Source organism: Pan troglodytes, chromosome 5 (assembly GCF_028858775.2).
Source record: "Pan troglodytes isolate AG18354 chromosome 5, NHGRI_mPanTro3-v2.0_pri, whole genome shotgun sequence".
Classification (NCBI taxonomy): domain Eukaryota; kingdom Metazoa; phylum Chordata; class Mammalia; order Primates; family Hominidae; genus Pan; species Pan troglodytes.
This window is the reverse complement of record NC_072403.2, coordinates 34002950-34129213: the sequence shown is the minus strand read 5'-3', so window position 1 is coordinate 34129213 and position 126264 is coordinate 34002950. Positions and strand designations below refer to the sequence as shown.

Sequence of the window (126264 nt, the reverse complement as noted above, 5' to 3'; positions counted from 1 at the left end):
TTTTTAAGTACCCATAGAATATATAACAATATGGACCATATCCTGGGCCATAAGACAAACCTCAACAAGTTTAAAAGAACTAGAATGTGTTCTGCATCCACAAGAAAACCAAACTAGGAATTATAACAGAAAGATAGGGAAAAACTGCCAAATTCTTGAAAACTGAATATATTCCTAAATAAGTCAATAACCAAAGAGGAAGTCTTAAGGAAAATAAAAAAATACATTGAACTAAATGAAATTGAAAAAAAACAATATTTGTAGGACACAGCTAAAGCAGAACTAAGAGGCAAATTTATAGCAGTAAGTGCATACATTAGAAAAGAGGAAAAGTCTCAAATCAATAATTGAAACTTTCACTTCAAGAGCCTAGAAAAAGAAGAAAACCACAAAGCAAGCAGAAAGAAGCAAATAATAAAAATAAGAGCAAAACTCAAATGGAAAATTTAAAAAATCTATAAAAAAATAAATAAAACAAAAAGTGGGTTTTTTGAAAAGATCAATAAATTAAAACCTTTAGTAAGACTGATAAATAAAAAATTAGGGAAGACCATTAACTGCAATGAAACAGGAGATATCACAACAGACTCTGCAAACACCAAAAGGATAATAGGGAATACTATGGACAACTCTCTACATATATATTTATTTTATTTTTGAGACAAGGCTTGCTCTGTTGCCCAGGCTGGAGTGCAGTGGTGTGTGTGATCATAGCTCACTTCTGACTGGAACTCCTAGTCTCAAAAGATCCTCTTGTCATCCCCTTGGGTAGCTATGACTATAGGTGTACACCACCATGCCCAGCTAATTTTTAAATTTTTTTGTGGAGTTGGGGGTCTTGCTATGTTGCCTAGGCTGGTCTCCAACTCCTAGCCTCAAGCAATCTTCTTGCCTTGGCCTCCCAAAGTGTTGGGATTGCAAGTGTGAGCACTGCGCCCAGACTCTACACATAAATTTAACAACATAGACCAATTCTTTGAGAAACACCAACTATCGCAACTCATCCAATATGAAATAATTTTAATGTACTAATAAATACTAAGGAAATTGAGCTCAAAATTATTAATTTTTTTTTGAAACAGAGTTTCACTGTCACCCAGGCTGGAGTGCAGTGGTGTGATCACAGCTCACTGCAGCCTGGACCTCCTGGGCTCAAGCACTCCTCCAGCTTCAGCCTCCTGAATAGCTGGGACTATAGGTGTGCACCACCACATGTTGCTATTTTTATTTTTTGTAGAGACGGGGTCTTTCTATGCTGCCCAGGTTGCTCCTGGGCTCCTGCCTCAGCCTCCCAAAGTGCTGGGGTTACAGGTGGGAGCCACCGTGCTTGGCCAACATTTAACTTTTAAATCCACGATCCATTTTTTGTTAATTTGTACATAAGGCATGATACTTAGGTCAAGGTTCATAGTAAGACCGTCTCTACAAAAAAATTAAAAATTTAGCCAGGAATGGTGGTGCACACTTCTAGTCCCAGCTATTCAGGAGGCTGAGGCTGGAGGATCGTTTCAGTAGCTAGGACTACAGACGTGTGTGTGGTGGCACACATCTGTAGTCCTAGATATTTGGGAGGCTGAGTGGGAAGGATTGCTTGAGCCCAGAAGGTCAGGGCTGCAGTGAGTTGTAATAATGCCACTGTATTCCCACATGAGCAACAGAGTAAGACCTTGTCTCAAAAAACCAAAAGTAAAAAAAAAAAAAAAAAAAAAAAAAAGTTAAAAGGAAAACTATAAAAATTTTATGAAAAAAAAAAAAAAGCCATAGAAGATCTTTAGGATCTAGGGTTAGGCAAAGAGTTCTTAGACTTGATGCCATCAACATGATCCAAAAAAGGAAAAATTGACCGTTGGGACTTGATAAAAACTTAAAACTTGTGCTCTGTTAAAGAGGTCCTCTTAGAAGGATAAAAAGATAAAGTTGCGGACTGGGAGAAAATACTTACAAACCCATATCTGATGATACTAGTTTCTATAATACATAAAAAACCCTCAAAAATGAATAGTAAGATAGGAATCAGAACATGACAAAAGACATGAAAAGACATTTTACCAAAGAATGTTCAACATCATTAGCAATTAGGGAAATGCAAGTTAAAAGCATAGTAAGAAATTACTGTACTATACCTATCAGAATACCTATTAGGATAAAAACAGAGACAAACACCAAATGATAGAAAAAAAAGTAGAGAAACTGGATCACTCATATTTTGCTAGTGGGAATGTAAAATAGTACAGCTACTCTGGAAAAGTCTTGTAGTTTCTTTCTTTCTTTTTTCTTTTTTTTTTTTTTTTGAGACGGATTCTCCTGTGTTGCCTAGGCTGAAGTGCAGTGGCGCGATCTCCGCTCACTGCAAGCTCCGCCTCCCGGGTTCACGCCATTCTCCTGCCTCAGCCTCCCGAGTAGCTGGGACTACAGGCGCCCGCCAAGGTCTGGTAGTTTCTTTAAAAAAACTGAACATGTGGCCGGGCGCAGTGGCTCACACCTGTAATCTCAGGACTTCGGAAGGTTGAGGCAGATCTCTTGAGGCCAGGAGTTTGAGACTAGCCTGACCAACATGGTGAAACCCCATCTCTACTAAAAAGACAAAAATTAGCCAGGCGTGGTGGCAGGTGCCTGTAATCCCAGCTTCTCGGGAGGCTGAAGCAGGAGAATTGCTTGAACCCGGGAGCCAGAGGTTGTAGTGAGCCAAGATCATGTCACTGCACTCTAGGCTGGGTGACAGAGTCTCAAAACAAACAGACAAACAAAAAACAAAAAACTAAATGTGTGACTACCAGATGACCTGACAATTGCATTTCTGGTCATTATTGCAGAGAAACGATGACTTATGCTCACACAATAGCTGTACATGAGTGTTCACAGCAGCTTTATTCATAATAGCCAAAACTGAAAACAATCCAGATGTCTTTCAATGATGAATGGTTAAACAAACTTTGGTACACACATATCATGAAATAGTACTCTGCATCAAAAAGGAACAAGTTATTGATATGCCCAACAACCTGGATAAATCTCTAACAAATTATAGTGAGTGCAAAAAGCCAATCACAAAAGGTTACATACTACATGATTTATATAATACTACTGAAATGACAAAATGATAGCAGTGGAGAATAGATTGTAACTTATCCACACAATGGAATGCTACTCAGCCATAAAATGGAACAAATACAGGAAACATGAATGAGTGGTGGGTAGGAGCCTGACCAAAGAGACTCAGAGCTTGTTAAATTTTCAAGAATTCTGCAAGACATTTAAAAATACATTATTAAAACTGACAACTAAATTATTAATATTAATGTTTTTTTGAGACAGGGTCTCACTCTGTCACCCAGGTTGGAGTACAGTGGTGTGATCACAGCTCACTAAAGCCCTGAACTCCCATGTGATCATCCCACCTCAGCCTCCCAAGTAGCTGGGAACCACAGGGGTGCACCACCACGCTCAGCTACAATTTAATTATTAAAAGGTAATATATATTCAAAATATATCAATTCCCAATTTACTACATTTTATGATTACTTCTGCTCTTGAGGTTGTCTGTGTATCTATATAGTAGAAAGAATCTATAATCCTGTGCTACCCCCCATCTCTTCTCAACTCCATGACTTCAGTGATTTCACTGGAAATCAGCCATGGTGCAAGTACTATACACCACAGAAAGCTGGATGTTGGCAAACACTTCAAATCAGGGCTTGGTTTATTGTTTTCTTGGCTGTGCAGATTAAGGAAAATGTTAGATAAAATGTTAACAATGCAGAGTAAACTTAAAAGTATGTCATGTCTAGAGCTGTTACACTGTGACCAGCACAAAGAAGTGCAATTCTTCCAGTGTTTGAAAATGATTATCAGCTTCGGCAAAGAAGTCCCCCACATCCTTGACCAATGAGGGACACAGTTAGTGCTGAAGTTGAAAGGGGTTTCAGTTGAGGAAATATAATTTGTAGGAGGGTGAAAATGCTAGCCAAGGTAGGAAAGAAACAGAGACAACGCACCTTGCACATTCCAAGCTCTTAGATATTCCAGTGTCCTCAACTGGTACTCAAACAAGTAATTTCAACACTAGGCTATGCTAAAGTTAGTCAGAAATTGAAATGGCTTCAAAACAAAATAAATAATTCAGCAGAAAAATATAATTTTTAAACAACTGCCCTTGTATACTTTTTTGTTGCACTGATACTTCATTGCATTTACAAAAGGTAATTGCAGGTAAATTCCTCGATGTTTATTTTCCTAAATTCTCAACTTTCACAGTATTTATGATTTTTATAAAAAGTCTTAAATGTGGCATCCATGATGTTCTTAAACAATGAAGTTCAAGAAACATTTTATCGCAGTAAGAAAAAATCCTGGATACTACTTGAAGTTGTCACCAAACACGTGGGCAAGGTGTTCAGTTGTAGTGGATTCTCTGGGGATTAATCAGGGCTGAGCTTCCACTGCAGGCTTTGCACCACTCACCCCACTCCCAGGTCTTGGCACAATGTGGCTTCTCTGATGTTGAACCAGGGTTGCTCTCTGCCTATGGGCTTTCCCACACTCTTCACATTTATAGGGTTTTCCCTCAGAGTGGACTCTTTTATGTTTATTGAGATCTGACTTCCAGCAGAAAGCTGGCCCGCATTCAGAACACTCAAAAGGTTTCTCTCCTGGGGGGATTCTGAGATGGCAACTAAGACCTGTCTTCTGACTGAGGGCTTTGCCACACACTTGACACTGACAGAGCTTCACCTTGTTTTGAATCCCCTGGTGTTCGATAAGATCCTGTCTCCTTGTGAGGGCCTTTCCACACTCAGGACATTGGTAAGTCTTATCTCCAGTGTGGATTCTTTTGTACTTCCTCAGGCCAGTTGACAGAGTAAAGGTCTTTACACACTCATCACATTTATATTTTCTTGGCTCAGGAGGGTTTCCATGCTTGCCTCCTAACTTGTGTTTATTAAGCCTGAACATTGACTAAAGGCTTCAGACATTCATCACGTTTATAGGTCTTCTCCCCAGTGTGAATTCTCTGATGTATGATCAAGGTTGAGCTCACATTAAAGGTTTTTCCACACTCACCACATTCATAGGGTTTTTCCCCTGAGTGGATTCTGTGATGTATTATTAGTTCTGAGCTCCAGCTAAAGGCTCATCCACATACGGGACATTGAAAAGGTTTCTCTCCAGTGTGGATTCTCTGGTGTTGGTTAAGGCCGGCATACTGAGTGAAGGCTTTTCCACATACTTTACATTCATAGGGTTTTTCTTCTCTGTGAATTCGTTGATATTCAGTAAGAGGTGAACACTGCCTGAAGGCTTTCCCACATTCATTACATGCACAAGGTTTCTCTTTGTTGTGGAATTGCTGATGTTCAATGAGGTGTGAACTATGGCAGAAGGCTTTCCCACAGTCCATACATTCAAAAGGTTTATCTCCAGTATGGAGACTTTGATGCTTCCTAAGAACTGATCTCCAACTAAAACATCTGCCACATTTACTACACTGATGGGGCTTTTCTCCAGTATGGATTTTAAGATGTTGGAAGAGTCCTGCCTTTTGACTGAGGCTTTTCCGACACTCTTTACATTTATGGGTTTTTTTTCTTGCTGTGAAGCCCCTGATGCTGGGTAAGTTCCGCATGTGTGATGAAGGCCTTTCCACATTCTGTATATGGGTATGGCTCCTCTCCATTATGGATCCTCCTATGCATCTGAAGGCCTCTGATCCAGGTGAAAGTTTTCCCACACTCATCACATTTATATATTTTTTTCACCTGTGGCATCCCCATCGTGCATTTCCAAATTGCCATTCGGCTCACTGTCTCTTCTATGTTTGGCATGCTGAGACACAGTTTCATTACATCCATCAAACTCCTCCCTATGTGGTTCTGTTACTTCACAAAATTCCTGCTTCATGCCTAACATTGTGATCTCAGTCTTCATACCATCATCTGAAACAACAAACCACAAAACTTGAGGAGAAAAGACAACCCAAAAATAGTAGTTTAAGAGACAGACAGAAAGGACAGTCTTTATGTTAGGTTAATTTTAACAGTGGATTTTATATAGTCTCTTTATTTGGAGTTCAGAGAAATATGTCAGTCAAGGCAGAAGGAATGGTAGTAACACAGGTGGGGAAGTGAGAAAGAATAAAGCATGGCTGAGTTACCAGCAGAATATGGTAAATTTGACAGGATGTCTCTTCTGTGATTATAGAAGATTCCAAGTTCTATCTTGCTAGTAAACTCTTTCCATTGACATCCTCCCTTACTGACTTTGATGTAGACAGCCACTATATGGAGAAACCCATGTTGTAAGGAACTCAGGGTAACCTCTGGCTGGCAGTTAGCAGGAGAGTGAGGCCCTCTGTCTGAGAGCCTTCAAGAAACTGGGTCCTGCCAACACCCATGTGTGGTTGGAAGTGGATCCTTCCCTTGTAACAGATGAGATGCCAGCCCTAGCCAACATCTCATAAAAAACCTTGAAGCAAAAGACCCAGCTAAGCCATACCCAGACTCTTGACCCACAGATATTGTGGATAATAAATGTGTGTCTTCTTAAGCTGCTAACTTTGTGGTAATTTGTTAAGCAGCAACAAATAACTAATACACCACTAGTATACAAATGCAAAGTTTCCTAACTGTAAGAACTATAATTTTTTAAAAATGAGGAAAAACAAACCACACTTTGAAAAGCATATATATGTATATGCATATATACATACACACAATACATATCTATGTGTGTGTATATACATTTATACTTATGTTTATGTATTTGCATAAGTATGACCTGTAAACAGAAAGCAGAAGAAAATTATATTAAGATCAAACATAGCTGTCATATCAATAAATGCAAATAGGCTTAACCTACCTATTAGATCAAATTACATTTGATCAGAACAAAACTCAATTTTATTATGTATATAAGAGATATAACTAAAATAAAATGATTGAGAAAAGTTGCAAATAAAGAATGAACAAGAGTAAATTAAGCAAATACAAATAAAAAGAAAGAATTCATCAAAATCTCAATTTCAGAAAAAGACCAAAGCATAAAGTCAGATAAAGAAGAGTACTTTATAATGTTAAAGAATACAGTTTAAATAATGATAGAACAGATATGAATAATTATGCAGAAAATAACAGGAGTAACTTTCTTAAAGCAAAAATTATAGGAGATATAAAAAGTTTTAGAAAAAAACAGAGACTTTGTCCTCTGCCTAAAAAAACCACCAAATGAACAAAAATGAATGAAATCAATAAATTAAATCTTATGGATATTTACATATGTCAAACTCTATACCCTAAAAATAGAGAATTATCTTTTTCAGGTATACAGTGAACATTAATGAAAACTGATTACTTATTTGGCCACAAAAAAATCACAATAAATTCTAAAAGGTACAAAGAACATAAATATTCTCAGATAACAATGTAACGAATCTAAAATTAATAACACAATCGGAAAACAAACAAGTTCTTCCATCTGAAAATTTCAAAATTTTCACCCAATTACTTGTTCAAAAGCAAAATACAAATATAAATTTCAGATTTTCTAGAAAATAATAAAAATACTACATTTAAAACATTTGAGATTCATCTAAATCAGTGTTCAAGGAAATATTCATAGCACCATATATATCAGTAATAGAGGGAGAGTGGAAACAGAGAGAGAATAAAACCAACCCAGCTTACAAGTTTGGAAAAAAACACAATAGAATAAACCAAGATAGCCCTGCTCATTAATGCATACTTTGTTGGCTTTTTTTCCCTTTCCTGTTTCAGTAATCCCTCCTTGTGCTTCCTGGAATCACTTCTGATACAATCTACTACAACTTAAAATATGTAAATAAATAAATGAACCAAAGGAGAACACATGGAAGGAATTAACAAAAATAAATTCAGAAACAAATTAAATACTAAAAATGAAACACTATCATGTTAAAACTGAATTCAATACATCAACAGGAACTCATGAATTTTTAGAAAAGAAATGTCCATTGAGCTCTGTCCAGGAAATGTCCTAGAAGCAGTGTTACCCTAGTGATAAAGGACACCCCTAGCACCCAGATTTTGTTCTCCAATACTAGTCTCCATTAAAAAGAACCAAGGCTCCTTCAGAAATGCTTGAGACCAGATCTGAGAACAGGGGAGGTACAAAGTAAGCCTGGAACAATTAATTTTGCTCAGAAAGTAAGCATTCAAAAATCAATAGGGCCATGGCAAACAGATGTGAACACAAGACTGAAGATGTCTACACAAGCCAAAGATGTGTCAATTTGGGCATTAAAAAAAGTAATGACTATGGAGGATTAAAACACTGATTCTATGAAAATCTGTAAGTCTATTACAATACTAACATAGAGAAAGTCCTAAAATCTCATGTCACAATTTGAAGTGCCTATTAAACCACTCCTTGGACTTAAAAATCGGTAAATAAAGGGAAAAAAACTAAGTACTAATCATAACTTCCTAGTAGGAAGTGACCAAAATGACATATTTGATGAGGGAAAGCTCTACTATAAATAAAAATGTCAGTTAATAATGTATAAGGAATGGAATAATTATAAAATCATTCTGTCACCCTTGATAAAATGATTGACCCATAAAAAGATTATCAAACATTATGTATTTTGTTGATGAGAAACTGGCCATTCACATAGTGCCAAATGACACCACAAACTTAGTAACAAGGGGAAAAATCAGCTCTTCAATGGAGGGATCGGACTCTCATCATACTAAGAAAGTGATTTAATGGTGGGTCACCCAGATATCAGTGTCTCCTGTCACCTAATATTAATTCTATCCCCAAATGTTTAACTTGAATCCTTCAAGCCTTTTGATCTAACTTGTAATTTATAGGAAATATAGGGAATGTGGGTATGAAAGGAAGTGACATAATGAAGAAACAAACAGAAAATTTCAGAGGGTAAGACAACTAGCCTGGACTCACCAAAAGACTATTTTATGGGGGGAAAAAGACAGGAGGACTGCTCTAGAATAAAAAATTAAGAGACGACATAACAACCATATGTATCGTGTGGCTCTGGTTTGGGTAAATCAACTTTAAAGACATTATGGAAAAACTGGGCCAATTTGAATTTGGGCTGGATTTAGGCAACATTAAAATGTATTGACGGGGAAAGGAGAAGATGATAAACTGAAGAGAATCGGTTATAAAATACCACATATAATATGATCTCATTTTTGTAAAAGGTATATGTGTGTATGCATATATCCACACACACACATATAAACATGGAAAAAGATGTACAGATATAAAAGTCATCAATCATAATCTCTGGGTGGTAGAATATAATGCTTTATTTTCTTTATTTTTATTTTTTTTGGACGGAGTCTCGCTCTGTCGCCCAGGCTGGAGTGCAGTGGTGCAATCTCGGCTCACTGCAAGCTCCGCCTCCTGGGTTCACGCCATTCTCCTGCCTCAGCCTCCTGAGCAGCTGGGACTACAGGCGCCTGCCACCACACCCGCCTAATTTTTGTATTTTTAGTAGAGACAGGGTTTCACTGTGCTAACCAGGATGGTCTTGATCTCCTGGCCTGGTGGTCTGCCCGCCTCGGCCTCCCAACGTGCTGGGATTACGGGCACGCACCACTACGCCTGGCAAATTTTGTATTAAGAGATGGGGTTTCTCCATTTTGGTCAGGCTGCTCTCGAACTCCCGACCTCAGGTGATCCACCTGCCTTGGCCTCCCAAAATGCTGGGATTACAGGCGTGAGCCACCGTGCCCAGCTGGCTTTTTTTTTTTTTTTTTTTAATGCATATCACAGTTTCTGACCTATATCATTATTCTCCTTTCTGAAGAACTTCTAACATTTTTTGCAAATGATGTGTATGGGTGACAAATTCTCCCACTTTTTGTCTGAGGAAATCTTTTGTTTTTTCCTTCACTTTTGCGGGATAATTTTGCTGAATATAGAATTCTAGGTTAGTGGGTTTTTTTCAACATGTTAAATATTTCACTCTACTCTCTTCTTGCTTGCATGCTTTCTGAAGAGAAGGCCAATGTAATTCTTATTCTGGCTCCTATATAGGCAAAGTAAATTTTCCTCTAGCTTAAGATTTTGTTTCTTTGGTTTTCTGCAGTTTGAATATTATATGCCTAGGTGTAGATGTTTTGTTTATTCTGCTTCATATTCTCTTGGGCTTCCTAGATCTGTAGCTTGGTATTTATGATTAACTTTGGAAAAAATTCAGTCATTATTGCTTCAAATATTTCTTCTGTTCCTTTTTCTCTTCTCCTTATGGTATTTCCATTACATGCTATTATGGACTGAATGTTTTTGTCCCCTGCTCCTATTCACATATTGAAGCCCTAACCTCCATTGGGGTGGCATTTGGGGATGGGGCCTTTGGGAGGTAACTAGGGTTAGATGAGGTCATGATGGTGGGGCACTTATAATGGGATTAGTACCCTTACATTAAGAGACACCTAAAAGCTTTCTCACTGTTTTTCCTTTTCTTTTTCTTTTTTTGAGACAGAGTCTCTCTCTGTCGCTCAGGCTAGAGTGCAGTGGCGCGATCTCAGCTCACTGCAAGCTCCGCCTCCTGGGTTCATGCCATTCTCCTGCCTCAGCCTCCCAAGTAGCTGGGACTACAGTCGCCTGCCACCACGCCCAGCTAATTTTTTGTATTTTTAGTAGAGACGGAGTTTCACTGTGTTAGCCAGGATGGTCTCAATCTCCTGACCTCGTGATCTGCCTGCCTCGGCCTCCCAAAGTGATGGGATTACAGGCGTGAGCCACTGCGCCTGGCTGGAGCTTTCTCACTCTTTTTGTCATGTGAGTATACAGCAAGAAGGCAACCCTCACCAGAAACCACATTTTTAGCCTGGGAAATGTAGTAGGCAGAAATTTCCTCACCCACCCAAAGATGTCTATGTCCTAATCTCTAGGATCTGTGAATATGATGTTATGTGGCAAGAGGGAAGTTTAAGGTTCCCTATCACCTGACCTTAAAATAGGGAGATTATCCTGTATTATCTGTGTAGGCCCAGTGTAATTACAGGTATCCTTAAAAGTAGAAGGGGGAGTCCAAAGAGAGCTTGGAATGATATGATGTGAGAAAGACTCAACTCAGTGTTGGCTTTGAAGATGGAGAAATAGGGCCAAGGGATGTGAACAACCTCTAGAACCTGGAAAAGACAATAAACCAGACTCTCCTCATTAAGTACCCTAAACGAATGCATCTCTGCTGACATCTTGATTTTACCTCTCAAGTTCTTCTGCTCTGAATAAAAAAGATTTTAGCCCAGTAATACTCATTTTGGACTTCTGATTTCCAGGACTGTATGATAATACATTTGTGTTAAGTGACAGTTTGTGGTCATCTGTTACAGCAGCAGTAGGAAACTAATATAGCTACCTATTACTCACTGTTGAGGCAGACCCCTTCCAAGTACTTTACCTAGTGCTTTGTGAATTAGGAGATTCTTCCATCTTGCTGGTGGGAATATGTACTGTTTCCAGCCTTGTCTTGAGTGTTTTGAGGACATATAGATGATGACTTCTCTCAGTTTCTATTTATCTGAAAATGTCTTTACTTTTGTTCTTAAACAAAATGTTTTGCTCAGTACAGAACTCTGTGTTGGCAGTTACTTTCCACAAATTTCAGTGTCTTTTGGCACTGACTTTTTTTACTTAGCTGCCAATCTAATTGTTGCTCCTTTTAAGGTACTTTTTTTTCTTGCTTTTAAGATACTTCTGCTGGGTGCAGTGGCTCACATCTGTAATCCCAGCACTTTGGGAGGCCGAGATGGGCAAATTGCTTGAGCTCAGGAGTTCAAGACCAGCCTGGCCAACATGGCAAAATGCTGTCTTTACAAAAAATACAAAAATTAGCCAAGCATGGTGGTGTGCACCCATAGTCCCAGCTACTCAAGAGGCCGAGGAGAGAATTGCTTGAGCCTGGTAGGTAAAGGGTGCAGAGATTGCACCACTGCACTCCAGCCTGGGCGACAGAGCAAGACCCTGTCTCAAATAATAATAATAAAAAAGATATTTCTGTCTTTAATTTTTAGTAGTTTTACTATGATGTATCTAAATGATTTTTTTCATTTATCTTATTTAGGGTTCATATGGTTCTTATGGTCCCTGAATCTGTGCTTGATACCCTTCATAAATCTTAGGAAGTTCTCACCTATTCTGTCTTCAAATATTGTGTCTGCCTAATTTCCTCTCATTTCTCCTGCAATCCTAATGACAAATATTTTGGATCTATATTCTCTGTGTCTTACCCTTTTCCTATATAGCCAATTTTTTGTCCTCTTGTGCCTCATTCTGGATATTTTTTTCTAAACTATTGTCTTCAGCTGTTTCATCTGCTGCTATATCTATCCACTACTATTTCAGTTGTTTTCCAATTTCAGGATTTTCATTTGGTTCATTGTCCACCCCCAACCGCGTCCCCCCGTTCCCCCACCAGCATTTTGTTAAACTTTTTTTTTTTTGAGACGGAGTCTCGCTCTGTCACTAGGCTGGAGTGCAGTGGCATGACCTCCGCCTCCCGGGTTCAAGCGATTCCCCTGCCTCAGCCTCCCGAGTAGCTGGGACTACAGGTGCACGCAACCATGCCCCGCTGATTTTTTGTATTTTAGTAGAGACAGGTTTCACCATGTTGGTCAGGATGGTCTCAATCTCCTGACCTCGTGATCCGCCCACCTTGGCCTCCCAAAGTGCTGGGATTACTGGTGTGAGCCACCACGCCCGGCCTGTTAAACTTCTTAATCCTGTCACTTATATTTGAACACTGTATACACAGTTATTTAAAAATCTTGTATGATAACTCCAATTCTGTATTCCTCTTCAATGTATTTCTATTATCTGTTGCTTCTGTTGGGTTTTCCTTTGTGTCATTTTGTCTTCTCATATGCCTAGCTTTTAAAATTTTTTGCAAAATTGTTTGAGAAATAATTTGAGAGCTATGATACTATTCCCTCATAGAGAGGATTTCCAGAAAGCTATAGCATTATGGAATCACTTAAATCCAACCACAAAAGAATATTCAAAGCTGAGCTACAGTCCTGGGAAGGCCTGCCTGTCTGGTTCACCCTTACTCATAGAGTGCAATCCTTTGGGGTCACACATCATCAGTGAGGAAATTAATCAGTCCCGTCCTTCCCCAAGCCCCAACTTGGAAGTTCCCAGAATCCAACTTTGGTGTATTTTTCTTTTGTGAACTTATCAAATATTTGACTCACTTTCTCAGGTGCCCCTCCTAGAATCAGAAGATACCTAGAAAACAATGGCCCCAAAGACAGGGCTCATCTCTGTCTGTCTCCATGCTCTTCTAATCTAGATCTTTGACTCTAATTAGTTCTCTAATGCCATTAAGTATATATTTTTTAAAGCATTCTTCCCAGCTTTTCCACTTCTCCTCAGTAGAAGAGTTGGTTCATAGTACCTTGTCTGCTATTATCAGAATCAGAATTCTGGTCATATGTTTTTGCAGGGTAGATATAATTAGAAAAGTGATTTCAGCTCCAATTCCTATGAATTATTTTGATATTCTAACTTAAGGAAACATTTACACTTAACTCATTTGATTAAAAGTTCTTTAAAAAAGAATACACTATCAGCAATTCTTCCTGAGAAACGATAGATTTAGAGGCTAGAACTAACATTCCATAACTTTCTGAGGGACCCGGAGTAATTGAAAAAATTCTCTAATTTTAGACCAGATAACTTCAGGATGTCTTTCAGCTTTTTAAGCCTAAATCCTTTAAAAAATCCAAGTGAGGGCCAGGTGCGGTGGCTCATGCCTATAATCCCAGCCTTCAATTGCCTGTAATCACCTTGGGAGGCCAAGGTGGGAGGACAGCTTGAGCTCAGGAGTCCGAGACCAGTCTGGGCAACATGGCAAAACCCCGTCTCTACAAAAAATACAAAAATTAGCCAGGCATGGTGGTGTGCGCCTGTTGTCCTATTCAGAAAGCTGAGGCTGGAGGATGGCTTGAGTTGGGAGGTCAAGGCTGCAATGAGCTGAGATCGCATCACTGCACTACAGCCTAGGTGAGAGAGACCTTGTCTTTAAAAAAATAAAAAATAAAAATCCAGTTGAGAAAATACTGCTTTCTTAAATTCTTGGTTTTTAGCAGTGTCTGGGGTTAAGAGAAAAGGGGATTGCCTATAATTAAAACTTTCACTGAGACTGACAGGTGTGGCTGGGGAATGCTTCTGGACTGAGGGGCAGAAGCTGTCTCAAGAATGCCCCTTCCTTTTTCTTAAATGCCAAACTTTGTGTGAGGTACTAACAGGTATCCCAGACTTTACATGTTCAATAAAAATAAAAAACAAAAACAAAAAATCCCTGCTCCAATTGCATTCTCCCATCACTGTTAAAGTAACTCCATTCTTTCATTCTTTCAGTTGCTTAGTGCCAAAACATTGAGTCTAAATAAAAATAAAATGAGTCAAAATAAAATAATTTTGAGACAGAGTCTTGCTCTGTCACCCAGGCTGGAGTACGGTCACCAGATCACGGCTTGCTGTAGCCTTGACCTCCCTGGGCTCAGGTGATCCTCTCCTCTCAGCCTTGTGAGGAGCTGGGACTATAGGTGCATGCCACCACACCTAATTTTTTTTGTTGTTGTTGTTCTTTGTAGAGACGGGGTTTCACCATGTTGCCCAGGCTGGTCTTGAACTCCGGAGCTGAAGCTATCTGCCTGCCTCAGCCTTCAAAGGTGCTGGGATTACAGGCATGAGCTACCATGCTGGGCCTTAAGAGACATTCTTGCCTCTTCTTGTTCTCTGTAGCTCTACATCTAATCCATAAGCAAAATATTGGCACTGCCTTCAATGCATATCTAGAATCTGATCACATCTCACCACCTCTGCTACCTTTATCTAAGCCATTCTCATTTCCTGTCTGGATTAGCTTTAATTCATTAATGCAAATAAAAACTAAAGAAAGCCTAAATAGCTCCTAACTGTTCTCCAGCTCTTACCCTGGCCCCGTATAGTCTATTGTAAGTTTTGACTTTTTAAAAACTGACATGTCATATCTTTCCTTAAAATCCTGTAATAACTTTCAATTTCACTCTGGATAAAACTCAAAAGTCCATAAACTGGCTTACAAGTCTGTTTCTTTTCTTTTTTCTTTTTCTTTTTCTTTTCTTTTTTTTCAGGCAGAGTCTCACTCTGTCACCCAGGCTGGAGTGCAATGGCATTATCTCGTCTCATTGCAACCTCCACCTCCTGGTTCAAGTGATTCTCTTGCCTCAGCCTCCTGAGTAGCTGGGACTACAGACATGCACCACCATACCTGGCTTATTTTTGTATTTTTAGTAGAGACAGGGTTTTGCCACGTTGGACAGGCTGATCTCAAACTCCCGACCTCTAGTGATCTGCTCGCCTCGGCCTCCCAAAGTGCTGAGATTACAAGCGTGAGCCACCACGCCCGGCCTGCTTACAAGTCTGTTTCTACAGGCCCTCTCCCCTGTCTCTCTGACCTCATTTCCTACTACTGTCTCACTGGCCTTGCTGTTTCTCCAATGTCAGCACCTTTGCAATGGCTATACTCCCTTTTTGAGATGATGTTCTTAGGTAAAAAGCAAAAATATTTAATTTTCCCTTCGCTCATAGCATAGTCTGATATGTGCCTTCTTAGGTTACATTGTAGTTTAAGTAGTATAATCAATTTGCATCACCAGACCCTGAAAAGTCAGGCATTATTTCTGAGGTTAAGGTTTTCTCATTCTTATGTTGGAGATTCACCTCACTCCAGACTGCCAGCAGATGAGAATGTGCCTGTCTGGTTTAGTTGTCAGTTGCTTTCAGAAATTCATGCAGAAAAGGGGCTATCATGATCAGGCTAAGATGCCAGAGAGGTCTCTCAGTTCACAAAGAACAGAAACCATTACTTGCTAGTGATATTGACACTGTGCATACTTGTGACCCCAGCAATTGACTCCTGGGTATGTTCTCCAGAAAAACACTCCCAAAAGTGTTCACAGCAAGACTGTTTATTATAAAGAGTTGTTTAAAATGACCTTCATTTGAGGAATGAATCAATGACTAAGCATTGTACAGCAGTTAAAGGGGTGAACTAGACTTTCACATATTAATATGAATAAAACTCAAAAAGCAGAATGGTATAAAATGAGTCATATTAACACAAGACCAGTTTTGTAAATCAAGTATTTAAGGATGGGAGAAACAGGATTGGGATAAAAGTAAAGGAGAAAAAGTGTGTAAGAATGAAAGCAAGGCCTCACACAGACCAATGACTCTGATGTGCCATGAAGTGAGTTCATAATCAGTCCACACCGAGTACCCGAAGTTATTCATTGATCAGGTCTGGGAAGAGGGCAGAATCCTATGGCAAACTTAATTAGAGGCCCCTCTGTAGGCCGGATTGAGACCAACCCATAAACAGAACCCTGGGAGTAGTCATTCAACAAGCATGTTTTGAGGGCCTTTTCTGTATCAGTCATTATTCTGTATATTAGAGACACAAAGATGAACAAGGCAATAAGGTCTGTTCATCATATTGCAGGTTCATACAGTCTATGCACATTTCTACATCTTTTTTTTTTAACAAAGGGATAGGAAATTTTGGGAAATGATTTGCCAAAACACACATATTTATTTGCAGCATTTCTGAGACTAGCATCATAAAAAATAAAAGGAAGTAAGTCTGGAAGAAGTGATACACTTATTGGGTCCCAGGAATAAATGTCAAAATCATTCTTAGAAAAATTTTAATGAGCATTATGAATTCCAAACAAATAACAATATAGTCAATAATGTTTGGATTATCCAGGTTATAGTTACGTGATTAGTTATAAAGACTTACCTCTACCCTCTACCTCTACTACAGAAAATAAAAAGTTAATCGTATCAAAGACAGTTAAATATCCATAGAGATTGGTCACAGAAGATTAATTCCTCAACTCTGCCCATGAAGTGACATGCTAATCTTTTTCTAATAACACTTGTCTTTAATTCCATAAAATAATGTCAGTTAAAGTGATTATATGCACTTGGTCTTTTTTTTTTTTTTTTTTTTTTACTGTCACCTCTTCTATTTAATGGTCTTTTCCTTAATCATGACAGATGACGTTGAAAAATTCCTCTACTATCTCTCTACCACATATTTGATTATTGAGGTTCATTTTTGTTGTGTATCCTTTGTTGCTTAGTAAAGGATGAGTTCATCAAAATGTTTTCTTACATTTGTCCAAGTCATAAAGCTTCTATCTAGTGTGGACTCTGATGCTGGATAAGATCTGAACTTTGACTGAAGGTTTTCCCACATAATTTACAAAGAGCTTTTCCCCATGCGGGAATCTTGATGCCCTTTAAGCAATGAGCTAACACTGTTAGCTTCCCTACGGTCATATGCATACAGTTTTGTTCCAGTGTGGATTTTCTGATGTATAAGATTGAGCTTTTTTACATTTTTACATTTATAAATTTTCTCTCCAGCATGGGTATTCTGATGATTGGTAAGTGCTAGCTTCCAAATAAAGGCCTTCCCTCACACACTACATTCATAATGGTGCTGCTCTCCAGTGTGGATTCTCTGGTGGGTGACCAGAGCTGAACCATAATGAACCTTTTACTATCTTCTTCAGACCAACAGGGTTTTTCTCCAGTGCAGATTCTCTGATGTTTAATAAGGCTGTCACAGCACTTTGAGGCTTTGCTGTACTCACGAATATAGATAAGGCTCTTGTCCAAAATGAATTTACTTATGTTCAATAATACTGAGCTCGCACAGAAGGCTTTCCATACTGAAGATATCCACAAGAGCTCTCTGATGTCTGACAAGATCCAGTGTCTGAAGATTTTGCCACATTCTTTACTCTCATGCAAGTCCTCTCCAGGATGGCTTCTCTGTAGTTTCATGGGACTTGGGTTTACACTGAAGGTCTTTCCATATTGAGGATACACATAGGGCTTTCCTCCAGTTTGGACATGCTGGTGTTTAAGTCAGGGCTGCTGGTGTGTTAAGGCTTTTTTAAATAGGGAGTGATATTTTCAGAGAAATGACTTTTCCACTAACTTTACATTGAGAGCCTGCTTGTTTTATTACAGTTGCTGAAGTTGAAAATCATGTGCTAACTGAAAGGAGGGTTTCCCACTCTCAGAGCATTGGCAGGACTGAATTTCAGAGCAAATTCTCCCAGATGTCTCAGGTTCCTTTATCAGTGATACTCTCCTTAGCTTTAGGCAATGTCTGTTGTGCTTCTTCAAAGGGGATCTCCCCTCACTTGGGAAAACTATTCAGAAGCCCATGAACTTGTTCAGTGTTGGGTCCCTGATAAATGTTTCTATTTAGCCCCCTGGACATCACTCTGTTGGACTTCTTCTGGAAAAGTCTTGCTTTGAAACAGGCTCCTGTTTAAGGCCAGGAGTCACCATCTGAAAGAACAAGTTGATTATGCAATTGACACCTTTTTCCTGAAGACAGAAAGGGGAATTCTAATGTAACATATATGAGTAGCCTACAGAGAGAACATACCTAAAACACACTCTTTATATATGAAGGCTCTAAGTAAGGATATATGTTTGCTTTTTCATTGATTTCTGTTCTTATCTTTAGTACTTTCTTCCTTCAGCTTTCTTTGGGTTTATTTTCCTGTTCTGAAACAGTAGGTCTCAATAAATGGTAGACAGTAGTAGTAGTAGTAGTAGCAGCAGTAGTGGTAGTATCATTAAAGTAAAACAGGAGAAGTAAAATGGAAGAGGATTGGGGAGATTCAATACTGATACAAGATCTACTATGAAGATAATAACATAGGAAGCAGAAGATGAAAGAGGTCATCATATCAACATCAACAAAATATTTTACTATCTACTTGGAGAAAAGATAAGAAATTCAAAGCTGAACGGGTATCAGAGAATATCTGGTCTGTTTACCCTATTTTTAAGGATACAGAAATTGAGGCCCAGGTATGGGGCATGAGCCTAGGTAATACGGTTACTCAGAGGTAAAGACAGGATGAGACCAAGGGCTCCTGAATCTCACTTTTAGAGTTTTTACTAGCACACTTCATGACTCTTTAAAGCCCAATATGGTACATAGACATAAACCTTCAGATTAAAACTCTCATAATACAGCACTGTGGGTAAGAGAAGATTGTGAAGTCAGACTTCTGGTTTCAATTCCTGGCTCTACCATTGCCTAACTGCATGATCTTGGACAAGTTATTCAATGTCTCTGTTCTTCTTCAGCTGTAAAATGGGAATACAGAAGTATCTGTCTCATAGCATTGTTGTTCATTGAGAAAAAAATATATATATAGGCATTCAGGAAAAGCCCTGGTATAGAAAGCATACCATAAATATTGGCTATCAGGGTAGATATGCTATCTCGATAATAGATTATGTATTGTTATTACACACTGACTTCTTTGTAAGGATTATTTTCCCCACCCCACAGATACTAGGCTTGGTAATTTGACTTGTTTTAGCTAATGAAGTGTAAGTGACATATGCTCCTCCAGAGTAGCTAATTTAAATCCATCACATCGTCCTACAACTGTTTTTTCTATTGCTGTAAAAGCAGCACATTCAAGGTAGGACTGCTCCTCCAGCCTGGGTCCTAGAATAGAGAGAATGTATTGCACAGCTGCAACTGACCCATAACTGATGTGCAATAAGAATAAACCTTTGTTATTGAAAGCCACTGAGATTTGAGAGGTTGTTGGTTACATGACAAAAAACTAATTGATCCTAATTAGCCCAAGATGACTTGTACAATCTCAAGCCATACTCAGGGCTGCAAAGAATCCATAAAGAATAATAATAATAATCCCTGCAGTCAAAAAACTCACAATCAAAGGAGCAGGACAAGAGAGACAGATACAAAGTAAAACAGGGCCGGGTGCAGTGGCTCACGCCTGTAATCCTAGCACTTTGGCAGGCCATGGAAGGTGGATTAGCTGAGCTCAGGAGTTTGAGACCAGCCCGGGCAACATGGTGAAACCTCATCTCTACTAAAAGTACAAAAATGAGCTGGGCATGGTGGCGCATGCCTATAGTCCCAGCTACTTAGGAGGCTAAAGCATGAGAATTTCTTGAAACTGGGAACTGGAAGTTGCCTTGAGTTGACATTGTGCCACTGCATCCCAGACTAAGCAACAGAGTGAGAAACTGGCTCAAAATAAAAAAAACAAACAAAGCAAAAGAGAAGATGAATGTTCCAAGAAAGAAACAACGTGCTATGGGAGGTGAAAGAAGGGGAAGATTGGAAGTAGTTACAGAAATGGAAATATGTTTGTTTAGAAATCAGACATCAATAGAGCTCAACCTAAAACGTTTTAATGAACTGTGCAACTTGTTCTAAACATCTTCCAGGCTGAAGCTTTCCTACTTTTTGATAAAGAAGTCTGGAATCCCAACTAAGCACCCAAACTGTGATGTAGAAGATCCAGAGTTTTTTCCTGAAGAACAAATTGTCTTTACTCAGAAATTCCTCTACTACTCATGCTCATGCTGAAGTGGGTTGGCTTTATAGCTGGGCAAGAATAAAGTTTAGCTATCTATTCACACATCCATCCCCTAAACCATCGCAAAAAGAATCTGAGGTAGCTATAAAGACTATGTGATCACAGATACTTGTCACAGAATTCAATCATGAATCTTAAGCCAATACTTGCTTAATGTATGTGAAATCTGAGAGACACTACTTGATAATCATTTAACTTTCCATCCATTTAGATTCTTGAAGTCGAACCCTTTTGATTATTAAAAGCAAGATTATATAAAGCAAATCCCTGAACATACTCTCTTAGCATCATGTAGAAATGCTTCAATAAGTTAAAATTTTCATGGGAGAATGAACTAAAACTATATTCAATAGCATGGATCCACCTCACAATGTCAAAAGAAACAAGCCAGCCACAAGAGTTACATGGTATACACAAAGTTCAAAAACATGCGTAACTCATCATGGTGTTACAAGGAATCATGGGGATAAAGGCTTCTGGAAGGCTGAAAATATTATTTCTTGACCTGGGTGTGGGCTACACAAGTGTGTTCACTTAGTTTAAGTGATAAAATTGTATGCTTATGATTTGTATATTGTAGGTGTGTTGTAATTTAATAGAACACAAGATTTTGTGGGATTGTTTTAGGGTTCACTATGACCCATTTTTTTCTCTTTTTAAAACTATAGTTGAAGACAATATCTATTATTTAATATATTTTACATAGGGATTCAAGCAATATGTTTACTTGAATTTAGTTCCAGGAAAAAGTTCACCTCTGCAGTCAAAGATAGTTGCTTTCTTTTGTTAGGCAAATAAAAAACAATATAAAACAACATATTTTCCCTTTTGCTAATTGCCAGAAAACTTCAACTTCAGTGCTCAAGTGTATTAATCAATTATTTCTGAGAAAAATTTATCATCTGCAGTAGGTTGAGTGGTGGCCCCCAAAAAGTTATGTCTATGTCCTAACCCCTGGAATCTGTGAATGTTACCTTATTTGAAAAAAGGGTCTTGGCAGGTAATTACTAAGTTTATGATCTCAAGATGAGATCAGCCTGGAATATCCAGGTGGGCCCTAAATCCTGTGACAAGGATCCCTATAAGAGATAGGAAAGGAGAAGACAGAGAGGATACAAAAGCTGGTGTGAATACAAAGGCTGAGATTTGAGTGATGTGGCTACAAGCCTAGGATTCCTAGAATCTGGAAGAGGCCAGGAAGTACCCTAGAGCTTTCAGATGGAGTGCAGCCCTGCCAACAACTGAATTTGGACTTTTGGCCTCCAGAGCAGTGTGAAAATAAATTTCCGTTGTTTCATGCCACCAAGTTTGTGGTAATCTATTATGGCAACCCTATGAAACTAATACCATCTGAAGAGTTCAAACAAGGGGACACTCTGCCTTCTTGTTTTAGGTATCATCAACAAGTTTCCTTTAGGGGCATCACTAGTGCCCCTTTTTGTGTGCTTTTTGGGGGTAATTTTTCTGTTTAAAATGGTACCCAAATATAGTGGTGAAGTGCTGTCTAGTGTTCCTAAGTGCAAGAAGACTGTCATGTGCCTTACAGAGAAAATAGGTGTGTTAGATAAGCTTAATTCATGCATGAGTGATAGTGCTGTTGGCTATAAATACAATGTTAATGATTCAACAATTTGGTACATCCAGAAAAAGGAAGAGAAAATTTGGTCATCTGTACATGAGGTCACTAGGGAAAGTGCTAAAAAGCAACATCTACAGTGTGGGATGAAGCTAAGAAAAAGCCGGGCATGGTGGTGCATGCCTGTAATCCCAGCTACTTGGGAGGCTGAGGCAGGAGAATCGCCTGAACCAGGGAGGCGGAGGTTGCAGTGAGCCAATATTGCACCATTGCACTCTAGCCTGGGCAACAGGAGTGAAACTCCATCTCAAAAAAAAAAAAAAAAAAATTGAGTATTCATGAGATGACAACTAATTAAAGAAAAAAACCCAAGAACACGTGAAACCCTTCTAAGTTAGTGCTGGCTGGCTCCCACGTTGATAGTGTGGAAAATGTTAAAGTTTCAGGCAAGACAGGTTCTAAAGATTAGAAGGCTATGGAATATTCTTAAAACATCTGTGTAGTATTATACAGAAAAGGGTTATGTGGAAGAGCTGCTTTCCTTATTTATTTTTATTTTTTATTTTTAGAGATAGGGTCTTGTTATGTTGCCTAGGGTGGTCTGAAACTTCTGGGCTTGTGATCCTCCTGCCCTGTCCTCCCAATGTGCTGGGATTACAGGTGTGAGCCACCTGCTCAGCCAAGGAAGAGCTGCTTTCAAACCCTGATGGGACTGGCTTGTTTTACAAGGATGCTGGCGAACGAATGTTTACAATGCAAATGACATATGGATTGATGAAAATATTATGACTACAGGCTCACAGGAATTTAACCCCCCCATTAACTCTAGGAACAACAGTTTAGTACTCACTAATTCAGTGTTTGCGGCAACATTATAGGACCCAACTAACTATAAGTAATGCAAACTGACTGTATATAGTTGTTCCTCGGTATCTGTTGGGGACTGGTTCCAGGACACCTCAGCATGCACAGGTCCCTTACATAAAACAGCATGGTATTTGCATATAGCTACACACATCCTCCTATATACTTTTAAATCATCTCAAGCTTACTGATCGTACCTAATTTAATGAAAATGCTATGCAAATAGTTGTTATACTGTATTTTAAAAATGTTCTATTATTTTAGAAATCAGCTATCAATGGAGTTCAACCTAAAATGTTTTAATGAACTGTGTAACCACCAAGTAAGACTTGTTCTAAAGTCTTGTTTTTATGCAAGTTAAACAGAGTCAAGAAAATGTGAAACCCTTCTCAGCTAGTGCTGGTTGGCTCGCACATAGGTAGTGTGAAAAATGTTAAATTTTCAGGCAAGGCAGGTTCTGAAGATCAGGATCAAGATAACTTTTATTTATTTATTTGTTTGTTTATTTTTACTTTATTATTTTTTTGAATACTGACAATACAGTTGGTTGAATCCATGGATGTGGAACCTGTGGATGGAAAGAGCCAATTTCTGAGGGTAACAAATGGGAAAATGATTTCGTTTGAGTCTAAGAGGTTGGCAGCTTTCTATTTCTCTTCTGCTGAGTGTAGCCAAAGAAGTGAATGGTTAGCACAGGCTTGGAATATCCAAGTCTCAAAAATGTTGGAGGTATGAGAGAAAGGTAATCTCAAGATGAGTCACTGGAGAAAGGAACCTACAGTTAAGGTCACAGCAGGCCTTCCAGACAAAGATGCCAGCTATTACCACTTCTTTTTATCATGGTAGTAGATGTCATACTAATGTAATAAGAGGGAAAAAAAGTATAAAGATTTGAAAGGAAGAAATACAACTGTCATCATTTGCAAATGGTATATGTAAAGACCCAAAATATCTATATGTTATTAGAATGCTGGCTACAAAGTCAATATATAAAAATCAATGCTAAGTCTCTGTAAACAGAAAGTAAATTTTTAAAAATGACACTACTAACAATTACATGGAAGAAATGTCAGATGTCTAGAAATAAATCTAATAAAGATGATCAAGACCGACACAGAAAACCATAAAATATTATTGGGAAAAATTAAGACCCTGAAGAAATGGAATGCTATACCATGTTCATGAATTAGAAAATTCATGCAAGAATGTTGATTCTCCCCAATAATCTATAGATTCAATACACTCTCAATCAAAATCCCAATAATTTTTTAGAAGGGAGTGGGTCAAATTTGACAGCTGATCCTAAAATTTATATGTAAATGCAAAGAACCAGGAACAGCCAAGACACTTATGAAGTAGGAGAAGAAGGTGGTGTTAAGAACTAAGCTGATGCAGAAAGAACTGAGCTGCCAGGTGTTGTGGTGGTCAGTTAAAACATGCCAAAATGATAAGGTATCAGTCAAGCCTTCGATCAGCAGTAGCATTAGCAAGAGGCTCAGCAGGAAAAACTGCTGGCTCCTGCAGTGTTACATTCTTACCCATGGAACAGAGTCAAACAAGCGTCAAAACAATCAGCAAAGATATGGGGATCATCTCGCTACTATGAGAAACCTAAATAAAAGGCTCCAGCTATTTTATGGGCCTAAGGGCTGGGAGGGGAAAGAGGGAAAAGTGCTAGGAGTGGAAAAGTACTAAATATTGAAAGTGAAGACAAGTGGCATCAAGGTTCCTGATCCCAGTAAAATGGTCTCAGAATTGTTTAGAGAAGGCCACCAATAAAGAGACCTCTAAATAGAGGTGCTTGGACTAGGAATGCAGATATGCGTAAGAGCATGGCTGGGCCGGGGGTCTGGGTCCTTGACTGCAACTTTCTTCAGAGACTGCAATGCATTGGCTGTGCCCCAAGTCTGGCATGGGGAGGGTAGCTTTCCTTCATGAGGTGTACGGCCTTTGTAACTGCCTATGGTTGGGCCTGAAAAATGACACATAGAAATTTGGCATGGAGTCTGACTCTTCAAGTAGGATGATTTGCTCCACTGGATACTAGAACAATGTAAAGCTACGATAATTAGGAAAATCTGGTATTGACGAAGGGAGAGCCAAATAAAGCAATGGAACATAACAGAGAAACTAGAAACAGATCCATGCATTTTTGGAAAATTAATTAATGACAAATTGGCACTGTAGAACAGTGGGAAATGACAGGCATTCCCATAAGTGATGAAGGATGAAAAGAATATCCATATGGAGAAGAATGAAATTAGACTTTACCTCACTCAGGCAGAAAAATAAGTTTCAAATGGATTACAGATATAAATGATAAAGCAAATTAGAAGACTTTTTAAAATGGTAGAGATTATCTTCATGATCTTAAGGGAGAGAAAGAATTATTCAAAAGACACAAAACAAGAAACACATGGAAGAAAAAGATTGATAAATAGGACTATATTAAAATTAAAAATGTATATTCATCAAAAGACATCATTAAGAGAATAAAAGGCAAGCTATAAAGATGGAGATAATATTTGCATCCTCTATGAAAAGAGCTCATATCCAGAATATGTAAATAATTCCTATAAACATGTAAAAAAATTGAACAGGAACTTTCCAAAAGAATACCAAACAGTAGTAAGTAAGCAAGCAAGCTAACCTACTCTTAGTCCAAGAGATGTCACCTCATCTTTCAAGGTTACTAGCTCCATGACAATAAAAAGTGGCCTGAGTAAGAGCTGCCATGCCCTTGCAATGTTGGCACACCCAGCAAGACATGTAGGAGTGCAAGGCCCAAGGAGGATGGTCTCTCCCAAAAATGGTACACCGAGTTACAACATAAAATGGGTTTCTTACTGCACAAAATGTTTGAAGAAACACTGGCCTAAAGAATATGTTTCATACTTCTTAGCAGAACAAAGAATGTCTGGTCTGGTCATAATATACTACTTTCATATGCATATTCTATGATTCTTGAAATATAATCAAAGTCCGTGAAAACTTCCTTCTTTACCCCCAGATGCACTGTGCTTTTTCACATGCTATTCTCACTGTACCTTCCCTCATTCTTCTGTATCATGTGGCTCAAGAACTCATTCTTTTCCTCCAAAGCCTTTTCAATTGTTTTCGTGAGTCATTGTTAAACCCTCTTCAATGCAAAGTACTCTACAAATCCAGCGGCTTTATCACAGTATTTGTTGTTTTCTATCTACTCTCTTCTCCCTGTCACCAAATAGTCTGCGAGCCCCGAGATTAGGGTGCTTTTTTCACTTATTTTTGTATTCCTAGAACCTGGCACAAGACCCAACCTAAAACAAATAATCACTAATACCTTACTTTGAGCTCAAAAGTAATAACCACAGTACACATATCCTGATCGCTTAATGGTTAAATTCTTCAACAAAATAAATTTATTTTCAGAAATAGCTCCTCCTTCAAAGTCTTCAGAATACCACTCACTGCTTAGTATTTATAGTTGTGCTGGTTTGGAGTGGGATATGGCGTCACTTTCAGTGCTGATCCCAAAAGGGTGTCCTCCACCCAGATGACTGTCTGTAAATCTCCATTCTAGAAACAAACCAAGATAGCTGGGGTTAGAAAGGTAAATACTAAAAACATTGAAGGTAATAGCACAGAAATGGGGTGACAGGTCAAATCAAGGAAAACCTAGTCTCCTTCAATTGCCAAAGACAGGAAGAAGCAGTGCAAAAGAATTCACACATGAACTCAGCAAAGCAAAGAGAACTTTCTGAAGCCCTTCACTTCTGCTGTAAGTACAGTACGTGTTTTACCTTCTCTAATGTGCCCCATTCCCTGAGTGAGGTCCATTTCCTCAACGTGAGCTCCAGAACCATGATCTTCTTTGCCTTCAATCCCCATATCCAGGCCTTGGGCAGGGCTGTAGGCACTACTCCAATACCAGAGGCTTCATCATGTGCTTTTCCATATGCGTCTCTGACCTTAGTGCCTACTGGCCACAAGTTGGCTCAGAGCTTCATGAAGTCCAGTGTGTTTTACAGCTGACTTGCCTGAAGTGCTGATTAGGATAATTCACGGAAACTGTGCATCCCTTTGCAACACAGAGCCTCTTTCTGAGAAGTGAACACCATTTCACCTTCCCAGAGAGTGTTCTCTATAATCTATTCCAAATGTGAACCACCAAAGCTATCTGCAATTTCTATCGATTTGGCACATCTTGAACCTAACATGAATTAAATTTCAGGAATAAAAAATTTCAGGACTATTACTCAGGAGGGAGAAATCATTGTTAAAATAGAAAAATAGCCTAACCCAGTGGCTCATGCCTATAATTCCAGCACTTAGGTAGGATAAGGTGGGAGGATCGCTTGAGCAGGGGAAATGGAGACCAGCCTGGATAACATAGTAAGACCTTGTCTCTACAAAAAATAAGAAATTAGCAGGCATAGTGGTGCACACCTGTAAAACCAGCTATTTGGGAGGCTGAGATGGGAGGATCACTTGAGCCTAGGAAGCTGAGGCGGCAGTGAGGTGGGATCACACTACTGCACTTCAGCCTGGGTGATAGAGCAAGACCCTGTTTCAAAAGGAAAAAAAGAGAAAAAGAAAAATAGTAACAAAGTAATTTTAAAGTCCAGATTTCTCTCCTGAGTTTCACATGTGCAAATACAGGCTTTGGGGATTAGTGTTAGGAAGTTAGATTATGGTCTGGTGGACAGCTCTAGTGGGAGTCCCATAGACACAGCAAAAACATTTTCAAAATCAAACTCACCTCTCAAATCTGAGCACTCTTGGTTGACATTAGGTATCAAGCTTCACATAGTCATCCTAAAATCAACACTGACCTCGAAAATTCCCCAAGTGTCCCATTATTATATCTCTGAGCTTTTGCATATATGACACCACACACAGCAGTGACCTATGATCAGCTATGAGCAAGGATCAGAAGTCAGAAACACTTAAATCTCCTTGGGAAGTTTTTGTCTTTGTTTTGTTTGCATTGGTTGAGGAATCTCAGTCAAACTCAAAGGCTTATTGAGTCAGTAAGTCAAAAGGTTTAAGGCTTTTTGACTATGCAAGAATCACCCTGAAAAATTATCTATTGGGATTCCTACCTAAAGATATGCTCTACCTTCTGCCAAGAAGTCACACACACATCTAATCATCCTAAGAGCACAGCAGTACATCAAAGGCAAAGAAAGATAAATGGGTTGGTATTTTCCAGATTCAACTAAGGATATGTCCTTCCTCTCTCACCAATTGCTTCAAATTTCAAATCTAATGTTTTATCTATAACACCAACAGCAAGAAAACAACAACAAAAGTCTTGCTCATAAGAGGAAAATGTTTGAATTGCTAGTTTGCTCTAAGCCAACACAAACTACATTATATACTATATGGTTTTTAAATGGCTTTACCTTATGAGTTGCAAAATTACCTTCTCAGAAGTAGATGTGATTTTAGAGCCTTAGAAACAATGCTGATGGAGTTACTTTTGAGTGATTTCTCACTTCAGTATTTCAAGGGTGAAGTGTCAATTAAGGCATTAACATTAACCATACTCTTCTTTCAATGGTATCTTCCGATGTAACAAAAGCCCTTTGGAATATATTTGCCACATAAATCACTGATGACACTTTCCTTTGGCATGTGTTTTCTGGTGTTTAGTAAGGTTAGAACTCCCACGGAAAGCTTTCCCACACTCTTCACACTCATACGGTTTCTCTCCAGTATGGATTCTCTGGTGATGAATAAGCGTTGAGATCTGGCTGAATGCTTTTCCACACTCTCCACACTCATAGGGCTTTTCTCCAGAGTGAATCCTCTGGTGATTAGTAAGTGCTGAGTTCACATAGAAGGCCTTCCCACATTCCTTACACTCATACGGCTTTTCTCCTGTATGGATTCTCTGATGCTTGATGAGGGCTGAGCTCACACTGAAAGCTTTTCCACACTCATCACACTCATAAGGTTTCTCACCAGTATGGATTCTCTGATGTTTGATAAGGTCTGAGCTCACACTAAATGCTTTGCCACACTCATTACATTCATAGGGTTTCTCTCCATTGTGGATTCTCTGATGTAGAATCAGGTGTGCCCTTACACTGAAGGCTTTCTTACACTCATTACAAGTATAAGGCTTCTCACCAGTGTGGATTCTTTCATGCACAGTGAGGGTTGAGCGCACGCTAAAGGCTTTTCCACAGTGATCACACTCATAGGGTTTCTCTCCAGTGTGGATTCTCTGATGTCGAACAAGGCCTGAGCTCTGGGCAAACTTCTTTCCACATTCATTGCATTTATACCGTCTTTCTTCCATGTGCCTACTCTCATGCCTTTCTAACTGGTCCTCATACAGAGAGACTTTTTCATACTCAGGAGTTTGTAAAGTATCCCCATTATATATGCTAGGGACCTTCTGGTGTGGGTCCATCCTTAGAAAAACCTTCCCTTCAGAGCTGACACCTTGTTCACACCTCTGGCCTTGATTCCTAAAATAATAAACAGACCTTTGAAATGTGCTTTATTCCCTGTTGCTAAAGCAATATAATATGATACAGACTAGAGCTCTCAAACACGTTCAGTAATCCCAGGACAAACCAATCATATGGCACTCACATAAAATGTTTTCACTCAGCCTGTATCATGTCTCAATAACATCAAATAACTGTTGGAATGAATATCTGACTCAAACGGCTATTTAAATATATCTTCATGGCACACGCCTATCATCCCAGCTACTTGGGAGGCAAAGGCAGAAGGATCACTTGAGTCTGGGAGATTGAAGCTGCAGTGAGCTATGATCATGCCACTGCACTCCAACCTGGGCAACAGAGCAAGATCCTGTCTCAAAAAATATAAATGAATAAATAAAATATCCTCTATAAAGTCATCTAAAACATACACATACAATCCGGAATATAAATGAATATAAAAATAATATATAGTTCCTACTTTTAAATGCGAATCATATTTAATTAAATTGGAAAACAAGACAGAAACGCAAGAGATTTGCAGATAGAGCAGATGAAGGAGTATGGGAATAGAAATGGCAACAGAAACAAATTCAACTGATAAGAAGTTTGGAAAAATGACAATAACACCATTAACAGGTATGTTTTACTGCCCACAGAAGTCCATACTATTTGAGATGGAAGAGAGAGACAGGGACCAAAAAAGCTCTGTTCATTGCTATGCCAGGACTATTTCTGCAGCTGTTGTTGCTATGATAAACAGTATCTCAGCAACAAGGATCCTTTGTCTCTGCTGGAACTGTGACAGAATAAACCCCTCACCTCTCCTAAGAAAAGGGATGGCTGCTACTTTCTTGGGAACAAACCCAGTTTTGTGTCTAAACTTGATAAAATTTTTGCTCCCAACTCAAATTACACTAATTACCCCTCTCTGCCTTTTTCCACCTTATAAATTGTTTTATGTCTTGACAGTTATAAGTTAACAGTGTGCACCCTTGATATAATGAGAATGGCACTTCACCTCTGTGGTCTTCCTCCCCAGAACATATAACCTCAGTATAATAATGACAAAAACAGTTAAATCCCAATTGAATGATATTCTACAAAATGAACAAACAACAATAGCAACAACGAAAACCAACACAAAGCAGAACTGAGGATCCAGGACCAAGAGAAAATAAGGTCTCCATTCCTGCACCCCACTCTCAGAAATTTAGCTGTCAGAAAAGCAAGTCGGAGTCACTCCTGTAATTAGGAGTCTTAAGAGCCTCAGAGACAGCCAAGGACAGGACTCAAGACATCAGCCTGTCCCAGCCATCCTCCCTCCCAGGGTTTCTGAGGGTCTACTCTGCCAGTGCAGAAGGGCCAGGCAGGAGATGGGGTAGTGAAGGGAAAGAAAAATAAGAGGGAGGATGATGAAGAGGGAGGAAAAGGGAGGAAAGAGAAAAGAGGAGGAGTGTGAGAAAGTGGGTGGAAGAGGGGAGGGGTGGGGAAGGATGGAGGGAAAAGGCAGGCCTGAGGCGACCTGGCGCAGTACATAGTTTCTCCCATCCTCCGAGGGTGTCCACCCCAGGGCACACGCAAAACTCTAGAAGAAAGTCAAGAGGGAACTCACCTGAAAAACTGAGATTAGACTATCTGACCAAGCGACTGAGGACAGCTGTCGGCCTAGAAAGCTTGACTTTGACTTCCGCAGATCCCGCGCCTGGGCATCTGGTCATCTACTCTAGGATCCTGGAGGCTTCCCTCTCAGGGATTTGTGAGTTGACCAGAATGGACCATGTGAAGAAAGGATTGCTTACTCCCAAGAAGGCATTTTATGCTTTTTATCTCATTTAATCCTACAGGGCAGACGTTAAAGTCCTCCTCGCATATATATAAAAACTGAGAAGCAAATAAATTTTCCGAGGTCAGGCACCTGTTAAAACAGCCAAGATGAAATTTCAATCTAGGGCTTGCTTCCCAGATTAAGCCACTTTACAGCTTCTCAGGGTAGTATTCAGCCAGTAATCTCCAAATTAATTTGTAAATTCAACACTATTCTCATGAAAATAGAAACTTTTTAGAAGATTTTAATGTTCACCTAGAAGACTAAACATGCAGGACTACCTGGGGAAACTGAGAAAGAAGGGCACTTGTCCTAAAGAACTTACTTATTATAAAGCCTTAATACTTAAAGTGTGTAGTACTCATGATAATGATACAGAACAGAAGGCCCAGAAATAGACACATAAATTTAGCATTATGATAAAGGTAGCAAATGAGTTAAAAAAAAAAAAAGTGAACTCTTCAAATGCATGGTGAGAACTGGATAACCATCTGGAAAGATGGTAAATTAGATTTCTACCTTACTCTATAAACTAGGATATATTCCAAATAAACCAGTTTTACATGTTATAAATGAAACCATAAAAGTACCAGAGGAAAACATGAGGTGAGTCCTTTATAACCTCAGAATAGAAAGGCCCTCCTCCTGGCCGGGCGCGGTCGCTCACGGCTGTAATCCCAGAACTTTGGGAGGCCAAGGTGGGTGGATCATGAGGTCAGGAGTTTGAGACCAGCCTGACCAACATGGTGAAACCCCGTCTCTACTAAAAATACAAAAATTAGCCAGGCGTGGTGGTGCGTGCCTGTAATCCCAGCTACTCAGAAGGCTGAGGCAGGAGAATCACTTGAACCCGGGAGGCGGAGGTTGCAGTGAGCAGAGATCGCACCACTGCACTCCAGCCTGGGTGACAGAGCGAGACTCCATCTCAAAAAAGAAAAGTCCTCCTCCTTATAAGCCAATATCCAGAGATCATTAATGAAAAGATTGGTAAACTTGACCCACATAGAATAAAAACTCCTGTGAGGTAAAACAAACAAACAAAAGCACTTTAAGCAGTCAAAGACAAAAAAATGGAAATATATTTACAATTTCTATTTCTGAAAACTGGCAGCCAAGATGAAGTTCCTGAACGATAAAAAAAAGTGTAAACGGCAGGTCAGAGCTGGATTCTCTCCTGCTCCAGCTTCACTCTGAACTTAATCAGACTCTGCTAAGCATTCACAACTCACTTATCCTGATCCTGTCATACAGCAGTTGTTGTTAAGTCACCGCAGGTCCCTTACTTCCAGAATCCCCAGAAGACCACAAAACGTCAAAGTTTAGCACAACTCTCCTGTAGAGGGAAGAGTCTGTCATTAACACTTCAGTGGCATATTCCTGGGTGGCACTAGAGAATAACTATCTTATTCTCCCTCTGCTTCCGGAGCTGGCATTTCTTGCCTACTTCCTGACTGTATCCAACAGCTGGGGCCAGAAAAAAATTAAACACATGAATTTATCAAAGAATCGCTGTGGAAATGAATAAATCAGCAGAACAGGCTAATTCCAGGGAGGTAAGGAAAGTAAGAAATAATTACAACAAATACCTGGATAGCACTTCCTATGTAGCAGGTACTGTTCATGTAATCCTCATAACAACTCTAGACAGGTGCTTTTATTATCCCTACTGACAGATGACATATAGGCACAGAAAGATAAAATGACTTGGCCAAAATCACAGGTAGTGTGGCTTCTGACTTACGTGCTTAAAAAGTAGGGGAAAAAAAGGGAAGAATCCCTAAGAGATCAAAAGTTGTAAGATGATAATCTCTCTCCCCACCTGCTGTCTGGATTCACTCAATTCCTTGAAATCATCCAGCTTAGCCACTTCCCCAAGGAAAATCCTCCCTCCCCTGGCCAGTGCTGCTCCCTCTCCCAGACCTGGTGTTCCTCAGGATGCTCAGGAACTGGCCTCAGCCACTGTCAACTGGGCTGCTGGAGCCAGCTTACAGAATGCTGGCCTGTGGAGTTTTCTCATTAACAGAATCCTTGGAACCAGCGAAACCATCTCCTCTAAAGATGCAGTCATGCAGCTTTTCCTGTAATTGAAGAGTTTTCAGGAACACTTCTGTAAAAGAAACATTTTACTCAAAGAAAAAGCAAAGATTGCCATAGGTGTTATACTACTAAGGGTTATGGGGGGAAAGAAGTGCAATGTTAAATAAGGAGCTAATTTGCAAAGGGCTCTCAGATCACATGCTGGGGCAGCAGGCCTGCAGTGGTAATCTTCCCCGTTGCCTTTAAGCACTGCTTGGGATAGTGGAAGGGCTCATGAGAGAACAGCATTAAGGTTGCTGTAAGGTGGTCCTGGCGTGGATGGAAGTGACTGCTAAAGGGAAGGGTAGCCATTTATTGCCAAGCTGAAGTAGAGAGAAAATAAATTCTGCATTCGAAATGAAATGTCACGGGCACAATTAAGTGGTGGAAGAAGCCTCTCCTGAATTTAGAGCACCGAACATTTATTTCCAATTATTTGCATTTTCCCCCTTTTGTTTGAAAAAGAGAGCTGAAGATCTGGTGGGCAGTGATACCAATTGGTACCAGAAGCACACTTGTAGTTGGCACTCAATGAAGCTCTGAAGACGGCAGTAAAAACCAGGGTTGTAACTGAAAGGGAAGTAGTCCCAACTCTGGGCCCCTGCGGCACTAAATCTCGAGGAAAAACCCTTTACTGGAAGACTGCATTTGGATACAATCCCCACCGTCCCAGGAGGGGTTGCCTCTCCTGGAGTTCCTGCACACATTCCACCCAGGCAGGCGCGGAGAGACGAGGTCTGAGGGGTTGCAGCTGTGCAACATCCACCCAAGCGACACCCAAATGCATACCAGCGTTTCTCTGCCTGTGAGCAGCAACCAGCTCGAGGCCTCGCCGCGGGGCGGAAGTCCCTCTCAGTACTTCCGGGGCGTGTCCCGGAAATTTCTGGGCGGGGCCTGGCTGCGCCCGAGGTTGCCAAACAGGGGTTGAAACCTCCACCTGTCCCCGCCGCGGTGTAGGCAGGGTCTAGCCCGGGAGCGATTTGCTCCGGCCCGTCGGCAATGCTCAGACTTCCTATCTCACCTCTCTCGAAGGTTGATTTTGCTTCCTGAGTTTTATCCAGGGCAGGACCACCCGTGTATGTTGGAATTTAAAGACAGTGCAGTTGGTGAAATTTCTCGTGTGGGCCCTACAGGATCCCTTAAAGCGACACATGGGGCCACAGAACTCTGGTCTTAATTATTAGTGATCTGAAAGCCAACACACTATATCCTGTGTGCTTTCTCAAAGATTAGAGACAAGAACCAAGAACAATATTTTCAAAACATGACTGCGATACTGCAAAATTTCTCCGGCTATTCAATTATTTATGAAAGAACTTAAAACACTGTAGTCAGTAAATATACTGGTTTGGATATAAAGATGGTAAAAGGAGTAATTCCTAAAATGAATCATTACAGGTGGAGGCACAAAGTTTGAATCCATCTTATGGCAGAGCATGAATTAAGAATATACAAGGGTCACACCTGAGGGCATAACTAGGGGAGAAAAGAAATGGGCAAAGCCCCAGGAAACCTAACCAAGTGGCCTCTTTGAGCCTCCATTTACAGAATAATGGATTGGAACACTAAACCTAGCATTCTAAACTATGAATATTTAAATATGACAGAGCAAGCAGTTATTTCTTTGGTATATTACACATTTAAACTGATTTTCTAACTTGGGTTGAACTTTTGAGACCTCTGTCGCCCAGTGGCATAATCATAGCTCACTGCAAGGGCTCAAGGGATCCTCCCACCATATTCTTTTGAGTAGCTGGGACTACAGATGCATCCCACCACACCCGATTAACTTTTTTATTTTTTAAGTTTTTTTTGTAAAGACAGTCTTGCTGTTGCTCAGGCTGCTCTTGAACTCCTGGCCTTAAGCAATCCTTCTGCCTTGGCCTACCAAAGTGCTGGGATTATAAGCATGAGCCACTGCACCCAGGGGTTGAACCTTTCTAAACCTGCTGAATTAAGTACCCCTGCTGCAAAAGCAAGCTAGTGCTTCTAAAGTCCTGCTTTTTAACGATTTAATTTAGGAAATCACATTTCCTCCTACATATTTGCCTTCCTAAATAGGATTAACACAGTATGTTAAAAACTACGTTAAAAACAAATAAAACTGGAATGGTTTTACTTGGCAAACTCTGACAATATTCTGGCTTGTGGTTTCCTTGACATGCTGGTAATTCCTGCCTAGAGGCTGTCCAAGGGACTGAGGGTCATATGTTGTCCTTAAGGCTAAATCTTTGATGTTATAGCCCCTCTGTTAAAGAGACAACCCCTAGTATTTTACCTTTGATGCTATAATGAACCAAGATATGGAAGACTAAAACTAGACTTGTACTTCTGTAATACTTGTATGCTGTAACACTTGGCATAGGGATGATGGCAGATCTGATGCTGAAAGCAACCTTAAAACATCATCAACTTTATTGTTTATCAACACCCTGACATATGTTGCTGTGAATGCCAAACATTAAGTCTTCTTTTTCTTTTATAGTCTTAAAAACCACAAAATATGCACACACACAGGATTCTCTTAAGGCTTGGCATAGCTAATTTTTCTAATTGTATTGCCAGTACTTCGTATCTCTTTCTCCTATTTACCTTAAATATATCAAGTCTCGCAACCTCAGCATTAAGGATTTTGGGCCAGATCATTCTTTGTTGTGGGGCGGGGACAGGGGCAGGGGTGGGGCGATGCAGGGTGGGGTGAGGTGCTGTCCTGTGCAAACATGATGCTTAGCAGCATCCCCAGCCTCTACCTACTAGAAGCCAGTAGTATCCCAGCTGCCCACCAATGGTATGAACAAAAATGTCCCCAAACATTGTCAAATTTCTCCCAAAGAGAACCACTAATCTCACATACAAAAGCCTATTCTCAAGCGCTTTTGGAATTATAACCTTCACACAATAGTCTTTAGTGCTTATTTTCTTTCTTGACCAATAAGGCTGGCCAAATAGAGAGCTTCAGCTTTTCACACATAATTTCCTAAAGATGAATTTTTTTTGGCCTTACTCTTAGGTAGAGGCAGATCCTGATATACTATGCTAGCATACGAAAATAGGTCTGTACATTTTTGAGCACCCAAAGTGGTAAGAGACATTCTTGAAAACAGCTTAAAAATTTCTGTAGATACCACCACAAATAATCCACACAATACTTCAACAAGCATTTATTAAATGCCTACTATGTGCTCAGCACTATACTAGGCACTCGGGGGTGCAGAGATACAAATGTAAAAGTTATTATTCCTGCCCTCAAGGAGCTTACAATTTAATTTTGGAAATAAATACAAATATGAAACTGTAACACAGAGTGCTAGAAAAATAATTACAAAGCAACATATTAGTAAGTACATGGACCACAGTACAAACTCAAAAGATAAGTGCTGAGGCAGCACAGAATGAGGGAGGTCATCGCATGAGGTGATGTCAATCAGGGAGAGCTCAGTCAGAAGATATAAAGGAAGAAAGGCTTTGAAGGGAGTGATGAACATGAGCTGGGACCAAAGAGCAATCTAAGCAAAAAGAATAGCATGAGAAAGGCACAGAGGCAAGAGCTTGTAAGACATCAGTAGAAGGCTGTAGGAAGTTTGAATCTGTTGAATCAAGGTGAATATGCTAGAGAGTAATGAAGGCTGATGAATATTAGGCATAGAGGTAATGGAGAATTTGGAACACCACTGCTCCATAGGAATTATCTACTGGGTGTTACTTAGTGAAAATGAAATTTTACAATAGAGATATTGTGAAAATGAAATTTTACAATAGAGATATTGTAAAAATGGGTGTTTGAGGAGGATCGTCTTTGAAAAATTATCTACTGGGTGTTACTGAAAATGAAAATTTTACAATACGGATATTGTAAAAATGGAGTTTGAGGAGGAGCACCTTGGAAACTTTATACAAGATGGGGATCCTGGGAGCAAGGAAATTGGAAAATAAAGAATTACAGTAACCTGGGCCTCAGATCTACATGAAAAGCTATAATGGGATGAGAGAAATGGGAGATCAAGCCTCAAGGAGAAAACTGATTAAAAACTGGACTGACAGCAAGTTTTTGGACATGGAGAATGGAGAGCAGAAAAAGATAACTCCAAGGCTGGGGTAAAAATATAAAGGTGGTGACACTTTTCAGGGCAAAGGAATTACGCAATGAGGCCTGTTTAAAAAGAAAACGGGGGCTGGGGATATATGGTGATGAATCCTGTTTTCAAATATCAAGTTGTACAGGTACCTGTGGAAAATTCCAAAAGTCACAAACTGACCCACAGGGTGGGAAAAATGAAGTCATTCGAATACAAATAGTAGGTATAAACAATCAAAATGGATAAATAGGAGTATAGAAAATGAAGTGAATAAAAGACAGGGAGATTATTCTCAGTGGAGAAGAGGAGAAAGGGGAGTGGGTGGAAAGATCAACTAAAAAAAGAAAGACAGATATTAGAGAAAAAGGATCCCACAAGCCAAAGGAGGGAGAATTCAACAATATAAAATATAAATTAGATCAAAAAGGACAAGAAATAATAATAAAGGCCTTATTATTTGTCCACTGGTGAGTCTAAGAACATTTCACTGGATGCTAAGTATGAAAGCCAGTAAAAAGAAGTTTTAAGAACAGATTAATGAAAAAGGGGGGTTGAAAAATCAAAGATATGTTTGAAAAACCATGAACAATAGAGGAGAAACAGAATGGTAGTTGGAAATGGGCAATGAGGTTGAAAGCATTTCACATTTTATGCTGTAGATGAACTTACTATTGTCATCCTAACTGACCATCTGCCTGGCCTGGTACATGGATATTTCATTTCCCTCCACAATTCTACTTTCCCTTTGGCAGTTTGGAGAAAAATATATTTGAATTTATTATTGCTTTATCCTCCCAATTACTCTGTTAAATATGTTTTATTTGCACAATTTAGCTTTGTAGTACTACAAAGCATCAACACTTAAAAATGATATAATTGTAACCCCAAAAGGCATTTTCCACCAATTTTCCAGTAATTGTAATGTATTTGCACTCTACTGCACATTCTTTTCCCCAGTACCTCTCATGACAAGCGCTACATATTTTTAAAAAGCTGGTTAGAATTACCATGTTCATTATACACACCTTAGCACAGTAGTCAGAACAGGCTCTAGAATCAAACTGTGTGGGTCAGAATCAGTTTGATCACATACTGGCTGGGTGATTATTGGTCAGCTCACTCAACTAAGCCTCCGTTTCCTCATTTATAAAATGGGGGATAAAATAATACCTATTGATACGGTTTGGCTGTGTCCCATCCAAATCTCATCTTGAATTGTAGCTCCCACAATTCCCACGTGTCGTGGGTGGGACCAAGTGGGAGGTAATTGAATCACGGGGGCAGAACTTTCCTGTGCTGTTCTTGTGATAGTGAATAAGTCTCACAAGATCGGACAGTTTTATAAAGAGTTCCCCTGCACAAGTTCTCTCTTTGCCTGCTGCCATCCATGTATAAGACATGATTTGCTCCTCCTTGCCTTCCACCATGATTGTGAGGCGTCCCCAGCCATGTGGAACTGAGTCCATTAAACCTCTTTCCTTTATAAATTACCCAGTGTCAGGTATGTCTTTAATAGCAGCATGAGAACAGACTAATACATTTATCATGAGCCTGAGAAAGGCATAACAGGGTTGGGCACATAGTAAGTGCTCAATAAACGTCGGCTATTATTATTTGGAGACTCAGAACCAAGAGTAAAGTTAACTGCTCTGTTTGGGAATCAACCACCATATTCTAGCACTGCACCTTGCTCCATGGAGAAAATCTCTGAAACCTAACATGCCTCTCCCAGGGCTATGTTGGATGGCATTAGAGTTATGAAAGAACCACCTTATCATGTCAGTTCCTAAAATGAGAAGCTTAGGATGGGAGGAGAAAGTACTGATGAATAGTTCATTTCAGATGAACATAAAGATAGAATCTATAGGATAAAGGAGCTTAATGAATGCCATTCACAGTTAAGAGCTCAAAATGTCATACAGCCTAGTCAATAATATTCTATGCTAAGAGTGTGAACTTGAGACAAAGAATGATTTCTAGTGATGTCCTCAAAGAATCCACAGCCTTTTTCTATTGTCTTATACCATTTGGCTAATTCTGTATATGTGCTGTATCAGCTTTGATAATTCTTTCAAGACACAGTCTTTTCTCACACCCAATATAACACTAATTTTTCTAGTCATATTATTTTCTCCAAATTTATGCCACATGCTTAGTAATTCTGAGATTTAAGTAATCTGGCTACATATTACTCTTAATACTGACACATAAAGAGACTTTAGCTAGTACATCTGTATACATTTCAATGTGTTGCTCTGGTCTATGGCCATACCACCCTGAATGCACCCAATTTTGTTAATATGTTGCATTGCTAAAAGGACTTTTTATTGGAATAGAAGAGAAGCGTTCTTCTAAAGTGTATGGCAGGTGTGTGTGTGTGTGTACATACACATGTGTACATACACATGTATTTTCCCTCTGACAATGCACCCATCATATGTAATATTTGCATACAAGGTAATACTGGCCCCAGGAAGAATCAGTATCTTACAGAGGGTAAGGCACAACTGAAACACAGAGCAAAGATCTAGATACAACGAGATTTACTTGTTTCTGGTTTCTTAAAATTTCAAGTACAAAGAAACTAGGAATGGTAACTTATAAATAAAAGAAACAAGAGAAGGGAGGATAAGAAAATAAAGGATAATCGAAAGGACTGTTGGAAACCAACATGACAAGTGATGGGTGTCTTCATTCACCAATGGCTCAATGAAATTGATGTAGATAATTCTGATGTTGTTAGTGGTCAAAGTGGGCCATAGAGAGGCAGAGAAGGAATGTTATAGGGAAAGAATTTATGATCCAAAAGGTGGTCCTCTATGACGTAAGACTTTGATTGCTTTTTTTGACCCATCAATCATAAAATGATAATTATTTCTTTTCAGGATAGTCACAGGGTGAAATTATGAAGCTTTCATCAGAACCTATATAATTTTTTTTTCTGAATAGGCTCAATGTAATCAATTTTTAAGTTTAAAGGTTAATTTTGGAAAGCCCAAAATTTCTCAATTCCAACTCTGGTGAATAAGTGGCTACTCAAATGGTAAAACTAAAGTGTAAGAGTAATAGAGGGCTTTCTCATATGGTTTATTAAATGGGAATTCTAAGAGTGTTCCAAATATTTGGAAGAATATAGTAGTATGGAATAATAGTACTTGGGAATAACAAGTGACAACCCACATTGGATGCGTAAGTTCTGGCATGTTACTTTAAACCAGTCTCATTACTTTATATAGTATTCCTTGGTATAACAAAAGCCTCAAAGATGAAATATAGTGCCTGGTGATACTGAGTTTAAGAGTACATCTTTGTTGGTAGATTACAGACATGGATTACAGTGGAGTGCACCAGAGTTCAAAAGAATGAAAACCTGTGAGGTAAGGTATTAGATTACCACTGTGGATATTAAAGTCATATAAACTAATGGCAAGAAACAGATGGAGAATAACGAGTGAGGTGCTGAGGCCATCTAAAGAGATGGGTGCAAGGTAATGATAGGAGTGACAGACCATCTAGTCAGGGAGTTTGCACAGGCTGTTAAGAACCTGAGAAAGCAGTATTGTAATGGGCCAAAAAAGATGAGTATACATTCTTTGTAAGGTTTTTATCTTCCTAAAGCATCTTCGTCTCCTTCTCCTACCTGATGCCATGACTAGGATAGTGCAAACTATTTGTACCACAGTGTACAGTGGGGAGGTGGAAGGAGAGTCAGAAGTCACCAAAATGTATAACTATCCAAGCTCAAGAGCAGCTGGGCTGAGTCTCCACTCACCTCTTTCTCTGTATTACTCCCATAACCATTACTAATGTGTCCACTTTCTTTACTGACACAGGTGCTGGGACTGGGGGTGGTGAAGGATATGTACAGATGCTCAACGACTCAATGGAGTCAGTGAAGGTGATACATGAAGAAAAATGCTGGAGTGCTGTTACAAATATAGCATTCTGAGTTTGTATGGGAATACAAATTTCCATTGACTAGAAGGACTATTAGAATAAAAAAATGCACACTTAAGCATAAATACTTTAAGTGTCTGTAAAATTTTCCTAGAAAGCTACATACAAATATAAGTTTCACACAGAAGCTACTTCTGACTCTACAGCAACTTCTTAGATCAGATTAGGAATACAAGGGCACCTTCAAGGGAATAAATGGGAGAGGGGGATCACAGGAGATGGGAAGAAGCACAGGAACTAGGAGTAGCCAGCCTCTCTCAAACCTATAGCTACTCATCCAAAAGACAAAGTTAAGCTCTTCAAGCCATGACAAGCAACTTGCTCTAATGCTATTTTAAATTTCTAAAGGATACATTAGGTCATCAGGAGCTCCATCAGATACTTTCAAAGACAGTCAAGCTAATCAACCTTCACCAAGGCACTGGGCCCAAATTACTAAAGAGCTATCATAACTTTGCCACCACTATAGATTCTGACACTAAAGTTGCGATGACCTTTCTGCCTTTTAGTACACTGAAAGACCTCTCACCAATGTGTGGTTTCCCTAATGCTGAATAATGCTCAAACTGTAACTGATGTTGTTCCTAAACGCTTATGGATTCAGATTTTTCACCACTGTGGATTCTCTGATGTCGAATGAGACTTGACCTCTGAATAAAGGCTTTCCCACACTCATTACATTGGTAGGGCTTCTCCCCTGTGTGAATTCTCAGGTGTTGAATGAGACCAGTGTTCCCATTGAAAGCTTTCCCACATTCTTTACATTTATAGGGTCTTTCTCCAGTGTGGATTCTCTGATGTTCAATAAGGCCTGACTTCTGACTGAAGGCCCTCCCACACTCATTGCATTTGTAGGGTTTCTCCCCAGTGTGGCTCCTCTGATGACCAATAAGATGTGAGCTCCGCCTGAAGGTTTTCCCACACTCATCACACTCATAGGGCTTCTCCCCAGTGTGGATTCTCTGATGTCCAATGAGGTGTGAGCTATGACTGAAAGCTTTCCCACACTCATTACATTCATAGGGTCTCTCTCCACTGTGGATTCTCTGGTGCAGAATAAGGCCCGCACTCTGACTGAAAGCCTTCCCACACTGATTGCACTGATATGGCTTCTCCCCAGTGTGGATTCTCTGGTGCAGAATCAGGCCTGTGTTCTGACTGAAGGCTTTGCCACACTCCTTACAGTGATAGCGTTTTACTTTGTTGTGGATATCCTGATGTGAAAGAAGGGCTGACCTGTAACTGAAGGCTTTACCACACACATTACACTGATAGGGTTTCTCCCCAGTGTGGATTCTCCAGTGGCGAACAAGGCCTGAGCTCTGAGCAAAGCTTTTCCCACACTCATCACATTTATGTCGTCTCTCTTGTGTGGGATTTCCCCGCTGCCTCTCTAATCTGCCCAGAAGGTCTCGGGCTTCTTCATGCTCAAGACCCCTGATAACATCCCCGTTGCATTTGGCAGCTGTCTCTCCATGTGGATGGATTCCAGTAGATATTACCTGTTTTGAAGCTAATTCCCTGTTCTCACTCCTGGTCTCACCACCTGAAATAAAAATGTAATAAATAAACATCAAGCCAATGTCACATCCTATTCTTTATGCTAGGAGAAAGGAACTGAAGATAGGGGAAAAGGAAAGTACACATGAACAGCTATAAGTAAACACAAAACTTCTGTCTCCAAAATAGCTTCTTAATAGTGACCTTGCTTAATATGAGCTAGTCAACTGGGAAAGAGGTACCATTAAAAAAAGAGAGTTAATTGGAAGGGGAACTAAAGTCAGGAAAGGATGAACTGAAGTGAGGTGAAAGTTGGGGAGAGGAATATGGAACTACTAAAAGAACTAATGAGCAGGACAGAAATGGGAAAATGCCCAAACAGTCATCAAAAGGGAGGAGATACAATTAATTTATGCGAGAAAAATATATGTAGGAATCCCATGACAACTTGGAGAAGAAATATATGAACTCAGAGAGCACCTGTGAGATGTCAATTTCCAACTGGCAAAAACGCCAGTACCCTGGTACAAAATGTAAGGAAGTTCTGGACAGGAGAACAAAAGTTTCACGTAACATTTCAAGAAATCTCAACGTCATATCCCTCTGCTGGATCCTGAGTTAAATTTGACTATGTCTTTCAGAAAGGCTGTAGCTACTATACACATAAACAACAAACAAACAAAAAATCTAAAATGACAATAATAACCACACCTCTCCTTACCCAGGGAGAACACGTTTCTGAAATCTTCTGGCCTGTTATCTCTACTCAGATCCTTCTGTGATGGATCAAGAAGCCACTCCTCTCGAATAAGGGACACAGCCATGTCTTCAATCTTCTCCAAAGTCTGAAACAAAACAAGATCCCCATTTGGGGACTGGGACTGTTCCACAGCTCAAACCTATAGAGCTTGAGAGATCCACCAGTATTGGGAGAGAATTACAACTTGGGAATGTACTATGTAAAGGGATCTGAATAGCTAGGAAGAAGAGGAAAATGCATGAGATTTACTGGGGGAAATTCAGGATCAATCTGTCCCTAGGCAAAAGAATTTTTGGGACAACTTTTTGGGTAGGTACTGCTACAAACTAGACAGTCAAGATATAGGGCAGATGCCACAAACACTGACAAGCACAGCTATGGGGTTTCAGTGAGAAGGAGCACAACTCACCTGGAACCCTGCTGTGAGAAGTGTAGCTGTCATTTCCTGGTCTCCAGAACTTCCTTTCTGGGAACGAGTAGGACTCTGGGAAGTAGACATGGCTGAGAGGAGAAAGGAGCTATGAATGAGACCAGTCCTGTCCTGTGGTTGTGGGAGCTGGCACTCACCCATTCCAAATTATTTTTATTTCAGCAGATATACATGTATGCCAAAGATTTTGCACATGAAGTGCTGATATCTTGGATTCTGGGGCCATATCTATGGCTGCCCCACAAAACATACGCACCCCGATGTCCCTGAAGTCAGACTGAAGTTACACTCAAAAATAGAAAGTATACTGGTTTCCTAACAGGAATCGCTTTTCAATTTCTTCTCTACCATCAAAACTACTTCTGTCTTTGTGGCTGTATACAGTATTTCCTTAGGTCCTAATCTCTTGGCAAACCAAGTATCAGAATCAACCAGTCTCTATTAATTAATTACCTTTCTGAAATGTCTACTATGGCTCCCAGTATTTGCTTTCTATAGATATTAAATGGCTTATTATTAAAATATAGATTACTGTATCTCAGGTAACAAGCTTTAGGACTTTAGACAAGAAGTATTAAGTGTTTTAATGCTTCTTTACAAATATTAAAAATTCATATTTATAAACTACTCTAAATCACATTAATGAAAAAATATGAAATGCAGGGGAAGATGAGACTGGAACACCTCATTCTGCAAAAAAGTAAAAAAATTCTCAAAAAAACAATGGGAAAATGTCAAGAGGATACAAGAGCCAGACTGAAGGGGTCTTCTATGGCCAAATCTGAGATGATTTAGCAAAATAAAGACAGTGGCCGAGCACAGTGGCTCATGGCTGTAATCCCAGCACTTTGGGAGGCTGAAGTGGGCAGATCGCTTGAGGCTAGGAGTTCGAGACCAGCCTGGCCAACACAGTGAAACCTCGTCTCTACAAAAATACAAAAATTAGCCAGGCATGGTGGCGTGTGCCTGTAATCCCAGCTACTGGGGAAGCTGAGGATTAAGAATCGCTGGAACCCGGGAGGCAGAAGCTGCAGTGAGCTGAGATCGTGCCACTGTACTCCAGCCTGGATGACAGAGTGAGACTCTGTCTCAAAGACAAAACAAAAACAAAATAAAGACAGTAACAGAATATTTATGGAATAAATACGAATTTGAGTCCATACTGATAAATAAAAAATAATAAAATTGGGAGAAGGGAGCACTCTCCTTTACAATAAAGAAATGTAGAAGGAATGACGGAGTTAGAAAATCACTATTTCATAACCATTCTAGTAATCACTAAGTCAGTCAAGAAGCACCAATGAACACTAAAACTAGTGTTTTAGCAACAAAAGTTTAATGAGGACTAAGATATTTAAATACACTCAAGAGTATCTTCCACAAATTATTTATTAGTTACAAAGGGAAAAATAGTAACTATACAATGATTAACCCTGCAAGAATAACCTTAACCAAGTCATCAAAGATAACACCACCAATAATAGGACAAATTCCTGTTGTACCCCTAAGAAGGAGTACAACATCTCTTGTTAAGATTTAGGTCATGTATCCTTGGCAGGGTGAGGTGTTCCTGCCAAATACATATGACCTCAATGTAAACATGATCAAACATCACGCAAATCCAAACTGCAGCCATTCTACAAAATAACACACCTGTACTCTTCAAAAAAAAAGAAAGGTTGAGGAACTATTCCAAAGTAAAGGAGACTAAACAGCCATGACAACTAACCACAAAGTGTGAAGCCAGACTAGACTCTGAACCAGAAAGAACATAATTGAGGCAACTGTCAAAATATGAACTGTGGCCTAGGTTAGTATTGTAGCAATACTACATTTCTTAATTGTGATAAATTTAGGAATTTATTTATTTAAGTTACCTAAGAAATGCTCTTGTCTGAGGAAATACATACTGAAATATTTCCAAATAAAGTGGCATGACAATACCAGCATAACCTCAAAAATGTATGTTGTAAATGTACTGCGGTAACAGAAATATGGCACATGTATACATATGTAACTAACCTGCACAATGTGCACATGTACCCTAAAACTTAAAGTATAATAATAAAAGGAAAAAAAATAAAAAAAAAATAGTCAAATTATTTAATTTGTTCATGAGTTTACCACTAGAAAGAATAATCTATATTTGAAGCCTAAACATTTAAACACAGACTTTGGGACTGGTCTGTAAACAGGATTTTAGTTCCTGGTTCTTCAGGAACTAGATAGGTATCCCAAATGGACTTTTATTTCTACTTCCCCCCCTTATCATCAATGAAATCTGGCTACTCACCTCTCTCTTGTGACTCTTGGGGCACTGGAGATTTATGTTGGGTTGCCTCAGATTGGAGCTGAGTATTTGGAGGCTCTGGTGCAGATGCTGAATGTACTACCTCCTCCCAGAGTACCCTATGTCCATGTACGCGAGCTGAGACCTGGAAACAACAGACAGTTGGATAATAAGGAATCCCTTTGCGAAATGTAATGAACAATGAAAGAGGACCACGAACACATCTACAGGGATATATGCTTGGGGAAGGAAGCAGCAGAATCTTCCTCACTTCTTAGGGACAGTAAGGAACACGAATACGTAATGAGCACAGAAAGAAAGGCATCATTTTTGCTTAGTACTAAAGGAAAAGATTTCTGCTGATGCCTTCCCTGTTACACAGAACACCAATATTTTGTGCTCCTAAGGCAGAGGAAGGAGGAAAACAACAAACTTAAAGCAGTGCTATGCAGTAGAAAAATCTTTTAATAAGGAACTAGAAAGCCTGATTTCTGGTCTCAAATTTACCTTTAATTATTTGGATACCCCTGAAAAATTAACTTAAGCTTCCTATGCATCAAGTTCCCATCCGGCAAACAAGAACAATACAGTCGTAGGGATGTTATGACGACAAAAACAAAATGGATTTATATCCTTTACAAAAGTAAAAAGAACTCTACAAGTCATACTACACTAAAACTATTGTCATCCTTATCCAACAGAAACTGATGCTAAGCATCTGCTCTCCCACTGTGATGCCTATGTCCCTCTACCAAGCTTCCAGGACTCCCACAGTCACAGCACGCACACCTCCTTCTACTTACTGGTCGTCCTAGTATATCAATCTGCCTTTCCAAATCCTCTAATAGGGTCACCACCTCCTCTCCGTTCTCTAGCTGATGTTCCTTAACCAGTGTCTGGAGCTCCTCAGGTAGGATGGTCAAGAACTGCTCCAGCACCAGCAGCTCCAGGATCTGTTCCTTGGTGTTCAAATCTGGCCTCAGCCACTGATGGCAAAGGGCCCGTAGTTGGATCAGAGCTTCTCGGGGTCCTAGTGTCTCCTGGTAGCATAACTGCCTGAAGCGCAGGCGGAACACTTCTTGGCCAAGAGGGTTATTTTCATGCAGACTAGATTCCTGGTCCCAACCATGATCCTCCTCTACCTTGACGATTACAAGATCCTCTTCAGGAGTCTGGTCTGGTGGGGATGGGGCTGAAGGCTTTCTTGATTCTTCAGCCATTAGAGCCTGAAAAGCTCAGGAAGTTCGTTTCCACTACCTTCTTTATCTTCTTAAGAGAAGACTCTTCTGAGGGCCTCTTTCTAAGGGTACTTCTTCATGAAGAAAATATGATAGTGTTAAGGCAAGTCAAAAGTCATTGTAACTAACTATGGTATCTTAACAAGTTCCTTAGTATGACACGGACTTCATGGTTCGGCCAATTAAATGATCCTCCCCACTGTTCCAGAAATAACTTCTTACTTCCTTAACTTTCTGTCATGCCAGTCATGCCAAACCCATCCATAGAAAAACCCCTTCCTTCTGCTTTCATCACCATGTTTGGGGATGTGGAACATGGCTAAGCAAAGTCAGGAAACCATGTAGACTGGGTCTAGTTGAAATTTTGTGTTTAATCTCAGCTGGCCTTCAGGGCTGCTCATTTAACCCCTTTTAGTCTTTGATACACCAGCTGTACTAATCTGGTTCTACACACTTCAGCTCTCAACCTTTCCCTTACTCTTAACAGATGAGACTAATTTCTACATAATCTAATTCAAGGTATTGTCAAAAACTTTCCTAACACTTTGCTCTTCTCCACCTAACATTCCTTATCCTACCTGTGCCCCTCATCTTTCCTCCTATCTCAAGGTTAACTTCCTCTACTATGGACGTGACCTCCAACTCAGAAACTCTCTATGGAGCACTCCAAGGAACCTGGATGCCCTATTGACAACTACAACCCAAAAGTCTACTCCCACACTCAAAAGGCTACATACTATATGATTTTATTTATGTGAGATTCTGGAGTGGGAATGTTTAAATGTTTATCCATTTCCCAGTTGAACAATATCTGAGTTGTTTTTGTTTTTTTATCACTATGAATAAAGCCACTATGAACATCTGCATGAGTTTTGGTGTGAATATAGTTTTCATTTTATTTGGGCAAATATTCAGAGGTAAAATTGCTGTGTCATAAAATACATATATGTATAACTTTATAAGAAACTGCAAAACTGTTTTCCAAAGCATTCTGCATTCCACTACTTGTATATGAGAATTGCAGTTGCTCACCAATCTGACTAGCACTTGATATTGTTTTTGTTTTTAATTTTAGATATTCTAATAGGTGTGTGTGTAGTGGCAACTCATTATGGTTTTAATATCTCATATGGCTTTAGTATGCATTTCTCTACTGACTAATAATGTTGAGCATCTTTTTATGTGCTTATTTAACATCTATATATCTTCTTTAGTGAAGTATTTGTTCAAAACTTCTGCCCATTTTTAAATTTAGTTATTTTAAAATTAAGTTTTGAGTTTCTTACATACTCTGGACACAAGTCCTTTATGAGATATGTAATTTGCAAGTATTCCCTCTTTTTCATCCTTTTCATAGGGCCTTTTGAAGAAAAAAAGTTCATTTTTTTAATTGACTGTGCTTTTGATGTCATATCTAAGAAATCTTTGCTTAATCCAAGGTTATAAATATTTTCTCCTGTTTTTTACTAAAAGTTTTATAGTTTTAGGTTTTACATTTAGGCCTATGATCCATTTTGAGTTAATTTTTATATAGAATTTGAGGTATGGATGGAGGTTCATTTTAAGGATTCTCCTTTATCTACTTAACTGTCTTTGTATATTTGTCAAATATCAGTTCACTATATGTATGTATATGTAAGGGTCTATTTCTGGAATCTCTGTTCTGTTTATTGACCTATACATCTATTCTTTCACCAATACAGAATAGTCTTGATTGTGTAACTTTTAAAATCTTGAAATCAAGTAGGTGGGTCTTGCAACTGTTGTTCGTTTTCAAAATTATTTTCACTTTCCTAGTTCTGTTGTCTCTTGATACACATTTTAGAATCAGTGTATTAATTTCTACAAAAAACTATTGAATTGGATTTGTATTGAATCCATAGCTCATTTTAGGGACAACTGATATCTCAACAATAGTGAGTTTTCCACTCCATGAACACAATGTGTCTCTCCGTTGAAGTCTTCTTTGACTTCTTTCATCAGTACCGACACTACTTTCTTAAAGGACAAGATAAAATACTGTTGCCTTTAAAAATCCTTTCCTGGTGACTCCAATTGGAAATTATTTTCCTCTCATTCTATACCTCTGTTACTTAAATGTGTATTGCTTTAATGTTACTTTTCCCATAACTGTATATTTATCAGTTCCAAAGGAATTCTGACTTCAAAACTTAATTGTATTTTCCCCATGGGCAAAGGTCCATATCTTTTATCTTATTGATAGAATCGAAGAACATTAGCCATATTTACAATTGCAAACACAGAACATGTTTATATTTCTTGTAAGAGTGAGATTTAGAAACAAGACCTGATGTCCGAAAAAAGTTCAATTTCATGATCCTATTTCTTTGTGAAATATATGTCTATGGTTTCCATCCTTGGTATAGACATCATCTCTTGCCTAGAACTGCAATGGTAACTTTGGTTATGCTTTTTTCCCATTCATGTTCCACAATATTGCCTACTGTGGGTTGAAATGTGTCCCCCAAAAAGATATGCGGACGTTCTAACCTCTAGTACCTGTGGATGTGACCTTATTTGGAAATGGGGCTTTGCAGATGTAATCAAGTTAAGATGAAGTTATACTGGAATGGGTAGGCCATTAAACCAATATGACTGGCACACTTTTAAAAGGAAAAAAGACACAGAGAGACAGACTCTGAGAAAGGAGAAGGTCATGTGAAGACACACACACACAGATGAATGAGAGCTAAGTGACTACAGAAGCAGAGATGGAGTTATGCAGCTGCAAGCCAAGGAATGCCAAAGTTTGTCAGTAAAAACAAGAAGCTAGAAGAGCATGGGTCTGGCGACACTCTGATTTTGGACATCTAGCCTTCCTAACTATGAGACAGTAAGTGTCTATTCTATTAAACTACCAGGTTTATGATACTTTTTTTTTTTTTACAGTAGCCCTGTACTGCCAGAGATTTTTAAAAAATATGTAATATGACTAACATGACTCACCTCCTGAAAATATTTCAATAGGGACCAAATTTTTTAGCATGGTATGCAAGGCCCTTTATGAATGTAAACCTGGCTGGCTATATCTACTTTAAACTCACTTACATAAAGCCTTTCTGGGCTGTGGCTTTCTCATACTTCCATTCTACTACAGAGTTCTTTACTCTAGCTTAGTGGTTCAAAACTGATGGCAATATTGTCCTTACCCCCATCCCAGGGACCTTTCATAATGTCTGTAAATATTTTTGTTGTCACAACTTGGGGGTAAGGGGTGCTACTATTATCTTGTACATAGAGGCCAGGGATCCTAAAATGCTCAACACAGCCCCCACCACAAAGAATTATTTGGCCCAAAGTGTCAATGCCAAGGTTGATAAATCTTGGTCCAGCTAAAACCATTCAACTCTTTTTTTTGTTTGAGATGGAGTCTTGCTCTGTCGCCCAGGCTGGAGTGCAGTGGCGCGAACTCAGCTTACTGCAACCTCCGCCTCCCGGGTTCACGCCATTCTCCTGCCTCGGCCTCCCGAGTAGCTGGGACTACAGGCGCCCTCCACCACACCCGGCTAATTTTTTGTATTTTTAGTAGAGACGGGGTTTCACCGTGTTAGCCAGGATGGTCTCGATCTCCTGACCTCGTGATCTGCCCGCCTCGGCCTCCCAAAGTGCTGGGATTACAGGCGTAAGCCACCGCGCCCGGCCTAAAATCATTCAACTCTTAACTCTAATTTATCTATTACCTTTTTCATGAGTTCTTCTCTGTCATCCCCCTGCCATTTGTCATTCCTACCAAAGCATTTTTAACATGGTCCAAATATAGGACTTATCACATTGTGAGAATGTGGCCATGGCCTTATTGCAAATGTTTGTTGACAGAGGTGACCATTATCTTTGTATTTCAAAGATACTGTAGAGAATGAAGAAGAGTGTAAGTAAAGGTAGCATACCCTAAACCAGTTGTCATGAGATGCTAACATCAAGATAAAACCAGAGACCTATAGTCCACAAAGAAGAGATAGGTACTTAGGAAAAAAATCAGATTACTGTACATACAGTTCCCCATACGGATCATCAAGGCAGTGCTTATCTTTTCAGTTTTTGGAGTTGTGGCACGGGGCGAGGGGGGTTGGTTTATAGACTCTTCAACCTAAAGAAAACACAGAACTTCTTTCCAGCAAAATGTCCACAGATACAAAATTGTATACTCAATTTCGGCAGAGTTCACAGACTCAAAGGCCATCCAAGAATGCCAGGAAGGTTAAAAACAAACAAACATACAAACAAATCCTACATAGAGAGTGTGTACAGAAAAGAAAGGGAATTTGAAAATTATTTTTCAAGTTAGACAAGGCCGGGAACAACAGGGTGGAGAGTAAACTACAGATCAGAAGAACCAAGGAGCAAAAGATATGGTTAAATATATCAATTAACATTGGGGGTATAGTTCATTGATTATGACTTTACAGGAAAGTGGAGGAATTTGCTAGAATAGTGAGATTTGGGGGAAGAGTGAATTTGAGGAAGATGCTGAGATTTTGTTGAGAAAGGGTAATCAATTTGGTTTTGACAAATTGTTTTTGTTTGAATAAATTACCTATAATTTTAAGATAATTTATTTTAAAATGGTCTTAGCTAATTTTAAAATAATTTAATTTTTCAAATCAAAACAAACTCTTAAATTTTCTTAAAATAGCTACTTATGGTTTAATGTTAAAAACTTAAAGGTCAATACATGGGACATAAATTCTAACTGTTTAGAATGTGATGTTATATAGTGGTAGTCTTACCATGTTTTCTTATAAATTTCCTCAAAGCCAAGGTTCATTTTTAACTACTGAACAACTGGCCATCTATTACTGAGCAATCCTCATCCATAATGGCTATAAAATATTATTATTATTATTTAGGGACAGGGTCTCACTATGTTGCTCAGGCTTGAGTGCAGAGTCTATTCACAGGTGCAATCCCACTACTTACCAGTACAGGAGGCTATGAAATATTTTAATGTGAAGTGCGCAGCATTCAAGAACTTTATATTGTTGATGTGGTATTAAAAAGTCTCAATAACAACACTGATGAAAACCAGCTAATTATCAGGTTTGTTCATTTTTTATACCAAATCAGCCAACAGGTCTTGCCCATTGCCCATCTTGATTATTCTATTTAGTGGCTAATTTTCCATTTTTTTAAGTCTCTTCCCTCTCTGATCAGCTAGTTTTTGAGAATTACAACCTATAAATAACTGAGTGCAAAATTACTCCAGTATGTACCTTCCTCTCAGTTTTGTGCGTACATGTCTGTATTAAGTTGGTGAGCACTTTGTGGATACAGACTGATTTTTACATAGTCTCCTTAAAGAACACCTAGTCAAGTTTACATGAGTTTAAAAGGCAATCTTTAAAGCTTCCTCTGGATTTTAAATACTGTAATCCTGTGAGATGCTGAAGGCACAACTCAATTTTAACAGTATTATTTTTTCAATAGTTGTGGAAGGAATGTATTCTTCCTTCAGACTATGTCTAATTTGAGAAATGTTTGGGAACTGAAAACAAAACAAAAAAGACATTTTCCAGGATTTAAAATCCAAGAAACAGTAGGTGAAGCCAATACTACGCTTTGTTATCTCAAATTGCATTAGCTGAAAGTTTTAATTAACATCTATCACATTTTACATTTAAACAACAGAAATTCAAAACATGTATGTATTTGCTAAAACAATGATTGCTACGTAAATATACTCAACGGAACTAACAAAGAACAGAAATATGTTTTTAAAGGTGGTGGTGGCAGTCAAAGTAGCCTGACAAAAATTACTCATGACTAACCAGAGTTTTGGAAATGGGGCCCTCCCAGAGTTCCTCGCTGGCTAACTTCAGTTTGCTTTAACAAATGAAATAGGCATTCTGATAATGTTGAATTCTGAATTACCCTGAAATTAAAAAAAAAAAAACTTTCGTACAATTATCTAATCAACACACCACCAGTTTCTGAATACACTAAAGAAAGAAGAGTAACAGCAAAAATTGGTTTCCATGGATAAACGGGGCTTCCAAAAGCAAAATATGTCTTTTTTAAAAACTGAGAATTTTGTTGTGACCTAAACGCAAAAGAGCGCTAAGTGAAAACAATTCAGATTCTGGAAATAGTTGGATAAAAAATAACATGGGGCCGTTCCCCATTTTAAGATAAACAAGATCGACTACAAAAACATACCACAACACGATTATCTATGAAGAAAGCTTCATAAAAGGTTCCCTCGCAAAAAGTTCAAGGGCAATTCGTGGGGACATACTCTGCCTGCACCAGCAACTAAGGCGTCAGAATCGGTCCGCGGCGCCGAACACCGCACAGGCCCCTCTCCGGACCCCTCAGGCCAGTCCTCAGCTGCGGCCTGGACCAGCCACAAAGCACCCACTTTCCTCCGGCCCAGAGCCCGACCGTACTCACTGTGAGTTGCAGAGGCGCCCCGTCTTGGGGAAGGGAGGCTGCAACGGATAAACAGACCCGAAGGAAGGTCGGGGAGTAAAGGCGATGAAAGCTGTACTCGGACCAGGCCCCTCCGGCCACTAACTTCTAAATCTGCGGAGGCACAACACCGGCCAGCACGCATCTTGCCCCAAAGGCACTTCCGGAAGCTCTCTAGGAGTCCTGGAGGTCTACAAGCTCTATGGTCGGCCGACTGAGGGTACCGGAGTACCACGCCCCTCACCTGCTGTGTGCTGTGCCTCGGGTTCCTCCCGCGTCTGCGTGCCTCAGGCTTGCGCTGTCGCTGGGGCAGTGAACGTGCTGGGGAATAACGGACCTTGGTGTCCCCTCCGCCTTGTGTGCCCGTGCAGCTCCGCGCGCTCGCTGTCAATAGTAACGGTCCCCTGGGGGTAGATATCGGACGTGGGGAGGCTGGAGCTGTGAATAGGAGGCTGGGAAAGTGTTGGAGGAGGGAGCACTTCATGGATCCTTAGGATTCCAACTGGATTCGCGTTTGGCTCCGTTACATACCCTGTACTTTACTGTTCTCGATTCATAAACATATCCAGACCTCTCACATAGAGTACAAACTTCATGAGGAATTCCTGCTAATCACAGTTCATAGTTTTGTGAAATCCCTATGGCATGGCACTTAGGAATAGCATATTTTATTAAGTATTCAAAAAAATCGTAATTAAATATATATTCTTTTTGGATCTTTACATATTTCCCACTCTTTCCTATCTTAATGAATTTCTATCGCTTACAGCATCTGCTTTGCTGCTTAGCTGTTTTAATGCTAAACCTATGATGTAAGCTTGAGGAGTAGACCCTAGGTTTAATACCACAAGATATGGGGAACAAATCTATGTTCATTCTTTCTTTGTTAGTCTTTTTTTTTTTTTTTGCCTTTTTTTTTTTTTTTTTTGAGACAGGGTCTCTATTGCAGAGTGTAGTGGTGTGATCATAGCTCACGGCAGCCTCAACCTTCTGGGCTCAAGCAATCTTCCCACCTTAGCCCCCCAAGTAGCTGGGACTACAGGTGTGCACCACCCTCAGCTTAAAAAAGAAAATTTGTAGAAACGGGGTGGCGGGGGGCGGGGGGGGGGTCTCACTATGTTGCCCAGGCTGGTCTTGAACTCCTGGGCTCAAGTGATCCTCCTGCCTCAGTCTCCCAAAGTCCTCGGATTACAGGCATGAGACACCACCCTGGCCCTGTGTTCATTCTTTACAGACCTGTTGCATTAGAGCTTTTTAACTTTTGAGACTAATAGGATTTCAGGGGTGGAGGTTGTGGCAAGTGTTATTTTTTGTTGTTTAAGTCTCATGTATTTATTTCCTTCAGCACCTTTCCCAACCACCTATTATTGAGTTCTCAGGGCTCCTCCAATTTTCACCTTAATTTCCCTCTTTATCTGCTCCTGCTGGTAGCCACCACCACCATTTCTATCCCTTCCCAATTACTAACTCCCCAATATTTTGCGTACTGACAAAGTCGTTTTGATTTAAGGGTTTTGTCATCTAATTATCACATGAAAACAAGTAAATAATAGTAAACACTAGGAAGCTACAGTGCTTCTGGACTCCTTCAAAGTACTTATTTTTGCTTTTTATTTCACAGCTGTTGCTTTCCACCTGGGATGGTAACTGGAAGTAACTGGTGACAGACTAGAACTCTACTTTCAGTTTCTTTTTTCACATTTTAAAAATAACTTTTTTGGCTGAGCGCGGTGGCTCATGCCTGTAATCCCAGCACTTTGTGAAGCCGCGGGAGGATCACCTGAGCTCAGGAGTTTGAGACCAACCTGGCCAACATGGCAAAAAACCATCTCTGCAAAAAATACAAAAATTAGCCAGGCATGGTAGTGGGCTCCTGTAGTCCCAGCTACTCCAGAGGCTGAGGCGGGAGAATCGCATGAGCCTGGGAGGCAGAAGCTGCCGTGAGCTGAGATCCTGCCATTGCACTCCAGCCTGGGTAATAGAGCAAGACCCTGTCTCAACATAAATAAACAAATAAATTTTTTTTAAGTCTGAAGTTGTGCACATATGTAGTTGTACAAATTCAATGTGCACACAACTATGACTGCACATACTATGTACAAAGTTGTGTACACATAGGAAGTAAAATAGCGTCATGCCATAGGCAGTTTTCTCAAGCTGGACACACAGACACTGATTATAATAGATAAAATTGATAAATTTGACTTCAAAATTTTAAACTTAAATTCTCATCAAAATTTAAATCTTCTCAAAAAAGCACCATTAAGAAAGTGAAGAAAAAGCTACACACTGAAAAATATTTGTAATACATCTATCTGACAAAGAACTATCCAGAATATATAAAGAACTCTCACAATTTAATGAATAAGATAATTCAACACAAATAGGCAAAAGATTTGAACACTTTCTTTACAAAAGATAAAAGAATGGCCAGTATGCACACTAAAAAGTAACCATTATTCATCAGGGAAATGCAAAGTTAAAACCTCAATGAGTTACCACCACATATCCGTTAGAATGGTTGATAATATCACTAATTTCTAAGTTATTCAGGCTTGAGAGGCTTCCTTAGTTTACTCAATGAAACATGGAGATAAAGGAGAAATTATCAGAGCCAGATTTCTCCTTTGAAATGTTACTTTTCTCCATTAATATGACCACCATCCTCAGTTCTAATTACTTCACACCTGTGTGACTGCAACAGCCTTGAGATAGCCTTCCTAACTATACAAGACGTGGTCCTTAAATATCATTATCATTCTTCCAATCACTGACCCTGAGTGGTTCCTTATCTCTAAGTAAAATTTGAACTTCTATGCTTGCCTTTTATTTTTTGTATTTTTAAAAATAAATGAAACATGATAAAGATTAATATTATATAAAATTCTTAAAACTGACATCTCCACCCTCAAATAGTATTTACCTAGAATGTTGGGAGATAATTCTTTAATGGCTTCTCAAATTACTCCTAGTCTTATGGTAGATTTTTCTTTGAGGTTAGCTTTTCAAGGATGTTTGTATCTCCTTCTAGAGCACAGTTGTTTCCTGACCAGGATAATAAAGATAATGGCTCATTCTGGGGCAAGGCTGAGCAAAGGTTGGGCTTCCTAAGCTTGGCATTCCTCTGCTAGGTTGCAAACCCACTGTTCCATCCTAGCAGGGGAATGCCAAGCTTAGGCCCCTCTGTGGGCTTTGGGAACATAAGCTTTGGGAACAAGGGAATATAAAGCTTATGATGCCTGTGTTATTAAGTAATAAAGTCTTCTGTCTCTGACGCAGGAGTCCAGTGTCTTCTGTTAGTATCCATAAAACTGTGGCAAGTTAAATTGTTAGCTTGCAAGTAGGGTAAAAGTTTCACAATTTTCAATATGGGGTAATCACTGTTAAGTTTGGAGTGCATCCTTTTCCTGTACAAATACCCCACAAATTATATCTATATAAACAATTTTTTTCAACAAAAATGGAATATATATTGTTCTGACACTCCTTTTGTCATTTGAACGGTTGAAAGGTATTCCTCAATAGCATATGTCATATGTAATTCTTCCGCCATTGATTGACATTGATAAACAAGTGTTTTCCTTTTTTTCTACCACTAGCGTCCTGTCTGCCTTTTATTGCCTTCCAGAATGACCTTCTCCCTATCCCATACCCCTGGTCATAATTCCCCTGTACCCCCAAGTCAAAGGACTTATCTCATTGCTCACTACTCAATCTACACACTCGTCTATTATTCTAATAACCCCCTCTCAAGAGTTTATTATTCGATTTTGCACTGATCACATTCTGTCTTATATTACTTGCTATGTTACATTTGCTGTCAATAGATTAAAGCTTCCGTAGTTGAGGTGTCGGTTCTGAGATCTCCCTCCCAGTTGCAGTAAGTGGCAGCCCTTGAAATATGCAGATGTGCCATACATTTCTGACAGGAAGAGTGGTTTGCCTTTTTTTGTCAAGCAGCTAATCAATCTGATTCATCCTTTCCCTTCAATTCTAGTCTTATTCAATAATTCCTTCTCCTTAGGTAGGTCCTCATTCACCCATGTACTTATCAAGCACCCACCATATGACAGACGCCAAGTGAGGTGAAAGTGCTGGGATGAGCACCTCTGTGGATCTCACAATGACCATCTATCTTTTGCATCCTTCTTGGTTTTTCCTTTACCCAAGTTCTGCACTTCACTCTTTACCCGTGCTTCAGAAAAGCGGAAGTTGGTTAATTAATTCCATTTGTCTGACACGGATGAGAGTGACAGCAGACAAGGGGAAAGGCAGGGAAATTCCCTTAGACTGTTCTTACATGCACTCTCACACTTAATAGTCAAAGCCACCCTATGAAATAGACACTACGTTATTAGCCTGAGTTACATAAACGAGTAAACAGAGGCTTGGAGAAGTTAAAAATAAATTGCCCTCAGTCCTAACTGGAGAGTGATGGAGTCAGAATTTGAATCCAGGTTTAAAGAATTCTAGTGCCGGCACTCTGCACCTATTTCGCTTTGGACACTCATTTCCCCTAAGGATCAGAGAAGCTCAAAGTAGGCCACTTTTCGTCTCCGTAAGTCCGCAAGGTCCTGCGAGATCACAGTGAGCAGGGTACCAGCAAATACAGTCTGCGACCGCGAGACGTAAAGGGAAGAACGCTCCTCGGCGCCCCTCCCCAGTCTATCCTAAAGTCAAGAACGTCCGAGCCCGCCTTTCTCCGGGGGCGGGCTGCAATAAAACAGTAAAATCCTCCATTCCCCATCAGCGGTCGATTGGGGGCTCTCCCGAAGCGGCAGCTCTGTAGGACCGCTCTTCTACCCCAAGATCCCTCGGCTTCGGCCCCCTAGGTGCCAGGGTCTGCGGGACCCCACGCTCAAAGCCGCCGGCCGGGGTCGACAACTGCAGAGAGGGTCGGGATAGGAAATTGCGGGTAGCGGCAGATGCGGGTCCCCAGGCATCCCGGAGGTTCCCACAGGTCTGCAGTGGGCCTACTTTGCGAAAAGGGCCCGGCTGCGCCGAGCCTCGTTCAAATCAGATGCCAGATAGTGTTTCTTGGGATCCATCCAAATAGGGCCCTTGTTTCTCTTTGTGGGAGCCCTGGGCCTCCTTCCAGGCCGGAACCCAAGTGCTTAGGCAGCTGGGAAAGGCCGGTCCCCTTTTTCAGTTCTCTCGCGACCTCTAGCCACTTCCGGTTGCTAACGGTTCCCAAACAGCCCCCGAAAACGCTACGTGAGTTGGGCCCTGGGCCAGAGGCAGAAAACGGACGGAAGAAAAGGTCTGGCCGGTGAGTGTCAGAGTGAGGGCGAGATTGGGTGGTGTTCTCTGCCGGTGGATAGGCTCGGCCGTCCGGTTTGGGATTGGGGTTAGGTATTAGGGAGCGGTTCAAAATTATGCTAATTGTTAAGATTACGAGTATTATTTAAAAACATACACAACAGCAACAATACAATGAGCCCACGAAGATCAAATGCCAGTTAACTGATTTAAGCAGCTTTGATAGGAAGAAAATGCTGAATTTAATGCTAACAAAAAGATCTAAGTGCGCTGTTAGGGGCTAAGACTTTTACAACATTATGGGCCAGCCACTGTTCTAAACCCTTCACATTTGGTCACTCATTTAATTCCTACTTTATGAGGTAGATATCATTATAATACTGTTTTACAGATGGGGAACCTGAGGCACAGAGAGAAAAGTGTATTAGCCAAGGTCATATAACTAGTAACTGGCAGAACAAAGATTCATACCCAGGCATTCTTCCTTTAAATTCTGTACTCTGGCCTTTCATTGATAACCTGGTTTTATCAGCTTAGGAAATTTGCTATCCAGATGGAAGTATAAGTTTCTACAGAGATATGTTATTGCAGCAGTGTTCTGAATCTCATCGGGTTTGTTGGCAATTTGCCTTTCAACAAAGGGTTTTTTTTTTTTTTTTTGATAAGGGTGGCTTCCACAGAGAGATTTAAGGAGAAGAGAACAATAAAAATTTTCATTTTAATAAATAAGCCCCATTTCAATGTCCCTTCTCCTGTATCATTCCTCTGATTCTTCTCTGTCGTTATTTGTTTCTATTAGGTTAAATCATTTTACATTTCTGGTATTTAACCATTTTGACCCACAAAAACAGGGATTTCATTTGTTTAACCTAATACAGAAACATCTTTTCAAGCAGAATTTAGGAATCTACAACAATGAGCAAGATTATATTTTCATCTCCAAAATGTACGTTAAGTCTGTTTGTTTCTCTTTATATCCACTGTGAACCCATGGTCCATGCCACTACCTTCTTTCACTTGGGTTACTACGGTAGCCTCTGGACTGATTTCCTTCTGCTCTTTTCTCATTCTTGCCTCTTTAAGGAGCCAGAATGATCTTTTAAAAACAAACATTGGATTATGTTCCTCCCTTCTAGTAGTTCCCCATCACGTTTAGAATACACATCCTGGCCCCTGTTCACCTCTCTCACCTAATCTTGTGTCACCTTCCCCTTAATCCAGTGCTTTCAACACGTGGCCTTTTTCAGTTCCTGTAACACACCAAATTCATCCCTATTCAGAGACTTTGCATTACCTCTCCCTTTCATGTGGAATGGTTTTCTGCAGAACTGAAGGTCAGTTCTATCTAATAAATAGGAATATAATGGGATTCACCTATGTAATTTAAAACCTTCTTATTAATAGCCATATTAAAAATGTAAAAAGACAGGTGAAATTATCTTTAGTTTAAACCATCATATCCAAAATATTACTATATCAACATCTAATCAATATAAAAATTATTAATGAAATATCCTATATTCCATTTTTTGAAAGCCAGTGTGTTTATACTTATTGGACATCTCAATTCACATATTATATTTTCATAAATAATCTATATTGAGATTACATAAAATTTAAAATAAAAAAAGATTCACATATCCAAATTATTTCAAACATACTTAAAAGTTATCTAGTGAATTATGAGTTTTAAAGTTTAATTAAAATTAAAAATTTAGTTCCTCAGTTGCAGAGCCAAATGTACCTCGTGGCTACTACACTGGACAGCACAGATTTAGATCAAGGATAAAATGTGTATATTCATGATTGGGTCAAGGGGCAAAGAAGAAAATTGCACCAGAAGTGTGGCAAGGAGGGAAGGGGAAGGTCTGCAAAAATGCAGTGTAAGCTCTTTATGCAAGTCACATTTAAGTCACATTACTAGTCCTCACTAGTAAATGAGGTAAGGCTTTCTAAAGTAGACTACTTTTTAGCATCAAGGCTGCATAGATTTTAGGTATGTTGGGAATAATTTTCTGGGGTAGGAAAAGGGTCCAGTAGTGCTGGTCACATGTAGCATTTCTTTCTTTCTTTTTTGTTTTTTTTTTTTTTTTTGAGATGGAGTTTCTGCTCTTGTTGCCCAGGCTGGAGTATAATGGCACGATGATCTTGGCTCACCGCAACCTCCGCCTCCTGGGTTCAAGCAATTTTCCTGCCTCAGCTTCCTGAGTAGCTGGGATTACAGGCATGCACCACCAGGCCTGGTTAATTTTGTATTGTTAGTAGAGACCCTGACCATGATGGTCGGGATGGTCTGGAACTCCCGACCTCAGATGATCCACCCACCTCGGCCTCCCAAAGTGCTGGGATTACAGGCTTGAGCCACTGTGCCCGGCCACATGTAGCATTTCTAAGTAGAATTTTATTGTGTATGATGTGGAAGAATCGTAGAAATCTGATTATTTTCCTATAGAGCAGGGGTTCTCAACTGGGGGTGATTTTGCCTCTCAGGGGACATTTGCCTCACTCAGCCTGCCCACCAAATTGCCTGGAGACATTTTTGGATATCACAAGTGGGAAGTGCTAGTGACATCTAGTGGGTAGAGGCCAGGGATACTGCTAAACATCCTACAGTGCAGAGGACAGCCCCGACATCAAAGAATTGTCTGGCCCAGAATGTCAATAGAAATAGTTTCTCAAGGTTGAGAAACCTTGCTCTAGAGGATCTGAGTAAGAAAGACTGAGATACCCACTCTTTTAAAACCTCAGCCTAACTCCCTTGTGATATTACCATGGGAAAAACAGGTTGTTTTGAAGCATTTCAGTTTCCATTTGTTTCCACTGTTGATGGATTTTGTGATCAGACTAAAATAGAATAATTTCATGCTCAAGATGAGATTGCAGACCATTTAATAAAGATAATATAGTGTGTGCTGTACACGTAAGACTCAAAGCACCTTGGGATCAGGAGCTGGTCTTTTTACCTTTATATGGCTTGTATCATATGATCCACTGTCTCCAACAATTGATGCCAATATATTAGAATCACTTGTCTATCTTTCCTATCTCCATCCCTTGTTTTATAGTTGTTCCTCTTTTCATCCTTTTCTTTTCATCAAATTATTTTCATCCCTTTCTCCTCGTTTTCCCCCTCTTCATCAATACCCACTGATACCTCCTATAGACCCTCCCTCAACACTCATCCATTTCTTCCATTCATACCTGTTGACACCCTTACTTAGAATTGCCAGTTCACTACCAACCCATCTGTGTCTGAGAGAGCTGTTCCCCATATTCCCTATAGCTGTCTGTTGTAATTACTGTCTTGTTAGTCCACGAAACTACAAAATATAAATTCTTGCCTCCTCCCTCAGAAAAAAAAAACCCTCCAAAAAGATATGAAGAACAATAACACATTTGCTTTTGACACAACTCTCTGAGGAACTGCTTTCCATGTTCAGGTTTTTGTTTTGTTTTGTTTTGTTTTGTTTTGTTTTCAGACCAGGTGCTGTCCATTCAGGATAGCTCTCTGCTAGAACTGATACAGTGTCCAACATATTACACCTCCTCTTCCAAGATGTGTGGCTGTGATTGAGCTGTGTTCTTTCCAACTAGTTGCCCTCCCACCAGTTTCTTCTGTGGGTTTCTACATGCTTACTAAGACATTGCCTGCATCTCCAGAGTACCAGCAACTACTTAGATTTTCTTTGACCTCATGCCTCTTTTGCCTTTTGCCTGCAGTTATCCTAGACCCCACTGACTGTTCTTCTCTTACCTACATCATTCTAGGCTGTCTCTGGCCCCATGTCTTTCTGTCCCTCCCTGACTCTTACCATTACCCTTCTGGTTAACATTAGACCAAACCTGTGGTGGGCACTGTGGTGGCAATTTGGAATCAACATAAAACCTAAAAAGGGTATAATGGTTGTAGTGCTCCAGACTACTCTTCACTCAGCCTTTAAGGGTGCAGGACTCTAAGACTAGAACAGTTCTTTGTACATAATAGGTATTCAAAACTACTAGCTGAACGGAATGTTCTGTCATATATAGCAGGAGTCCCCAAGTCCCTACCGTGGCCAGGAAAGCAGGAGGTGAGGGGCCAGTGAGCAAGCAAAGCTGAGCTCTACCTCCTGTCAGATGAGCAGTGGGATTAGATTCTCACAGGATCGCAAACCCTATCGTGAACTGCACATGCGAGGGATCTAGGTTGCGCTTTCCTTATGAGAATCTAATGATAAAGGAAACAATACCCCCTTCCCTATCCCTGGAAAAATTGTCTTTCACGAGACCAGTCCCTGGTTCCAGAAAGGTTGGGGACTGCTCATACAGAGGATAAAGGAAAATCAGTCTGTCATGTGTTTACCAATTTTAGGAAACCTAATCTTAGGATAGCCAAAATCATCTTTCTTACCATTGCAGAAGCCTCCCTAAATTCAAGGATCAGAAACATGAGTTTCCCCTTTAAAGACTCTGAACAGTTTCTAAGCATTGTAGTGTTTCTCAGAAAGACTAAAGGTAAAAGGGGAAAAGCCATTATTCAGAAAGCACCTAACTTTATTTTTAAAATAAGCATGTTTCTAATACTAATACTAAATATTTCTTACTTTACTTTTCTCTTCATGACCATTAAAGAAAATCCTTTCTTTGAGTGTTTCAAATACTTTGAAATATTATTCAGGTAATTATAGTAAGTCATAAAACAAGTATTCATGTGAAACCTGACATTTAAAAAATGTGTTGATGTAAGATACTCAAAGTAAATATACATTTTTTTTAAAGGACCATTATGTTAAAGGGACATAAAAGCTCAGTTTATCTTTAGGGCATTATGAGAAATACCTTAAGATTCATTTTCTTGGCTGGGCATGGTGGCTCATGCCTGTAATCCCAGCACTTTGGGAGGAGGATGGGAGGATTGTTTGAGGCCAGGAATTCGATACTAGCCTGAGTAACATAGTCAGACCCTATCTCAAAAAAAAAAAAAAAAAAAAAATCCAGATATGGTGGTGTGCACTTGTAGTCCCAGCTACTTGGAAGGCTGACGTGGGAGGATTGCTGGAGCCCAGGAGTTCAAGGCTGCAGCCAGGAGTTCAAGGCTGCAGTGAGGTATGATTGTGCCACTGTACTCCGGCCTGGACAATGGAGCAAGACTCTTTCTTTCTTTATTATTATTTTTAAAAGATTCATCTTCCTACAGTTATAGACATAAAAATGATTCTTATAATTTTCCTGATCTTAAACACAATGATAAAGCAGTTGTTCTTAATAAATATCTTCAATTGAAATATCTTAATTGAAAACAAGAGATTTGAAGAGATTAGATCACTTCTTTCCTGATTGTTTTGGTGATCGTTATTCCTAGAACTAAGTAAAGAACCAGAGCTCTGCTCTTGGCAGTTTGATTGGTGGTGTGAATTTGAATGTGCAAGGCCTATGGCCACAATTCCTATCATGCTATAAGATTCTCAAATTAGAGATGTGGCCAGGTGTGGTGGCTCACACCTTTAATCCCAGCACTTTGGGAGGATGAGGCGGGCGGATCACTTGAGTTTGAGACCAGCCTGGCTGACATGGGAAAATCCTGATAAAAGTACAAAAATTAGCCAGGCATGGTGGTGCATGCCTGTAATCTCAGCTACTCAGGAGGCTGAGGCAGGAGAATCGCTTGAACCCGGGAGGTGGAGGTTGCAGTGAACAGAGGATCACTCCAGCCTGGGCAAAAAAAAAGAAAAAAAAAGGTGTGTATCTGTGCTGTCCAATATGGTGGCCAGTAACATTGTAGCTATGAGCACTTGAAATGTGAGGAACTGAATTTTCCATTTTATTTGAGTTAATGTGGGTACTGGCCACCAATCTGGACAAACTGGACCAAGTTAGACCAACCCCTTCCTATCTCCTTCAGTTTAAAATAACCTGAAATCCAGAAAAGAAGTTATATCTAGTTATAGATCCCTTTCTCTCCCCAGCAGCTCCTAATGATCACAGACTGCCTCCTCCTCCATTTTGTTTTCCTCAGCCTTTTTTTCTTCTTTTTGAGATAAGGTCTTGCTGTTGCCTAGGCTGGGGTGCAGTGGTGCGATCACGTCTCACGACAGCCTTGAACTCCTGGGTTCAAGTGATCTTCCCACCTCAGCCTCCTAAATAGTTGGGTGGAACTACAGGTGTGTGCCACCATGCCTAGCTAATTTTTCTTAAGTTTCTGTAGAGGTGGGGTCTCGCTGTGTTGACCAGGCTGGCCTCCTGTCTTCTGATGGCTTATTCTTTATCATTGGCAAACAAAAATTTCCAAAAAATAATCATACTCCCCATTTTAAGATAAAAAAGGGATGTTGAGGCTATTATATGAGTAATGATGGAAAACAAATAATTAGTATTGTTTTATATCTTAATCTCAAAAGTAGTTTTCATCAGTTTTAACTTGTTGAAACATACCTGGTAAGCCTCTATTATCATCTGTACTTTACAGAAGGGGAAATGAAGGCAGAGAAAAATGTGTATGTCTTGTCTTGCCTAAAGTCAGACACTGAATGGTCAACTAAAAAGGACCTGGAGCAGAGACAGAATTAATTCACTGTCTTTCATCCAGGAACCATTGATCTTGGGCTGCAGGTGAGCAGTGTTGTCAGTGGACAAGGCTTTCTGAAAGAATTCTTGATTCCCCCTCAAAACTGAACTAATATGAAATAAAAGGATATTTTACTCAGGTAGATTCTTTGGTCCAGAGAAGTTTAATGATGACTGAAGCTTTGACCACATTGAGGAAACTCAAGGTTTCTAAAATAGATTCTTTGATAACTAGTTAGGCCTGAGTGTCTAAAGAACTTTTGATATTACTACTATATTAGTAGAGTTTATTTGCAGTATGAATTCTTTGATGTCTAATAAGAGCTGAACTTACTCGGAAAGGCCTTCCACACTCATCACATTCATAGGGTTTTTCACCTGTGTGGATTCTCTGATGCTGAATAAGACCTGTGCGCCCACTGAAGTCTTTCCCACATTCTTTACATTTATAGGGTTTTACTCCCGTGTGTACTCTATGATGTCCAATGAGATGTGAGCGCTGAATGAAGGCTTTTCCACACTCATCACATTTATAGGGCTTCTCTCCCGTGTGAGTTCTCCTGTGTTTACTAAGGTCTGAGCTATGACTGAAACTTTTCCCACATTCATCACATTTATATTGTCTTCTTTCCCTCTGTTGCCATTCTGATCTGCCCTCATTTTCAATAATATCTTTGGACTTAGGATGCTGAGGAGTATCTTTGTTCAGTCTGTCATTTATCTCCCCAAGGAATTCCTTGTCTTTGGGCATATCTTCCCTCTGGAACAACTCTTCATTCTTAGTCCTAGTTTTATCACCTGTAACAAACAAACAGTACACAAACAGGTCCTATTCTATGTTTGAGAAGCAAACAGCCTATGGAAGAAAGAACATGTAAATGTTATAAATGTGTTATAAAATAATGAGAAGTCACATACAACACACATATCAAATATTTGGTACCATCTTATTTTTGGTATCATCATAGCACAGAGTCACAATGTAAGGAAGAAATTAAGAATTAAGGAAGATATCAGCAGAACAAGCTGTTTGAGAGTAGATTAAGAGAAGAAAAGGCAAAAATAGAGCTCAAGAGATAAGTTAGCAATACTGTGTAAGGGAAGAAGGATAAATGAGGGGACTATAGATATGCCAAGGATAATTAGAGAGACTGGAGAACAGAGATGGGGAGGGAGGTAAAAGTTTGGGAGAAACATGCAGGGGCCTGAAACATAGGTGGCAAGTAAAATCAAGTAAAAGTGAATGGAGAGGATAATAGGATTTGGGGTCTGAGAGGAATATAGTGAATAGGAACCATCCAAGGAGAGGAGTGTGTTTGAAGGATAATAATTAGCTGGAAGCAGGAAGCATGACAACATGCAGGTCAGAGTAAATAGAGGAATGAAAAGGAATAGGAAATGACAATGGATAGTCAGTGTATATGCTGGGTAAAATATTTTTTCCTGAAACTGATGTCCTTGCTGTCATCACCTCCTGTCTAAATCCTAGCTCGGTGGTTTCTAACCTTATTGTGCATCAGAATCAGCTGGATCATTTATTAAAACACACATTGCTGATTTTCCCTCCCACAGACGACTCCTTATCAGAATCAAACTCAGAGCAGTTGCTATTCTTAGAATGTTATTCTCTGATGCTATTTTTTTTCACTGTTTCTTTACCTAAAATGTCACCCCCTTTCAGCTCCCACCTGACCTTCTCAGCTCAAGCAAGCCTACTCTGTGATACTTTTGCAGGCGCACCTCAGGGATAGCTATCCTCTTTGTAGTTCACGGTGTATCTCTAGTATGGTAATTATTACACTATTGTAAGTGCTCACTCTCCTGCTTCTTGAAGAGAAGTAATGTAAGTGTCTAACCTTTGGATTCCTAACATTTAGTATAGTGCCTGGCATATAGCTGCTATTTAGTAAATGCTCAATGAAAGATGAATGAATCAAAAGACAGGTTGAGCCAGGCACAGTGGCTCATGCTTATAATCCTAGCACTTTGGGAAGCTAAGGTGGAAAGATCACTTGAGCCCAGGAGTTTGAGACAAGCCTGGGAAACATAGTGAGACCTCTCCTCTAAAAAAATAAAATAAAATAAAAATAAAAAAGAACAGATAGGACGTTCTTAACATCACTTCTAAAGCCAAACAGTAACCAGCACTCCACTCCTAGAGTTAAAGCACTGAAAGGCTTCTTTACATTACATATAATTAAATGTCATCCTTTCCAGATAGCAGCTAGGAACATCTTAGCTCAAAATAATTTTTCAGATTAGACAAATCATCTGGTAGGGATCCTACAGGATGGGAGAACTATATTGGTAAAACTTAAGTGGTAAGAATACAAAATAGGCTAGAGTATAAGGAACTACCTGGAGAGGCATTATTAGACATGAGAGCCTCTAGAGAAAGGGTGGTGAGCACTGAAAAAGGTAGGGTTTGGACAAACTGGAATTTAAAATTCACCTGCTTTTTAATGTAGCCTGGGGATACACTAGACACCCTAGTTTGTAATTAGGGAGCTGGGATGGGGGACAAAACCCAATTAATTTGACATGCAGATAAAAACAAGAAACTTTGCTGTATTGACTGATCATTGTCTCTCTTCCCTACTTCTTTCATCATGGGAATGTGTTATAGATTGACTTGTCTTCCTCCACAAATTCATACATTGAAGCCCTAACCCCTTTCAAACATTACTGTATATGACGATAGGGCTTTAATGAAGTAATTAAGGTTGAATGAGATCATAAGGGTAGGACCCTAATCCAATAGTACTAGTGTCCTTACAAGAGGAAGAGACACCAGGAATGTGTGTGTACAGAGAAAGGCCATGTGAAGACACAGCAAGAAGTCTGCAAGCCAAGGAGAGTAGCCTTACTAGTAACTAACCCAGTAAGCATCTTCATCTTGGACTTCCAGCCTCCAGAACTGTGAGAAAATAAATTTCTGTTAAGCCACCCATAAGTCTATGGTATTCTGTATGGCAGGCCTTGCTGACTAATACAGAGTGCCATAAGTTCTCCTGTCTCAAAATGGAAATTTAGGGGGATTTGGAACAAGAATCATTAGATAACAACAGAATTATAAGGATATTAAATAAACTCCATCCTCATCCCTTGGGCCAAATAACAGCTTTTTTGTCTAGTGAGAAACTAAAATATAACTCCATCATGGAGCAAGGGTAAGAAGAGGATAAAATTATCCATAGTGAGGTGGAGGACAAGCAGGAAATCTTTAAAAGGAGAAGATGAAAGTGAGAAAGTTTTCCTCTAACCTAAAGAAGTACCTCTGCCCTCATACACTCAGAACTGTTCCTGCTTACCATTCCTTTGTGGTTTCCCAGCTTCCTGCTCCAGCTGGGTCTTTTTGGGATGGAGCTGGACAGTCAGTGATTCATATGGCCTTCCCAAGGGGGCCAACTTGTCCATGAGTATGTCCTGTCTTTCTGAATTGCCTGGGACCTAGGGAAAATGAGGTGTGTAAGGTGAATTTTATGGAAACTTAAGTAACTTCAGATAAAACAATCAAATGAAACATCTTCCAGGGACATAGAAAGGGGGGACAAATTCTCATTTCATTGTAAATGGCAATAATGGCTAGGAGAAGGAACAGAGGCTAATCTCTACAATTCAGGACACTAGAGAGTAAAATTCAATGTCTCTTCTTTCATTGATCTGCAGAAGTCCAGGATCAGAGCACTGGGATTTGGAAGGTAGCTTAAAAATCATCTAGCCCAACTTCCAGCAAATGGGAGCATTTCTTCTATAACCATGCTATCCGATATGGTAGTCACTAGCAAAATGTGGTTACTGAGTACTTAAAATATGGCTAGTACAAATGAGATAAGCTAAATGTAAGATACATACCAAATTTTGAAAATTTAAAACACAAATATCTAAAATACCTCATTAAAAAATATTGATTACATGATTAAATATTGTGGGCTAAATAAAATATATTTCACCTTTTTTTTAAATGTGGCTACTAGAAAATTTAAATACATATACAGCTTGCATTATATTTCGTTGGACAGTCCTATTCTGCAATATCCTTGACATCTACTTGAATCTCCGCTTGAATACCTATATGGAAAGGGAGTTTCTTATGGGGTAGCCTATTTTATTTATGGGTATCTATGAATGGCAGAAAATTATTTCTTTTCCTCTGATACCTGATTGCCTTTTGGTAACTTCCCACTGATCCTAGCCTTCCAAACAGGCATAGAATCAGTCTAGTGACTCTCCTCTCTTTACCCAGCCACACTTTAATTATTTAACATAGGTAGTCAGGTCCCTTCCTATGCCTTGTTCTTTAGAGGATAAATATTTTCAGATGTTCTTTCATATGCCTTTTGCTTTGGCTCCGTCCATATCCCCTGATCACTCACAGCCAGATGACTGCCCCTTCACACCTGCTTTCCAGGTTCATCAAGCTCTCTCTCCAGATCCTCCAGTACCGTCACTGCCTCCTCTCCAGTCTCTGGATGGTGTGCATGCACCCATGCTTGCAGGTCTTTAGGAAGAATGCTCAGGAACTGTTCTAGCACCAGCAGGTCTAAAATCTGCTCCTTGGTGTGGCATTCTGGCCTCAGCCACTGACGGCAGAGCTCCCACAGCTGGGTAAGAGCTTCACGGGGTCCAGGTGCATCCTGATAGCAGAGCTTCCTGAAGTGTTGTCTATAGAGTTCCCTCCTGTGAGGACTGCACTTTTGTGAGCTGGAATCCTGTCGCCAGTAATGGTCCTCTGCCTTAATTATCAGAAGTCCTTTTTGGTCCTCAGGTTCCAGGGCTGTGGTCATTCTGGGCTTTGCCAGGAGATTTATCCTCTATATGGGATTGAGTCAAAGAGAATCTCTTAGAATCCTGCCTCAGAGACACTCCTAAGGCATAAAAAGTTGTTACCATAGAGAAATTACAAAAATTTCTGTGAACATAAACACATCATAATGAAGCCAAGCCACCAGAAGTCAATCAGAGAAAACAGTCTTATAGGAAGCTGAAACAAAACAAAACAAAACAAAAAACAGTGACGCAGGGATATGATTTGAATCTGTGCTCTATTGTGTAACTTAGAGGAAGTTATTTATCTGGACTAGAACTACAGATCCTCAGGTACAATTCTCATGTGTGTTACTGGGTTGATATACAGATTACATGAGAACGTATGCAACGTCCCTGGCATGGCAGCGGGCACTAGTAAGCACTAAATAAATGCCAAGTATTATTAACGGCTTTGTTAAAAGGCTTTTCATTCTGTTACCATGAGATGCACGGGCCAGCTTGTGCCCCCAGGATTCACTGGTTATAGGATATGTGTGCCAACCCTGGAAGGGGATCAGACAGATGCCTCTGCAAAGGAACCCGCAACCAGTGTCCCCCTTCCACCCATCCTCTCCCGGAAGGTTGGGCCAACTCCTCTCCTGTAGATCTGTTGGGGGACGGAGGGAGGGACAGGAGTGTTACACTCTGCCCGCGACAGGGAGGTGTGGGGAGGGTGTTGCTGCTGACCACAGCTGCGCCTTGTCCCCTTTTCTCCACCTGGGAGCCGGGAGACACTCACCTTACGCGCAGGGAGGAACAGGTGCAACAGCTAGCGTCCTTTGGACAGCCCCGAACAAAGACTAGACTCAAAGACACCAATCGGCGCCCGGCCGCTTCAGCCGGGCACTTCCGGGCCGCTCTAGGAAGCTTCGCCTCTGTGGCAGCTTCAGGGCTTGCCTCCTCGGCCCTAGCCAGTGGAGGACCCGGCTTTTACGCCTCGTATTGATGGGACTGCGGGATCTGCGAGCAAGTCTTATTTATACTTCTTTAAAACGTTTTTCGGTTTAATTATTGAGTAATATGGATAAGTAATGCATTCACATACATTTATTAAAAAGAGTAAATGTCCCCCAGCGTCTAGTTTGACAATATTTTTCGTGACTTGTATATCCTTCCGTAGATATATTACACCGTTATAGATTGTCCGCGCTTTTTCCCCTCTGCACAAACAGTAGCACTTCTGTACCTTTCTTATTTTTCTTTTTACCAAGTGGTCTTGGTAAAGGCTGTACATAAGTGTTTCCTTGATCTTGCTCTTTTTTAAACAACTGCACGGTATTCAACTGTGTATTATGTTCTATAATTTGTTAATAAGTACCCCATTGGTGGTCATGAGGTTGTTTCCAATTCTTCTTTTTCAAACATTGCTGCAATAACTTACTGTGAACTCACATCATTTTTCATGTGTAAGGATATATCCATAGTCTGTATGTCTAGAAAGGGAATTACTACAGCATAGAATAGGGAAATTTGTACTTTTGTTAATGCCAAATCACCATAGAATCTACTAGCAGTATTCTTATTTACCTATACTTGTCAACACAGTGTTATAAAATATTTTGATCTTTGCCAAACTGATGGGTGAAAAATGCTCTTAGTTTTTTACTCCCTCTTCCCCTTTCTTACACAAATATTGATTTATCTACTATGCCAGGCACTATTGTGGAAGCTGGAACTAATTTTGAGCAAAACAATGCTCTTCCTTTCATGGAATTTATAATCTTGTGTGTGTGTGTGTGTATGTGTGTGTGTGTGTGGTGGGGAGGCAGGCAATAAACCAAAAAATATACATAGTGTGTAGACGGTGGATATCAGTTCTAAGGAGAAAATAAAGGAAATAGGGAATTTGGGGTGAGAATGAAGTGATGCAATTTAAATAGGATATTCATGGAGGACCTGACTAGGAAACTGACATTTGAACAAAGATTGAGGGAGCTGAGGGAATGGGCCATCAGGGATAAAGATGTTTCAGGGAGAGGGATAACAAATGCAAAAGCCTGGAGTGGAGTGTGTTTTAAGTATTTTGGGCAAAGGAAGGATGCTTGTTTTTCTGGAGCTGAGTGAGCAAAAGATCGTTGGGTGGAGAGATAGTGAGAGCCTTGGGTGAGTGCAAGGGTATTTTTACTCTAAAATGATAAAATGATAAGCTACTCAGTTTATTTTCTTTTCTCTTTTCTTTCCTTTTCCTTTGTTTTAGGAGATGGGTCTCACTCTGTCACCCAGACTGGAGTGCAGTGAGTGGTGCGATCATAGCTCACTGCAGCCTGAAACTCCTGGGCTCAAGTGATCCTCTCGCCTCAGCCTCCTGAGTAGCTGGAGCTACAGGTGTGAGCTACCCAGCATGGCTCATTTGAGATTTCTGAGTAGAGAAGTAACATGATTAAACTTGGGTATTGAAATTATTATTTTGGCTGCTATGTTAACAGTAGACTTGAATGTGAAGGGGTTGGGCAAGGGCAAAAGCAGGGAGACAGGTTGGAAAGCTGGAATGGGAAGGGCCTTTTTAAGAATAACACAAACCCCTAAAGACATAAAACTGAAAAGGCCATGGAGGAAAAGATAAATGAAACTGGCCTTGTAAAATTGAAATATTTGAATGAAAAAAGTAAAAATAAAATATAAACTAAAAGTAAAATATGCCACACATCTAAAAGACACAGCTGATTTTCCTGATATACAAAGACCTTTTATCTTACCAAAAAATAAAAATATGAACAAGCCAATAGAAAAATAGACAAAGTACTTAACCTGCATGCATTTATTGTCAGGCCTCTGACAATATGATACTAAGCCATCATAGCCCCTGTGACCGCCACGTATACATCCAGATGACCTGGAGCAACTGAAGAACCACAAAAGATGGCATTCCACCATTGAGATTTGTTCCTGCCCCACCCCAACTAATCAATCGACCTTGTGACATTCCCCCTGCCCCCGACAGTGAGTCTCATGATCTCCCCACCCAGCACCTTGGCACCTTGTGACCCCCGCCCCTGCCCACAACAGATAACCACCTTTAACTGTAATTTTCCACTACCTACCCAAATCCTATAAAACTGCGCCACCCCATCTCCCTTTGCTGACTCTCTTTTTGGACTCAGCCCACTTGCACCCAAGTGAAATAAACAGCCTTGTTGCTCACACAAAGCCTGTTGGTGGACTCTTCACACAGACTCACGTGACATTTATAGAACACAAAATTAAGAATAATGAATATGAAAAGGTTCACTAATAAGAATTTAAACAAAACAAGAAAGATTTTTAAGATTGCTAAAGACAAACGATTTATAATATTCAGTGTTAGGAGGTGTGTGGATATACAGGCATACTTAGTTTTACATTTTTAGAAGGTAAGACTTATTTAGAAGGTAAGAAGTTGTCCATACCCCTTGATTCAACAACTTAGCTTCTTGGAATTATCCATATAGAAATGCTTACATAAATGTTTGAACATATGTACAAAGAAGCACTATTTATTTAAATTTGGAAACTTGAATGCCTAACATTTGGAATTTAAATTTTTATATGTCTATTCATTAAAATACCACCCAGTTTTTAGAAACTAAGAGACGCTAAAGGTATATTGAGTAAAATAAAAAGTTACAAAAGATATGGTATGATTGTTTTTGTGAAAATTATTATCTTAAAAATGTTGGCCGGGCACGGTGGCTCACACCTGTAATCCTAGCACTTTGGGAGGCCGAGGCAGGCGGATCACAAGGTCAAGAGATCGAGACCATCCTGGCCAACATGGTGAAAGCCCATCTGTACTAAAAATACAAAAATTAGCTGGGCATGGTGGCATGTGCCTGTTAGTCCCAGCTACTTAGGAGGCTGAGGCAAGAGAATCACTTGAACCCAGGAGGTAGAAGTTGCAGTGAGCCGAGATCATGCCACTGCACTCCAGCCTGGCGACAGAGTGAGACTCTGTCTTAAAAAAAAAAAAAAAAAAAATTCAGTATGAGTATCAGTTGGGGGTAAACTTAAGGAGAACCTGCATTTTATACATTATATATTTCTGGAACATTTCAATTTCTTATGAAGATTTGCTACTGGTATAAATGGGAAAAGATAATTGTTCTTAAAACCCTATTTATTCTCCACAACCTATAAAAAAATTTTCCTGTTTGGAGAATTTCATCAATATCTATTTTCCTCCTCTGAAATTCTTTGCCTGACAAGTCAAAGATAAGTAATGCATTCACATAAATTTATTAGAAAGAATAAATGTCCCCAGCATCTAGTTTGACAATATTTTTTTGTGAAATGTATATCCTTCCATAGATATATATACCTTTTGTAGATATATACCTTTCATCTTAAAGGAATTATGCCTTGTAAAAGGGTATAATTCCTTTAATATGAAAATCAGATTCAACTTCTCTGTGCTTTTTAAGGGCAAATATAAGTGAGCAAATAAATTTGTGTGGATTATTTAGAAAGTGTAGATATAAATAATTTTCAAATATGCTTTAGAACACTCTCCCACTCTGGGAAGAAAATTTTAGAAAAAGGATAACCCCTGCATTTCTTTCCATTAGAAGTACATGATCAAAAGACAAAGTCCCTTTTTCCCTTGACTGTGACATAACATGTCCCTCGTAGGCAACTGAACAGATAAAAAATCCAGACGATGCTTAGTAATTTCCTGCTTCCCCTTTAGTGCACAGTGTATTATCAGTATGTTTTGCCCTCTTTATTTAATATCTTGCTGAATTAAATTATCTCATCAGGTTTTTAAGCACAAGCCCAGCCTGCTTTCTGGATGATACCTGCCACAGGTCATCCTTCCTGAATTTCCTAAATAGACCAGAATATTCTTCAAGCGTGCCCCTGGCTCATCATCCAACTTCAGAGAATCAACTGGCTAGCACCTTGGAGCACCTGCTATGGTAACGTGAGTGGCTGAACACCAGACAAAAGGAGGCTCCCAATCACTGTTGGAGATCTTGTTAAAATCCTGGCTCTATCCTCAGCTTAGGTGTATTCTTCTTGTACTAGGATAAAGCCTCTCTGACCTCTTCATTAAGGCCTAAGTATACAGTATGGTATATGACAAGCAGGACCTTCCTCTCCTCCCCCTGTATCTTCCAAAACTACAAAAACAGAAAGCCCCCAACCTTCTCACCCCTGCCTCACACAAATCCCCACAGTGGACTATTTAAAAAATAACACTACTTGGTAGATATATATTCTCACTTGCTTTCATTATAGAAAAAAGAAAAATAAATGAACTAAACATCCAACTCAAGGAATTACAAAAAGGAGAAAGCCTCCTCTGCCCCCAAGGAAAAAGTTGGAAAAAAATAAAAGTAAAAGCAGAATAAAATGGATTAGAAAATAGAAAAATAGTGACATTAATAAATAAATACAAAAATCTTTGTTAACAAGCCCATAAAAGCAACAAGCCTATGGTAAATCCAATTGAGAGAAAACATTTAAACATTATAAATCACAAATAGCAGATGAAGAGGAAAGTAGCCTGCTAACATTTTTGAAAATCTCAATGAAATTAGTGATTTTCTGGGAAAAAATATTAGTTCCAAAATTCATTTAAGAAGTAGAAAAATCTAAATAAACCAACCCTACCCTAAAGACAATAATTGAAAAAGTTATGAAAGAGTAATCTCTAGACTCAGATAATTCTGTAGCATTTTAATTTTTCAAAAGCATTTACATGTGTATGATGAATTCTTTCTAACTTTTCCATTTGGAATATACAGAAATTGGAAGAAAAAGGGGGAAATCACTCTATTTTCATCACCTAAATACAGTTGAGTTTGTTGTCATTTTCTTTCAATTTTTAATATTTTAAATATTTTATTATGATTATATTATGTAATATATTCAGTGATTATATTATGTAATATATTCAGTGATGAAAAGAACACAAGCACAACAATGCTACTTGACTTTTTTTTTTTTTTTTGAGACGGAGTCTCGCTCTTTCACCAGGCTGGAGTGCGGTGGCGCTATCTTGGCTCTCTGCAGCCTCTTCCTGTCAGGCTCAAGCAATTCTCCTGCCTCAGTCTCCTGAGTAGCTGGGACTACAGGCGCACACCACCATGCCCAGCTAATTTTTGAATTTTTAGTACAGACAGGGTTTCACCATGTTGGCCAGGATGGTATCAATCTCTTGACATCATGATCCACCTGCCTCAGCCTCCCAAAGTGCTGGGATTACAGATGTGAGATACCACGCCCAGCCCACTACTTGACATTTTAATGTAATAAAAACTTGTCATTTTATTATAAACTTTTCGTAAGAATAATTTATATCTATACATTGTTTAAGAAAATATACAGAACCTAAAAGAAGAATTGGAAAGTTTACATTAAATATATAAGGTGCTTGGTACAATGTCTGAACCATAGTAAGTGCTCAACAAATGGCAGCTATTATTGCTATAGTTTATAAGGGCTTTTCCTTTTGCATGTATCATTTATTTAACTTAGAATGGGTATTATTATCTCAGAAAATACTATTGCAGAATGGAGAGGGGGAATAGACAAACTTCTTTCCACAAAGGAGCACTCTGGATGCCTCTTGGAGAAGCCAAGCATATATTTTTGCTACTCAGGAGAATCTTTTTCCTGAAGTGACATCTAGGCTGAGCAGGATTCAACAAATTGGGGGCTAGAGTGGTAGAGAAGAGAGGTATCCTATGTCAACACTCAGAGACTAACACAGGACAAGGATCCTGAGTGGCCCTCAAGGAATAGTAGTAAACTTAGATTTGGGTTAGGATCCTTCATATAAGGCATTTGGCCTACATGGCATGGAAATAAAAGGTTGATTATTACTCTGAAGACGGTGATAAAAAGAACATAAAGTACTCCAACCTCCAGAGACCTTCAGCTTCCATCTCACATTCCTCTAAAGTTTGCTGCTTTCTCCCTTACTATGCTTTCACTAGTTTGGCTTCCATTTCCTCTTTGCAGTTTGTTTTTGTCATGTCCTTGTCCTTTTTAACCACTTTTTCCCTTTACCCCCAATTTCTCTTCACTTTCCTTTGCTCATAGAGTTTATTCCCATCCTTCCCTTATTCTTAGCTGCTTTTTTCCCCCTACCTCTCCACTTTCCCATTTTGGCCCCATCCTACCATTTTTCCACAACTGCTCCTATTACTAAATGCTTCAAATGTAAATGATTCTCTCCTCAGTTTAATACCTGCTTTTGGCCCAGTGTTTTTTCACTATTACACTTAATGTTGACCCACTTCATGTGTTTTGTATCTTACCCAAAGAAGTAGTCTCTATGGAGTCTTCTAGAAGCTATTATAGTTGACTTTCAGTAGATTACCTACAAATTCTATCCAAATAAAATTTCGAAGTGGCTTTCCTCTAACTTCAGGTGATCAAAGAATATATTTAAAAATTTTAATCTAAATCTTCAGATTTGTTAGCAGAAAACCTGTTCTTCATAGAAAAATTTAATTGGAAGGCCAATATATAAAACTAATGAAAGTGAAGCTGTTTGGGTGGTAAAGCATCTAGAGTCCTTGAAGCCTCACTAAGAAATCCTTAGGGCACACAGTTTAAATGGGTGAATGAAGGGGGCAGTATAAGGCAACAGAAGCTGTGTGACAGGGAGGACCATGTCCAACTGGAGAGTAGAATGAATTTGAATGAATTATTAGAATGAATTATTATTTACACAGGTAGAATGGTTCAGTAAGGGTAAAACAAGATTCATCACCCAAATTCCCAGTAACCTTTCACATCTTAAAGATGGCAAACAGGCCAAATGGGCTGTATTTGCCCTGCACAGGCATTTCCCCCCCAATGCAGTATTTTTAGTACTTTATGTTCTAGATGAGAGTAGAATGAATCAGCTCATCAACTATTGCCATGTGGGAATGTGGTGTCTAGTGTAGTCACGTCATGCATTTTTGTAAGAGTATCTGGAAAGTTAGATTTTATATGAAATCTCCAGATTCTTAAATAATGGCAATAGTTTTAAATATTTTTAAAAATACTGCATTGGGGGGGAAATGCCTGTGCAGGCCAAATACAGCCCATTTGGACTGTTTGCCATCTTTAAGATGTGAAAGGTTACTGGGAATTTGCGTGATGAATCTTATTTTACCTTCACTGAACTATCCTACCTATGTAAATAATAATTCATTCTAATATTACAAAATGGCTTTTGTATTTCACAGTGCTTTTAAGGTAAGTAAGTAAAAAGCTATAGTATTTTATCAAGTTAAAAAAATACAAGGCTTTTTTATGTAGATCAGATGTTAATTCTAATTTCACACTTTAGAGAAGTTTATTACTCCAACTTCAAAGAAACAAATAGAAGAGGAGAAAAAGGGAAGGGGAAAGAGAACAGTAGTAATTGCTAAAACCTCCAATATATATCTAATAGAATGTTTAGATTTCCTGAGCCACTTGCTTTAGAGAAAAGTTTGAGAGTATGGAATAAGCTCCTTCAGAGTCCCAGTTTATCAGGTGATGTGCCTAATGGCAGAGAATCAGAAAGCCTTGTTTAGCAAACCTGCAGGTGCTTGCCCATTTCAGCCTTCACATGTATTTTCTTTCCTTTTTTCTGGGACAGAGTCTTGCTCTATTGTTCATGCTGGAGTATGGTGGTGTAATTATAGCTCATTGTGACCTTGAACTCCTGAGCTCAAGCAATCCTCCTGCCTTAGACTCCTGAGTAGCTGGAACTACAGGCATGCACCACTATGTCCAGCTAATTTTTAAATTTTTTGTATGTTGTATGTAATTTTTTGTTATATGTAATTTTTCGATGTTGCCCAGGCTGGTCTTGAACTCCTGGTCTCAAGTGATCCCCCACCTTCACCTCCAAAACTGCTGGGATTACAGGCATGAGCCACCATGCCTGGCTGTATTTTTAAATGACTGCTGAAATTGCAATAGTGATTGCAGAGTTCCCTACATCACTGTATTGGTGGCATCTTTTTCTAGTTGTGCTTTTTTGATGTTCCACAGGAATGAGCATAGATGAACAATGTTGCACCACGCTTGACATCACCGGGGCTTCTTTCCAGTGTGGATTTGCTCATGTAAAATGAGGTGTGAGCTCTGCCTGAAAGCTTTTCCATATGCATCACATTTGCAGGGCTTTTCTCCAGTGTGGGTTCTTCGGTGTCTCAAAAGATGTGAGCTGTTACTGAAAGCTTTCCCACACACATCACACTCATAGGGCTTCTCTCTACCGTGGATTTGCTGGTGTCCAACAAGAGCTGAACTGTATCTGAAGGCCTTTCCACACTTGTCACATTCATATGGTTTCTTTCCACTGTGGATTTTCTGGTGACAGAAGAGGCCCAAGCACTAGCTAAAGCTTTTCCCTCACTCACTACACTGCTATGGCTTCTCTTCAGTATGAACTCTGATGTTGTCTCAGATATGAACTCAGAGAGGATTTCCCACAATCATTACACTGGTATGGTTTCTTTTCCATGTGAGTTCTCTGGTGTCAAATAACATCTGAGCTGTGATGAAAGACTTTCCCACACTCACTACATTGGAAAGGTTTCTCCTGTGTGGGTCCTTCAATGCTGAATAAGATGTGAACTGTAATAAAAGACTTTTTCACACTCATCACACTGATAGGGTTTTATATGGCTATGTATTCTCTGATGGTCAGTAAGTTGTGAGCTCTGAGTAAAAGTTTTGCTACATACATTACATGAATAGGGTGTGTTACCAGTACAGATTATTTTATGTCTAATGGGGCTTGAGTTTTGAGTGAATGTTTTCCCACATTCATCACACATATATTTTCTCTCAGTTGATTGTGTTTCTCTGATATATTTGTTTTTTGTTTGTTTGTTTATATAAGACGGAGTCTCACTCTGTCGCTCAGGCTGGAGTGCAGTGACGTGATCTTGGCTCAGTGCAACCTGAGGCTCCCAGGTTCAAGGGATTCTCCTCTCAGCCTCCCAAGTAGCTGGGATTACAGGCTTATGCCACCACACCTGGCTAATTTTTGTATTTTTAGTAGAGACGGGGTTTCACCATGTTGGCTAGTCTGGTCTCAAACTCCTGACCTCAGGTGATCCGCCCATCTCCACCTGGAGTGGTGGGATTCTAAGCGTGAGCCACTGCACTCGGCTCTCTGACATATTTCTGTCCATCTTTCATGTTCTTGGGTTTCTTCTCATTCAGAAGCCTTTCATTGATTTTCCACGTAACTTTTCTTGGGATTCCATATCTACAGTAAGTTCCTGCCCTTGAATCAGTTCTATTTTGTTGATTCTGATAACATAATCTGAAATAAAAAGTAGAGCATTCAAATGTCACTGGGGTATACAGGAACTAAAATACATATACTAGAAGTAGGTGGCTCAAACATACCAACAAAATGGTTTTGAAACATTTGAGGAGGAAATTGGGGGATGGTAATGGAAGACAGGATGGACTGAACTTCGAAGGCAGGATTGAAGAAAAGAATGGAGAAAAATAGGGAGGAATGATAATCATGATCCAATGAGGAAGCAGAGTAAACAACAGAAGAGATCTAAGATAAGTATATGTTCACCAGGAAAGGCCCAGAGTTGAGTAGAGAAAAATAAAAAGAGAGAAAGGAAGTCAACAGTGGCAGGTACCCCATGAGTGCCATGAAATAGTTCTGTGCAGGTTGCCCTGAAGGCCTCTGGGAATACCGAAAAAATCAGGGAATCAGAGCACAGGGAAGTATCCCATTTCCCATGTGCAGAACAAAGAGATTAGACACCTTAGACAAAACAAGATGTTATCACGGGGATAGAACAGAAATTGCTTTAGTCCCTAAAGACCTCACTACTGTTTTTGTAGAGAACACTGGGGATCTGTCAAGCTTGAAGCTGCATTCTGTGGGTCATTTCAGACTTCCCAGGCTAACAGTCACTAATAGAGAGGAGGTTCTTTAACAGACCCTCAACTTGCATCTGTCTTTACCCAGGGGATCCATGTTCCTATAATTCCTCTGCCTGTCTTTCCTGGAGAGGTTCCTCTGAGCAGGATCTCAATACCGTCATTTCTCCAGGGCAGGAGATGCGGCCATATCCTCAGTAATCTATAGTTTTTGAAAACATGAGATTTTCATACCCAAGGCATATTTGCCTCAACTTAATCCCATTTTTAGGACCCAGAGTAAAGGGGAGAATTTGTAACTACATAGGAAGAACACAGAGAAAAGCAGTGTTTTGAGTGGATAAGGAACATTAAATGGAAAAAAAAAAAGACAAATCATGAAGACAGTTGAAGCACTAGGACACGGACAAGTCACAGCTAACTCTAGGCGGAGTCAAAGGGATTCATTGTGCTAAAATGTGTTGACTAAAGAGACTCGGACGAAGAAGAGAAGGAGCTATGGTGAGACAGTGAATTCAAATCTTCAAGAATGTGGATGAGGAATAAAGTTCACTAAGCAACCTGTCTGAGAAAAATGACTCTCATCTGGGTCTTGGAACTTCTGTGAAGGGCAGGAACACAGGGATGAGGCAGAACTGAGAAAGCACATTGCCAAGAGTGAGATCAACCTTCTCTTGGGGACTTGTTTTACACCAGAGCCTGCAATAATCTCACCATACCAGCTTGCCACACTGCTTAAAACCCTCTCACTGTTAGTGGTTATTTAAGGTTATCTTAAAGTCTTTGGATGCTTTAAAACTTTATGTTACAGCTACCTGTCTTGGTCCATTTTGTGCTGTTATAACAGTATACATAGACGAGGTAATTTATAAAGAACAGAAATTTATTTCCTGACTTCTGGAGGCTCGAAGGTCCAAGATCAAGTTGCTGACATCTGGTGAGGGCCTTCCTGCAATGTCATCCTATGGCAGAAGGTGGAGGGGAAGAGAGAGAAAGAAAAGGGGAAAGGGGTCGGGGGGAAAAACGCACCAAACTCATCCTTTTATTAGGAACCTACTCCCATGATAACTAACCCACTCCCACAATAAAGACATTAATCTTTTCATGAGGGCAGAGCCCTCATAACCTAGTCACCTCTTAAATATCCCAGTTCTCAACACTGTTGCACTGGGGATTGAGTTTCCAGCATGTGAACTCTGGGGGACAGGTTCAAACCGTAGAGCTACCTGAACTATATCTGTGTGCAGAATCTGAAAGCAAATTGCACAGATACACATTTATAAAAGAACATAGTCTTTTAGAACCATTAGCAGATAAAAAAGTGGCTATCATAGATGGCATCCAAAAGACTACTACAGATATAATAACTAAAATCCATATTAGCATCAGAAGAAAATATATGGATTATTATAAAAAAGAAGCACAACATAGAAACTCAATTTGTAACTGAATAAAAGAGGTTGAGGAAAATGGTGTATTTCCAGTCAAGATGGCACAGTGAGTTCATACTTCACCTCCAAATACAAAAAGTAATAGATAAAAATCTGTAAACACATCTGTGCTAAAAAAAAAGAAAGAAAGAAAAAAACCCAACAAGATAAATATTTCTGTGGACCAGAAAGGAAGCAAAAACACAGAATGGTGGCTATAGCTGAAGCTCTGGGCCTGCTGGGCTCCTGGTCTTACACAGTGACTGAAGTCTTGTCACCAGGGGAACCTGGAGAACTACAAGTGCTCCATGAGAGGGGGGACTGGCACCATCATACTGCCTGGTGCCAAAGGCTAGGTGGAACACACAGGCACCCACATACACAAGTACCTTAAAATGCACAGAGCAAGATAGAACCCTGTGACCAAGAACCATGTGAAGCCATCTGGAAACCTGTGACTACATTGATGATATTTGTGATATCACATGGAACAGGAGTCCTAAAATATCACTGTATAAAACCTGGTTCTGGGGGAGGAGGTGCAGGTAAAGGTACAACAGAATTGGTAAACAAAGAAGGGGAGAAGGTAAATAGACCAGAACTCAAAATGAGCCTAGAAATAGAAATTTCAAAACAAATGAATTGAATGCTAAGAAAGATGGTTACAAAATGACAAACTGGAACATGAATTCAATCCACATGAAATTACTTTCATCAAACAGCCTGATGAAATTAATAGATTAAAGATATGGGAAAAGAAGACAAATGATAACATACCATCCATGGCAAATAAACATACAATTATGAAACAAGCAGAACAAGTATAATTGCTATGAAAACTAAATAGAAATTTTAGAAATAATCATTTTTGAAATAAAATCTTCAATGAAATGGATAAGCTGAAGATAGTGAAAGGGAGAATAAACTGGAAGATAGTAGAAGAGGAATCCACTAGGATGTACCGTAGAGAGACAAAGACATAAAACATGAAAAAGCAGTTAAGTAGAATGGATGATTGATAAGTGGTTCTAATGAGTACATGTTGGAAGCTCCAGCAGACGATAATATAAGGAATTAAAAAGATGCTTATTTAAGGAACTCATAGCTGAGAATTCCCCAGATTGAAGAAAAACATGGGTATTAGAGCAAAAGTGCATTTATAGGCCAAGCGAGATGAACAAAAATAAAACGTATTGGACATACTTAGTGAAACTCAGAGCATAAAAGTTAAGAGTAAATTTAAAAAGCTACTAAAGAGAAAAAATGGAATCTTTTTTAAAAGGCATTTAGACTGCCAGTAGCTTTTTGCCAGCAAACAATAGAAGCTAGAAGACAGTGAAGTATTAATAGTATCTTCAAAAGGGTAAGGGAAAAAAAGTCAATTTAGAATTTTATCCCAGCTAAGTCATGATTTCAAAGGAAGGGCAAAATAAGAGAACTTTCAAACATGGCAAAAGCTCAGTCCACCACCCAAAGAACCTCACTAAAATAAGTTTTAAAGGATAGACTTCAACAAGAGTGAACCCAGAGGAAAGGTGTTAGTATACAAGAATGGTGACCTCAGAAATTGATAAAAATTATCAAAACAATTTAATTTACTATTAAAGAACTCATCTGTTGAGCATACAAGCCCTTCATGATCCTAGAACTGGGATTCTCGACCCTAGCTACACCTGGAGAGTTAAGAAAAAAAAGCAAGCCCATGCCTGGGCCCCACTCTTGTCTAAAGAAAATCCAGTTTCTGAGGGTGAGGCCCAGCCACTGATAAATTTTTAAAGTCATCCAGATGCACAATCACATCACTCTGATGTGAGACTGCCCCTGCTTAGCTTTCCAGTTTCATTTTCCTAACTCTTCACCTCTCTCACATTTTTACATTCCATCTCTACTATGGAGTTAAGAACATGGGCTCTGGAGACAGACTATTTAAATTCTACACCTGCTATCTATTAATAGGGCAGTCTGCTACCATTTTAGGATAAATCTGATAGACCTACCTACCTAGAGCCTCTAAGGGCAGCAGTGATTTTCAGGCCAGAGTGAGCACTAATGTCCATAATTTATAAATATTAATTTCTAAATTATGAACAATAGTTTTATTAATTAAATTAATTATAATTAATTTAAATCTTCATGAAAAGGATCATTTGTGTTCACCCTACTCCAAGAATATGTTATACATCTCAGTAAGTTGCCCATTAAATAATAAAGTTTGACCAACAAATGGCAAGCTTCAGCTATTTAGGGAAACCCTAGCATGCGGAACACCTTATTTTCTAATAATGCTCTTACTAGAAAATTTGGAAAACACGCATTTCAAAATGAATGAACAAACATACCCCTATAGGTAAGACGTATCCTATAGTCATTAAAAGTCCTCCCTAGGTATAACAAAGGAGACCATAATGAAGAAAATATAGCTCATATTTTTTAGATGACACTATTTCCAAAAATGATGTTTTTCATTTTCTTTTGGGAAAGTGAGCATCATTTCCACCCATCAGACATAGGAAGATTCCAACCCTGATACCCTGGATCCTTACTGAAGCCAGGAGAGGTGTCAAAAAGAGCCATTCTGTCCTCTTTCCAGTACCCTCTGGAGCTTTAGGACAAGTGATCTAGCTACATCTCTCTCTCCCTCTCCATCCACCTCCTGAAACTGCCCTACTGTTGGCCCTCATAATGTTGAGTTGGAACTATAGCAATAGTCTTCAAAGTGGTCCTTTTTCTCCTCCCTCTGCAATCCAGCTTATATCTAGTTTGCAGGGCATGTGTTAATTCCTGCTTGTATATATAGTCCATCTTCACACTGCTATAAAGATCCTGAGACTGGGTAATTTACAAACAAAAGAGGCTTAATTGACCCAGTTCTGCATGTCTGGGAAGGCCTCAGGAAACTTACAATCATGGTGGAAGCTTAAGGAGAAGCAAGTACCTTCTTCACAAGGTGGCAGGAAAGAGAAAGTGCGCAGGGAAAACTGCTACTTTTTTAAAACCATCAGATCTCATGAGAACTCCCTCACTATCACGAGAACAGCATGGGGGAAACTGCCCCCATGATCCAGTCATCTCCCACCAGGTTTCTCCCTGGACACACGGGATTACAATTCGAGATGAGATTTGGGTGGGGACGCAGAGCCAAACCAAACTCCCATCTCAAGAAAAGAAGAAAATAAAAATAGGCTCTCTACAGTTTTGTTCCAGACCACCTTGTTAGCATTCTTCCTCTATTGGCTACTCAGTCTAAGCCAAGCTGATACACTCACATCCTCTTATCATTATTTGTACTTTTCCACATTATTCCTCTGCTCAGACTTCATCATTCACCTTTACTGAGCATTTTCTACATATCAGTTGTGGGGGATAAACAGGAACTTCAGACAAGTGAAGCAGTAATATAGTATGCTAATGCTATGACAGAAATATGCACAAGGTGCATCATATAACTCAAACATGTGGGAGGGTATCAAGAAAGGCTTCCTAAAGAAGGTGACAGCTGAGTTGAATCTTGAAGAATAGCTATGAATTGGGTTGGCAGAACAATGGAGAAGGTTTGGTCAGAGGTGGTATTTTACAATACTAGTTCAACAAGGTGGAGGTGTGTGTGTTCATGTGAGTATGTGGCAGCGGGGTGGAAAAATGTTGGCCATATTTGCAAAAAACTGAAATGTACCATGGGTCTGATGGGGCAGGGAAGGAAAGAAACATTGAGAGGAAAAAAGGGATGAATGACTACAAGTCTTAATGTGATGGAAGAAGATAATAGAGGGACAGAGAGCTAGAAGAGGGGTAAGTATGAGGTACATCATTCCTGTCTGCCCAGTGAAATGTTACCAGTTCTTTATGATCCAGTTCAAATTCCAATCATTCCACTAACACCACCACGAGGGCCTGAAAAGACAGATTTCTCCCTTCTCAGAACTGTTATCTCTGATTTGGCAATCTTTCACTGCCTCAAATGAGGCAATCTTTTTATTGGTAACCAACTCCTTTAGGGCAGGGACCCTCATAGACACCAAAGCTAGGTTTTACACACTGTGAAAGCTAAATATTTACTGACGTATTGGTGGGGGGACTGGAGTCTCGCTATGTTGCCCAGGTTGGTTTCAGACACTTGGACTCAAGTGATCTTCCTGCCTCAGCCTCCTGAGTAGCTGACATTTTCTGACTTCTTAACAGGAGCCACAAAGCTCTCATGTCCAGGCCCCTGACCACCACTTCTCTAGGTCTCTGCATCCACGCTCCAGTCACGCTGGTTTTCTTTCAATTCCTCAAACCCACCAATTTATTTCCCACTCCAGTTTTTGCACATGCTGTTGTGGTCTGGAATGCTTTCCTCTCTATTATTCACTTAGCTAATTTCTACATCACTTTTAAGATTCAGCTCCCACATTACTTCCTCAAAGAGACCTTCCCTGACTACACTCTCTCTCCATATACAATCTGTCACAGTATATTTATTTGTGTGTTTAGTACCTCTGTCATAAGATTGTCTCCATGAAAGCAAAGATCATTTCTGCTTTGTTCACTATTCCTAGAGCCTTGAACAGTGCCTAGCACATAAAAAGTAATATATATTTGCCAAATGATGGATGATTCTAAGGTCTCCAGGGGAGCCATATGACACAAGTGTCAACACTAACCACAATCCTTTTGCTGTTGAGAGTCCTGAGAGTCACTTTTAAGCTGAGTCTCCACAGAAGGATTGAGAGGCACTGAAGTCTCAGAAAGCACTTCCTGGCCAGGCGCAGTGGCTCACGCCTGTAATCCCAGCACTTTGGGAGGCCGAGGCAGGTGGATCATTTGAGGTCAGGAGTTCGAGACCATACTGACCAACATGGCGAAACCCCCTCTCTACTAAAAGTACAAAAAAATTAGCTGGGCATGGTGGCATATGCCTGTAGTCCCAGCTACTTGGGAGGCCGAGGCAGGAGAATTGCTTGAACCTGGGAGGCGGAGGTTGCAGTGAGCCAAGATCGCACCACCGCACTCCAGCCTGGGCGACAAAGTGAGACTCTGTCTCAAAAAAAAAAAAAAAAAAAAGAGAGAAAAAGAAAAAAAAGAAAGCACTTCCTGCACATGGGCCTGGGCTGAAACCTGAGGACAAGCAGGCTCATTTGGGCATCTGAAGGGGCGACAGTGTACATGATCCCCAGAGATCCCACAAAGGACCAGCTTGGACACCCTCTCCAGGCTGTTCTACCCAAGTGTATAGGACCCTTTCTTACCTCCAGCAAAGCCACTGCCTCCTCTCCATTCTTTGGATGATACTCATGCATCCAGGCCAGGAGCTCCTCAGGCAGAACGGCCAGGAACAGCTCAAGCAACAGCAAGTCAACATCTGCTCCTTGGTGTGAATCTCAGGCCTTAACCACTCACAGCAGAGCTTCCAGAGCTGGCTCAAGGCCTCACAGGGCCCAGGAGTCTCCTTGTATCAGAACTGTCAGAAACGCTGGCCGAATAACTACTGTTTGTTTGGGCTACTCCTTTTTGGGCTGGATCCCTGCTCCATGGCAAGGCTTTATTTGTTGTTTGCTTCAAAGAGCTGCTTTGTCTCTTCAGGAGCCCATGGAAGGGACACAGTGGGCATTCTAGCTCCAATGGGCTAAGAGGATTGCTGCTGTAAGTGTTATGTTAAAGCACACTCCTAAGGTAACAGAAACTATAGTTCAAAAAATAAAAGTGTAAAACAGTTCAAACCTTTTCTCAAATAGAAGGAATGTTTGTCAAGAAACAGCAGTTTTGACAGTCCTGAGAAAATTGTTGGATGCTTTTTCCCAAAAATAACAACAAAACAATGTTGGTAAGGCAAAATGAAGTTTATTCTTGTGGGTGATAAAAAGCACTACCTTGACAGAGTCCTAGTAGCATCTCTGAGGGAGGAAGGCAAAGTCAGGATATTTACAAGATTTGAAAGGTTTGATGCTGATCTTTCTTTATTTTTTATTTTATTTATTATTATTATACTTTAAGTTTTAGGGTACATGTGCACAATGTGCAGGTTAGTTACATATGTATACATGTGCGATGCTGGTGCGCTGCACCCACTAACTCATCATCTAGCATTAAGTATAGCTCCCAGTGCTATCCCTCCCCCCTCCCCCCACCCCACAACAGTCCCCAGAGTGTGATGTTCCCCTTCCTGTGTCCATGTGTTCTCATTGTTCAGTTCCCACCTATGAGTGAGAACATGCAGTGTTTGGTTTTTTGTTCTTGCGATAGTTCACTGAAAATGATGATTTCCAATTTCATCCATGTCCCTACAAAGGACATGAACTCATCATTTTTATGGCTGCATAGTATTCCATGGTGTATATGTGCCACATTTTCTTAATCCAGTCTATCATTGTTGGACATTTGGGTTGGTTCCAAGTCTTTGCTATTGTGAATAATGCCGCAATAAACATATGTGTGCATGTGTCTTTACAGCAGCATGATTTATAGTCCTTTGGGTATATACCCAGTAATGGGATCGCTGGGTCAAATGGTATTTCTAGTTCTAGATCCCTGAGGAATCGCCACACTGACTTCCACAATGGTTGAACTGGTTTACAGTCCCACCAACAGTGTAAAAGTGTTCCTATTTCTCCACATCCTCTCCAGCACCTGTTGTTTCCTGACTTTTTAATGATTGCCATTCTAACTGGTGTGAGATGGTATCTCATTGTGGTTTTGATTTGCATTTCTCTGATGGCCAGTGATGGTGTGATGCTGATCTTTCAAAGCAGAATTAGGACTGGGCAAGGATGGTGATACAATAATTTAAGATTGATGGACACATTCATTAAGATGAAGGTTTTGAGGTGAGGGTTTCAAAAAGTCTGGATACTAATTATTGAAAGTTGAAGAATTTGATGTTCATTTAAATAGATTTTTTGAGGGGGAAGTTCTTGAAACAAAAATAATTATTTGCAATTTTTATCTCCTACAGCAATAATGTCCTGGAATAGTAAAGTCATGTTGATAAAGACAGTGGAATAGTAGTATCACATTAGCAAAGACAGTTGAATAGTAAAATTATGCTAACATAGGTAGGGGGCTGTGTGCGTAACTGATTTAGGCAGGGCCTATCTGTTACCCAGGATTAACATGGTGGGCAGTGGTGAAGGGCATGGGCTGAGGATTCCAAAAGCTCTGGGCTCGAATGTTGTCACATTCTCTTATGTGTAGTGGCTTAATCTCTAAATTTTTATTCCTTTTCTGCTGTTAAAAACAAGCCTTTAATTTTGTTTGTAACTTTTTATTTTGAACTAATTTTAAACTTACAGAAAATTTCCAAAAAGCTATAGAACAGTCCCTATATCCTTCACCCAGCTTCCTATTATATTAAAATCTTACATAACCATAGCACAATTGCAAGGCCAAAAAATAGTATTGGTACAATGTGATTAAACCACAGACCTGATAATATAGGGTTTTTTTAAGAAAAATTACAAAAAGCATTAGATGCAGTGCCTGGAAAGCATTAGACTCAGTGCCTAGCACTTAGTAAGACCTCAGTAAAGGATTGCAGTTATCTTTATGACCTGGTCATCGAGGGGCTGGCAGGGGAGACCACACCTGGTGCTCAGGGACACTTCTCTGTTTTTTGGCACCCAACTTAGGACCACGCAATAAGGCCCTCTACTGCCTTCTCTGTGCTTAGCTTCTGTTACCCAATCGGCATCTTTGAAAGACATCTTCACTTCCTGGGCTCTAAGGATTAATTTAGGGACTTCTGGAGCAGGTTTGGAGAAAGGCTGTTTCAGGAATCATTCAAGATAAAGGACATGGAAGCGGGTTCTACAGGTTGCCTTCCACTAGTTTAGATCTTTGAAAGAATAAGGCAAAATACAGTGTTAACCAACCAGACTACAAACACTTCCCCTGTTTATTCTGTAACATAAACGAAATGGCAGATCATCAGTGGACAACCATAACAAGCCTCGGACTCGGGAAGATCTGGCTATGTTCCTTAAGCCATCAGGGTCTGACAGATCACAAAAAACTTCCAATAGTCGGCGGTCACGTTGGAGAAAAGGGTGGTCCGCATAGACCGACCAGGTCGGCATCTGTGAACCAGAGTCGGACTTCGCAACGTCTGGGGAAACGTCTGGGCCGCGTGGGGAGCTGGGCTCCGGTTGGCTAGGGCAACCCCGCGGTGCCAGGGCCGGGACACCCACCAGTCTGCCCCGTGCAGTGTCTCGGACGGCGCTTCCAGCGCGGGGCTAAGCAAGGACGGGGCTCCTCCCGCCCGCACCTGGCTGAGCTGGGGTACTCGGACGGCGGCGTCCTGCTCTCTTCCTGCCAGTCCTACTACCTGGGCTGGGTGGCAGCTGCAGCCCAGCTCTAACTAGCTCCTCTGCGCCCTGCCTGGCCGCCGGCGGAAGTGCGTCTGCGAACCCCTTCCGGCCTTGCGCCCCAGCTTCCAGCGGCTTCAGAGAGGTGTGCACCGTGTGGGGTCCCCAGTGCGCGCCGCGGAGTCTCCAAATGGGGTCACTTGGGCATGGGGTTTTGTTTCACAACTTGTCTCATCCGAAAGAAAGGGTTTGAGTTCCAGCTTCGCAGCGTTGAGTCCGTCAGTCCTCCCCGCTCAGGTCGGCAGGCGGGAACCTCCCCAGACTTCATTCCTGTCCACCGACCTGGAGTTTCAGTTTTCTCACAAAAGTACACTTTTCCCAATCACTGTAACCATAAATGGCTCAAAATAAAAATGAAATTTTTCTTGACTCTGGAAAACAAATGTAAAAAGAATCAGAATTGTTTCAAACAAAAAGTCATAAAAGATAAATGCAGTCCTCTATCAGGTTAGGCCCATGTTATTAATTCTTGTTCTGCTTGATGTTGGGTTAGTAATCTTCATGAATCCATCAGTTTTTTTTTTTTTTTTAAGAGTTCTGGAAGTTTTTAGCTAGTCCAGTGGTGTGATTTCCAAAGTTATCAGAAACCTGCATTCAAGAGTACTTGGCAGTGTCCTTTCCATGAATTTCCTTTAAGGAAAATAAAATTTTAGACTGTAGCGAATTGTAAATCACTTTTTGAGAAGTAAAGTAAGACAATAATTGTCTGTGGATGGCAAAAGGCTTAGAGTAGCCATGGTTAAACACACAATTAACAAGAAAATTTGGTTATTTCTGTGGCCTACAAAATTTGCCATAATCATAATTATGACTGATAACATATACCAAGACACATCAGAATTTAGGAAAATACAATTTCGGAACACATGTTAATAACACATTTATACAAATGTGACTGAAAGTTTTGGGTTTTTTTTTTTTGCCTTTTCCCACATCTTCTAATCAACAAAAGTTAAATGCCATTTCTTATTTGACAGTGTTTCCTGTGTGATTTTAACCAAATAAGCCTAATATGTCTCTCTTGGACTATCAGGCATTCCTTATAGAAAATACTTAATTTTAGAATTTGAAATTTGATTTTGGGAATTATGTCAAATATCAAAGTCTTAAAACCTTTGATATCAAAACTAAGATCACAAGTCATAATAATCATTTATTTAGCCAAAGTGATCATTGAAATATTTCAAAAAGCATAAACCTTTACTCTTTGAAAGAGAGGAGATTCAGTTTTTCAAACAAGAATCTCTCTCTCTCTCTCTCCTTTTTAAATTTTTAACAGTTTATTCAAAAGATGAACACTAGTCTTATATCTCTTATTAATACTATATTGTTCAAGCAAGAAAATAAAATTCTACTTTGTATCAGTGCATTGTTAATATTAAACCTAATTTTAATAATACCTTATAAACAGATCCATCTATTCTCATCAGCTTTGACCATGCAAGATAAGATTTCCACAAACTTTGTATAACCTTTTACAATTTTTCCTATTCTCTTTCCCCAAATTCCTGTATCCATTCAGTTTATTATTCTTTTTAATCCTTTCACTTTAAAGCAACCATTTTTTTTTTTAAATTTTACTTTAAATTCCGGGATACAAGTGCAGAACATGTAGGTTTGTTACAAAGATGTGTGTGTGTCATGGTGGTTTGTGGCACCTATCGACTCGTCATCTAGGTTTTAGGCCCGCATGCATTAGCTATTTGTCCAAATGCTATCCCTCCCCTTTCCCCCATCCCCTGACAAGCCCCCATGTGTAATGCTCTCCTCCGTGTCCATGTGTTCTCATTGTTCAACTCCCACTTCTGAGTGAGAACATGCAGTATTTGTTTTTCTGTTCCTGTGTTAGTTTGCTGAGGATGATGGCTTCCAGCTTCATCCATGTCCCTGCATAAAGGACATGATCTCATTTCTTTTCATGGCTGCGTAGTATTCCACGGTATCTATGTGCCACATTTTCTTTATCCAGTCTATCATTGATGAGCATTTGGGTTGGTTCCATGTCTTTGCTATTGTAAATAGTGTTGCAATAGACAGATGTGTGCATGTGTCTTTATAGTAGAATGATTTATATTCCTTTGGGTATATACCCTGTAATGGGATTGCTGGGTCAATAAGTATTTCTGGTTCTAGATATTTGAAGAATCACCACACTGTCTTCCACAGCGGTTGAACTAATTTACCTTCCCACATGTAAAAGTGTTCCTATTTCTCTACAGCCTCGCCAGCATCTGTTGTTTCTTGACTTTTTAATAATCGCCATTTTGACTGGCATGAAATGCTATCTCATTGTGGTTTTGATTTGCATTTCTCTAATGATTAGTGATGTTGAACTTTTTTTTCTTATGTTTGTTGGCCACATAAATGTCTTCTTTTGAGAAGTGTCTGTTCATATCCTTCACCCACTTTTTGATGGGGTTGTTTTTTCCTTGTACATTTGTTTAACTTCCTTGTAGATTCTGGATATTAGACCTTTGTCAGATGGGTAGATTGCAGACATTTTCTCCCATTCTGTACGTTGCCTGTTCACGCTGATGATAGTTTCTTTTGCTGTGCAGAAGCTCTTTAGTTTAATTAGATCCCATTTGTCAATTTTGGCTTTCGTTGCAATTGCTTTTGAAGTTTTCATCATGAAGTCTTTGCTCATGCCTATGTCCTGAATGGTATTGCCTAGGTTTTCTTCTAGGGTTTTTATGGTTTTGGGTTTTACACTTAAGTCTTTAATCCATCTTGAGTTAATTTTTGTACAAGGTGTAAGGAAGGGGCCCAGTTTCAGTTTTCTACATATGGCTAGCCAGTTTTCCCAGCACCATTTATTGAATAGGGAATCCTTTCCCCATTGCTTGTTTTTGTCAGGTTTGTCAAAGATCAGATGGCTGTAGATGTGTGGTGTTGTTTCTGAGGTCTCTGTGTTGTTCCATTGGTCTATATGTCTGTTTTGGTACCAGTACCATGTTGTTTTGGTTACTGTAGCCTTGTAGTATATAGTTTGAAGTCAGGTAGGCATGATACCTCCAGCTTTGTTCTTTTTGCTTAGGATTTTCTTGGTTATATGGGCTCTTTTGTGTTTCTATATTAAATTTAAAGTAGTTTTTTCTAATTCTGTGAAGAATGTCAGTGGTAGTTTGATGGGAATAGCATTGAATCTATAAATCACTTTGGGAAGTATGGCCATTTTCACATATTGATTCTTTCTATCTATGAGGAGGAAATTTTTTTTCATTTCTTTGTGTCCTCTCTTATTTTCTTGAGCAGTGGTTTATAGTTCTCCTTGAAGAGGTCCTTCACATCCCTTGTCAGCTGTTTTCCTAGGTATTTTATTCTGCTTTTAGCAATTGTGAATGGGAGTTCATTCATGATTTGGCTCTCTGTCTATTATTGGTGTATAGGAATGCTTGTGATTTTTGCACATTGATTTTGTATCTTGAGACTTTGCTGAAGTTGCTTATCTGCTTAAGGAGTTTTGGGGCTGAGATGATGGGGTTTTCTAAATATACAATCATGTCAATCTGCAAACAGAGGCAATTTGACTTCCTCTCTTTTTATTTGAATACCATTTATTTCTTTCTCTTGCCTGATTGCTCTGGTCAGAACTTCCAATACTATGTTGAATAGGAGTGGTGGGAGAGGGCATCTTTGTTTTGTGCCAGTTTTCAAAGTGAATGCTTCCAGATTTTGACCATTTAGTATGATATTGGCTGTGAGTTTGTCATAAATAGCTCTTATTATTTGTGATATATTCCATCAATACCTAGTTTATTGAGAGTTTTTAACATGAAGAGATGAATTTTATCAAAGGACTTTTCTGCATCTATTGAGATGATCATGTGCTTTTTGTCATTGGTTCTGTTTATGTGAAGGATTATGTTTATTGATTTACGTACATTGAACCAGCCTTGCATCCTAGAGATGAAGCCAACTTGATCAGAGTGGATAACCTTTTTGATGTGCTGTTGGATCTGGCTTGCCAGTATTTTATTGAGGACTTTTGCATCGATGTTAATTAGGGATGTTTGGGACTTGAACTCAGCTCTGGATCAAGTGGACCTAAGAGACATCTACAGAACTCTACCCCAAATCGACAGAATGTACATTCTTCTTAGTGCCACATGGCACTTATTCTAAAATCGACCACATAATTGGAAGAAAAACACTCTTCAGCAAATGCAAAAGAACTGAAATAATAACAGTCTCTCAGACCACAGTGCAATCAAATTAGAACTCAGGATTAAGAAACGCACTCAAAACCACACAACTCATGGAAATTGAACAACTTTCTCCTGAATGAGGTCTGTTGTTAGGGTGATGAGCTTCCCTTTGTAGACGACCTGGCCTTTCTCTCTGGCTGCCCTTAACATTTTTTTCCTTTATTTCTACCTTGGAGAATCTGATGATTTTGTGTCTTGGGGTTGATCTTCTCGTCAGGTATCTTAGTGGTGTCCTCTGTATTTCCTGAATTTGAATGTTGGCCTGTCTTGCTAGGTTGGGGAAGTTCTCCTGGATGATATCCTGAAGTGTGTTTTCCAACTTGGTTCCAATCTTCCTATCATTTTCAGATACTCCAATCAATCGTAGGTTTGATCTTTTTACATAGTCCCATATTTCTCGGAGGTTTTGTTCTTTCCTTTTCATTCTTTTTCTCTAGTCTTTTCTGCATGCCTTATTTCAGCAAGAGAGTCTTCAAACTTTGATATCCTTTCTTCTGCTTGTTGATTTGGCTGTTGATACTTGCGTATACTTCACAAACTTCTCATGCTGTGAGCTCCGTCAGGTCATTTATGTTTCCGTCTAAATTGGTTATTCCAGTTAGCAGCACCTGTATATTTTTATCATGTTCTTACCTTCTTTGCATTGGGTTAGAACATGCTCCTTTAGCTCAGCAGAGTTTGTTATTAGCCACCTTCTGAAGCCTACTTCTGTCAATTTGTCCATCTCATCCTCTGTCCAGTTCTGTGCCCTTACTGGAGAGGCACTGCAATCATTTGGAAGAGAAGAGGCACTCTGGCCTTTTGGGTTTTCAGCATTTTTTCATTGATTCTTTCTCATCTTCATGAATTTGTCTAGTATTGACCTTTGAGGCTGCTGACCCTTGGATGGGATTTTGTGGGGAGTTTTCTTTTTGTTGTTGATGCTGTTGTTGTTGCTTTCTATTTGTTTTTCTTGCAATGGTCAGGTCCCTGTTCTGTAGGGCTGCTGCAGTTTGCTGGGGGTTCACTTCAGGCCCTATTCGCCTGGTTCACTGCAGCTCACAGTGAGACCAACACAGAAGGTGAGTGATTTCTGCCTTTCCAACTGAGGTACCTGGTTCATCTCATTGGGTCTGGTTAGACAGTGGATGCAGCCCACAGAGGGTGAGATGTTACTCAAGGAGGCTGGAGAGCACAAGATGGGTGTCTGCTCCTTCCTCTGGGAACTCTGACCTCAAGGGGCACCGAACTGATACCAATAGGAACACTCCTGTATAGGGTGTCTGACTATCCCTCTTGCAGGGTCTTACCCAGTTGGGTGGCACGGGAACAGGACCCATTAAACGAAGCACTCTGACTGTCTCTTGGTGGAGGGGGTGTGCTTCTCTGTGGGGAAGCCCACTTGTTTGGTCTGCCTGGATTCTTCAGAACTAGCAGGAGGAAAGTCTACATCTTCTGGTCTGTGGAGACTGCAGCCACCCCTCCCCGTAGGGGCTCAGGCCAGCAAGTGATCCTATTGTCTTGGCCTCCCAAAGTGCCGGGATTACAGGTGTAAGCCATTGTGCTGATCCCGAGTAAGCAATTTAAGCAATTTTCATTGTTATGTACCAGATGCAGAGTCCAAGACAAAAGATAGATTTGTGAAGATACTATGGTGAAACTAACCCTTCCTAGCATGTCCAGGAGATACAGCTGGGCCAGGGAGAATATATTTGTTTGGCACTTCCCTGCAGCTATTGGCCCAAGTGCTGTCATCATACATATATTCCCAGGCCTTATCATGGCCACCTGTCTAGATCCCAGAATTTAATGGCTCTAAGACAGATGCTCACAGACAAATTGAGCAAGTATTGAAGAATATCACAGAATGAACAGTTTTATGACTTAAAACATTTAGTAGAGATAAGCCTAAACCTGTCTGCCAGCAGACCCAAGCAAAACGTCTGAATTATATTTAATACGGATAATTCTGAAGACATTTTTACTTTACCAACAATGTTTTTCCTAGAGATACCAGTACAAAAGAAAATTTACCAACAACGTTAAAACTAGTTTTATTTACTGAAGGTTACTAAAGTCCCATGAACCTGAAAAAATTTGGGCTTACTAATTTATGAGTGCTCAGTTATTTCTAAGTCAACTTGGTACCATGTAGATAATATACAAACAGATAGGTATACAGGAATACATAAAAATAGAGACAAAGACTTTTATAGCTTTTTAAAAAATTATTATTTTATTTTTATGTTTTTTCTTTTTTTTGAGATGGAGTCTCCCTCTGTTGCCCAGGCTGGAGTGCAGTGGCACAATCTCAGCTCACTGCAAGCTCCGCCTCCCGGGTTCACACCATTCTCCTGCCTCAGCCTCCTGCGTAGCTGGGACTACAGGTGCCCGCCACCATGCCCCACTAATTTGTTTGTATTTTTAGTAGAGACGGGGTTTCACCGTGTTAGCCAGGATGGTCTCGATCTCCTGACCTCGTGATCTGCCCCCTCGGCCTCCCAAAGTGCTGGGATTACAGGCATGAGCCACCACGCCCGGCCTACTCCAGTTTTTCAGACCCTGCCATTGACAGATTTCTGACTTAAAAGCAAATTCTGGTTCCAGCAGAAAGCATGATCTCTCCAGGGTGTCAGTGTCCCAGCTTACTCAAATACTTTCCTCGTACTCATTTTCAGTCTCGCTGAACTGCGATGCATTGTTGACCCACCAGAATTCCATGCTCATGGAGGATCACAAATGTCATACATGAATGGAGCAGCAAGAAACCACAGATAACATGTATTGCATGGAGAGCCTCTGCTCATGTGCATGCTCTATTGTTCTGCTTACCTCACTTACAAAACACAAGTTCAAAGGTAAAATTAAGAGTTTCAAGACTGTGACAACAAAGCACTAAACTGTGCTCAGGGCCCTCTAAACATAGTACCCTTGTGAATACTGGGCCCTGTGGCCTGTGTGACTGCATAGGTCACACATCTTTGAGGCCAGGCATGCAGATCTAGCAGACTCAATGGGGAACCTGACAAGGAGGACAATTGCAGAGAAGCCTTTAAACATACAAGTGGTAATTGTGGGGATAATTTTGCCTGGAACTTATAATTATAGTGAGTGGGAAAATCTTATAATTATAGTGAATGGGAAAATCTTAATTTAGTGTTTCCAACTTAACTGGGTATCAGAGAACTCATTCTTGGGAGAAACTTTATCATTCTAGTAAGTGTAATTACTCAACACTCTCATCCTGAAAATCTACGTTGAAGTGAGGTCCTATAAATGTAAAGAATGTGGGAAAGCTTAATGTGGGAAAGCTTTAAATGAAAGTGCCGGGCTTATTCAGTACCAGAGACTTCACACAGTCGAGAAACTATGAATGCAATGAATGTAAGAGAAGTTTTCAGGTGAGCTCAGCTCTGATAAGGCATCAAACTTCCATGTAGATAAGAAACCCTAATAATGGAATAAATATAGGGGCCAATTTTGCTAAGAATTCAGGCCTTTCTCAATGGATAATGCATTTTGGGAAAGGATGCTATGAGAAGGAGCACAAAGAAAGCTCCAAGGTCATTTCCTTCTCACATGGCACATTCTTCCTGACTTGATGGCCCTCATATGGAGGTGATCCTTCAAAATACCTTGTAAGGTGAAAAGACTTTCCCTCTACCCTCTGAGGATTTGATAACTGAGTCTATGACAGAAGCTGACAACAGGCAGATTAACATGAGAAAAGATATACAATTTTATTATGTGCATGAGGGCAGTATAGAAAAGAAAGCATACACCTAAACAACCAGTGAGATTCAGGAGTTTACATCTCTACTTCACAGGGGAGAGGAGGTGAGATATAGGCAATTTAGGGGAGAAATAATTTTTGGGAAAGATTATTGGGTCCTCAGAAGAAGAGATAATAGTTTTTGAAGAAGTTTGTCTAGGTGTGGTGTCAACTTCTAGCCTCTTCTCCTGTGATAGAGTTAATCTTCCCCATTTGATGAAACTCCCAGGGAGGGGATTGATGACAACTGAGCTCCTTTTGGAGGATCTGTCTTTAGGCAGATAGGGGGAGTTCAGAGAAAGCTTCTCCTTACATTTGTTGTTTTTCAAGTGCCTTTGGCTAGAATTAACCCATATACCAAATTGGCATATTTTGGAGTGGCATTTCCTGAATTCCTTCAGTCTTCTAGCTAAACACTCATAAGTCTTCTTTGCAGTGCACTAGACACTTATAATGTAACGGTTTATGTATTGTCTTTGTATGAATAGCTGTAGCTTTGGAGATTATTGCTTCTTTACCTCATAACCTTGTAACTGTTGACAAGTTATTTGACTTCCTTATACCCAGAATATTCTTCAATAAGATGAGCGTAATATCTGCCCTACTATCTGCCAAGGATATCTGAGGATAAAAGAAGGTAATACATGGAAAGCATTTTGAATATAGCATTCTTGTGCTGGCATAAGAAAGTTGTAGTATAGGTGGGTACTGGCTCTGCCAAATCAAAATGTTAGAACAAAAAGAGTGTATGACATATCAGTAAAGAAATAAACAAGAATAAAATACATGCTAAAATGTCATGAATTTCACTTAAGCAACTTATTACAAATGTGTTTCTAGGCTATGGACCAAAATCTTTCCCAGGGTTTATATTATAAAAGGTTTTTTATTTTCTTTATAAAATGTACACACTCAGAAGACAAACTTGACTGTGTTTCTAACCAAATATTTTTTCTTGAAAAAATGTGGAATGTCAGTGCTTTCAGATGGGAAAGACGGAATTAAAATATAATATTTTAAGATTTCTACAAACTTTTAGGAAATGATGTGGATACATAAAAAGTTATGTTTGAGAGTTAGTGTATTAGTTCATTCTCACATTTCTATAAAGAAATACCTGAGACTGGGTAATTTATAAAGAAAAGAGGTTTACTTGGCTCATGGTTCTGTAGGCTGTACAGGAAGCATGATGCTGGTATCTGCTTGGCTTCTGAGGAGGCCTCAGAAAACTTACAATTATGGCAGAAGGCAAAGGGAGAGCAGGATTCTTACATGGCAGGAGCAAGAGCAAGAGAGAGAAGGGAGAGATGCCACACACTTGTAAACAACGAGATCACACAAGAATTCAGTATCAGAACAGTACCAAGAAGGTGGTGCTAAACCATTCATGAAGGATCCACTTCCATGATCCAGTCACCTCCCACCAGGCCCTATCTCCAATATTGGGGATTACAATTCAACATGAGATTTGAGTGGAGACACATATCTGAACTATATCAGTAAGTAACCTTGGGTTGAAATGAAAAGAATAAAGAGGAATTATTTCTAAATTCAAATTTGTTATACAGTATGAATTTAAAATTTGGCTTAGTATCTGTAATAGTGGATGACTAAAGAATTTTTATTATATTGTATTATGAACCTTCATAATTTGCCTTTTCCAATGCTTCTGAGAAGTGGGTTCCTTTCTTGGCCTACATTTCACTGCTGGAGACACATTATTTAGAGCCAGAGCTGGAAATGAAAAATAATTCCTTAACTCCCCCAAACTGGTGCTGACTGGGAGGAAACTAAGGGGTGAGAGTTTCCAACTAGACTCATTTGGAAGATGTGGAGCCAGAGTAAAGAAAAGGAAAACTAGGCTAGTTAAGTCTGCGTCTTGAATCATAAAGATCTCCGTATCTCAAGGGTATAATCTCAGTAACTAAAGTTTCCCCAAATTAAGGAAAAAAAATATAGTACAGAGTAATACTTAGGGATTTTCTAGGATATAGCCACTGTGAATGGAGTATGCATCTTATATTTGTAAAATTTTTCATGAATTCTATTCCTAAGTGTATGTTTCACTTTGAATAAAATACTAAATTGGGTTACTTGTACTTTTGGGAGCCCACAATGGTTTTCTGTGAAAAAATGGCCCTTAGAAAATGTAAATGGTTCTTCACTAGTATTAAACTTCTGTCCTTTTCTTTAAGCAAGCAAGCTATGCCCCATGCAGATAACTGTCTTCCCTGTTTGTGATATCTGTAAGAATATATTCCTTGTAAGCAAGGAATAAGATAGCTGGTAAATGGAAGGAGACCTCTCATGCACATTATTGCCACAGAATTGGGACATGAAGTGGTGTTAAGTTGGGCTGCCATAACAAAATACTATACTGGTGGTTTAAATAAGAGAAATTTATTTTCTCACAGTTCTGGAGGTTGAGATCAGGGTACTAACATGGTTGGTTTCTGGTGAGGGCTCTCCTTCTGGCTTTCAGATGATCACCTTTTTGCTGTTGTGCTCACAAGACCTTACCTTCACGTGTGCATAGGAGAAATATCAAGCTCTCTGGCGACTGCTTTTAAAAGGGCATTAATCCTATCATACAGGGCCCTGCCCTCAAGAACTAATTACCTCTCAAAGGCCCCATCTATAATACCAACTCATTGGAGGTTAGGGCTTCAATGTATAAATTGTTTAGGGGTTGTTGGTGGGACCACAAACATTCAGTCCATACCACTGAGCAAAGGAAGAGATAGAATAAAGGAACAATCAAGAAGAGAGTTGTGTTGAGCAATGGGAGTAAAAATGAGTATCAAAAGTAGAGGAGGATGAAAGTGAGTGGAAGGTCTGAAGATAGCATGTGGAAAGTGACAGGTAAGAGAAAAATAATTTGTTTCTATTGAGAGTCAGGACAAATTCAAGCATACTGAAGCTGGAAGTAATGGGTCCAATGAGGAAGTAATACTGAAGATGACTGACCTAAGGGATATTTTAGAATTATGTGTAATGTTTGAATTAAAGACAACAGGGACTAAAGAATAAAAATGTTTAGATGAGTCTAGAAGATCAGGTCAATGATGTAGCTTCTATTAAAAGGGAACAGAAAAGAGGGTACAAAATGGATTTAGGTGATCCAGGGGATTCAGAAAAGGTAATTTTAAGACAAAAAAGTAAATTCTACTTTACAGAGAAAGCACTAAGTGTGTAGTAGAGGTTGGGCTATGAAGTTATATATTATGAAAATATTACAAAAAAGTAAAGGTTTTTTTTAATGACAGTGGCCTAGAATAGCTTTTTAAAGGAAATTACGGAAGCTGGTGTACAACTTCCTGCTGAGGCTGATGTGAGGGAGGACAGCATTACGCCATTCTGCATCAGGTCTTGTTGGTGCCACGTAAGCTGGAATGTAGTACTTCAGGAGATGGACCTTCCATCTGATTCAGCATGGTGGTTTATGTCTGAGATGCTCCTGATGCTGTTCAGCCTGGGTAGCTGGCAGAGCTTTCAACCACTCCCTTTCTCTCGAGATGGACTGCGATGCTCACCTTGCTCATGAATGGCCTGGAATTCTGGATATTCCCATTTAAGCTGTCTTTTCATTGGCTGGAAAGGAATAGTTGGTGGCTCCTGTGCTGCTTGATGATGATATTCTGAGTGCAGTCCCATACCACATGCACTGGCTGCAACTTGGAAACAATTAGATATGGCTGGGCTTGTGAAAGACTCAATGAGGGAAACACAGTTACTATCTTTAAAAGACATCTTAGAGAACACATCTCAGGGCATAGAACAGAGAAAGAATGCTGACATAGTCTTCTTCCACCCTTAAGAAGTAAGGAGCTAACCAGAAAGGATGACAGTACGAAACATAGAGACTTACATATCAAGCGAGAGGGAGTGGAGATTGAGCTCTGCAACCTTGCTTCCCTGGGTGTATGGCTGCTTCTTTCTCTGGCTAGGGTGTTCATGTGCCTTTTAATCACACCCGACATTCTGTTTCATCAAGCTCTCTTTCCAAATCCTCCGATATGATCACCATTTCCTCTCTGTTCTCTGGCTGATGCTCTAACATCTGGGCTTGGAGCTCCTCTGGCAGGATAGTCAAGAACTGCTCCAGCACCAGCAATTCCAGGATCTGTTCTTTGGTGTGGGTCTCTGGCCTCAGCCACTGATGGCAAAGTTCCCAGAATCAGCTCACAGCCTTACAGGGTCCAGGTGTCTCCTGGTAGCAGAAATGCCTAACGTTCTGATGAGCTACCTCCCGGTTGCTGGAGTTCTTCCATATGAAGTAGCCCATATTCTTGGCCCCAAGTATAGTCCTCTGCTTTAACTGTCAGGTGACTTTTTTATTCCCTTTGAGATTTAATAGTCAAGGCTGCAGCTGTTATGGGCTGTAACATTTCACGTAAAGTCTTCTTTTGCAGGTTGGGGTATATGGAATTCTGCTTTAAGGAGGCTGTCCTTGAGCAAGTTTCTTTTGGGTCACTCCTAAGGCAAAATAAATCATTACTAACTCGCAGAAATGAAAAGGTTGCTAAGAACTTTTTTTTTTTTAAGATTAAAGACGTCTAGTTATCTTGAAATTCATTGATTAAAACCACTAATTCAAAAGGAAAATGAACAATTCGGGTGAATTTTATCATGTGCGACAGAAAGCACAAACTAGGTAAGACAGACATACAATTTATAATATGATTTGAAAATTTCAGATACGAGGATGAAATCACTTTTGTCAGACCCAGATAAAATACGGCGGGGATGGCATGAAGGAGAGGAGGTTCATGCTTACATGTTTGAGATAAGAACTGTTTCCAAGGACTTTCTAAACACCGCATAAGAAACCATTTCATTTCCTCCATGCATCTCCTGCTTTGACAAGGTTTATCAGTAGACATTCTTTATAGCACTGCTGTAATTCAGACACGATGTTCTGGAAAGAACACTTGCATAATTATGGCATCTCCACCAATGAACTGACAACTCCAGCTTTGAGCCTCTGAAACCAATGAACACGGTCTCTAAGCAGCTTATGTGAACCTCTCTTTTTGTTAATAAAAACTTGCCTTTACCCTTCCCTCGTTGAATGCATTAGTAGCTTGCCATTCTGTGCATTCTAGGTTATAATCTTCATTTCTCATTTGAGAGTAAACTTTTTTTAAGTTTAACAATGGAAACAATGTGACGCTTGACTACAAATATTATAAAATTAAGACACCAAAGCCAGCATGCTAATGTGTCTCACTACAAATACATCTACAGATAACACTTCTGATCATTAGAAAATGATCCAATTGTGTTTAGAGGTTCAATGACAGCATAAACAGATTTAAGTGTGACTATACACCTCATTTCTCCCACAGGGCTCCTCTGCTAATGCTTCTGGGAGACAGCTTCATACGGCCAGCGCCAGGAGGCGAGAGGAGAGGAAAGGAAGTCTTCTCTTCACGCCCTCCTGGGGCCCGTCTTGGCGTTGTGTGTGGTGGAGGGGGACGAATCTGGGGTCCGCAGTCGCAGCCTCCTCTTGCTGCTGCCGCCTTCATCCCCGAAATCCTGCTCCTAACCATCAATAGGAACCCTGAAAAAAGTTAGAGGTGTGAAGTGCACACATAACCCTGGGCCACAAACTCGGTCCCGGACGCCACAGGACAATCGCTCACCCGGACCACACATCCTGGCCGGAAGATGGGCGGGTACCGCGGCTCCCGATGCTTCCGGCTCCTCTAGGAAGAGGCTCTCGGTGGTGGCCTCGCGCGCCCCCTCCGGGGAGGGAGCCGCCGCGGGGTTTGAGGGCGCAGTCGGCTCCCGGCCTAGCGGGTCGCAGCTCCTTACAAGATTTTGAAATGTTGGTGGATTAACCTTCTAGAAGGGTGCTAGGTGTCCCCGTTTCCCCCGCCACCAACTTTAGAGTTGTGGTGTACAAGCGCTATCTTTTCTGATGTTATATCCCATAGGAATATTTTCAGTGACATAATCAAGTTTAAGCATTAAGAACTAGGGCCCTGGAATAAAATGTGCGTTAAAATCCTGGTTCTACCACTTACTATGTGATCTTTAGCAAGATAGTTAACTTCACTACAGCTCAATTTTCTCATCTATAAAATGTGAAAAATAATAGTTACAAAATGAGATAGGACATACTAGCACACTACCTGTAAAAAACTGTGGGCTCAACATTACCTTAAAAAACAATCCAAATATTGTGTTACTTAGATCCCGTCAGGACATTTTTAAAGTCATTGAAAGTAAATGCTAAGCTATTTCTTATAAAGCCTCTTAGAGGGAGATTTTGTACATTTCACATTAGATTATCATACATCTAACATCAAGGTCCTGTTTACATTTTATAATGTAAAAGCCTTACATACTGTGGAATGTTTAAGACTTAAATCATTCCTCCCTACCCTCTTTCATATACTATCGCTCTATACTCTCTTCTCAGTCTTTTTTGTAGAGAGCAGCCAGCAGCAACGAAATAACATTTCAGGACCATTATTTCCAGTACTAACTTCCTCAGTAATCTTCCACAATTGCCACGGGCCGGAGAATCCTGTCAGTTTCTGTTACTGTCAGTTTCTGTTAGGAGAACTCCTTATAGTCCCTATCAACTTACCCCAGAAAGGTGCCAAAAACCAGTAAAAGCCTGGTTATCCTGTGTCTATCCTCCAACTTCTGAGGTTTAGTTCAATTTGAACACCTTTTCTCACTCCTAACCAATTTTTCCTTAATTCAGTTCTATTCTCTTACTGTCTTACTTAAATATCTGGATTCTGGCCTCTTCCCTGGGGTGTTCTTCTGGTTTTTTACTTCCTGGTATGACCTCTGGACACAGATTTTGGCCTCATATAGGAATGCCACCATTACATATGTCCTCATTTGACATTACTCTCTAACTTAACATGAGCATCTTAGTTTTGTGGTCTTCAGTTTTTAAAGGGATGCTCTGAAAACACTGTTCTGCAGTGCACTGTGCAGCCTATTTCACTCCTGGGTTTAGCTGACCTCTTCTTGTGCAAAACTAACTAGGAAAATAAACTAGGACTGATTATCAGTCTCTTTACCTAAATCTTCCTTTTCTTCCCACACTGTAATCATGATTATTTCCCCAGACAGTCTCTATTTCTCTACACTGCACTGCCATAGACTACCCTATTAGCCCCCCTAAATGTAGCTCTTTTGGTTTGACTTTAGTAGTCAATGAAAGAAGGGGTACATCCCCAGTCTCACAGAAAGCACATACACACAGATGAACACCAGAAACTGGTCTTTCAGTCTTCCATCTTGCCCAATATTTATTTTTTATTTAATATTTTTCATATTGTGCCATTTCCTCAGCATTTACTTACAAATTTAAGTTCCTTACATTACTAGGTTTTCCCTCATGTGAATTCTCTGGTGTTGACTAAGGTTTGAGCTCTGACTGAAGGCTCTTCCACACTCACTGCATTCATAGGGTTTTTCTCCAGTGTGAATTCTAAAGTGTCGAATAAGATGTGAGCTCACTCGGAAGGTTTTCCCACATTCACTACACTCGTAGGGTTTCTCTCTGGTGTGAATTCTCTGATGCCTGATAAGATGTGAGTTCAGGTTGAATGCTCTCCCACATTCTTTGCAACCAAAGGGTCTTTCCCCAGTGTGAATTCGCCGATGTCTAGTAAGATCTGAGCTCTCTGCAAAGCTTTTCCCACATTCATTACATTCATAGCGTCTCTCTCCAGTGTGGATTCTCTGATGCCTAGCAAGTTTTGAGCTGTGCCTGAAAGCTTTCCCACATTCATTACACTGATGAGTTTTATCTCCACTGAAAACTGCTGCATGTTTAGCAAGTTTTGGGCTCTTGAAAGATTTTCCATATTGGTGATTTTTTTCTCCAGCATAAATTATTTGATGGTTAATAAAATCTGAGTTCCATTTGAAGCTCTGGTCACAGGTACCATGTTTACAAGATTTCTGGTGTGTGAATTCATTTGAGTTCAGATTTAATCTCCTCTCACATCCATCGTGGCTTATTATTTCACCTCTGACTGTATTTTTGTGGGTGAGGATTTTACCAAAACCTTCATCCTGGGCAGATGAGAGTCTCTGAGACTCCCCTGATTCTTTTTCCCATTGTCTCTTTACCCTGCCTGCAGACTTACAGATGTCTTGAGACTCACCAGATGCTTCTGATATGTATCCTGAGATTCTTCCAGATATAATTCTCTGTGATTCAATTTTTTCAAAAATTTCCAGCTTTGGCATGGATCTACTGTTTTCACTCTCATTATCTAAAATAAAAAAGAAAGTGGGAAATATTACCTGTTTTCTGCACGAAAAGAAAATTTTATAGCATGCTCAAGATAGTTACATATTGATATGCCCACTTTAATATATGACCTTTCACATGAGAGGAATGATAGAATGAAAGAGGATGATAGGAACGAAAGAAACATTGGTAAGAGCAAGTAATGCCTGCAGTGGTTGGCAGAGAGAGGAATCAGACGTGAAGCATATATATTAGAAAAGATTGGGAGGATTGTCATCAGCAAGAACTCAAGAGATAGGGGGAGATAGAGTACGGAGAAGGAACTCTACAATGTTGACTGCAGCAGATCTTGGGAACCTTGGGTCTATGATACATTTCTAGAGGGAAAATGGAGGCACTACCTCAAAGAAAGCAGATGAGAACACAAGAGAGAAAAGTAAAGCTATAAGTGACTGTGAAGTATGTGTGAGAAAACTTCCATCCACCTATTGTCTATTTCTTCCTCATATTCCATGGTTAATCAGTCTTCTAAATTCTGTCATCACTGTCCACTAAGTGTCCCTTGTATAAATCCCTTCCTTTACATTTCTGCTACCATTGCCATAGTCTCGAACCTTACCATTTCCTATCTAGACTTTAACTGCGTCCTTGCTGTTTTGACTCTGCACTTTTCTTCTTCCTAGTTATCCTAAAGATCCTTACTAGACTAATGGTCATTAAACACTGCCATCCTTTCATACCCTACTCAAAAACCTTGAATCTCTCTCTCTCTTTTTTTGTTCAAGTCTAAATTCCCAAGCCTGGTTTCCAAGATCCATTTATGATCCAGTCTTCACAAATCCCACTCTATACTGTGCTGGAATTGAACTGCCCTTCTTTATTATAAGCTGTCCTTTGTCTACAATACGCTAGGGCAGGAAAGAGGGTTAGGGAGTGCTGTTCATGGGGTGAGGGAAATTTACAATTTTATATACGACAGATGGAGATGTTTCCAGAACAAAACTGAAGGCAGAATATGTAGAAATTTATTAAAAATTAATTGTGGCCAGGTGCCGTGGCTCATGTCTGTAATCCCAGCACTCTGGGAGGCCAAGGCGGGCAGATCACGAAGTCAGGAGTTTGAGACCAGCCTGGCCAACATGGTGAAACCCCGTCTCTACTAAAAATACAAAAATTAGCCGGGCATGGTGGCAGGCACATGTAATCTCAGCTACTCGGGAGGCTGAGGCAGGATAATTGCTTGAACCCAGGAGGTGGACGTTGCAGTGAGCTGAGATCACGCCACTGCACTCCAGCCTGGGTGACAGAGCAAGACTCTGTGTCAGGAAAAACAAAACAAAACAAAACAAACAAACAAAAAAATTAACGGTAAGTTATTCTTGGGTTTACTATAGGGACAATTCACACCTTAAGTGATACTGCATCTATGAATCTTTTAAATAGATGAGTTTTAGAACAGAGATGAGTATTCTGTGGAAGTAGTCTCTAGAACTATAGCTAACTTTCTATAAAAGTGTAAAAGAGCTTTATAAGACCAAGAGCATAACAGGAAAAATATGGATCACGGTCTATGTTACTTGTGAATTATATACTATTTCTCAGTATATCATCATGTATCTGTTTCTCTTGATCATTATATGTACTTCTCTATGAACATGTTTTGCTTCTGTCCATGTATTTCTTTTTCTTTTCCTTCTTTTCTCTTTTCATGATATTTTCTCAACTCATTCACTTTTATTTCCTTTAATTTGGTCATATCATAAAAATGTTCTGTGTTTTGGAAATATTCTGGATAAGGAACAAAATTATCTTTTCCCCCACAATTGGCCAAAGACTCACAGGAAAACAAGTTCTCTCTCCCTTTTTTTTTTTTCCTTTATGAGATGGAGTCTTGCTCTGTCGCCCAGGCTGGAGTGCAGTGGCGCGATCTCAGCTCACTGCAAGCTCCGCCTCCCAGGTTCACGCCATTCTCCTGCCTCAGCCTTCCGAGTAGCTGGGACTACAGGTGCTACGGCTAATTTTTTGTATTTTTAGTAGAGATGGGGTTTCACCATGTTAGCCAGGATGGTCTTGATCTCCTGACCTCGTGATCCACCTGCCTTGGCCTCCCAAAGTGCTGGGATTACAGGAGTGAGCCACCGCACCTGGCCACAAGTTCTCTCTTTTCATTGGGTAATAAAGGAAAGGACCATCTACAGTTACCAAGACTAGTTTGTGGAGGGAGATTCATTCCCCTGTTTCTTTAGTGATGTGCACTATATGGCATTCTGCCCCTTACCACAGTCCCATAGGAGCTGGGGTTCTGATGAATCAAAATGGGCCTTGGTCTCCACTGGCTGTAACTTGACATTAAGTGCTGGTCCAGGAGGTGACACTTTTTTCTGGAATATTTCTTGTCCATGTTCATGGGCTTGAACCTGAGAAAAATAAAGTACATTTGGGCTTATAAAAGAATCCCTGTGTTAAATGTCTTCTAACAACAAAGAGGAACTCCCATAGAAACGCAAAACTGGGTAAGGAAGAATCGAGTCTGATTTAATTGTAAAATGTAGTGTGGAATCAAACAGACAGGAAAGGAGACATAAATGCACACTGAACCAACAGCTCCTGCAAGCTAGATATGCAATCTTGGGCCTCTCCTCCCACTGTGGAACTTTATCCATTATGGAGGTCTTAGATCTCCCATCCCCTGTGCACCTGGAGTACTGCTTCATCAGTGCCTCTCTCCAAATCTTCTAGTATGGTCACTGCCTCCTCTCCACTCTCTGGGTAATGTTCATGTACCCAGGCCTGCAAATCTCCTGGCAGGATGGTCAGGAACTGCTCTAGCACCAGCAGTTCCAGAATCTGTTCCTTGGTATGGATCTCTGGCTTCAGCCACTGACAGCAGAGCTCCCGGAGCCGGCTCAGTGCCTCGCGAGGTCCAGGAGAATCCTGGTAGCAGAACTGCCTAAAAAGCTGCCTGCAGAGCTCCTGCTTAAGGAGTTCACTTCTCTGTAAGCAAGTGTCCTGCCTGTGGATAAATTCTTCCTCTTCTATCTTCACTATCAGAAGTCCTTCATCCTCTGGAGAGTTCTGGGCTGCAGCTTTCTTTGGTTCTGTAGCCATCTGTGGATAGAATATATTATCAGAACTGCTTTGGAAAGGGTCTTCTTTAGTTTCAAGAGTCCTCCTGAGGGATCAAAAATTACTATTACTGTCTAAGAAGATGAAAGACCACATAATAAAAATCGTCATTCTCCATTACACAAAAATTTACTGGGCATTTATTATATGCAAAAGCACTGACATACTTGGTTTCTAGAATACAACTGTTAATGATTTCTACTTCAAGATAGCTTAATTTTTAAATTTAAAAATAAGATAAATTAGAAACAATAAACTTAAATGTAATGCTAAATATTAACAATGTACATGTTATTAAATTTTAAAAGTCACAGAGAAAATAAGGATAAAAAAGAAAAATGATGGAAGTGCTTCATAAAATAGGAGATGAGAAAAATACAGATGGTTGCAATGGTCAAGGGAAGCTTAATGAAAACATGAAATTCTGAAGAATAGAAAAGATTTGACTAGGATGCGGGAGGGAAAGAAATAGGAAATTACGAACAGAGAAACAGTCTGAACAATTGGGTAAGAGTAGGAATACAGAAGAGGGAAAGCAAAACGTTTAGTAGGTTTGTATAAGAAAATTATAGAGGCAAAGCTTGGAGATGTTACTGTAGAAAACATCAACTGTGAAGTTCATGAATTTGGAGTTTATCTTTTAGGCACTGGGGAGTCACTGAAGAGGAGTCAATTCTTCTGAGCAGAATGACCTGCTGAACACTGTGGAGATGAATATGTTCTTCATTTCTAGGGTGGGTGGCAATATGAAAAGATAGAGGCCACTGTATTCATGCAAGTATGAGGTTCTTTTTTTTGTTTTTTGAGAGGGAGTCTTACTCTATCACCCAGGCTGGAGTGCAATGGCGCGATCTCGGCTCACTGCAACCTCCGCCTCCCAGGTTCAAGTGATTCTCCTTCCTCAGCCTCCTGAGTAGCTAGGATTTCAGATGCACACTGCCACACCTGGCTAATTTTTTGTATTTTTAGTAGAGATGTGGTTTCACCATGTTGGCCAAGCTGGTCTCAAACTCCTGACCTGGTGATCTGCCCACTGCCCATCTCAGCCTCCCAAATTGCTGGGATTACAGGTGTGAGCCACCGTGCCCGGCCTGAGGTTCTTTTACTAAACATTTCACTAAGTTGACTACTGACTGATGCAATAACACACATTTTATTAAGAATCTTATCACAAGCAAAGCATTGGGCTAGAAGTTGTACAGCAATGGTTTACAAGAAAGTCTGAATATGACACTGGGCTTGCTGCCTAATCATCATATGGGATCTTTGGTAGAAACAGGTTCTTGGGCCCTACCTCTGGAGATGCAGACTAGGGGCCTGCTCCTAGAGATGGTAACTTGGTCAGTATAGTATATGCCTGGAAAATCTGTATTCTAATATACAGCTTAATGGATTAAACAAAAAGTCTTTGAGTTTGAAGAATAGAAAAGATTTGACTAGGATGCGGGAGAGAAAGAAATAAATTCAGCGGGAAGAACTAGTTGGGAAGAAATTATAAAGCATGGATACAAAAGATTTAAATGAGAAAACGTTTCACATGACATATACGTTGTACATGTTTGTTAAATGTTGAATGTTGAAGTATAAAATGAGTTTATGGTGGAGATACTGAATGTTCTAACGGTCCTGAGGTGGGAAGAGACTGTGAATGGTAGAAGGTATTTCCTAGAGGTGGTGGGTATTAGAAATAAATTTTCGGTGCAGCAAAAGAAATAGCACTCGAACATGAATTTTCTCATCAAGGCAATTTTGCTTCTATAGAAAGGTGTGTCTCGCAGATGGAGCAATGGTGAGAGCACACCTGATCAAGGGAGAGGAAGGGGTTCTTATCTCTGACGCAGGTAGTCCCTACTGCTATGTTGTTCCCCTATTGGCTAGGGTTGGACTGCACAGTCTAAGCTAATTCCAACTGGCTGTTTTAAAGAAAGCAGGGGTATGAACCAGAGTGGCGGGGTGAGCAGTTTCAGTGGGAAGGACGGTTACAGAACAGGCGATTAAAGGTGATGCAGGTCAGAGCAGGTGACCGGGGTGACTCAGGACAGAGCAGGTGACCAGGGGAATAGATGTGAACTACTGATTGGAACTGGTGGAAAAGGTTGTTTACTGAAACTAGGGGCAAGGAGACGAGGTTAAACTTTAAAGTGGAGAACAAAGAACTGAACATACTGACATACTGATTCTTTGAAGAGAAATTTAGAACTCACTGTATTTAACATGGGGCTTAAATTGGACAATAAAGTATGAGAAAGATTCAGAAAGGAAAGGAAAGGAAAGGAACAGAGTTGAGGAAGTAGGAATGAGCAGCAGACTGATGGTGAGATCAACTTGCAGGGTGTGATGGCTGGTGTGACTAAGAATTCTACTGCCTCTGTTAAGAAATTGCTCAACTCTAGTCTGAGTTCTTACAATTCCTAACACATACATATATGAATATATAAGTCCTTGTATTATTTTTAGTTGTTTGGCTGTTTTTTCATCAACTGATTGCTGTTCCATGAGGTTAACGATCATGCATTATTAATTGTTCTTAAGGCTTCATATTTATGATTGAAAGGAAAAATTAGGAAAGTTTCAGATGACTTCTGTTTTGGGTGATCTGTATTTAAGATGATAATAAGACATCTACTTGGAAAAATATTTCCAACAGAACCAATGATATTTCAATAATGGAAAAGAATTTGGAATGGGAAGACAGATTTTGACAAGTGTTGGGAACAGGCCCCCAAATCTGGCCATAAACTGGCCCCAAAACTGGCCATAAACAAAATCTCTGCAGCACTGTGACATGCTCATGATGGCCTTGACGCCCACGCTGGAAGGTTGTCAGTTTACCGGAATGAGGGCAAGGAACACCTGGCCCACCCAGGGCAGAAAACAATAGCATGAGCGATCTGTGCCTTAAGGACATGTTCATGCTGCAGATAACTAGCCAGAGCCCATCCCTTTATTTCGGCCCATCCCTTTATTTCCCGTAAGGAATACTTTCAGTAAATCTTATCACTGGCTTGCTGTCAATAAATAAGTGGGTAAATCTCTGTTCAAGGCTCTCAGCTCTGAAGGCTGTGAGACCCCTCATTTCCCACTCCACACTCTATATTTCTGTGTGTGTCTTTAATTCCTCTAGCGCCACTGGGTTAGGGTCTCCATGACCGAGCTTGTCTCGGCAGACAAGATTCATGAAAAGGGTAGTTGAAGATATGTATCAGTATTAATTCTCCAAGAGTATGAAATAAATATCACAAGGTTCAGACTGAACCTTGGAAAACAAACAATTTGAGTGAGTATAAGTAAGAACAAAATTTATCAATGATAAAGAAAAAAAAGGGGGGTTAGTTCCATGGTATATTAACCAGAGAGTCTCAATCCCTTATATTTTACTGGGCCATTTCTTTGATATTTCTGGTTATGTTTCCTAGATGTGCTAACCAAGTAGTGTCCTAATGCTTAATGAGCATGATCTCATTTACCATAGTAAGATGGGTGTAAAGTAGACCCATATAATCCGAATGAAATTTCAATTATGCTGAGCAGCTGGTTCTATGACATGTTATCTCAGCTGACAGTACTATCTCCAGGTGTTTTATCACTTCTCATCTATTTAAAACCGAGTCCCCCTAAAGTTGGTAGCTTTAAACTAATAAATATTGATTGAGCATCTAGTGCCTTATAATATTGTGTTAGGAGGACTTACAAAAATGGGTAAGCAGATGTGTGAACAAACGCTAGGAGAACAGAGAGGAACGAGTAATTAATTATGATGAGAAAGTTGGAGGTTAAAGAGCAGGGTTCCTGATGGATGAACATGTCTTGGTGGGCATGTTGCGGGAGGGGAAGACGGGTGAGAGTTTTGCTGGTGGAGAGGGAGACAGTCAGGGGAAATCCGGTAGAGACCACAAAGCAGAACAGAGACTTCAAGGGGCATGCTGGTAAAGGCTCCCATAGTACCTTGTGTTTCTCAAGGGCAGGGGGTCAGTGTTGGTTTCACTGCATCTTCGGCACACAGGAAATACTATTTACCGTGTCAATAAATTTCAGGACAAGCGGGGTTGTCCCCAAGTGTCCTACAAAACGGCGGTTACTCTTCCCAAGGGAAGCAGGGGATTGGGGATGGTCCTCGCAGCAGTTTCTTTTCGCAGACAATGGCAGATTTGAGACATGTGGCACCCCTCCCCGTTCCACCTGGCTGGAATGGGCAACTCCTCTTACCAGTGACCCCAAATTCAGGATCAGCAGGACAGCCCCCACCCCACGCCACCACGCCCTCAGCGCTCCACTATGACGTCACGAGCGGCGGCGGTAACTATGGCGACCGCCAAACCCTCACTAAATGCGTAAGCGCGCCTGCCTTCCCAACGCCGAAGCTGGTTCTACCTTTCTCCGGGATTCCTCTGAGGGCCAAGGTCTGGTCACCCAGAGGCTGCTAATTTCAAAGGCAATATGAGAGGGACTGGATGTTTGGAGGGGGACACGGGGCTGGACATCTGGATCCCCAAACCCGGACTCACCTCTCGGACAGGGCTGATTCCGATCGGACACTTCCGGTGGAAGGACTGAGCGGCGCTACACTTCAAGAATTCCGTCCACAGGGACTTGTGAGTCTGCGCAGAAAGCGGGATGCCTTTGGACTACGATTCCAAGAATCCTTCCTGGGTCTCTTCGGGCGCAGACTTTTCGCCAAAGTCCTGAAGATCTCAGGGCTTGAAGGAGGGGGCATCTTTTTTCTCCATTGTAGTAGTGTGTCTTGCTAAATAACAGAAGGGACTCCTGAAAAGAAAATGACGTTGGCCGGGCGCGGTGGCTCACGCCTGCAGTCCCAGCACTTTGGGAGGCCGAGACGGGCGGATCACGAGGTCAGGAGATCGAGACTATCCTGGTTTACGCGGTGACACCCTGTGTCTACTAAAAATACAAAAAAAAAAAAAAAAAAAAAAAAAAAAAAAATTGCCGGGCGTGGTGGCACGCGCCTGTAGTTCCAGGTGCTCGGGAGGCTGAGGCAGGAGAATCGCTTGAACCCGGGAGGCGGAGCTTGCAGTGAGCCGAGACCGCGCCACTGCACTCCAGCTTGGGTGACAGAGACTCAGTCTCAGAAAAAGAAGAAGAAAAAAAAGATACACACTCGAGCACACATTTTCTCAGCAAAGCAATTTACTTCTATAGAAGGGTGCGTCTCACGGATGGAGCAATGGCGAGAGCACACCTGAACAAGGGAGGGGAAGGGGTTCTTATCCCTGACGCAGGTAGTCCCTAGTGCTGTGTCATTCCCCTACTGGCTAGGGTTGGACCGCACAGTCTAAGTTAATTCCGATTGGCTATTTTAAAGAGAGCAGGGGTATGAGCCGGAGTGGTAGGGTGAGCAGTTTCAGTGGGAAGGACGGTTACGGAACAGGTGACTAAAGGTGACTCAGGTCAGAGCAGGTGACCAGGGGTGACTCAGGACGGAGCAGGTCACCAGGGGAACAGATGTGAACTACTGATTAGAACTGGTGGAAAAGGTTGTTTACTGAAACTAGAGGCAAGGAGACGAGGAAAACGAGGAAGTTAAAGTTTAAAATGGAGAACAAAGAATTGAACATACTGACATACTGATTCTTTGAAGAGAAATTTAGAACTCACTGTATTTAACAAGGAGTTCAAGGCCAGCCTGGCCAACATGGTGAAACCCCGTCTGTACTAAAAATATAAAAATTAGCTGGGTGTGGTGGTGGGCGCCTGTAGTCCCAGCTACTTGGGAGGCTGAGACAGAAGAATCGCTTGAACCCAGGAGGTGAAGGTTGCAGTGAGCTGAGATCACGCCACTGCACTCCAGCCTGGGCGACAGAGCAAGGATCCATCTCAAAAAAAAAAAAAAGTTTATTCGGGAATAGGAAATTGCAATAAGAATAGACGTGCCAGAGTAAACTATGTTTCTATTCAGGGAGGTAAAGGAAGACAAAGGTTTTTAAAGGAAGAATGGGGAGGATTATTTAATTGTTTTGAAATCATTATTCTTGACTACAAAGATCGGTAACGAGGATGACACCAGTCTGAGGTTAGACAAACAGTTGCTGGGCGGATGTCCTTGCAGAGGTATTTTTGGTGTAAGATGGGTTTTGCAGTCATATGTGATAGTTTTCTTATGAGGCATACAAGCCTGAGAAGTGTCTCTTCATAGCCCTCCCTGGCTCTATCTGTCAGATTATTGCTTTTGTTTTTATTTTTTAACACTAGTGGGCCGGGCATGTTGGCTCACTTTTCTAATTCCCCGCTTTGGGAGGCAAAGGCAGGAGGATTAATTGAACTCAGGAGTTCGAGACCAGCCTGGGCAACATAGTTGGGACCTCGTCTCTACAAAAATTAAAAAAAAAAAATTAGTCGGGGGTTGTGGAATGCACTTGTACTCCCAGCTACTCAGGAGGCTGAGGTGGGAGGATCGCCTGAGCCCAGGAGGTGGTGGCTGCAATAGTGAGCTGTGATTGCACCACTGCACTCTAGCCTGAGTGACTCCTGCCTCTATTTAAATCTCAGGTGGTGAAATTGAAGCCCACGCAGCAGGGTTGCAACTGAAACTTCATCTCTGCAAAACCTTCCTGCATTCCCAGGCAACTTTTCTTCTGAGGCCTTGTTTGATTCATCCCCTTACCCCAGTGGAACTCAGATATTCAAAATGGTATTAATTAAAACCACTGGCTGTCATTGGTCCATGCATGGCCTTAAAGTGTGAACATTTTTTAATCCATTACCTAGTCTATAAGAACTATAGATTGACAACAACTTAGATTTAATACTACTCTTTTTCTAGTCCCTCTCTATACTACCTCTCATCCAAGGAAACACTATCACAAATTTTGTATTTGTTGTTCCCTTGCTTTTTAACAAGATGATTCTATTAGATATGTACTGTTTTGTCCCCCAAAAGTGGTGGCAGGGGAGTTCACACAAGGGAGTGCCCAAAACCGTCCTAGTTGGGGCTGGTTGGGATTCCAAAGAAAGGAGCACTATGTGCCAAGGTGATCTGTCCAAAGCATTTATTAAGGGAACTTACATAGTGTTGCAGGAATCCTCCCCATGGGTGGTGAGAGAAAAGGGACATTCTACCTAGATATGTCTGCAGTGAGGGGGTCAGGGTATGGAGTTTATATAAGGGTTTAAAGAATTTGGCTCAGGGCCAGAGCTAGTTTCTTTCAGTGTTTTCAGTGACAACTTAGATACCTTTATCAGTGCCTGGGAATGTTCAAGACCCAAGTTTGGGTTCAAGCATGCTGGGAAAAAATCTGCAGCTGGCTAGGTCACAGAGAGGTCAAGGCACTCTGATTTTCAGTCACAGAATAGTCAAGGCTCTGTGATTTCCAGTCAGAGATCCTGCAATCCATTTTCCTGACTGGCTCTTAGAATCTCACATGCCCATCTCTTCCTATATGTTCCCTGAGCTGGTCAGAAAGGGTGGGATCATCGGCAATTTCTTTCCCCTGGCTTTATGAAACACTGCAAACAAAACCTACACTAACAGTAAATACAAGTGCACCTGACAAAATCTAAAATCACATTTTCCAAAAGGCTTCCTAGCAGAGCTTTCCACCAAGGACCCCATCCTGGAAAACATGACTTTGTGTAGACCACCAGGCATACCCTATGTGGTCAGTAAGCTATAATTGCTTTCGTGAGTGAAGGACGGATTGATTAACTTCAGCTTCTTTGTCTAGAATATACACACAATGTTCACTTTTGTAAAGGGCACAGGTTCCCCCTTGCACAGATGTCAGCATCTCTAGGGCCATTTGGTTTTGTAGACCACTTTTTTCGTTGCAGCTGTTTCAATGTTCAAGGCCTCCATACCATGTTTGGTGTTGTTCAAAGCTGTGGAGACAAATCTCTGAAGGGCTTCCAGCTTCTACACAGTATCAGAAGAACCTCCTGGAGGCACAAATATAGTCAATAAGTAATCCCACCAAGAAAAAACAGGTCTACTCCACTGACCTCTCCAGATGGACTCATTGAGGGATACAGGAATGGTGCCAGAAATTCTGGAGTCATCCAAGCCACCCCAGGGGAAGCCAGGGCTGGAGGTTAGTAGCAGAGAGCCACTGGGTGCCATCTGGGGCAATTCAGTATATTCCTGGCCTACAAGACTGTTTGTGACAAATCAATCTGTGACCTTAAGGATAATGGTGTGTTGGCATTGGGCAATTGGGAGGAAATCTAGGTACTAGGAGAATACCTTAGGTATTACCTGAATGTCTTTAGAGTGATTATGTTGTTCCCAACAGATCTATGCAACTCAAGAGAGCATCCTTGCTGTAAGGATGAGCTAAAGAAAGCCATCCCACATTTGCCAGTATGATCTCCATTGCCAGAACCTGGTGCTCTTCAGGGCGGTTTTCACTTTGATGGTTGCCTCCTATGGGACATGTTTAGGGAAAAACTTAAATTTTGTCTGTAGTTGTTCAATGTCCTATCTCAATCACTCACATTTGCATGTGTGGTGTTAGAGGAATCTAGGGTACCTATTTATATGCATTGTCCGGTTATCCAAGTTTGTACAGAGATCCAGTCTTTACCCAGTAGTGGCTCAGTCCACCATGGAGTTCCTACATGGCTATTCAAGGGCATAAGACCAAACACTCAGCAGTTAGGTTGGCCATGCAGATGGGCTATGTGATGGCCCCAGGCCAGGAAAACATTTTGGAAGGATTTCCAGGTGCCAGTGGGAATGATATAACAGCAAAAGGAGAAGGCAACTCAAGCTAACAGTGAAATGACAAAAACTTATTAGAAACACATAGGGCGTCTCCCACCCTCTGGCATAATAAAGCTGGTATTAACTCTGCCTTGCTACAATAATTTTGGTTTCCTTGGGAATCTTCCAGGAGAGCTGTACCAGACCCTCTGCCCAGTGTGGGAGGAGTCGTAGACTCTACAGTGATAGGGGTGGATGACACCGTACTGGTGTCACTTTGGTTCCCATTGGTATGGGGGCACTGCCTGCCCACTGCCATTGTGCCTCCCCAGACCCTTCATTGAAAAGGAAAGTGAGGGTCAGGTCCAGAAAGATAGTGGCCTCCTGCCTCAGGGGAATAAGGATACCAATCCAGTTTGGTGGCACTTTCCACCCCAGGTCCCATCTCAATGTTCCCTGCCCAGGCTTTATGGTCAAGAGACCAGTATCTGGTTGAAGCTTATCCTATGGTGGGGTCATGACCTTGGGCCAAGTGGTTCTTTCCAGCTGAGGGCAGTTTCTGGAGAGGGGCTGAGAGTGAGGACTGTCTGAAAAGGCTACTAGCCACAACACTCCCAGCAACTGGAGAAATGCATTCTTCAGTCCTGAAAGGGGATCTGGGAGGCACAGCATGGTGTTCAGTAGAGGTGAAAATTGGAGATATTCTCTTTCTTGGTCTTCCTTGTACTTAGGGCAAGGGCATGTGTTCTGTTTGACTAATCAAATACAGCCTTCCTGCAATTTGAATCAAGGATAGGTGGTACAAAGAACTAGAAGCAGTGGAAAATCTCTCTAGTAGTGGTGGCAGTGGCAAAAATGTCCAATTTGTGTATCAGCAGTGGCATCAAGCTAGCATAGGCATCCAACATCCAGGGCAGGCAGTGTCAGTGGCACAAGCTGTGAGACCCAGTGTTCAGTGACAATAACTTTGTTGGTCAGCCCCTGAGATGGTTCTGTATGTTGTTTTGGCTGTGGGCCTCTCAGTCTAGTTCTCCAACCCTTCCAGCAATTTTTCAACTACCCAACTCTATCGCTATCTTTTAAATCTCTGCTTCTCCCTGTAAATTATTATATCATATAAAATGGTTGAAAATATTTTTTACCAAGTTTGAAGAGATATTTTGGATTGTATGACTTAAAATTGGGATATACAGCATATGAAAAAATGCACCTTTTCAGGGCTCTGGGAGACATTGTAGACACACAAAACAGCCAGTTAAATCAGATACGAGCTCCAAATCAAAAGCCACAAAGGCATAAGCTTTCATTACAGATATAGTCTACATATAGATAACTTTATGCATAGTCCAGAGTAAATGACAAATACAGAATTTTAAGCATTAAAATGACATTAATAGTACGCCAGACAATTCTTGGAAGACTAGCATGAAGATTTGTATAGATATAGATGTAGACATAAATTTCACTTTTTACACGTGGGAATACAGACAAATTGTAGGAAATATATACAATATAATCATAAAATGTGCATAGGTGCAAAACATCAGAATGAGAAATAACTCTATCCCTCACTCTCATCAGTCTCTAATATAGACTCTACTACATTCAGGTTAATTTTTTCAATTGTTTATTCATACTATCATACCATGCTACCTCTTACCCACAAACCTTCCTTGTGTGTTTTGAATATTGTTATCATTCGTATGTAAAACGTACCCATGTTCAGGACCCAGATTAACTGTCATCTTTTTCCTGAAGCTGTATTTGACCTTGTAAGCCCTCACCAATATCCTCTCTCTTTGACTTCACATTGCAGCTATGATTCGAATCTTTCATTACATAGTAATTTTATTCTACAGTGTTTTTTATGCACGACAACATGGCTACCTACTCAAGTCCACTCTGGGAGGAGAGCGGTCCTGGGAAAATGCTCCATTTTGTGCTCTGTGTGGTATATTCACATATTTATCTGAGCTGCATGTGATGTCTTAGTGATACATTCAAATGTTTATTTCATATTTTTATTGTGATTTTTAGGGACTTTATATATAAATAGTTGCCCACATCAATAATATCTTAGGGAGCTCAAATTAATAATAAGATTATGTTACTCCTAGAGTTTGTAGTAAACTTAGGTTAGTAATAAGTCTAATTAGATATTTAATAACAGCTTTGCAATTATGATGAGAATGAAAATGATATTAAAATATGACTCCTGTTGAACTCCCTGCAGCCTGTATAAATCACTGGGAGAAGATTTTTCTTTGGCTTAGGGTCTTTTTTAAAGTCCCCTTCAGTTTATTGTTTCTTAAACTGTAAATGAATGGATTCAACACAGGTGCTACAACCATAAAAATGACTGATGCGGCTGAGTCTTTTTCAGTAGAGTGATTGGATAAGGGGCTCATATAGACCCCTGTGATTGCTCCATAGAAAAGAATGACCAAGGCAAGGTGAGATCCACAGATAGAGAAAGCCTTGAGTTTTCCTTGGGCAGAAGGGACTTTCATCACAGCAGAAACAATGAGGATATAGGATACCAGGATACACACTGAAGGTACCACAAAGATCAGCCCCACCGTAGCCAGAACACTCAACTGATTAAGACTGGTGTTGGAACAGGACAGAGGGAGGAGAGAGTTGATATCACAGAAGAAATGGTGGATAACATTATCAGAGCAGAAGTGCAGATGGGCCATCATAAGAGTGTGCAAGAGAGGGTTCAAAATGGCAATGACCCAAGGTGCAGCTACCAGAGAGGCACAGAGGCGCAGGGCCATAATGGTGGAGTAATGTAAAGGGTGACAGATGGCCACGTAACGGTCATATGCCATCACTGTGAGAAGAAAATTGTCCATATTGGCAACATCATACAGAAATACATCTGAGCCAGGCAGCCGGGATAGGAGATGGTTTGGGTTTGGGTTTGGATGTTCAGTAGCATCTTGGGGACTGTGGCTGAGGGAAGGCAGAGGTCTACCAAGGACAGATTGGCAAGGAAGAAATACATGAGTGTGTGAAGGCAGTGATCCGAGCCAATGGCCAGCAAGATGAGTAAGTTTCCAAACAGCCCTGTTAAATAGAGACACAGGAAAAGTGCAAAGAGTAGCACCTGCTGTTGTTGCCAACTTGAGAAGCCCAGGAGGAGAAATTCAGAGATATTGGTTTGATTTTTCCCTTCCATTGCTTGAATATATCTGCATGAAGACCCAGAGAATGAAATATTTTTGCCAGTAAAAAAAATGTCCCTTGTTATTTTTTATATATTCACCTAGTCTAGTACCACTTACTAAATGTTCTTTCTTTAGGCCATCCTACCTTCTCTCTGATGCTCTCTCTCAAACCTCACTGAACCTTAGGTATGTCCTACCTCATCAGTTGTCTTTACATATATCCTGTCTTACTGGAACCTCACCTTATCCAAGATGTCCATGCGATCTGTATATATCTCCCCTCAGTAAGCAGAGATTCTTTTCCTACTTGTGATGTTGTCACCAACTCTTGCATGTTCTGCCTTGTATATGACTGACTGCTGTGTGTTGAAATGCATCAATGAGTGACATACTAAATGACTTTATGTCATAAAATGAGATTTAAATGAAGAATTTTTCCAAATATTTTTCCAACACTATATGAACCCCCCTGCTTGAAAACCAGGCAGACACCTACCATTTAGGAATAATAAAATGAAAACAAATGATATTATTTATTCAAGATTCAAAAGAAAAATATGTTAATTTGCTTGACAAGTATAAAAAGTTAAGCCTCCAAAAGTAGTTTACATGAACTGTGAACAATATAGGAAAATATTTACAAATAAGTTAAAAAGTTATGTAACATCCGAAGTTACATAATATATGTAGATAAAACTAAAGAACACAGAGAAAAAGTTATGTGAAAACAGGGAGGCAGATTTAAAAGATTCTCTTAATATTTTTGTAATATTTTAACTATAACTACAAAGAAGGGGCTCATGTATATAAAGTATATTATTACTTTGAGTCTTGCATTTCTGGGAGTTGCAGAAAACACAAAGTAACAGAAGACAGAGTTCTTGACCTGAGAATCTTGGAATCAGGTTGTAGAGGAAAAATATTATCATGGAAAATAATTAAGAAGACATTCGTGTACACAAAGGGGATGGTTTCAGAAGAACGGAGGACCCTGTAAGAGGGAGAAAAGATGGTGGAGAATGTGAACTCTGAAGTTAGCCTACATTGAAACCAGACCTCGTCACTTGTGGGCTGAGTGATCAAGTCAGACTCTCACCACCATCTCTTATCTAGATAATTGCAATGAATTTCTTTCTTTTTTTCTTTTTCTTTTTTTGAGACACAGTCTTGTTCTGTCACCCAAGCTGGAACGCAGTGGTGCAATCTCTGCTTACTGCAACCTTGGCCTCCTGGGTTCAAGCAATTCTCCTGCCTCAGCCTCCCAAGTAGATGGGATTACAGGCACGTGCCACCACGCACAGCTAATTTTTGTATTTTTAGTAGAGATGGGGTTTTGCCACTTTGGCCAGGCTGGTCTGGAACTCCTGGCCTCATGTGATTCTCCTGCCTCAGCCTCCCAAAGTGGTGAGATTACAGGCATGAGCCATGTGCCCCACAAATTGCAATGAATTTCTAATGGGTTTTCTTTCCCACAGAGTTTTCCCTTACAATCCAGAATTATCCTTCTACAAAAAAACTTCTCCACTTTATTTCTTAAAACATTCTAATAGTTTTTAATTGCCTTCAAACCAAATTCCAAATCCCTTATCATGGCATACAAGGTTTTTCATGATTCCTCCCGCTACAGGTGCATGCCACCATGCCTGGCTAATTTTTATATTTTTAATAGAGACAGGGTTTCTCCATGTTGGCCAGGCTGGTCTCGAACTCCTGACCTCAGGTGATCCACCTGCCTTGGCCTCCCAAAGTGTTGGGATTACAGCGTGAGCCACCGTGCTTGGCCCCATGATCTCTTTCTTACCTCTCTAGCCATCTCTTGCTATGATTAATTTGTAACCCTTAGAATTTTCTGACACACTGAAATTTTATGTCTACATGTTTTTTCTCATTTTGGAATTCCCTGACCACCCTATCTAAAGCTTCCCTCAAGACATTCTTTATAACATTGCCCTGTTTTTGTCTTCATATCACTAATCATTATCTGAAATTTTCTTGTCCTCCCCCACAAATATCTCTTTTAATTTTTAACTTGTAATCAGTAAAATGTAAAGTTCATAAGAACAGAAAATTTGTCTTTTAAAAAAATTACTGCATGTGTAGAATGTCTGGCATACAGCCAGGGGCAGGTGGCTCATGCCTGGAATCCCACCACTTTGGGAGGCTGAGGCAGGAGAATCGCATGAGGCCAGGAGTTCCAGACCAGCCTGGTCAAAGTGGCAAAACCCCATCTCTACTAAAAATACAAAAATTAGCTGTGCGTGGTGGCACGTGCCTGTAATCCCATCTACTTGGGAGGCTGAGGCAGGAGAATTGCTTGAACCCAGGAGGCCAAGGTTGCAGTACTCGGTATGTGTTTGTTGAATGAATGAATGAATATACTTATTAAAGACTCAGAAAATGTCTTCTGAAATATGTACTCTCAATGTACATTTTATAATAATTTTTGTCCTAGGCCGTATAGTATATAGTTGTTTTGGCTTTTTTTCATGATTCTTTCTTGTAGTGTTTTGGAAAGCACATGTATTGAATCTTATTCATAGTTATGTAGGAAAACCCAGTTTTATGAACAATGATTTATAGTTGCCTATGAAGTCAGACTGATTTTTTGGATGGAATGAGCTGCATGCCAAGGGATGTGAGACACCACTACATGCAACTCTATGACTGGTTCTCTATCCAGCCCCACTGTTATGTGTCTAAGCCAAAGGGTTGGAGAGTCTGGTGGTGAGAACTGAAGGACTCCGTTGGATGACTTTTCCATTGAATAATAAAGCGTGAAAATAAAAGAATGAAAGAGAGGCATTCTATACACTTCTATGCAAAATGGAAGAAGGCTTTGGCATTTTAGACTCTGGTGAATATGGAGCTCATGTGGGAATTTCCTGGGAACTCCCAGAAATAATTAAAGCAGTTTTTCATAGGCTCCAGTACGTATCATGGTAGATAAAATAACAGCCTCCTGTTTATACCTGGTCTTCAGGCTGACTAGTTTCAGGAAACACGAGTTATAGTTGTATCATACCACTTGGCACAACTCCAGCCACATAGCATTAGTTTAATCAATGTTCTTTAACAACTATGGAGATGGCAGGAGACAGGGTTTTCACTATGGAATATCAAGGGGACATAGATGAAGAGGAGGACAAACTGAGTTTTGCAGGAAACAAAGGAATTAAAATATTAAAAGTTCTTTCTGGAAGGTTTTTATCTCACTGTGTCCTCCTTTACCTTTATATCTCATGTTGGGTACCACAGAAATCTCTGTTTTTATCATTTTCCATAATTTCTATTTAGAGTCCCCAGAAAGTTTTCAAATGAACTTTCTGCCCTCTCCCTGGTGAATGGAGATCCTCTGATCTAGACTGCTCATTACTACTGCTCTGCCAGTGCCTATTTTAATGAAAGAGATGCTAAGGTCAGGGCATTGATCCTCTCAGAGCTGCTTTTGACAGGCAGCCCTTTGTTCTCTGGAGCCCAAAGTGCCAATACCTTTTTCCATTTTGCATATAGGTTGTGGAATTCCTCTCTACCTTGACAGTAACCACTTTTAGTGTGTGGATCCTTCACTTCTGCTTAAAAGACAGATTTCCAACAGAAAACAGCTCCTGTCGTCTTCTCCCTACTTTCATAAAAGTCTCTGCCCTTTCACTCAGGGGACTTTGAGGGAGATGGGGAATAGCCAAGTAAAATTGGGTTATCTCTTGAACAGTGGAGGCATGAAATTTAAAGATTTGAGCTATGGTCACTTTGTGCTCTGTAGGCTGAATAAAAGAGGAAACCTGCCTGCAGAGAGGGAAGAATAAGTAGATTTATAGAAAAAGGGAAAAGAGTCACAGAATGCTGCTTCAACTATGACTCATTGCTTAATATCTTTGACCATCTAAAGAGATTTTCACTTATTTATTTTTCCTCCCACCTTTGCACCTTTGACTTTCTTCTCTACCAAATTGGATTCTTTCTAATCTCAGTTCTGAAGACACAAGTATCTTC

General features: G+C 40.2%; 5 protein-coding genes and 3 long non-coding RNA genes across 43 annotated transcripts; 2 read left to right on the top strand and 6 right to left on the bottom strand.

Moving 5' to 3' along the window:
• Positions 1-16994: 16994 nt before the first annotated feature.
• Positions 16995-34111, bottom strand: LOC107975096 (zinc finger protein 3). Of its 22 annotated transcripts, none has more exons than XM_063812275.1 (7): positions 34039-34106; positions 33094-33280; positions 32403-32506; positions 30961-31263; positions 28310-29363; positions 26353-26460; positions 16995-18372 (listed from the first exon to the last, which is right to left on the bottom strand). In XM_063812275.1, the coding sequence occupies exon 5, from the start codon at positions 29303-29305 to the stop codon at positions 28496-28498; it is 810 nt and encodes a 269-aa protein (XP_063668345.1). In that variant the 5' UTR covers positions 29306-29363; positions 30961-31263; positions 32403-32506; positions 33094-33280; positions 34039-34106; the 3' UTR covers positions 16995-18372; positions 26353-26460; positions 28310-28495. The 22 variants fall into 22 exon arrangements, with proteins under 22 accessions (XP_063668345.1, XP_063668339.1, XP_063668333.1 ...); XM_063812279.1 differs by lacking the exon at positions 16995-18372 and adding an exon at positions 32260-32298 and having other exon boundaries at positions 26270-26460; positions 33094-33251; positions 34039-34103; XM_063812278.1 differs by lacking the exon at positions 16995-18372 and having other exon boundaries at positions 26270-26460; positions 33094-33251; positions 34039-34111.
• Positions 34112-36395: 2284 nt separating this feature from the next.
• ZKSCAN8 (zinc finger with KRAB and SCAN domains 8) lies at positions 36396-57979 on the bottom strand. 9 transcript variants are annotated; one of them, XM_063811980.1, is made up of 8 exons: positions 56850-57101; positions 54171-54330; positions 51515-51608; positions 47066-47574; positions 46266-46407; positions 43952-44043; positions 43504-43627; positions 36396-42828 (listed from the first exon to the last, which is right to left on the bottom strand). In XM_063811980.1, exons 4-8 carry the CDS (start codon positions 47480-47482, stop codon positions 41867-41869), a joined length of 1737 nt encoding a protein of 578 aa, XP_063668050.1. In that variant the 5' UTR covers positions 47483-47574; positions 51515-51608; positions 54171-54330; positions 56850-57101; the 3' UTR covers positions 36396-41866. The 9 variants fall into 9 exon arrangements, with proteins under 9 accessions (XP_063668050.1, XP_054541482.1, XP_054541483.1 ...); XM_054685507.1 differs by lacking the exon at positions 51515-51608 and having other exon boundaries at positions 54171-54378; positions 56850-57979; XM_054685508.1 differs by lacking the exon at positions 51515-51608 and having other exon boundaries at positions 56850-57124.
• A 7894-nt stretch (positions 57980-65873) lies between these two features.
• Positions 65874-71398, bottom strand: ZSCAN16 (zinc finger and SCAN domain containing 16). Of its 4 annotated transcripts, none has more exons than XM_009450707.4 (4): positions 71277-71398; positions 70129-70542; positions 69040-69178; positions 65874-66526 (listed from the first exon to the last, which is right to left on the bottom strand). In XM_009450707.4, exons 2-4 carry the CDS (start codon positions 70513-70515, stop codon positions 66006-66008), a joined length of 1047 nt encoding a protein of 348 aa, XP_009448982.3. In that variant the 5' UTR covers positions 70516-70542; positions 71277-71398; the 3' UTR covers positions 65874-66005. The 4 variants fall into 4 exon arrangements, with proteins under 4 accessions (XP_009448982.3, XP_016810566.1, XP_003311182.3 ...); XM_016955077.3 differs by having other exon boundaries at positions 65874-66584; positions 71277-71377; XM_003311134.6 differs by having other exon boundaries at positions 70129-70596; positions 71277-71345.
• A 3915-nt stretch (positions 71399-75313) lies between these two features.
• LOC134810181 (uncharacterized) lies at positions 75314-80203 on the top strand. The gene is made up of 2 exons (XR_010157606.1): positions 75314-75429; positions 79496-80203. It is a non-coding gene; the product is annotated as an uncharacterized LOC134810181 (long non-coding RNA).
• Positions 80204-99035: 18832 nt separating this feature from the next.
• On the bottom strand, positions 99036-104904 carry LOC134810180 (uncharacterized). Its single transcript, XR_010157605.1, has 4 exons — positions 104738-104904; positions 104425-104655; positions 102961-103568; positions 99036-102766 (listed from the first exon to the last, which is right to left on the bottom strand). It is a non-coding gene; the product is annotated as an uncharacterized LOC134810180 (long non-coding RNA).
• Positions 104905-106356: 1452 nt separating this feature from the next.
• Positions 106357-115137, bottom strand: ZNF165 (zinc finger protein 165). 4 transcript variants are annotated; one of them, XM_009450710.5, is made up of 4 exons: positions 114954-115137; positions 110020-110430; positions 109601-109739; positions 106357-107344 (listed from the first exon to the last, which is right to left on the bottom strand). In XM_009450710.5, the coding sequence occupies exons 2-4, from the start codon at positions 110428-110430 to the stop codon at positions 106437-106439; spliced, it is 1458 nt and encodes a 485-aa protein (XP_009448985.1). In that variant the 5' UTR covers positions 114954-115137; the 3' UTR covers positions 106357-106436. The 4 variants fall into 4 exon arrangements, with proteins under 4 accessions (XP_009448985.1, XP_003311172.1, XP_003311174.1 ...); XM_003311124.6 differs by having other exon boundaries at positions 114394-114958; XM_003311126.6 differs by lacking the exon at positions 114954-115137 and adding an exon at positions 114466-114815.
• A 74-nt stretch (positions 115138-115211) lies between these two features.
• On the top strand, positions 115212-117130 carry LOC129144395 (uncharacterized). Its single transcript, XR_008548798.2, has 2 exons — positions 115212-115298; positions 116953-117130. It is a non-coding gene; the product is annotated as an uncharacterized LOC129144395 (long non-coding RNA).
• Positions 117131-121338: 4208 nt separating this feature from the next.
• LOC104006765 (putative olfactory receptor 1F12P) lies at positions 121339-122285 on the bottom strand. The gene is given in 2 exon segments (XM_054686656.1): positions 121339-121967; positions 121970-122285. Coding segments are annotated over 2 exon segments (939 nt in total). The 3' UTR covers positions 121339-121344.
• Positions 122286-126264: the final 3979 nt, after the last annotated feature.

What these genes read in the sequence shown, in the direction of transcription:
- LOC107975096 (XM_063812278.1), bottom strand. Translation starts at nt 29,305, where the DNA reads ATGGACCCACACCAGAAGGTCCCTAGCATATATAATGGGGATACTTTA.
- ZKSCAN8 (XM_054685507.1), bottom strand. Translation starts at nt 47,482, where the DNA reads ATGGCTGAAGAATCAAGAAAGCCTTCAGCCCCATCCCCACCAGACCAG. An exon ending in TTGATATACTAGGACGACCA is followed by an intron (nt 46,408 to 47,065) that starts GTAAGTAGAAGG and finishes TGTTGTTTCCAG; the next exon opens with GTCTCAGCTCGCGTACATGG. An exon ending in TTCTCACAGCAGGGTTCCAG is followed by an intron (nt 43,628 to 43,951) that starts GTGAGTTGTGCT and finishes GTTTTGTTTCAG; the next exon opens with ACTTTGGAGAAGATTGAAGA.
- ZSCAN16 (XM_009450707.4), bottom strand. Translation starts at nt 70,515, where the DNA reads ATGACCACAGCCCTGGAACCTGAGGACCAAAAAGGACTTCTGATAATT. An exon ending in TTGATGAACCTGGAAAGCAG is followed by an intron (nt 69,179 to 70,128) that starts GTGTGAAGGGGC and finishes CATTTTCCCTAG; the next exon opens with GTCCCAGGCAATTCAGAAAG. An exon ending in TGGGAAACCACAAAGGAATG is followed by an intron (nt 66,527 to 69,039) that starts GTAAGCAGGAAC and finishes TGTTTGTTACAG; the next exon opens with GTGATAAAACTAGGACTAAG.
- ZNF165 (XM_009450710.5), bottom strand. Translation starts at nt 110,430, where the DNA reads ATGGCTACAGAACCAAAGAAAGCTGCAGCCCAGAACTCTCCAGAGGAT. An exon ending in CTGATGAAGCAGTACTCCAG is followed by an intron (nt 109,740 to 110,019) that starts GTGCACAGGGGA and finishes TATTTTTCTCAG; the next exon opens with GTTCAAGCCCATGAACATGG. An exon ending in CCAGCTCCTATGGGACTGTG is followed by an intron (nt 107,345 to 109,600) that starts GTAAGGGGCAGA and finishes TTTTTATTTTAG; the next exon opens with ATAATGAGAGTGAAAACAGT.